The sequence below is a fragment of the Zingiber officinale genome, chromosome 6A, assembly GCF_018446385.1.
Source record: "Zingiber officinale cultivar Zhangliang chromosome 6A, Zo_v1.1, whole genome shotgun sequence".
NCBI lineage: Eukaryota > Viridiplantae > Streptophyta > Magnoliopsida > Zingiberales > Zingiberaceae > Zingiber > Zingiber officinale.
Window position 1 is genome coordinate 64,929,129 of NC_055997.1, and position 144,179 is coordinate 65,073,307.

Sequence of the window (144,179 nt, forward strand, 5' to 3'; positions counted from 1 at the left end):
ACTACCCGATCTGTTACGTGGTAGTTTTGTTTATTTGTTATGCACTTCATGTTAGTACCTACCTGATTATATATGCTTATAGGGGTAGTGACATGACCATGCTTCATTATGTTCAGGACCTAGGTTTTTATATCTAATTTGATCTGTGTACCTAGACCTCTGATTTGATTCATTATCCTATGGTACACATTATGTAGAGATGGATAGGTTCAGGATATTTCCATGCTTAGTCTCATGCATCATCTCGCATGATTGCATGTTGTGCGATAGTTGGTTTCATTATTGCTGAGCACGTCGCCAGTTACATAGATCTGCACACACCACCACTCATGGGTTAGTGGTATGTCAGGCAGGTGTGTGACAGTTCTGCTGTTAGGCTCCGTTGGTCCTGTGACTCAGCGTGGTAGCCGGTAGACAGTTCTGCTCTGTTAGGCTCCGCTGGTCTAGAGACGCAGCGTGGTAGCCGACAGACAGTTTGCTCTGTTTGGCTCCGTTGGTCCGCTCATAGGTAGTAGCCGCAGTGTGGTAGCCGGCAGGGATCCCTCCTCTAGACTTACTCAGGGAGATGAGAGTATTGAGCTCCCCCACTTATGATTTTGGGTAGGAGGATAGGTGTACTCCGATAGCATCCCGTCCACTCGGTCACTCATCAGGAGCAGTGATGGCAGAGAGCACGGTTGTCACAGCCCTACCCACTCGGTCTCACCATCGTGTGTGAGACGACTGACTCGAGAGTAGGGATGACCAGGACATGTCATTGGCATCATACGCATTGATGCATTTATTGCTTGTGTTTGCTGCATTTATTTGCTTCATATTGGTTGGATGCATATGTTTGACATGCATGTAGTGTTGGTGCAGCGGGGACCGGCAAGAGGGGGGTGAATTGCCTGCAAGTAAAAATAACCCTCCTCAAAGATTTTCAACTCTTAAAATAAAACAACAATAAGAAATTAACTGCAGAAATAAAAGGAGACAGAAATTAACCTGGTTACAACCAAGTGGGTTGTTAATCCAGGGCAGTAAGAAAAGCGCAGTAAGAAAACTCCTTCTATGAAGGCGGAGAAGCCTTTTACACTTTGACAACACAGTAGTTTCTAAGAGAATGAGAGTACAAGAGTTGCTATTTCGTTTGTATTCGTTGTTCTCTAAAGCTGCCCGAGACCCTCTTTATATAGGGGTTCTCGAGCTTATCAGATCACCTGATCCTTCGGGATCAAGTTTGACTCGAGAGGGATCGGTCGACCGATCCCCAGGTTCAGTCGACCGAACCTACTGTACCTGCTCAGCTTTCCGTCCAGGTGCAGTCTCTGTTGATCGAGCTCAGGTTCGGTCGACCGATCGACCAACGGTCTTCCTCTGCGCTAGCCCGATGAAAACGCTCGACTCAGTCTCTGGATAAACTTGGGTTCGGTCGAACGATCATGAGGTTAGGTCGACCGATCACTTCACCGCTGGCAGATTTGTTGCTGACATGTCACCAACGGCTGGCTTCGGTTAATGAAGGGTTCGGTCGACCGATCAATAGGTTCGGTCAACCGAACCGTTGACAAGTCAACTCCAGTTGACTTGCTCCGGTTTGACTCCTTGGGTGATTGCGGCCATCCGGAATAGGGCTCACCCGAACCCAGTTCCCGACCTTCTCCTCGAGCAGACTTCCGTCCGGCTTCTCGTCCCTCTAACGCCACGCACGTTCTTCTCGCTCCACCGGAGTACTCTTCCGTAGCTCTCTCGTCCTTCGGACGCACCGAGCCCGTCGGCTCCCTTCCCGTGTCGTCCTTCTCGCTAGCTGCGTCTTCCGCTCGACTTCCTGCGCTCCTAAGTTCCTGCACACTCAGACACAGGGTTCAGACAAAACACAAGACCTAACTAACTTGGTTGATCACATCAAAACTACCAAAGGGTCCAACAATCTCCCCCTTTTTGATGTGCATCAACCCAAGTTCAAGTTAGGGTAAAACAGACACAAAAAATAATTTTAAAGAAAAATTATTAAACTAGCATATTAAGCATAAGTTTTGCAATAAGTAAAATTGCAACACTATTTATAAAAATATTGAAAATTTAAACTTTTAAATTTCCTAACTCCCCCTAAACTTGTACTTTTCTCTCCCCCATTGATCACAGCAAAAACGGGGAAGCAAGTTCTTAAGATAGAAAAAAATTTCTAATATGATTTCTTAGAATTTTCAAAAAGAATTTCTAAGTTAAAAATCTATTTTCTAAGTTAAAAAAAAATTCAAAAAATCCAAAACTTAGAAAAGTCACAAAAAAATGTTTGTGCACTTTCAAAGCATTTTAATTTTACTTTTAATGCTTTTTCAGAAAGTTAATTAAACATTTTGTTTCAATATTTCAGCTTCCAGGTCGTGGTGAGGCACTAGGCCTTCTTGGTTATTGGAGCAACAACCACTTCCTTAAACAAAGCCTTCATAAGGAAAATGTTTAATTTTCTCTCTATAAAGCTTTTAATTTTAAGAGCTTAGTTTAGCACAGATTTTGGAACCCAATAAAGGTTCCTTCCTACAGGATTTGTCAAAAACTTAGGGGGTATATAATTCTTAGGAATTTTCCTAAGTTGACCCTGATGCTTCCTTATGTACCAATTTAATTTTCCATATATTTTAAGTTTTGATTTTGGAAAAACATTTATCTTTAAGTATGCATCAGATTTTAATTTTTTAATTTCCAATTTTAAAACCTCATTTTCTGATTTCAAATATTCATTTTCCTTTTCTACTTTATCTAATTCTTTAGAAAGAGCTTTAATAAAACGAAAGGACTGTTTAGGGTTTAGAGCACGTACCTTACTTACCTCATCTTGCGATGCTCCCCCTTCATCATAGCTTTCTTCTTCTTCTGTTGTTCCTCCCCCTTCATCTATGATCATTTCTGAGCTAGACGTTTCTTCTAGCTGATGGTTGGCCATCAGTGCTAGTCCCGAGAATTCTTCGACTTTGGATTCGGAGGATGATGAATCATCCCACGTGGCTTTTAGGTTGTATTTGGGTCGAGCTAGCTTCTTACTCTTTTCTTTACTTTTGCTTTTCAGTTTTGGGCAGTCATCTTTGATATGTCCTTCTTCATTGCAATTGTAGCAACGAACCACCCTTTTCTTTTGCTGATGCCTCTTTGTCTGCGATCTAAATTTATTAGACTTAAAAAATTTATTGAAGCGTTTTACCAATAGTGCCGCTTCCGATCCGTTGATCGAGGTTTCGGAGTCAGAACCGTTTGTTCTTGCCTTCAAAGCGATGTTCTGACTAATCTTTTCTACTCCATTGGGCTCTGCAACTCGAGATTCGTGAAGTTCAAAAGTAGAAAACAAATGTTCTAGAGTACTTACCTCGAAATCCTTAGAGATGTAGTACACATCTACTAAGGAGGCCCACTCGGGAGTTCTCGGGAAGGCGTTGAGCGCGTTCTGGATTGAGTCCCGGTTCGTTACTTCTTCTCCAAGATTGGTTAGTTGCGTAATCAGCTCTTTGATCCTTGCTTGGAGTTGCGCTACCTTTTCGCCTTGGTTCATCCGGAGGTTCATCAACTGGGTTCGGAGGATGTCGCGCCTTGCTAGCTTCGCTTCGGAAGTACCTTTGTTAAGCTCCAGGAATTTTTCCCAGAGATCTTTCGCGGATTCGTAGCTTCCGATCCGATTTACCTCCTGAGGTGGCAGAACGCTGAGTAGGTGGAACTCAGCCTTTCCGTTGGCGACAAAATCGTCTTGTTCCTTCTTGCTCCACGTGTTTTCTTCTTTATCTTTCAGTGCTGCATATCCATATTTCATTATTAAAAGTATATCAAATTTAGTTTTAAAGAATACCTCCATTTTTCGCTTCCATGTAGCGAAATCTCCGTCGAACTTTGGGGGATGAATGTTCGCGTCGGTCATTGTTCTGATCTTTGTGCTTCAGATGGCAGTTAGTCCCTCTGAGGCTGTTGGGCTCTGATACCACTTGTTGGTGCAGCGGGGACTGGCAAGAGGGGGGTGAATTACCTGCAAGTAAAAATAACCCTCCTCAAAGATTTTCAACTCTTAAAATAAAGCAACAATAAGAAATTAACTGCAGAAATAAAAGGAGACAGAAATTAACCTGGTTACAACCAAGTGGGTTGTTAATCCAGGGCAGTAAGAAAAGCGCAATAAGAAAACTCCTTCTATGAAGACGGAGAAGCCTTTTACACTTTGACAGCACAGTAGTTGCTAAGAGAATGAGAGTACAAGAGTTGCTATTTCGTTTGTATTCGTTGTTCTCTAAAGCTGCCCGAGACCCTCTTTATATAGGGGTTCTCGAGCTTATCAGATCACCTGATCCTTCAGGATCAGGTTTGACTCGAGAGGGATCGGTCGATCGATCCCTAGGTTCGGTCGACCGAACCTGCTGTACCTGCCCAGCTTTCCGTCCAGGTGCAGTCTCTGTTGATCGAGCTCAGGTTCAGTCAACCGATCCTTGTGTTCGGTCGACCGATCGGCCAACGGTCTTCCTCTGCGCTGGCCCGATGAAAACGCTCGACTCAGTCTCTGGATAAACTTGGGTTTGGTCGACCGATCATGAGGTTAGGTCGACCGATCTCTTCACCGTTGGCAGATTTGTTGCTGACGTGTCACCAACGGCTAGCTTCGGTTAATGAAGGGTTCGATCGACGGATCAATAGGTTTGGTCGATCGAACCGTTGACAAGTCAACTCCAGTTGACTTGCTCCGGTTCGGCTCCTTGGGTGATTGCGGCCATCCGGAATAGGGCTCACCCGAACCCAGTTCCCGACCTTCTCCTCGAGCAGGCTTCCGTCCGGATTCTCGTCCCTCGAACACCGCACACGTTCTTCTCGCTCCACCGGAGTACTCTTCCGCAGCTCTCTCATCCTTCGGATGCACTGAGCCCTTCGGCTCCCTTCCCGTGTCGTCCTTCTCGCTAGCTGCGTCTTCCGCTCGACTTCCTGCGCTCCTAAGTTCCTGCACACTCAGACACAGGGTTCAGACAAAATGTAGGACCCAACTAACTTGGTTGATTCCATCAAAACTACCACGAGGTCCAACATGTAAGATTTTTGATACCTCTCGGGCTGACGACCTTATTATACTTTTACCCAGGTCCTGGTTAGTACAGTTTTCTCCTGATTGTTTCATTTGCTTTTATCTTTCTTATATCAGGAGACTATACGCATGATTACTGTTAGTTGTTATTTTCTTACTATGTATGTCAATATTACCCACTGAAGAGTTGACTCACCCCGTGGTTATTATTACATTTCAGGTTGAGGCTGTCTGGAGAGTTCCAGTCGCTAGTCCCCTTTAGGTCGCGAGAATGTGTTGTTTCGGACTTTTGGTTCTTATTTTCTTATTGCACTATCTAGACTTGTATTAGTTTACTTTATTGATGTTGTCGATGAGTTTATGTGGATTTGTTTTACTACATGCCTACCTGGACGGCAGAAGAGGTGAGTGGATTTTGTTTCGTCGTGTTTTGAGCTTTATGGGTGTAGTTGAGTAGGGTTATTTTTTTTGAGTTTTCTTATCACTGCTTTAGTTTGTTTACTATTAAACTATGTGGATGCTTGGTTGTTGTATTTTTATTATTGTTATTGTTCCGGCCGTGTTGGCCGAGGTATATGTGGCCCTGAGGGCAATGTATAAAGTTTCAGATTGTCACCCGTTCAGGGGAGTTGCTGCCGAAATTTTATTCGGGCAGGGACTACCTGGGGCGTGACATGGTTGACCATCAGTGCTATACCTGAGAAGGCTTCGACTTCTGACTCGGAGGATGAAGAATCATCTCATGTAGCCTTCAGACTCTTGCGTGTAGAGGACGTTGGTCTTTGAGGCTTCTCTTTTTGCCTTTTCTTTAACTTGGGTTAGTCATCCTTGATGTGTCCTTCCTCGTTGCAGTTATAGCATCAAACCATCCTTTTATTGCGTTGATGCTTCCTCGACTGCGATTTAAATTTATTAGTTTTAACAAATTTATTTAACTTCCTTACCAGTAGTGTCGTTTCAGTTTCATCGATAGATGCTTCGGAGTCAGGATCGTCCATCTCGGCTTGTAGGGAAACGTTGAGTTTTGACTTCTCTTTAGGTTATACAATAATGAAGTTCAAATGTAGAAAATAAACTTTCTAAACTACTGACTTCAAAATCCTTAGAGATGTAGTAAGCATCTACTAAGGATGCCCATTCTGGAGTTCTAGGGAAGGCGTTGAGCACATACCGGATAGAATCTCGGTTCGTTACCGATTCACTGAGATTTTCTAGTTGCATTATCAGCTCCTTGATTCTTGTTTTGAGTTGCGCTACCTTCTCGCTGGCGTTCATCCGGAGATACATTTTCTGAGTCCGGAGGATGTCCCGCCTTGCTAATTTCGCCTCCGAGGTGCCTTCGTGGAGCTCCAGGAATTTATCCTAGAGGTCTTTTGCGGAGTCATAGCTTCCGATCCGACTTACCTCCTAGGGCGGCAAAACACTGAGCAGGTGGAATTCTGCCTTTCTGTTGGCCACAAAATCGGCCTGCTCCTTCTTCGTCCACTAGTACTCTTCTTTATCTTTCGGAGCTGTAAAATCATATTTCATAGTAATAAGAATATCGAAATGCGTTTTAAAAAATACCTCCATTCTTCGCTTCTATGTAGCATAGTCTCCGTTGAACTTCGAGAGATGAATGTTCGCTCCGGCCATCCTATTGATCTTTATGCTTCATTCGGCGGTTAGTCCTTCTGAGGATGTCAGGCTCTGATACCACTTGTTGGTGCAGCGGAGCCAGCAAGAGGGGTGAATTGCCTGTGAAATAAAAGTATACCCTCCTCGATTCTTTCAACTCAAACAATGCAATAGTAATAAAGTAAACTAATAGAAATAAAGAAAAAGACTCAGTAATTTACTTGGTTGCAACCAAGAAGGTTGTTAATCCAAGGTAGTAGAAAAAGCTCTGAAAGATCTCCTTCTCTGAAGGCGGAGAAGTCTTTTACACACTAGAAGCTCAGAACTATTACTAGAAATGAATACAGAGTTGATTGCTTAAATTAATGAATCTTCTAGACTAAGGCTATATTTATAGCCTTGGTCGGGGCGCCCCGAAGGGTTCCGGGCGCCCTGGTGGGGATAAAATTTTATCCCCTGCACACGGATCGTGGTTTGACCTCAATCTTGATAAGAAGGCATTTTGAGCGCCCGGAATGGTTCTAAGCGCTCGGACTTCTGCGCCCGGACTTCCAAGCGCCCGGAATGGTTCCGGGCGCTCGGACTTCCCGGCGCTCGGAATGGATCCGAGCGCCCGGACTGTGAAGTCAACCAAGTTGACTTTTCAGTCCGGGCCCTCTGCTCCGTTTCAGCTCGCCTCGGTTCGGGTCTCTTCCGCTTCGGCTCCGCTTGCTTAGGTGATCTCGGTCATCCAGAATAGGGCTCACTCGAACCCAATTTCCGGCCTTCTCCTCGAGCAGGCTTCCGTCCCGGCTTCTCATCCCTCGAATACCGTGTACGTTCTTCTCATCCACCGGTGTACTCTTCCGTAGCTCTTTCGTCCTTCGGACACACCGAGCCCGTCAGCTCCCTTCCCGTGCCGTCCTTTTCGCTAGCTGCATCTTCTGCTCGACTTCCTGTGCTCCTAAGCTCCTACACACTTAGACACAGGGAACAAAAACAAATAGGACCTAACCTAACTTGGTTGATCACATCAAAACAACTACGGGGTCTAAAAGAGACCAAGTAAAATTTAATGAGTTAACATTGTTTTGAGTTTTCACTGTAACAAATCATCAAAAAAATGATTGAAGCTAATCATCTCTCTCTAGCTCTTAAAGTGTTCTAAGAAAAGACTCTTGAATTATGAGACCATCAATATACAAATCAATTTCCTAATGAGATAGAAAAGCTATGGAATACAACTGCTTGCAATAACAGGAACATTGCTCTAGCTCTTGATTTTTTGATCACTAAATGTATGGAAGATTGTGATAATAATTTATCATCGGAGATAACTGGAACATTTGCTATATAATTTTTAGTAACCAAACATACAAATATATTAGTTTTTATCTGGCATGTATCTGTCCACGATAAATAATTGTCAAGTTGATATAAAGGTCTTCCTCCTGGACTACCATTTGATATTATATTAAATTCGAGGATAATTTTTTTTTTCAATCCGGAGTGACTAACACAGGAGGATAAATTTTATTTTTTTAGAGTTATTTTTATTTTTTACATTTTAGACTTTGAGTCCATTTAAGATTTTTTTTTTAGATTTTGAGTCTATTAAGACTTTTTTCTTTCTATTAGGTTTTTTTTTCTTTCTTTTACATTTTAGGATTTTTATATATTTAAATAATTATTTAGTTGATATTGATAAGTTTTTGAGATTAATAATATTTTTTTTTGCAATACTATTTATTTTTTTATTTATTGAATCAATATATTTTAGAGGATAATTTTCGACATTTGAATTGAATTAACAGAATTAATACAATCCGCAGGATAACCAGTATCCCACCTGACTTCAGATCTTGTCCAACCAAATCAAATAACCGTAAAAGGGCTATCCTTATCAATAAAATTTTTTATGGATGATCTATTCAGTAAGATTCGTGTTCATTAAGATTGCATGTTAATCAGTCCATCGTACATACGGTTAGGAAAACATCCAATAGGTTTACAATTCCTCATGAAAGCATATGTATTTCTGATTGGGATCAAATACTACAAAACTTATTCATTTTAATCAAAAACATTAAAATGTTCTTACAAAATGATGAAGAGAACTCTCTTACTTTTGCTGGATGTCTCTTTACCCTTTTCTCATCTTTATTGAGTTTAAGAAATTCAAATTTTATATATTTTATTAGAAAATTATGAATTATGATATTAATAATTTCGAATTTAATATAATTAAGTTTATATTTTCAGTGAATTATATTATAATTAAAAATATGGATTTATAAAATATTGTTATAATAAATAATTTATTGTAAAAGTTTAGATTTATAAAATCTTCTCAAAATATTATTATAAACATTTGAATTTAATAAAATAAAATTTTAATCTTTAAAATTTAAGAATTTATTGGAAAGGTTTGAACCTCATGAATTCATATTTTAAAATCTTCTCAAAATATTATTATAAACATTTGAATTTTATAAAATAAAATTTTAATCTTTAAAATTTAAGAATTTATTGGAAAGGTTTGAACCTCATGAATTCAGATTTTACAAAATCAAAATCTATATTTAAAAAAAAAACAAAATTGAACTTGTTACAAAAACTCAAATTGATATAATAGTTTATGATTCTATTAAAATATTTTTTTATTATTTGAATTTAAATTCTGGTTGTACAAAGTTATATTTTAAATGGAAAGACAAAATATTAAAGTAAGGATGATGTTTTCATAATTCTAAAAGAAAAGATGTTTCTTTTTTTTTAAAGACCGGTGCGAGGTATAGGAGATTTATAGCTTCGATCACTTTGTCTTGATTGTGTGCTCATTGTTTGAATGTATAGCGAAAAATTTGAATTATCCTTGACATCACATGTACAATATCAAGATTTTACTTGATATCTATTTCTTAAGGCAATAACCCAAGGTCCAGTTCTAGTGCTCTGTCACCATTATTTTTTTTTCTCGGATACGTTTTAGAGGTGGAGAAAACTCTTGCAACCTTTGATTACAATAATACTACACGAATACAAGGGATGAATGTAAATACAATGAGTATAACAACTTTGCATGAATCTTACTTTGGATGTTTTTTTGTTGTTTGGAATTGCCTCTTGTTGGTATGGAAATGTACTAGCACTTAACTCTCAAACCTCCATGAACCAACATTGAAAATCTCTTCGAAACCCCTCTTGAAAGCTTTTAGGTCGGAGTTCATTTCCGTCCATTAGTCAATTGATCTTGCCCATCAATCAATTGATATGGTCTCAAACACTGTTCATGCAACAATCTTTGAACTTTTTAAAATCTATCTTATTTTATTGATAATTCAAACATCAGTTGACTGATGCATCCAACCAATCTAGTGCTAGCAATTAGTTGAATTGACCTGCTTCCGTTCAACTCTTGATCGACATCAGTTGAGTAATATTAACCATTAGTCGATTGATGTTATCAATTGAGTTGAACAGTCAAATCAATAATTCTCACTACAAAACACATAGATTTAGCGACGAATTTTAGTGAAAAAAATTTATCACAAATCTCCAACAAAATTAATGACAAAAAAATCATTGCTAATTCATAATGAAATTAGGAAAAAAATCATAGTAATATTCATTACAAATTTGCTCAAATTTGGCAACGAAATTAGAATTCGTTATAAATTTTACAACAAATTTAAAATTCATTACAAATTTTGCAATACATTTCTAAATTCGTCATAAAATTTGGAATGAATTTAAAAATTCATCACAAAATTTGTATCATAAAGTTTGGAACGAACTCTGAATTTGTTGAAAAATTTGTAACTAATTTAGAAATCATTTCAAACTTACAACGAATCAAGAAAAATTGGGATCAATTCTTCAATATTCCCCAATTTTCTTCCACTAAGGATGTAATCGAGTCGAGCCAAGCCGAACTCTTGAATGTTTGAGTTTGATTCGTTTATAATCGTGTCAAGTTCGAGCTTTATTTAACAAATATATTCATGGTTCAAGAGCTTATTCGATCTTTTATCAAATCTAAACGAACTTAATAAATATAAATTATAAATTTAAATATTTATTAAAAATTAAATGATATATTTAGAGAAAATAATAATATTCTTATTAAAATTTATAATTTTATTCTAATAAATAAATTTAATATATTTGTCTATATTTTTAAGTAGAGGGTAAAATCTATAAATTCAATATCAAAATTATTATTTTTTTCATTTAAAAATTAATTCATGAACTTACTATGCTTGAGCTTGATATGTTTATTTTAACAAGCCTAATTAAACGACTTTCAACACTACTTCTACTTGGCATCAATGGACTCCAACAATGGTGGCGTCTTCGACGCTCATGAGCCATTTCCTTTGAGAACAATGACCTCCACCGCGGGTCCATCTCCCTCTACTTCGTGTTAATAAATTGTCGAAAAAAAGGATCTTGACTTCACTATATTCTCCTCTTCCTACTGGCTACGATCTCTCCAGGTCTGCTAGTTTCTCTTTTTTTCTTCCTCCCATCATGTGGGTTGTCGAATGAATCATTTGGTCTACGTATCCCTATGGGCCGCGTAGATCCGGTGGTCCTAGAGAGCAGATCCAGCGGTTGGGGTGCCAGATCTGTCCTGCGCAGCCTTATGGGGCCGCGTAGATCTGGCAGTCCAGTTGCTGGATCTGTGCCCCAGAGGGCAGATCCGGCGATTGTGTCTCCAGCTCTTTGATTTTTTTTTTTTTTTTTCACACATTTGCAGTCTTCTCAAGTGAATAAGAAGTCTGATGATGCATGCTCGAAATAGTCCAAGTTACAATCAAGGATTTCCAGTCTATTTGAGAAGTTAAAGCATGATTTTGGTGAGTATCAAGACAAACAACATAGTTTTATGATAAAATTATTTTCGGTTAGCTTTTGATGCTTGTATGCTTTTATGAAATTAAAAGATTTAGTTTTCTTTTAACTGTCATTAGTCTCGTGTTCTAATTATATGAGCATAATTCTCCATTGTTAAAATCCCCGTCATTCCTTCCGCTTCTAACAACCACCTTCGCTATTTGATTCCTCTAGAGATCTATGAATATTTTTTCAAAGGAGATGACGATCTCGACATCATCTAGTTCGGTAGAGGGCCGGGGTCAGCATCCACAACGGTAGTGGAGGGGCTTAAAATGGTAACTATGATGGGATCTACATCAGTCGATTGATGTTATCAATCGAGTCGAACAGTCGAATTTTAAAACGTCTTATTGATTTCTGAAGTCATTAATCGATTGATCAAATACATCAATTGGCTGATCGGCTGTTACTATAACAGTACTATAACAATTTACATTGATCTACCGAGACTTTTTCGTTGCCTAACATTCGGTCAACCTTGACCTTCTAAGATTTCACGCTTCATGCCAACTCCATGTTAGACTTCCAACAACTAAGTGTTCGATTAATTGTGATCTACTTGGATTTTCTTCTCGTTAAGTATCTGATCAACCTTAATCTATTGGACTCTTCTTCAACAAACTAACATATTGATTGATTGTCAAATATCCAATTAATCTTGACATACTTGACATCTTGACGAACTAACATATTGATCTACTGTCAAATATCGGATCAACTTGACCTACTTGACATCTCGTTCAACTAATATATTGATCGACTGTCAAGTATCCGATCAATTTTGATCTACTTATTATATTGACCAATTAATATATTGATCAAACATTAAAATCTCAACTCAAGTAAATTCAATTTTGATCAACTTGGTCAACATTGCACTAACATCTTTGATGGCTGTAAAGTAAGCCAAACGTTTTTCCTCAACTATATTCAACACTTGATTAGCCAAGTATATTTATGGTATTAAATGATTCTATTTTTTTTTTTAGAAAATTGCATTGGTAAGTTTCATACAAAGAGAATTTAGATAAGGTGAGATGCAAAGAGAGATAATAAAAATTTTGTCCAGAAGATTTTTAGTAAGCCTAGATAAGTCAAGGACTATTATTATATAGATTTGAACCCCAACTTTTGATTGGAAGCTGCGATTTAACTCCAGTATACCAAACAACTGTTGATAGTATAATGTCAATTTTGAATGTTAATAACAGCAAACGATCCAATAGTTTTGATATACACTCAAAGTTTATTTATATGATTGAAACAAGTTTCCATAATATCTATTCAATTTGTCTTGTTACCTACCTTCAAGTGTTGTGATTGATAAGTTATTTATAGATAATGAATCATGATTGCTTACCGAAGAAATAATGTCAGTCGGGCCTTGTATATTAACAAATCCTGGTTGTCGTGGTTGTGGTATAAGTGCCATGTCAGTGCCCACCATTAATAATATGGTAGACATTGTACGTCTATCTTGTGGGGCTCTTGGACACATAAAATGCAATCTTTATACACTTTATTATTTCATCCTTTGGAAATTAAAGGAATAACCAATGGATTCATCAACCATTTCCTCCTTTCCAAAAGCTCCAAGTCTATCCAAATAATGAATAATTAGTATCTTTGCATAAGATATAAAATATAATATTAATTTTCAATTATACACTTACATATCCTAGAAGATTCAAGTTGTGTGCAGAGTTATATATTCCTCTATTTTTCTTTTCACTTATTATTTCAAGAACTAAAATACTAAAACTAAATACATTTGGTTTAGAAGAGAAAATTCTGAGACATATACCCACTGCATTCAAAGTAAAAAAATTGATAATAGTTATTTTAAATTTAACAATTATAAACCATATTTAAATATTTCAAGGATAAATATTTACATTATATATAAGTTAGCTAATATTTGACAGATGAAAAATGCTTTCTATTGGTCGAATAAATATCATTATACTACAAATGAGTATAATGAATATCAAATAAATAGTCTTTGCATATTTTAAAAAAACATCAGATAAATAGTGGAGTCATTTTTTTATTCAACATGTTCCCTATTTGAAATATTAATGAATATGGAAGTCATGTAGCTATTTGTATGTATTTTTGATTTGGCTTTGGTTTAGAACAAGTGGAGAATGTAGTTAACTTAAAGTTCAAGGTACATAGTTTTTATTTATGATGATAAAAGATGAATACGCTTGTTCCCAATGCCCCCACCAATCTGTCACAGGGCCAACACAGAAGAGATAAATCATGGACGACTACATAGTTTTTGTTTATGTAGTTTGATAAGGTTGGTGAAGTAATAAATGAAGTGAACATATAAATTAGCTTATATATAAAAAAAAGATATAATCACAAAGGCACTATAAAAAATGAATATGTGACATTCATAGTGTTATTAGAAGTATGATAATTTAAAATTTAAATATGCATAAAATAATAAAAAAGTAGGGTTAATACTTATTATATTCCAACAACTCTCTTAGTATTTACTTCTATTTGATCTTCTTTAAAAATTCTTGTCATATCAAAATCAGATAGTGTAGGATTCATGTCTTTATTAAGAAGGATGTTGCTAGTTTTCAAATCTCTACGAATGATTCTAAATCTAGAACATCCGTGAAGGTAAAAAAGGCCACGAGCAATTCTAATGATGATGTTGTACCGTGTATTCCAATTCAACAGTGCACCTTTAGCTTTATCTACAAAATTACAAAGTTAATTTAATTAATTAGAGCAGCATAGTAAATTGGAAAAGAGGTGAAAAATCTATAATCAATGTAGAAATAAAGAAAGCAAAGCTACATTAAAAGTCTACTTGAATATGAAATGTTATCTAAGTTTTATTGGCAATTTATCAAACAACGCAACTAAGTTTTTGAATTTATCAAAAGACGCATGCTATTTTGTTATTTACTAAAGGGCGTACCTTTTCAAGTAGACTTCCCGTTTTACCCTCCTGTTAATCTGACTTTTTCTGCTATTTTTCTTTTCTCTATCATTTCTCTCACTCTTCTCTTTCTTCTCTCTTATGCATGCAACTTCTCGTATTTTTCCTCTTCCTCTTCTCTTTCTTCATTTTTTTTACATGCATGCATAGCATATGGGTAACATTTTATAAGATTTAGTTGGTTTTTTTATAACATTTTAATACATTTAGAGAAGTCGAAATAATAATGGATAGCATATTTAAACTCCTTGCAACTTCAGAAATCCACAGAAACTAAAATGGGTACAATCAGAGTTCTCTAGGTCAAACCCACTAATGGACCTGGAGATCTCCGATTGCACCTATTTAAGTTCCGGTAAATTTCTGAGATTACAAGTAGTTCAAAAATACAATCCATTGTTTATTTCAACTTTTCGAAGGTTTTAACATAAAATAAAGAAGAATTGCTAAAAACCATCACGTTGGGCTTGATATAGAATTATATCAGTCCTAACGTAGTCCTGATATGTAATGATATTAGGTTCATATTGGACCTGATATAATTCTATATCAGACCCAACTTATTTTCTTTTTGATGATGATATTTCCTTCTCAGTATTGATTTTACCAACTACCTTTTCGCTTCGAAGACTCTGATCTATCACTATTGCTGCTGCATCTTGAGTTTGCTTAAAATTGTCTAAATTTATTTCTCTTACCACACCCAAAATGCCAAACTCATCGTCAATATTTTCCAGATCATCAAATATGTCCTTTTTCACTTGTTTCTTCTTTTCTTCTCGTTGGCTCCTTGATTTCTGAGAATTTCTATCATCTTCCCAAGAGGAACTTCATTGTCATTTCCATTATCTTCTATAATCATTTCATCATCTGCAACAGCTAAGCCACCCTAAAATATAGCATGAACAGAAATTGTGTAGTCAAAATATGATGAACCAGATGGTTACATATATATCAAATTTACAATTTTGAAAATATTCTTAGATCCTGTATGTAGATATCATTTTTAAATCTCAAGTCTAAGAGCTTCAAAATGGGCCAAGGCACTATCACTACTTAACCACGTCAGTTTTCTGTCATCTTAATTAGGGGGATAAAACAAAGTTCAGCCAAAAAGCAACACAAATATAATTTCAGAAAGAAATTAATAAAAATATAAAGCATATAAGAATGGGGAAATACAATTGGCTAACGTCGGGCCTGATATGTCCTGGGAAATACAATTGGCTAACGTCGGGCCTGATATGTCCTGGGAAATACAATTGGCTAACGTTGGGCCTGATATAGACATATCAAGCCCACGTGGAGGTTTATAGTAATTCTTCGTTATTATATTTTAAAACTTCTGAAAAGTTGAAATAAATAATTGATAGTATATTTGAACTCTTTGAAACTTTAGAAATCCACAGGAACTAAAATGGGAGCAATCGGAGTTGTCTAGGTCCATACGTGGATTTTGATCAAAATTCACTGATGGACCTAGAGAGTTCTGATTGTACCCATTTCAGTTCCGGTGGATTTCTGAGGTTACAAGGAGTTCAAAAAAAAAAACTATCCATTGTTTATTTCAACTCTTTGAAGGTTTTAAAATATAATAAAGAAGAATCACTAAAAATCACCACGTTGGGTGTGATATGGATGATATCAGGGCTATATTGGACCTAATATGATTTCATATAAGGCAAACTTGTTTTCTTTTTGGTGATAATATTTCCTTCTTAGTATTGATTTTACCAACTACCTTTTCACTTCTGTGAGTTTGCTTAAAATTGTCCAAATTTATTTCTCTCACCACACCCAAATATCAAACTGTCAATTTTTTCCAGATCATCAAATATGTCTTTTTTCACTTATTTCTTCTTTTTATTCTTCTTAGCTCCTTGATTTCTAAGAATTTCCATCATCTTCCCAAGAGGAACCTCATTGTCATCTCCATTCTCTTCTATAATCATTCCATCATCTGCAATAGCTGAGTCACCCTAAAATATAGCATGAACAAATTGTGTAGTCAAAATATGATGAACTAGATGGTTATAGATGTAACAAATTTATAATTTCGAAATTTTTCTTAGATTCTGTATGTAGATACCGTTTTTTTTATTCGTAAGTCTAAGAACTTCAAATTGGGCCAGACACTATCACTACTTAACCACGTCCATTTTTTATCATCCTAAGAAGGGGACAAAACAAAGTTTAGTTAAATAGTAACAAAAAATATAATTTCAGAAAGAAATGAATAAAAATATAAAGCAAATAAGAATTGGGAAATATAATTGGCTAACATCGGGCCTGATATGTCCTAGGAAATACAATTGGCTAACATGAGCTTGATATGGAATGATATTAGGTTCATGTTGAGCTTGATATGATTCCATATCAGGCCAAATGTGAAGGTTTTTAGCAATTCTTCATCATTACATTTTAAAACTTTTGAAAAATTGAAATAAATAATAGATAACATATTTGAACTCGTTGAAACCTCAAAAATTCACAGAAACTGAATTGGATGCAATCGAAGCTCTATAGGTCCATTAGTGGATTTCGGTCAAAACCCACAAATGGATCTCGAGATCTCAGATTGCACTCATTTTAGTTCTTGTGAATTTCTAGGATTGCAAGAAGTTTAAATATGTTATCCATTATTTATTTTAGCTTCTCAGAAGTATTAACATGTAACAAGGAAGAATCGTCAAAAATCTCTACGCTGGGCCTGATATGGAATGATATGAGGCCCACATTGGGCCTAGCGTGGAGGTTTTTATCGATTTTTCTTTATTACATTTTAAAATATGGGGGAGGAGTACATATGCTTGAGGTTCATGAAGTTTTCCATTTGATCTTTGAGGTAGTGTTGAGAAAAAAAGAGAAATAAAAACATGAGAAATTTATTACAAGGATTGGAGGTCGTAACAGATTAATAGTGTGGTGGAATAACAGTGAAGGTTTGAGTTTAAGTTTGGTAAGTTGGTCCTAGAGAATGTATTGTGAATATGCTGTAGAGAATTTTCAAGAACAGAAGATGGAGAATTATGAAAAATAGAATAGGAATTGTGCAAAAACCTTTCTTCTATAGTGGGGTTTGCACTTCCTATCTCAAAGACTGCTGAAAGCAAGTACATTGGTTCGCAATTCTTTGGGATTGAATCACCAAGTTGTCTAAAACATAGTCAACAAGCATCTCAACATATTGTTTCAGCTCATGAGGTATAACAGTAGCACAAAGTCTTATCAAGATTAAATTGTTTTGTGCCAAGCCTTTATAAAAACAGTCCTATACAGTAGCTGATCCAAATTGAGCTCCTGTCTTGCAATATCATTTGCTATTCCATCATTCCAATGAACTCATTATTTATTGTCTTAAAGGCATTCAGATTAATCTAAGGAATTCTGTTGGGCTTTATTTTAGAAATGGTACTTTAGAAATATGAATGCAGGGAGCTGCTTTTGTGTTAATATGCCATGTTTTGGCTCTTTACCATATCATACCCACGTTAGGCTTGATATGATTCTATATCAGACCCAACATGGAGATTTTTCATGATTCTTTCTTATTACATGTTAACACCTCTGAGAAGCTAAAATAAATAATAGATAGCATATGTGAACTCCTTACAACCCCAGAAGTTTACAGGAACTGAAATGAGTGCAATCAGAGCTCTCTAGGTCCATCAGTGGATTTTGACCAAAACTCAATTGATGGACCTAAAGAGTTCTAATTGCACTCATTTCAGTTCCTGTGGATTTCTGGGGTTAAAAGGAGTTCAAATATGCTATCTATTTTTTTATTTCGACTTCTCTAAATGTATTAAAATATTATAAAAAAAAAACTAAATCTTATAAAATGTTATCCATATATTATGCATGCATGCAAAAAAAAAACAAAAAAAAGAAAGAGAAGAGAGGAGAGGAAAAGGAGAGAGGAAAGAGAAAAGAGAGAAAAATGGTAGAGAAAAGAAAGAAAAAGTCAAGTTGTTAGGAGGGTAAAACGGAAAGTGTATTTGAAAAGATGCACCCTTTAGTAAATACCAAAGTAATATGCACCTTTTGATAAATTCAGAAACTTAGGTGCGTTGTTTGGTAAATTGTGATGATCATGAAAACAAGATACAATTGTTAAGGTCCATCATAAAATACTTTTAAAATTTTATAAAATTTAATACATAGATTTCATTGGTGCTAAGGTAATGCATTGGTATTATTAACATTTTATGTAAAAAAAGACAAATATAATAATTTTCTATATTAAAATGAATGTTGTAATAATTTTTATTTAATTAATTTTATAAAATCTATCCCATTATTTTATTATATTAGGATGTGATCATAAATAAGAAATAAAAAATTAATTGATCTGATTTTATTTTCTAAAATTTTTAATTGATATTGAAGGCATAAATTTAAAATATGGTATATACATCAACTATGAAAATATACCCCAGGTTGATATAGAGTTTTAAATTATTCATCATTTGCTTTATAAGCCGTGTGTGGTTCATCAAAAATTTGATATGGTAGTAATTTTTTGGATTGACTAAGAGCTGTTCAAATTTTAATATTATCAAAAATGGCTCTGTTTATCTTCGATAAATTAATATTATTGATATCCAAGAAGATTCGAAGATTTTTTTTTTATTTTTTTTTTCTATTAGGATTATTTTTGTGTTTTGTAAGTTAGGATTTGAGGTCTATTTAAATAATTATTTAGTTGATGCTGGAGGTAATTTTTTTAGATAAATAATATTTATAGGTCGTGTTGTTTATTTCCTTATTTCCTAAAATTCTTTTGAAAAATAGGTTTAGAAGATTGTTTCTGGAGTTACAATCGAATCAATAAAATCAATACAACTAGTAGGATAATTACTATTCTACTTGGCGTTAATTGGTATTAGAGAGATCTCATGAATGGTCGTCGTTGTCGTGATAGGTAGGTTCCGGCTTAGGAAGCCTTGCACCATAGTCATAGCACCCGAAACAAGATACTTAAAGATCTACAGAGACAAGTCATAGAGTTATTCCAATGTTAAGTGACGCAAGATCTTAAAGGTCATCAGTTCCCTTACCTTAACTAGGATTCCACTTTTACAAAACCTTATTACAATTGCGAGAACCATGGTCGAGATGAACTATACGCAAATATCAAATTTCTAATTGAACTTCCTGGGTTTTCTAGTATGTTGCGGATCGAGGAATTCTTTGATTAACGAGATGAAGAGGAAAAGAATTTTTATTTATAAGAAAGATGTGGATGACAAGATCAAATCTGTGATCCAATTTTAATGATGATGAAGTTGTTGATGAAGTTGGTAATGGTGTGCGGTAGATTTCAAACACTGAGAATTCTCCCGATTACCATTGTTGGTAATGACAATAATGAAAAATAATTCTAATTGATTTTAGTTAATTGAAATTTATTGTATTTGACATTACAATCAAAATCAACATGAATCAAATAGCAAAAATAATATTTCTAAATCTATTATATTATTATGCTTATAATTATTCCGATTGTCATATTTAATTTTTCCATTATTATTTGGACAACTTGTATAAATAAACCAATTGACTTTAGTAATATATAATCAAAAAGATTTATTCTCTATTCTGTTTCTTTTTTTATCTATTAGTTTCTATATGGTACCCGAGCCAAGTTCTCTTCCTCCCAATTTTTCTCTTCCAAATTTTTGTTACAGTGGCTACAGGAGTTTCTACATGATTTGATATCATTAGCTACAGTGCGGTAACCTCGGTAACTTCGACAACTACAATAGTAGCTTTTCTTCACCTTTCATCAACAACTTTTTTCTATCGATGGTAGTAACTTTGGCAATGTCAATCATAGCAAGACAGAGTTGCTAATAATGCATTTTATTTTGTTTTTTTTAAATCTATTCTATTTTTTTCATTCGTTCTATTTAAGAGAGAAAAAAATGAGAAAGAAAAACAAACAAAGAAAAAAAAAGTAGAGAAAAAAAATAAGAAGGAAAAAAATAGGGAGCAGAAAAAAAACATAGAGAGAAAAAAATAGCGAAAATAAAATAAAACAAAAATATCTTCTTTCGATTCTACTGAAATCCTTTTGCTATCACAAATTACCTCTTTTCTTATTTCTATAGTTCCTTCTTTTTCTGTTAAACTTGACCATGATGACCATTTACTATGGAAATTGTAATTTCTTTTTTTTTACTTTGTGTTCATGACTTGGTTATGTTGATGATACTTCTGAAGGCGTTGGAATTTCGTTTTGTTTAAATTTCCTTTGTACAAAAATTGTACAAGTACAGAACTTTTCCTAGCAACCCACATGTTCGATCAGACATGTGTTTGATCAATCAAGCAAGTTCTCGACGGATCAAAGCACACCTTGATCGGAGCACAATATCGCTGGCCACTTGTGTTGGTATTCAAGATCCATACAAAGGAAACTAAACTAATTACGCAGCGAAATTAAAGAACTAGTTGTATCTTTCCTTGTAGCCAAAGACCTCTTGATCTTCTGCTGTATTCCTCTCCTCTTCTTGGACGTCGTGTGAGCGATGATCTACCAAGACAAAAAGCACCCTTCTTCTCTTCTTTATTTCCAAAGCACCGGCCACCAAAAGGAGACTCTAGGATGGACGCTTTCTCCTCTTCTTCCTCTCCTCCAAGCCGCCAGCCCTAAGGTGGAGTTGGAAGAGAATTGTACCGCCGACCCTAAGGTGGAGAAGGAGAACCATGTGCCGCCATCCCTAAGCAAGAGAGAAGGAGAACCTTGTGCCGTCGACCCTAAGCAAGAGAGAAGGAGAACTTATGTTTATGGGGCGCCACCTCCCCTTTTTATAACCCTTGTTGTCGGTTACAAAGAAAGAAAAAATAACAGAATTTTGTTTAGAAAAAATCTCCCTTTTATAACCGAGTTCTATTGGGGTGGATGCGAGGCTTTATATAGAAGCTACAAAAGGGACCTAGAGAAGGAATTGGTTTAGGCCTACTGATGGGCTTGGGCTTCTTGTGTTTTGCCCGAACACCCAACTCAAGTCCATCAATAATAATTCATACCACTAAAGGGTTATTATTGAACTACCGCACAAATCCCATATTATAATATGAGCTCTTTCTTATCATGAGTGCGTTAATCTTCCTGTATTTAAGATATCGTATGTCCGTTAATTAAATGAGTTACTGACAACTCAATTAATTAACATCTGATTCCAAGAGTAGTACAACTCAACTTTATTATCATGCTGGACTAAGTCCACCTGCAGGGTTTACATGATAATCCTTATGAGCTCCTCAAGGGGACTTCATCAGCCTAAATATTAGGACACAGATTCCTTCTATAATCAACAACACACCATATAAACAGTACTATCTCCCAACTTATCAGACCTATTGATTTAACGAATAAATCTCACCCATTGATAAGTTAAAGAGATAAATACTAAGTATATCTGCTTATTATTATATGGGGATTAAGAGGACGCACATCCATAATAACAGAGATTCTGTTCTTTTATGTAGTCGGTATAAATCGAACAACCTCAAACGGTCCTGCTCAATACACACATAGTGTACTAGTGTAATTTTATAGTTAAGACAGAATAATACCAAATTACACTACAACCGTTCCAATGGTTTGTCCCAATCCATCTTGGTTGTGAGCAACTATTTATAATTTATAAGGAACCGATAACATGATCTTCTGTGTGGCACCACACACCATGTTATCTACAATATAAATTAAATGGACAACTGCATTGACGTTTATATAAATATAAAATGCAAACATTTAACCAAAGTGATTCTCATTTCAAAATATTTCAAAATAGATGTTCATGCAAAAGCTAGGCTTATAGTATACATCCCAACAACTTCATCCCCATCTCAAAAAGATGATTCATCCTATACTATTTGGTTTAAGAAGGATCAATTAGTCTTGACTTGGTTAATCTCATCAATTATTGAGTCTATACTTCCCATGCTCGTTGGGCTCAATACCTCGCGTCAAGTTTGGGAAGCTTTTGATCATTCTTTTACATCCCACTCTCAAGCTCAAGTTCTCCAACTTCATATTCAATTATTGACTGTGCAATGAGGAGATGCTTCTATCAATGACTATATGCAATCAGTCAAGACTATTGGTTGTAGCCAACAACCTAGCTGCAATTGGACATCCTATTTTTGATCTAGAACTATTAATGCATGTTCTTGCATGTGACAACTCGCATATGATAGTTTTGTTCCTAGTGTGATGACTCGCATAGATCAAGTGTCACTAAAAACTATTCATGGTATATATCCTCTTATGAAAGACTTCTATAATTACAATATCAAAGGATGTTAAATTTCTTTCTTTATCGACAAACATGATTAGCAAAGCTCCACAACATGATCAGCATAATCAACCTCCTCCCCAACATGGTCATCAAAATCAGATTTGAGGTTTCAAAGGTCGGGCTCGAAGCTGAGGACACTATCATATTTGCTTCAATTATGGTCATTATGCTCAAAATTATTATAAAAGATATGATTCAAATTTTTGAGGAAACCTGTATCATCAAATCGACCCTCTCCCTCATTTTGGAAATCTAGGACTCAATCATCTCATTCTGAAGCATTCTCATTCTCTATCCCTCTTAATGCAATGTCATCAGTTCCTGAAACCCCAGGATGACATCTACATTCTGGAGCAACTCATCATGTTACACTGGAGTATAATATTCTTATAGAAGCTTTGCCTTATCATGGACCCGACATAGTACAAATAGGCAATGACTTAGGTTTATTAATTGCTCACATTAGAAACACATTCTTTCATTCATGTGGTCGTACTTTTCGCATGCGCAACACTCTTCATGTTCCTTCTATCACTAAAAATTTACTCTTCATATGTTAATTTGCTTTTGATAATAATGCATTTTTTGAATTTCATCCTAATCATTGTCTTATGAAGGATCCTACGAAAGGAACTATTTTACTCCAAGGGGACACTAAAAACGGTTTTTATCATCTTCAACCCACCTCTCTCAAAACCTTTGTTAGAGAATTCACGGACAAATTCTCTTAGCATGCATGTCTTGGTCATCTGTCTCTACGTCTTGTTCTGGATATTATTAATCGTTTTGGTTTAATCAACTTCTTTAGCATCATCATCTCATTTATGTGAAGCTTGTATGAAAGCAAAGTCTCATAAACTACTTTTTGCATCCTCTACTTATAACTCTAGTTATCCTTCGGATAATATTCACTCTGATGTATAAGGTTCTGCTCCTATTCATTCAAATTAGGGTTTTCTTTACTATGTTATTTTTATTGATAACTATAGAAATTTCACTTGAATTTTTCCTATAAAAAGAAAATCTTATCTCTTGAATATTTTTTGTTATTTTCAAAAGCATGTTGAGTGTTATTTTATTGTAAAATATTCTCCCTTCATTTTGATTGGGGAGGAGGGTATCAATGTTAGAATTTGAGAGACATCCTAAGGTAAATCATCTTACAGTTTTACTATTTATTCGATAAATATAGATTCACTATTTAAGTGTATATTATATGTTTGAAGGTCTTAAACTCATTTACTGAATGTCCGCAATACAATTCATAGTAAGAGAGAAGTTATGATCAGATCATAATTAGTGATTATCTCTACATGTGCAATTATGAACGTATTGGAATTTCCCTAGTCGTTGAATTGATGTATTCGGACATCATCAATTTTGTAAGACTAGCACGGGTTATACTCCTTGGTTCGGCCAAGCAGCTATTTCCTCATTAGCTGGAGACATTGGAATGTCGAGAGTTAAACGTGGATATTAGTTATGGCAGTTAGTTCATTGGAGTGACTCGCTACAAGACTTCATATGGTTACTACATATATGGATATGTCTGTGAAGTTTTTACTGCAGCTCAAGTGCAAATTTCCTTTGACTTGAGGTATATAAGTCATCTTGGTCATGGAGACTTATACTTTGACATCTTAAGCAAACATCTCATCGAGGTGTGGACCCGAGATGATTGGGTATAAGTCGAAGTGCCCGAAAGTGTTTGGATAGCCCAAAGTGTAAGGGAATAGGTTGCTAAACACGCAAACGCGCAGCGGAAAAACCTATTTCATTCAGAAGATCCATGCGAAGGGAAACATAATCTTATACTAAGTTAGATCTAAAGACATGATAGAGTTATACCTTTGAAGCGTGCTCACGATCTCCCGACAGCTCGAATCACATCACAATCAATTGTTCGCGCCTCTACGGTATCCACACAAACAAGCCTTTCCTTCATTTGTCTCACAAACTCAACAAGATGGAGAAGAAAAACACACAAAGTTGTGCTAGCAACCTTTGATGTGTTTCGGTCAAGAAGTGAAGGAGGAAGAAGAAGAAGCAAAGGAAACTTTTCACCTTCTCATCTAATGAAAAACCTATCAAAAATATCATTCAAAATGATATTTATATCCATCTCATGGAATACCAAGAGTTTTGACCTTTCATCTTCTAATCCAATGGCTCAAAATTAACCATTCAATCCAATGGTTCAATTTTGACCATTCAACTTGGTGAACTCAAGTTCACCCAATGAGTCTAACCCATTGATTCCCATGAAATTCGACTCAATCCAACTATTGGATCCACTTGAGTCTAACTCAACAAGCCCAATTTGGATTACACTTAATCCAATGATCCATCATATGAACCTCTCTCCATATTTACTTGTTCTTTGTGTGTGACCCTGTAGGCTCTCGTAACGTTGGCAATGTATCCAAATCAATATTTGCGATACATAAACAATGAGTGGCATCTAGCAAGACATTATTGCTACCCAAGTGATGAGAAAGTCGTGATCCGACCTAACCTTTCTGTGGCTATCATATTGTATGACTTGGTCTCTCTATTCTTGATATCTAGATTGATCAATGAGGTATAGACCGTGTCATCCTCTTATCAATATTTGTGTTTCTTGATCTCCAAGTAGACACACTCAATCAAATAAGCTCAATATCTCATATTGACTCATTTGCGTATGGTCATGCTTTCTTGTGTCCTACTAATCAAGGGGCCCACAGATATCACTTCCGTCATATGGAAGGGATAGATCTCATCTACATCACTCACATCCTTCCGCATAATTTATTGCATACCCAGTAATCGACTTTATAGTCCACCATATTGCGGGTGACATTTGACGATACCAAAGTATACAACTCCTTATGTAGGGAACCGTAGTGACTTCAGGTCTAAGGACTATTCATACCAATAGTCACATGAGAATGTTTATGACACTCATACAACGATCCATGAAACATTCTCATGGCGGGTCATTCAGTATATATTCTCTAATATATACTCATATGTCAACCTGATATCTCATATCCATGATTTGTGAGATCAAGTCATCCGTTGACTTACATACTAGTCTTAACACATTAATATTGTCCTTGTATATTAATACTCGACTAGGAATAATTAAGAGTAGTGTTCTCTACAATATCTTACTATCAATTCAACCAATTGATTATTATAGATAAGAACCTACTACCCAAGTATATTATTATATTTATTCAATCGGCACTGAACTGCAATAAATATAATAACCATAACCTTTGCCTTTTAATTAATAGTGATATATGATACAAAATGAGCCATTTACAATCATCTTATAATTGGTACTAGAGCTAATACTAACACAAAGAAGATTCACTGCTCCTTGTGAGGAGACGTATACCCTATGACTACTCGTTAGATTATTACTTAAAATCATTGGCCAAATCATCACATGTAAAGAGTGTGAGACTCTTGAACAATGTACGAGTAATTTGAATCTGTAGAATGATGAAGTATTACTTGGGCTAGGTGTGACGTAGTCAGTCTAGTGGGGATAGACACATAGACCATGTCCTGAACCAAGTGAGTATAAGACGAGTGAAAGGAACGAAGCACAATTCACTGTAGCTGCTGAAGGATTTAGAAGTGATTCTGAAATCAACTATAATTTTCCGGCTAATTGGGAATCATGATGTATTACTAGGTGTCACTCATGATCATTCTATAATTAAGTAGTTAATTATGGACGACCAAGATAAACCGGAAACCTATTGGGTCACACGCACAATGAATCTCTAAAAGATGTAAAACAAGATAAAGAATAGAATTCTTAGATCAAGAGATAAATGTCATGCCCCAAAGGAGTCCCTGTCAAAGGAAAATTTGGCAGCATCTCTCCTGTACCGGTGATAATCTGAAGTATGAATACATCCACAAGAATACATCAGCCCACACGGCTGGAATATACTTATACAACCACGCAGTTATATACTCAGCCCACTCGGTTGGAACAAAATAAACATAACCACGCAGTTATATATTAAACAACCCACTCGACTGTACTAAAAACACAGCAAAAAAACAAACGGGAAGCCCATACAACCAAAATAATACAATGTGTGCCGGTACGGCTTAAACTCATATACAATACCAAAAACAAAACAAAAAATAGCCACATGGCTAAACACCAATACAAAGCTAAATCAACAAGAATATATAAAAAGAAGTCAAGAGCGAGGTAAACCGTCTTCTGATGTGATGTGGGACTGGTAGACAGGATACCTCCAAGCAACTACTTAATCATCTACCTGTAATAGTAATAATGCAACGGGGTGACTTCAACAACTCAGCAGGTATCAAGCTAACATGCATAGTAAAAAATAACTACTAGTAATAATCATGGAGTACAGTCTCCTGATCTATAACAGGAAATGCGAAAACTGAACAAGGAAAAAAGTACTGTACTCATCAGGGCCTCCTATCCGAACATAAGGGTCGCTATACCAAATACACCATGTCTCTTGTATGCATGACAATCATATGCAACCACCAAAAATGCAACATCCAAATGTAACAATCACAAACAATAAATGCAATCCATGCATATGATGCAAAAATGACATGGTCACCCCTGACGATAGTCAGCCATCTCACACGTGATGGTGAGACGAGTGGGTAGGGTTATGACAACTATACACTCTGCCATTACTACTCCTGAGTGATTGAGTGGATAGGATGTTGTCAGAGTACACCTATCCTCCTACTCCAAACAGAGTGGGGGGAGCTTAATGCTCTCATCTCCCTAAGTCAGTCCAGAGGAGGGATCCTTGTCCTGTTACCACGCCGCGTCACCACTACCCATGAGCGGGCCAGCGAAGCCCATGACAGAGCAACCTGCTGCAACACACCCTGCCTGATATACCACTAACCCATGAGTGGTTATGTGTGCAGATCCATGTAACTGGTGATGTGCTCAACAATAATGGAGCCGACAATCGCTCAACATGCAATCATGTAAAATGGTGCATGACACTAAAGCATGATAAATCTTGAAAATACCAACCTCATAATGTGTACCAAAAAGGGAACCAAGTCTATAGTAATGATCTAGGTATACATGCTAGATAATAAACCTAGGTACACATGCCAAGAAATAAACCTAGGTACACTGCTAGGTAACAACTAGTAGCTAGACCTATATCCAATAATACATTGTATGTCACTACATAAGAACATATGGCAAGAAACAAGAGGACATAAGCATGAATACACAATAGATAAGAATATGGGCAAACTACGAGTATCAAGTAGAGACATACCAAGTAGATATAAACATAACCATTACTACTAGTTATAACCTAGTAAGCATATCAGAATGACAATATTAAAAGAGATAAGTTAAAGGTACCCACCTTTATCTGTTTATCGTATCGGAACAAATCCCACGTCGAGACACTTGTCTCGAATCAAAGTTCTGCGAACACATAATGTATTTAGCTAATTCATATGTAGCAAATAGCTAAATAAAATCTCCCAACCTAATTAGGGAAAACCCTAATTGAAATAATTAACCTAATTCATTAATCCAATTAGGTTTAACTTAATCCACAATTCCTTCAATCTTTCCAAACATAATCTATATTCCATCTACTAATCCAAACCACTATAGAAATGGAATTACCTCTAAAACTCACCTAAATCTGGATGCTCCATTGTAGGACTCACAACTGAAGAAAACCCGCCGTCAGTAAACAATGGTTGGAGCTAGGAGAAGCTACTGCCAGAAAACTGTGACAGGATTAACAATTGTTGGCCAAACAACTCCACAAACATCCCTAACAGAATAATAGAATTCAAATCTCTAAAAAGCTAAAACCAAGTATGCCTTACCCTAATTCCATGCTGACAACCCCTCCAGTGGTTCAGTGATCCAGTAATGACTCATTACAGCAAGTAGCCGACATTGATACAAATGGCAACAACAGGATACTCTAGTGATCAACACTCCCTGGTGGTAGTAGGGTGGTTGGAGGAAGAAGTCCGATGGCTGCCGCTAGCCACCAACTACCTAAGCCCATTCGCTGTCTAGATCACATCACAGAGGGGACCTAGTGTGCGAGTGCTTGGTCTTCGACAAATCTTAACTGGAACAGGGACTCCAGTAATTGAAGCCGCAATGCATAGGTGTGGCCATGAGGGACCGAAGTTAGGGTTCATATCCCCCTCCTCTTGACCGGCTGTGGGTTGATCAGAATCGGCGACGCTAGGGCAAGCGGTGATCGGGGTTAGCAAGGAAGAAGTCGACGTTACAACAAACCCCTTCCAGGAAGCAACTATCCAGTTAACACAACATCCTATCCTGAATTCAAAATCCAGTCCTCTACAAAACTTAGAATCCACAATCAACAGACTTACCCAACCGACAGTTCCTCTCCGATGAAGACCAGACCTGACAATTGTTGAGAACAGTGATGAAAGGATTGGGTGGTGCTCGGGTGGCTGGCGATCGGAAGAGGGGAGAGCGTCAGCGGCACCGGCGATCGGAAGGCGAAGAGGAGGGTTTCAGCGCTGCTCGGTGTCGCGAGAGGGAGAGGGAGAGGAAAGGATCGGGTGGGGGAAGAAGATCGGTGCAGCCTGGCAAGAAAGGTGGCTCAGCACTGGTGCTCACGGTGACGACAATGATGGAAGGCGGTGGTGGATCAACGTCACCGATTGCCGATGAGAAGAAGAGGTGCGATGAAATCAGGAGCGAGAAAGGGAAATCGGCGAAGGAAAGGAAAGGAACGGGAAATAAAAAAGGAAAACCTAGGTTTTAATAGAAAACTTATATTTATTAATCCAATAAACTCCTATTTTCGAGTATTCCAAATAGGCTTTCTTACAGCACAATAATTGATTCCCTTAAAATACGCCAAACGACCTCCGAAAAAAATTCCCAAAAAGTTCCTAAAAATTCCGGTAAGGTTAATCACCCATTAAACCTTGTTATTTTATTTTTATTTTGTTCGATATTTTACATTCTCACCCACTAATAAAAATTTGGTCCCCAAATTTTCGTTAATTACCATCAGCAAGTTCCAACAATAGATAAATAGTATAAATGCTGAACGGAAATTAACCCACATACCTCAAGTAAAAAGATGGGAGTATTGAGCTTGGATCGTATCTTCGAGCTCCCAAGTAGCCTCCTCGTCAGAATGATACTGCCATCCGACTTTAACCAGCCAGATAGTCTTGATCCATAGCTGACGCTTTCTTTGGTCTAGAATACGCACCGGGCCCTCCTCATAAGTAACATCAAGCTGAATAGCAAATGATATATCTGACAGAACATGAGCTGGGTCGAATACGTATCTCCTCAGCATGGACACATAAAATACATAGTGAACGCCTGCCAGAGACAGTGGTAGCGCCAAACGGTAAGCTACCGCTCCAATCCTCTCCAAGATCTAGAAAGACCCAATGTATCGTGGAGCTAGCTTACTTCAGAGGCCAAATCTTTTTACCGCTTTCATGGGTGGGACTCTCAAAAATACATGGTCACCAGTAGAGAACTCCAGGGGTCTCCATCTCCGATCCGCATAACTCTTCTAACGGTCCTGCGCCTCAGACATCCTCCGTCCTATAGTGAGGACCAAGTCTGCCTCTTACCGAGCTCTATGTGGTTCTAGCAACTGGGCCTCCCCAACCTCCTCTCAGAGAGTGAGTGTTCAACAAGGCCTACTATACAACGCTTCAAATGGTGCCATCTGGATAACCGAATGATAGCTGTTTTTGTAGGCGAACTCTAACAATGGCAAGTGGTCCTCCTAGCTGCCTCCAAAATCTATAACGTAAGACCTCAGAAAATTCTCTAATGTCGGGATGGTCCGCTCTGACTTTCCATCTATCTGCGGATGGAATGCTGTACTGAAATGGAACTGTGTACCCAAGGCCTGCTACAGACTCTGCCAGAATCGGGACATGAATAGTGGGTCTCTATCCGATATAATACTCAAAGGAACACCATGCAATTTGATGATTTCCTGACAATATAGCTCTACCATCGATCCAGAGAATCGGTCTTTTGAATCGCTAAGAAGTGTGCGGATTTGGTTAATCGGTCAACGATTACCCAAATCGCGTCATGGCCTCGTCGTGTCCTAGGCAATCCCACCATAAAATCCATAGTGATGTGCTCACATTTTCACCCTGGAATAGGAATCCTCTGAAGTAAACCGACAGGTCTCTTGTGCTCAGCCTTCACCTGCTGACAAAATAAACATCTAGCTATAAACTCCACAATGACTTTCTTCATGTTATTCCACCAATAGGAACGCCTCAAATCTTGATACATGCGTGTTCTGCCTAGGTGGATCGCAAATCAGGAGCGATGAGCTTTCTGAAGTAACTCCTCCAAGACCGAGTGAGATTTAGGTACGCATAACCTACCTCAAAAATAATAATAATGCCCTCGTCATCTCGGGTGAACTCGGTCTGCTACCCGGAAGCTTTCTGGCTGCCAATGGACTGTAAGCGCTGATCACCGGCCTGGGCTTCTCGGGTCCTCGTCCTGATTGATGACTGAGTAACCATAGTAACCTGAATACCCTGCTCCATCTGTCCCTACTCATCAAGGCTCAACTAGAAGAAACCCTGAATCAAGTCCGTGACTAAAACTCGATGGCAAGCTAAAGTCACTCTGGGTGGTAGCTAATGGTACAGTCATAATATTTCAAGAACTTCATCCATCTCCTCCGTCGAAGATTGAGTTCCTTCTGAGTGAAAAGATATTTGAGACTCTTATAATCAATGAGAATCTCAAATGTAATACTATACAGATGATGCCGCCAAATCTTCAAAGCAAATATAATGACGACCAACTCCAGATCATGTACTAGGTCGTTCTTCTCATGCTTCTTCAACTGACGAGAAGCATAGGTGACTACCCTATCGCGCTGCATCAAAATAGCGCTCAAACCTTGTAGAGAAGCGTCTGTGTAGAGTACGATTCTGTCCTCTCCAAAAGGTAAACCCAGAACTGGTGACGACACTAATCTTCGTCTCAGCTCCTGGGAGCTAGTGTCGCAGGCTTCTGACCACATAAACTTCACGCCTTTCCTAGTCAAGCGTGTCAGCGGCATAGCAATGCGAGAGAAACCCTCAAAGAACCATCTGTAATATCCGGCTAATCCCATGAAATTGCGGATCTCCTGAACTGATTTTCGGCTGTTCCTAGTGTTGGTTAGTCCTAGGAAGATCATACAGGTTCCACTGTACAAAAATTTTGTACAAGTGTCGAACCTTTCCTAATAATCTATTGTGTTCTTTAGAAGTTAAATTACGAATCGCAAATGGAACTTAATATTATTGATTCTAAATTTAACTTATCTATTCTTAATGGTTTAGACTTGGATCACAAGTGGAATTTAACACTATTGATCCAAATCTAACTATGTTATAAATTCCATTAAATATTAATTTTTAAAATTGACTTCCAGGACTGCATGGCGAGGCACATGACCTTCTTGGGTATGGGAGCATCCACCACCTCCTAGACAAAGCCTTTTAAGGAAAGCTAATATTTAATTTCCTTAAATAACTCTAGGTTTAACCAAAAGGAACAATCGAATCACAAATTCGAAAAAAATAAAAAAAATAGAAACTCGAAACAAATTCGAAAAACTAGAATCTAATGCCTCTTGTGTTTGGAATTCATACAAAGAAAAATAACTAGCACGATGCGGAAAATAATTACTAGTTATACCTCTTCTTTGTATGCTAATGACCTCGAGATCTTCTGTCGTATTCCTCGCCTCCTCTTGGACGTCGTGTGGGCGACGATCTTCCAAGATGAACACCACCCAAAAGAGCTTCTCCTTCTTCTCTAGATTTCAGCCACCACCACCACCAAGGAAAAGAGAGCAAGGGGAAAGGAAGAGGGAAGAGGGCCGGCCACAAGAGGAGCACCAACAAGAGAATAAGAATTGTTATCTCATGAGGCCTCCTCTCCCCTTCTTTTATATTACTTGCCCAAGGCAAATAAGGAAAGACTTTTTACAAAAATTAAAATCTTCCTCTTGTTTTTCCGTTTCCCTTTTTATTTTTCCTTTTCTTTCCTCTTGATTGATTCAATCATCAATCATGAATTAATTGAGTTTGGCCGCCCCTTGCTTGGGCACCAAGCAAGGGTGGCCGACCCCTATAAGGAAGGAAAATAATCTTTGTAAAATTTTACAAGCTCTTATAAAATTTTACAAGCTCTCTTTTAATTTCCTAAAGTAGATGTTAAAAAAGGAAAGTTTTAAAAATTAAAACTAAGTTTTAAAATTTAAAACATCTCTTCTAAAAATTTTCTTTTTTAACATGGTTACAAAAATAGAAAAATTTCAAATTTAAAACTTCTCTTCCTTTTTCCTTAAAACCATGAGGATGGTTAAAAAGGAAAGTTTTAGAATTTTTAAACTTTCTTTTAAACCATGTGGCCTAATTCAAATAAGGAAAGTTTTTAAATTTAAAATCTCACTTTTAAATCTACAAAGAGAAGATTTTAAAAATTCAAAACACCCTCTTATCTTTGAATTATTGTGGCCGACCCCTTTACAAAGTTTGTGGTCGGCCCCCTTAAGAGAAGATGGTGGCCGACCCTTGGCTTGGTCACCAAGCCTTGGGCCGACCCCTTCTTGGACACCAAGATGGACTTTTCCTTTAAGTGGATTTGAGGCTTAATTGAGGCTACGACAGGGACCTAGAGGAGAAATTTGTTTTGGCCTTCCGATGAGTTTGGGTATCCCGTGTTCGCCCCAAACACACAACTCAGTTCATCAATAATAACTCATTCCACTAGAGAGTTATTATTGCACTACCGCACCAATCCCAAATTACATTATGGGCTCCTTCTTATCATGAGTGTGTTAGTCTCCCTGTGTTTAAGATATCGAACGTCCACTAATTAAGTAAGTTACTAACAACTCACTTAATTAATATCTAGCTCTAAGAGTAGTACCACTCAACCTTATCGTCATGTTGGACTAAGTCCACCTGCAGGGTTTAACATGACAATCCTTATGAGCTCCTCTTGGGGAAATTCTCAACCTAGATAACTAGGACACAGTTTCCCTCTATAATCAATAACACACACTATAAGTAATATTATTTCCCAACTTATCGAGCTTATTGATTTTTCGAGCTAAATCTCACCCTTTGATAAGTTAAAGAAATAAAAACTAAATATATGTGCTTGCTATTATATTAGGATTAAGAGCACACACTTCCATAATAATTAAGGTCTAGTTCTTTTATTAAGTCAGTATAAAAAGAACTTACCTAAAATGGTCCTACTCAATACACTTAGAGTGTACTAGTGTAATTTATTAGTCAAGATAAACTATACCTAATTACACTACGACTATTTCAATGGTTTGTGCCTTTCCATCTTAGTCGTGAGCAACTGTTTATAATTTATAAAGAACTGATAACATGATCTTCTATGTGTGACACTACACACAATGTTATCTACAATATAAATTAATTGAACACCTATATTTAACAAATAAATATAGATAGTTGACCAATGTGATTCTTTTATTTCAAAAATAAATATTTACAAAAGCTAGGCTTTTAGTATACACTCTAACAATCTCCCACTTATACTAAAAGACTAAGATTCCATGTCTGCTGCCATACATCTGATTCTCATTCCCTCCACATGCCGATCAAAAGCTTTCGTTGGAAGGGCCTTAGTGAAAGGATCTGTCAGGTTATCTGCTGATGCAATCTTGGCGATGACAACTTCTCCTAGCTTGACAATGTCTCATATCTGGTGGTACTTGCGCTCTATATGTTTACTTGCCTTATGAGCTCGTGGTTCCTTCGAGTTTGCAACTGCACCGCTATTATCACAATAAATTATGATGATTTTGGGTAAATCAGGAATCATGTCTAAGTCCATTAGGAAGTTCCTGAGCCATACAACTTCTTTAGCTGCCTCAGAGGCTGCCAAATACTCAGCTTCCATGGTTGAGTCTGAAACGTATTTCTGCTTAACACTCCTCCATGCAATGGCTCCACCTCCTAAAGTAAACACATAGCCTGATGTAGACTTACTATTGTCCCTATCTGATTGGAAATCCGAATTCGTGTAACACACAGGGAGTAAATCATCTGCTTGGTAAACTAGCATATAATCTCTAGTCCTTCTCAGGTACTTTAATATATGCTTTACAACAATCCAATGTCCTTGTCCAGGGTTACTCTGATATCTGCTAACCATGCCCATGGTAAAACAGATATCAGGTCTCGTACACAGCATTGCATACATAAGGCTTCCTACAGCCGAAGCATAAGGAACTGCCTTCATCTCCTCTATCTCCTTTGATGTCTTCGGGATCAAGCTACTCCATACCTAAAAGGTAAGAAACCTTTCTTGGATTTCTGCATGCTAAAATGAGCAAGGATTGTATCTATATATGAAGCTTGAGATAGACACAACATTCTTTTCTTGCGATCCCATATGACTTTGATCCCAAGAATGTATGCACATTCTCCTAAGTCCTTCATATTGAATTGTTTGGACAACCATACCCTTACGTCTGATAACACCTTGACATTGTTGCAAATTAACAAAATGTCATCTACATATAGTACAAGAAATACCACCACATTTCTGTTACACTTCTTATATACACAAGACTCATCCAGACACTGAATAAATCCATATGACTGGATTACTTCGTTGAACCGGATGTTCCAAGATCTTGAAGCTTGCTTTAGTCCATAAATGGACCGATTAAGCTTGTACACTAGATACTCTTTGCCCTTTTCAATAAACCCCTCTGGTTGATTCATATGGATGTTTTCTTCAAAACTTCCGTTAAGGAAAGCTGTCTTGACATCCATTTGCCAAATCTCATAATCCATATGAGCAGCAATGGATAAGAGTATCCGGATAGACTTTAACATTGCTACCGGCGAAAAAGTTTCCTCATAATCGATTCCCTCTTTCTGAGTATACCCTTTCGCAACAAGCCTTGCTTTGAAGGTTTCTACCTTCCCGTCTGTCCCTCTTTTCCTTTTGTAGATCCACTTGCATCCAACGGCTTTTACACCATCAGGTGGTTCTACAAGCTCCCAGACCTTATTAGAATACATGGATTATATTTCAAAATTCATTACTTTTTGCCAAGAACTGCATCTTTATCTTGGAGTGGTTCATTATATGTCCGGGGATCAGGTTCATGTTTACCCGGGATCAAGTCCGAAGACTCTCCAAAAAACATGAATCTTTCAGGTTGCCTTACAAGCCTCCCACTACGACGAGGCACTATCTCTGGTTGTGTATCATATGTGACACGTGTTGCAGTCTCTTGTGGTACTTCATCTTGTACTGTTGGTACTAAAGTAGACGTATCCTCTCTTATTTCTTCTAGAACAATTTCACTCATGGGCTTATGGTTCATTACATAATCTTCTTCTAAAAATCGAGCATTGGTGCTAACAATGATCTTCTGATTTTTAGGATTATAAAACAAACCACCTTTCGTTCCCTTAGGATATCCCACAAACAGACACACTTCTGTACGTGATTCCAACTTGTTAGTATCTCCCTTTAGCACATGTGCTGGACTACCCCATATCCGGATATGATTCAGACTAGGCTTACGCCCATTCCATAATTCCATGGGAGTAGAAAGAACTATTTAAAAGGTACCATATTCAGAATGTACACTGTTGTTTCCAGAGCATATCCCAAAAACGAATTTAGTAATTCTGAATAACTCATCATCGATCTAACCATTTCTATAAGAGTCATATTCCTTCGTTCTGCCACACCATTCTATTGGGGTGTACCAAGTGCAGATAATTGAGATTGGATCCCGACTTCTGATAAGTAATTCCTAAACTCTCCAAAGAGGTATTCGCCACCACGGTCAGACCGTAGTATCTTGATACTTTTACCAAGACATTTCTCCATATCAGCCCTATATTCTTTGAACTTATCAAAGTATTCAGACTTACGACGCATCAGGTAAATGTATCTGTATCTTGAATAATCATCTATAAAGGAGACAAAATATTCATAACCACCTCTTGCTTGGATAGACATAGGACCACACAAATCAGAATGAACCAGTTCTAACGCATCTTTGGCTCTATACCCCTTGGCCTTAAAAGGTCTCTTGGTCATTTTACCTTCCAAGCAAGATTCACAGGTTGAAAAATTTTCCAAATCTAATGAACCCAGGAGTCCATCGGCTATAAGCCTTTGAATCCTACTTAAGTTAATGATCCTGTCTGAGAAGCTGGACAAGACGGAGATCCGGGAGAAAAAACCTACTGCTGGTGAAGAATACTACCTATAGAACAACGATCCGAGAAACCCAAAGCGGATCGGGGAAAATAGAGTCACCGAATGCCCTCCTTGCGTGAAGACCCGATGACGAGAGAGAAATCTAATCAAAGAGAAACCCAGATCCAGAGCTTCCAAGACCTCTTGCACACAAGAGACCAACCAACACTATCGTCAGTGACCTAAGACCGGGGTGGGAATCCCTGGCTAGGCCCTCCGACGCTCAAGTTAGTGATCTCTATTGGTGTGGAAGAAGGAAGAAGAAGATGAACAGTGGTTCCAAATTAGGGTTTTGAATGTGCGTGATGATGTGAACTTACCTCGCCCACGTGGAGGATTCCCCCTTTTATACCACTTCATATAGCCTCCGTAGTCATGAAGTGGACCCCGGTTCATTAGAGTTTGTTATAAGATGACGTCAGCTGCGTACTTGCGGTAAATGACTTTTAAGGAATCTTTTTTGTACCCCAGATGTACCTTCTTTGTCGTCTAGTACCTGTAAAATAGTCTAAAAGCACATTTCCCGCCAAATATATAACACCTGTTATACTATCACATACTGCAAGTATCTTCCGGCACCGCTTTATTTGAAACATTACTTCTCCTTTGTTTCACAAGTTCTTTTTAAAGTATTTTTGCCTTTCCTACTTGTCCCTCCTGTTTTTACTATATCATAGATAACTTAATATACTAATGTTTCTTGTATTGATCGAGGTTGAGCTTAATTGGGTTTGATCAATTATTATTACTTCTCATGAGGCTCCTAGGGTAGTGTTTGTTCGGGCTCCTTTATGTTTATTATTTTAGCTAGCCTTGGGTTATATTTTATCAAGTATCTTTCCAAGGTATTAATCAACCCGGTCGATATTGGTCTACTCACTAGGAAGTATATCCCGGCCGATATTGGCCTTCCCTTCTCAAAGGTATGTCTCGCTCGATATTGGTCTACCTTTAGGAAGTATATCCCGGCCGATATTGACCTTCCCTTCTCAAAGGTATGTCTCGCTCGATATTGGTCTACCTCCTTTGAGGTATGTGCTGATCGATATGGGTCTTCCTCCTTGGAGGCATATCCCAACCAATATTGGTATACCTCCTTTGAGGCATATACCGGTCGATATTGGCCTACCTCCTTTGAGGTATATACCGGTCGATATTGCCTACTCACTAGGAAGTATATCCCGGCCGATATTGGTCTTCCTTATTAAAGGTATGTCTCTCTCGATATTGGTCTACCTCCTTTGAGGTATGTCCCGGCCGATATTGACCTATCTTCTCCATTTGGTTATCTCCTTTCCTTTCCTTATCGGGGACCCATGAAACCTAACCCATATCAGTTAATATGACCAAGCCTTAGATGCCAAAGATATGTTTGGTTCATTTCCAAAGGTTCTTTTCTCTTATTAGGGTTAAAAGATGTGTTATTAATTTCCATTTGTTGCTTTGTGGGAGAAATTGGATTTAAAGTATATAAATTATCAACAAATGCATCAAAACAAATAATAATCTTATTTCTCTTTATAACCACATTGTTACTAAAAGAAACAGAATATCCATACAAATACAGTTTAGAAACTGAAATTAAATTCTTTCTAAAACTGGGTACATAAAGACAATTTCTTAAAACCAAACTTCTATTCCTATCAAAAGATAAGTAGACGTCTCCCACTGTAACAGCCGCTACCTTAGTAGCATTGCCCATGTAGACGGTTATCTCTCCTTTAAATAGTCGTCGGGTTTCCTAGAACCCCTGCAAAGAATTGCAGACATGATCAGTGGCTCCCGTATCTACACACCAGGTGCTGGTAGATAACATCGCTAAACTTGTTTCAACTACTAGAGCATGAGATATACCTTTATTGTTCTGATTCCTACGAGGACATTTCGCCTTCCAATGTCCTGTCTGCTTATAGATGAAGCACTTGCCCTTTGGCTTCTTCATTCCAGCTTTTTGTCCTGTACCCTGAGGTTTATTCACCTTCTTTACTGAAACAGCCTTCTTCTTCTTCTTGCCTTTCGACTTAGAAGTAGAACCATTTTTAGCATACTGAATCTAAGAATTATGACGAAATAGCCCTTTTGCTGCCTGAAGTTCTGTCAGCAGTTACGCCAATGAATACATCCTTTTATTCATATTATAATTCAGGTGAAAATGCTCAAAGCTTTTAGGTAACGTTTGGAGGATCATATCGATCTGGGTTTCCACATCAATTTCTCCTCCAAGGATTTGTATTTCGTTCAAATAAGCCATCATCTTTAGGATATGATCCCTTACGGGAGTACCCTCTTGCATGGTGACTTTCATTAACTTTCTCATTGCTTCTTGCCTAGCAGCCCGATCCTGATGTCCAAAGAGATCTTTGAGATTGTTCATTATATCATAAGTTGTTGGTAAATCTTGATGTTGATGTTGCAATACATTTGCCATTGAAGCCAAAATGTAACACCGTGCCATCTCATATGCTTTTACCCATTTCTTATGATACTCAATCTCCTCTTGGGTAGAATCGCTATGAGGCTCATTTGAGCAAACCTCTGTCAGTACAAACTTATAGCCCTCAGCAGTTAGGACAATGCCCAAGTTTCTTTTCCAATCTATATAGTTGGGACCAGTAAGTTTGTTCTCTTTTAGTATAATGTACAGTGGGTTGAAAGTCATCCTAAGAATTACAAAAATAACTTTGGTCTGGACTCTAAATTTAAAATAATATTGATTCCTCAAACAATACTATTTAAATTTACCAACACCTCAAAAACACCGTGAATATTACATGCCACGTTAGTGTGGATGTATACAAATTCAACATTTGTAAGAGGAGGGTCTTACCCATTAATTTTATTATCTTGTCATCCTAACTTTATGACAAATAAAATTAATAGTTGGTTTTACTTTGGTCACGCAAAAATAATAGCAGTGACTCCGTTAGGGAGGATACTATTGAATGCGTCTAAGTGTATATCATTACTTGATACTTAGTCCATTAAATAGGATTGTGCCCCTTCAGTTGGAGAAGATCACACGCTCCTAATAATTTCCTATAACCATCCATGAAGGAAGTTTGATCTAGTGATCCGCAACAAACCCATCTGTTATGGAGGGAGGCACTCAGAGCCAACACGCAAGCTTGTTGCATCACTTACAAACTAGTAATGGAGACCGTGGAATTTATTTAAAATCCCTCTCCCACTTAGTTATTTAAGGTGAGGAATTTTAACCTATGCTAGCATATATCACATGCACACACACACACAGTAAATAAAAGCAATAAATTTGGAAATTAATTTTCTAACTATTATGGCCTTTTCCATCATTGTCCTCCGTGTGCTCTAACCCTAGCTGCTGCCATCTTTAGCCACTGCCATCGAGTCCAGTCGTTGCATCTATCTTGCTTCTTATTCCGTTGTGTCTCTGGTCCTCCAAAAGTACCACGCCTCGCAAGCATCCGATCCGCGACAAAAATAGAATTTTATATATATCGATCCTATATTCCACAAAGGAATGTACATATAATCTAGATCAAAAGTAAAATTCTAAAATCCTAGGGCTAACATAGCTCCTGCTGTATTAGTTACATACAATCATGCACACACACAAAATAATACCCTTGACATGTCGAAGGGTCCAATCACACACAACATCTATAAGCCATAATAGTTGGAGCCTGCAACCAAAAAGTTAGCACATCCTACTATTATCCTGCCTAAATTATGTATGACATGTGCATAATCTAATTGAATTCTAAACACACAGAGGCAAACCATAACTTTGATACCAATTGTTGGTTAGTTCTAGGAAGATCATACCGGTTCCACTGTATAAAAATTTTATACAAGTGTCGAACCTTTCCTAATATCCTATTGTGTTCTTTAGAAGTTAAATTAGGAATCACAAACGGAATTTAACATTATTGATTCCAAATTTAACTTATCTGTTCTTAATGGTTTAGACTTGGATCGCAAACAGAACTTAACACTATTGATCTAAATCTACCTATATTATAAATTCCATTAAATATTAATTTCTAAAATTGGCTTCCAGGACTGCATGGCAAGACACATGACCTTCTTGGGTATGGGAGCATCCACCACCGCCTAGACAAAACCTTTTAAGGAAAAATAATATTTAATTTCCTTAAATAACTCTAGGTTTAACCAAAAGGAACAATCGAATCATGAATTCGAAAAAAAATAAAAAAAATACAAACTTAAAACAAATTCGAAAAACTAGAATCTAATGCCTCTTGTGTTGGAATTCATACAAAGAAAAATAACTAGCATGATGCAGAAAATAATTACTAGTTATACCTCTTCTTTGTATCCTAATGACCTCGAGAACTTCTGCCGTATTCCTCTCCTCCTCTTGGATGTCGTGTGGGTGACGATCCTCCAAGATGAACACCACCCAAAAGAGCTTCTCCTTCTTCTCTAGATTTCGGCCACCACCACCACCAAGGAAAAGAGAGCAAGGGGAAAGGAAGAGGGAAGAGGGCCGGCCACAAGAGGAGCACCAACAAGAGAATAAGAATTGTTATCTCATGAGGCCTCCTTTTCCTTTCTTTTATATTACTTGCCCAAGGCAATTAAGGAAAGACGTTTTACAAAAATTAAAATCTTCCTCTTGTTTTTCCTTTTTGTTTTTCCTTTTCTTTCATTTTGATTGATTCAATCATCAATCATGAATTAATTGTGATTGGCCGGCCCCTTGCTTGGGCACCAAGCAAGGGTGGTCGGCCCCTATAAGGAAGGAAAATAATCTTTGTAAAATTTTACAAGCTCTTATAAAATTTTACAACCTTTCTTTTAATTTCCTAAAGTGGATGTTAAAAAATGAAAGTTTTAAAAATTAAAATTAAGTTTTAAAATTTAAAACATTTCTTCTAAAAATTTTCTTTTTTAATATGGTTACAAAAATAGAAAAATTTCAAATTTAAAACTTCTCTTCCTTTTTCCTTAAAACCATGAGGATGATTAAAAAAGAAAAGTTTTAAAAATTTTAAACTTTCTTTTAAACCATGTGGCATAATTCAAATAAGGAAAGTTTTTAAATTTAAAATCTCTCTTTTAAATCTACAAAGAGAAGATTTTAAAAATTCAAAACACCCCTCATCTTTGAATTATTGTGGTCGGCCCCTTTATAAAGTTTATGGCCGAACCCCTTAAGAGAAGATGGTGGCCGACCCTTGGCTTAGTCACCAAGCCTTGGGCTGACCCCTTCTTGGACACTAAGATAGGCTTTTCCTTGAGTGGATTTGAGGCTTAATTGAGGCTACGACAGGGACCTAGAGGAGAAATTGGTTTTGTCCTTCCAATGAGCTTGGGTATCCCGTGTTCGTCCCGAACACATAACCCAAGTTCATCAATAATAACTCATTCCACTAGAGAGTTATTATTGTACTACCGCACCAATCCCAAATTACATTATGGGCTCCTTCTTATCATGAGTGTGTTAGTCTACCTGTGTTTAAGATAACGAACATCCACTAATTAAGTAAGTTACTAACAACTCACTTAATTAATATCTAGCTCCAAGAGTAGTACCACTCAACCTTATCATCATGTCGCACTAAGTCCACCTGCAGGGTTTAACATGACAATCCTTATGAGCTCCTCTTGGAGATATTCTCAATCTAGATAACTAGGACACAGTTTTCCTCTATAATCAACAACACACACTATAAGTAATATTATTTCCCAACTTATCGGGCTTATTGATTTATCGAGCTAAATCTCACCCTTTGATAAGTTAAAGAAATAAATACTAAATATATGTGTTTGTTATTATATTAGAATTAAGAGCACACACTTTCATAATAACTAAGGTCTAGTTCTTTTATTAAGTCAGTATAAAAAGAACTTACCTAAAATAGTCATACTCAATACACTTAGAGTGTACTAGTGTAATTTATTAGTCAAGATAAACTAATATGTAATTACATTATGACTATTCCAATGGTTTGTTCCTTTCCATCTTAGTCGTGAGCAACTATTTATAATTTATAAAGAACTAATAACATGATTTTCTATGTGTGACACCATACACCATGTTATCTGCAATATAAATTAATTGAATAACTACATTTAAAAAATAAATACAGACATTTGACCAATGTGATTCTTTTATTTCAAAAATAAATGTTTACAAAAGATAGACTTTTAGTATACAGTCTAACACCTAGTTGGTGACAGCTTCGATCTTCTGAGGATCTACCCAAAATAGCTCGGCTAGAAACCTCGTGCCCTAGAAAATCGAATGAGAGTAGCCACAAAGAAACACACTTGCTGAACTTCGCATATAGACAATGTCACCAAAGAGTCTCCAAGAATATGTGAAGATGCTGTGCATGTTCCTCCTCAGAATGTGAGTAGATCAAAATGTCGTCGATGAAGACGATAATGAATCGATCTAGATAATCCAAGAAGATGCGCTTCATGAAATCCATAAATATCGCTAGAGCATTGGTAAGCTCAAATGACATTACCAAAAACTCATAATGTCCGTATATAAGGCATACTCAACCATAAGATTGTTAGAGTAGATGTCATGCAAAGCCAACTGTTGGCTAGGACTTTATTAACTCTTGTAAATAAATAACCTTTATTTTAATATAATTAAATTTAGTTTGGCATTACTTTATCTTTATACCCATGCAATATGCTTAGATAAAGTCCTTGAATATACTATAGTGAGATGTGGTGGTACATATGATGGTCATCATGAAATACATCAATATTCACTGTATATTCTAAATTTGTTCTTAGTCAATTAGGCTGCCTAATAAATAAGGATAAAAGGTTGCTTGAGTTAGAGACTAGCATCTGTCATGTAGTGTACCATGTTTCATTGGTAAGGACATAGAGATGTTCAAACATACAGATGGGTGATCGTATGATGAGTGCATCGAACATCCCTCACACAGACTTTCCAAGTGGTTAACATTTATCGAGTGGATAAGTCTTTGGTTTTGATTGTACACTAGTAGTCCTTGTGACCTGGGACAACACTGAGACTCTATATGCTGGGGCCGCACTTTGACTCATTTACTGACTCTAATAGGGTCATCAGGTGGTGAGATTGGGTGTAGTAACGAAACATATAAGAGTCAGTGTATTGTAGTCGGGAATTCACCGCACAACTACAGGTGTGGATATCCTATGTAATATATTATTTTATAGTGAATGAAGTCTCTGATCAGAGTTGGAAGATGTATTTTAGGAAAGGAGTTTCCTAATTATACATGCGATATCACTATAAGATATATCACATGGTTGTCGAATCAATATACAATCCTCGATGTACCAATGGTTGTAGATTCGACCGGGATATATGAGATGAAGGGACCAGACTGTACGTTAACCATAATCGACTGGTTCTTGCAGGTACTATTCAATGATACCTAGGGAATCATGGGGCGGTGCTGCTAGACGCTCTTACCATGATTCATTGAGTGTTAATCAGAATTAGTTCTGACATCCTATAATTAAGGAGTTAATCATAGGATGGGGCTATTAAGGGTATACCCGAAAAAAGGATAAGTATAATCCTGAATCACAAAGAGTTGTGAACCCACGACTAGTTGTATCCCTGAACCATTGAGGGTCACACAAGTATTGGTTTCCCTATTTCCCGTTGAGAAAGTCAAATTCAAGTAGTTGAATTTGGCGAATAAAGTTTGATATGGTCAAACAGTGTATTGACAAATAAAGTTTGATATGATCAAATGTTAGAGTGATTTCCAATCAATGGAAACAAGGAGAGTGGAAAGAATCCCACACAAAATATATAAATTTGATTTATATTATTGTAATAGCGAGCAAATGCATTTGTCGCGTCAATGATATTGGATTGTTGATATGATTACAATAGACTCGAATTATTGGATTCTAGAAAAGCTCTAAAATCCAATAGATTAAGATGGAAGAGATGTTGGGCTTTGAAAATTTAAACCCAAAAAAAAATGCAATACATTAAATATTGCATCATGAAATAAAAGAAAATAAAAATAAATATAAAAAGGAGGATGTTAGTTCTACGTGTAATGAAAAGAAAAGGGAAAATTTTATTTTCCTTTTTCCTTTACCTCTCCATGTTCACCATTTTCCCACTCTCTCCACCTTTTGTTTTTCTTGTTCTTTGAAACTATTAGAGAAAATAAGCTCTCGTGCGTGGCACTAGAAAAAAGCTACGGCAGTAGCAATTTAGGGAAGAGAGAATAGGTTGCTTCTTCCAAGGCAATTTTTGAGTGCTGGCAAAATTCGGACAGCAACGTTCTTCTTCTTCTTGAGAGTTTCGGCAGCCCCTTTCAAGAGTAGAAGATAGAAATTTTCTCCCTTTCTTCCATTGAAAAGTTCGATCTCCTTGGTTGTTGCTTCTCCTCTTCGAGAAGCATTACCGGCGCCCACCTTCTTACAAAATTTTGGAAGGCATAGCTCCTTGTTGAGAGCTATTTGACAACCCCTTGTGAAGAGGTAATTGGGCAGCCCTTTCCTCATCTTCGAGGAAGACATTTCTACCGTCTCGACGAAAAACGACGGTTGATCTCTCGTGCGATTAAATGTTGAAAAGAGGACTCCGATCGTGGACCGGATTAGATGAAGGAAGTATGAGCTCGTGACAACAACGAGGAGTCATTTAACTACAACCGAAATAGTTGGAGTCATCCCCAAACACAGGCTGTTTGGAAGGTTTGTTTATATTTGTATTTTGATTCATGTGTTTGTTAATGCATGTTAATAATTTTATTTATGTTATGCTTAAATGATCTAATATATTTATTTTAGATAGTTTAACATGTATAAATAAAATGATTAAATCAGCATTAAATGAATCAATCACATGATAGTGCATCTTTGTTATGCTTTTAGGATCTTATTTATACGGTTAGATTGTAATGCATGCTTAGATAAAGATCATGCTTATATTTGTTTTAAAAACCATACGAACACTCCTTTGATTTAATTGTTAAATCAGAAATAAAATTTTAAATTTTCGCTGTGCATAGGACTGTAGAAACACGATCACTGAATTTCAAATTCGGTCCCAACAAAGATTACTAGCAACGAATCTGTAATTCGATCACCAACTACATATCACCAAATCCATAAATATCACACATGACACTTACTATGTCACCATCAACGACAAACCCACATAATAGATCATCAAAATAAATATTCACTAATAGATCATCAAAACAAATATCCACTAACAGATCATCAGACAACCACATAACTCAACATTTACTCCCATACATCATTAGAAATCAACTTATCACAATATCTGATCTCATAATATCCCTCAACGTCAAACTATCCTCAACAATATTCAACCATGATAACTCCTCAGTGTCCAATTTTTATCATACCGGGTACCCTAATATCCAAAAGATACGAGTATAAAAACTCTACTAATCCTGTCCAGACAATGTCTAAGGAGTATGTCAAATCTCATCCTTTAGATACTCAAATATCCACAATAAAGAATCACAATCCAAATTTCAACAGTCACTCAACCTTATGACTAAGAGTCTACCCATCAAAGAATATCACCACAAATCTCAAAATCATACCCGTAAATATCTTCCGACAAATGTCGATAAAATATCGAACATCCTGATCTAACATATAGACTTGAAGACTTTTAGTAAATGATCGAGTGGTCAAGGTTTTGAGCTACTTATGGAGACAATGATAGTTGAGTCGACTAACCATTGTCTTATAACACATCATACTACAATTGCTCCACCTAAAGTTCTGTAACCTTTAGTGACGAGCAATGCACATTCGGGTAGAGGAGCACTACCAGCAAATAACTAACCGACATAATTGTCAATCGATGCTCTGCTCCTCGTAAATCATCATAAGATATTTTCACTCGGTAAAGGTAAAACTTCCTAGGTGTTAATCAACTAACACCACCTTTGTATCACTACGGGTTATAAATCCCTAGATACCATCAAGGATATCCGTGATCGATCCATGAGTCAAGATCCTCCATGGAATAGCGTTAGGCGAGTCAACTAACCATCACCTTATAATCCATCATGCTATCGAAAGAGGTAGTGAAGTACTTGAAGGCGCTGGAATTCCGTTCTGTGTAAATTCCCTGTACAAAAATTTGTACAAGCACAGAACCTTTCCTAGCAACCCACATGCTCGATCAAACATGTGTTTGATCAATCAAGCAAGTTCTTGATTGATCAAAGTGCACCTTGATCGAAGCACAAGATCGCTGGCCTCTTGTGTTGGTGTTCAGGATCCATACGAAGATAACAAACTAATTATGCAGCCGAAGTAAATAACTAGTTATACCTTTCTTTTGTAGACAAAGACCTCTTGATCTTTTGCTGTATTCCTCTCCTCTCCTTGGACGTCGTGTGGACGACGATCTACCAAGACAAGAGCTAGCCTTTCTCTCCTTTCTTCCAAGACCCGCCGGCCACCATGATTGGAATCAAGAGATGCAGCCTCCTCTTCCACCTTCTCCTTCTTCTCCTCCACAAATTGTCGGCCCTAAGTGTTGAAAGTGCCACCTCTCCTTTCTCTCTTCTCTTCCTCTCCTTTTTCTTCTTCTAGTCGCCGGCCAAGAAGATGGAATCAAGCTAGGGTTGTCCCCGGCTCTAGAGGAACAACTAGGTGCCACCGGCCCTAGAGGATTTGAGGAGATTAGGTTATGAAGAGAAATTAGAGATTAGATTATAGGAGGCACCACCTCTTCCCTTTTTATAGAGCTTGCCGCCATCCCCTCTTGCTTCTCCTCCAAGCAAGGATCAAATTGATCCAATGGTGGATAGAGATAAGATTGATCCAACGGTGGATGGAGAGATCCAACGGTGGATGGAGAGATCTAAGGCTTTATATATATATAGAGGCTACAATAGGGACCGAGAGGAGGAATTAGTTTTGGCCTCCTGATGGACTTGAGCTTCCTGTGTTTGACCTGAACACCCAACTCAAGTTCATCAATAATAACCCATACCACTAAAGGGTCATTATTGAACTACCGCACAAATCCCATATTACAATATGGGCTCCTACTTATCATGAGTATGTTAATCTCTCTGTGTTTAAGATATTGTATGTCCGTTAATTAAATGAGTTACTGACAACTCACTTAATTAACATCTGACTCCAAGAGTAGTACCACCCAACTTTATTATCATGTCGGACTAAGTCCACCTATAGGGTTTACATGATAATCCTTATGAGCTCCTCAAGGGGACATGATTAACCTAAATAAATAGGACACAATTTTCTTTTATAATCAACAACACACCATATAAATAGTAATATCTCCCAATTTATCGGGCCTATTGATTTAATGAATAAATCTCACCCATTGATAAGTTAAAGAAATAAATACTAAGTATATGTGTTTATCATTATATCGGGATTAAGAGTATGCACATCCATAATAATAGAGGTTCTATTCTTTTATACAGTCAGTATAAATCGAACAACCTCAAATGGTCTTGCTCAATACACACATAGTGTACTAGTGTAATTTTATAGTCAAGAAAAACTAATACCAAATCACACTACAACCGTTCCAATGGTTTGTCCCTATCCATCTTGGTCATGAGCTACTATTTATAATTTATAATGAATCGATAACGTGATCTTCTGTGTGATACCACACACCATGTTATCTACAATATAAATTAAATGGATAGGTTGAGGTAATTTTATTTATTGATCCTGTCCGAACCAAGAGTCAGCGGACGCTGGGCACGTGGCGCTCTCTGTTGGATCCTCGAGTGCTCCGACGAACCTGCAACAAAACCGAGCCGGGAGGGGTGCCCCGGCGACGGTCCTCCGACGCTCAAGTCAGGTAAGTGGTGGAGAAAGTGGCTGCCAAATTTGTATTATGTGTACCTTTGGCGAAGTAATAGCCTCTTTATATAGGACGGAGAAGGAACTGATGCACGCCCACCGAGGTGCGTACGTGTCAGCAACCCATACCACGGTATGCACTTGTCAGAGAGCTTACCTGACGCCATGCTGCCACAGTCCGAGCATGTTCTTTAATGGGACGGCAGGACCACCCGTTGTCAGACTAGAAGTATGGCATAGCCATACGACTTGACGACTGTCAGCAGGGGTGCCCGGCCCGCCGGGCGGGCGATGAACGTCGTCCGGACGGCCTTGATTCTTTGCGCCGTCCGGGCGGCACCTCCTTCCGCTCGGTCATTACGCACCGCTTTATTTGAGCGTCGGACCCCTGGTCCCTACCAGGTGCCTTTTACTCTTCTGAGTCCGGTCGGCTCGCCCTTTTCCGGCGAGCCACTGGACCCTTCGACCTCCCCTCCGCGTTGACTCCTTATGGGGTTCCGGATTTTTACCGCCGGATCACTTGCCTTCCTCTCGAGTCTAGTCGAAGGAGGCAAAGTCCGACTGACTGGACTGCCGATCTGTCGAACAATGATCATTGCCTTAGGCCGCTCGGCCAGGCATAAAGATGCTCATCCGTGCGGCGATATCTGTCTGTCCGGCGATACTTTGTCCATGCCTTGTATTTTCTGGGAATCGATGTCCGTTGTTCTCCCACACTACCCATCACGTGCTCTGCGCACGGTAAGGGGAGCTCATTAAATGCGGCTAGTAACCGGCTGACACGTGGCGACCGTGCATTTGTCAGAGTATGGCGGTTGCGTCACTTCCGATGGGACAGCCGCCGTTTGAAACGGACGATCCGATGACAACCTCGATATCGACGACCTGGATCGGACGGTGGAGATCGTTTCCGGGTGGCGATATAAGACCCTTGACTTCGTTTCCGCCGCATTTCGTCTTCTTCGTTTCCAGACTCCTGTCATTCCCCCTCTCGCCGGCGACCTTGTTCTCAGACTTTCCGATGATCACACGACTTCTTCCGGTCATCTTCCTCGCCTGTAAGAGCCTTTTTTTCTCGCTTCAGACGCATTCTTCTTTCTGTTAATCATCCTTTTCAGCCGGTTTTCTTCCATTGCTTGAACCATCCTCTTCTACCCCGCATTCTGGCCTTTCGATCATGACCAGTACCTCGCAGTCAACCGGCGGTGCTCCGGGTCTTTGGTACTCGAACATGGAAAGTCGGTTCGACGAGGAAGACGCCATGCGCCTCACTCGAGCATATGACCTACCGACCGACCACGAAATAGTGTTAGCCACGCCTTCCGATCGGCCTAACGATCCTCCGCCCGGCACTGTTGTCTTCTTCCGGGATCAATTCCTGGCCGGACTACGTTTTCCTCCTCACAAGTTTTTCTTAGAAGTTTGCAACTATTTCCGCATTCCGCTCGGCCAAGTAGTTCCTAATTCTATTAGGTTGCTGAGCGGAGTGGTAGTTTTGTTCAAACTGAACGGCATTCCCTTAACCCCAAAAATCTTCCACTATTTCTACTATCCCAAGCAAGCCGAGTGGGGCACCTTTGTTTTCCAATCTAGGATAGGCTTCATCCTTTTCGATAATATGCCGAGCTCCAACAAACACTGGAAGGAGTATTTTTTCTATATACGCTTTCCCGAGCGGCCCACTTTCCGCACCAAGTGGCAGACGGCTATGCCTGCGCAACCGGAGCTCGGCAAGTTTAGAGGTGACGCAGACTATCTCCATGCAGCCGAACAGCTAGTCGGTCAGCGCTATCACATTGACAAGATGCTTCTCCCAGGAGTCATGCATATATTCGGCTTGTCTTCTACACCAGCCGATCTGCCTTGTAGCATGAGTAAGCTTCCCTATCTTCCCCTTTATTTTGTTCTAACTGATTTATTCTCTGCTTCTGCAGCTGAGGTCATGTGGCGGGCCAGAGCCACCGAGAAGGTCAAACTGAAGGCCGCTCGGATTGAGGCGGTGACGAGCCAGGAGGCCGCCGAACGGGGCCTTGCTCCGGCTGATCCGGCCGGCGAAGAGGGTGAGGGGACGCCAACGGTCCCAGAAGCCCCGGACGCCCCTGCCCCTCCCGATGAGGCCACGGGCAATATAGAACCTGCGAGTGAAGCTGAAGCGACCGGAATCCGCACCTGCCTCTACACTTGATGAGCCACAACCTGAGCGGGGTGCAGATGCGCCGGTGCTGTCCGGAACAGTTTCCTTCGAGAGTACCCCGACCCCTCAGGATTCCCCGAGGGCCAGCTTGGAAGTGCCGCCGTCCAGCCCTTCAAGGACTCGACGACGTCTCAGGCGTTTAGGCGAGCTACCCACCTCTTCTGCTGGCGAGCCATCTCAGAGCGGGCCGAGCGGCTAGAATTTACTTAAAACCGTTCTGCGCCTCCCTTCAGAGGCGTACATGGCTGCCGCCGATCGGCCGGTGTTTCCTGAGCAGATGATCACCCTGACGGGCCCTCTCGCACAAGCTTGGATAGATGCTCGGAGTCGGATAGCTAAGTTGACTCCCGGGCAGCTCGGCGACAGCAACCTTCAATCAGCCACCGGGGTATAGCCCTTCCCCCTCTTCTCTCTCTTATTTGAAGTTTTTACCCTGTTCGTGTTTGCTAGCAGAACTGGGTGGAGCAGATCGCCATTAGCGATCGGTTGGCCGAGCTGGAGGAGGAACTGAAGAAACAAAAAACAGCGGGGGACGCCAGGCAGTCGACGGCCGCTCTGGAGAAGGCCAAGAAATCGCTAGAAGCCGAACGGAAACGAGCCTCTGATCTGGCGAGCAAGGTCGTTCGGCTTGAAACAATGATTAAGCAGCGAGACAAGGAGATCCAGACGGCGACCACTCGGAAGCAACAGGCCATCAACGATATGGACCACATGAAGGTGGAGATCCGGGGGCTGGAGCAACGCATCAAGGACCTGGATGCTCTGCTGGCCACCGAAAAAGAGAGCCGCTCGACTGATCTCCAAAGATTCGATGGAGACTTGAAGGCTCTCCAAGCTGCTAGCGACGCTGCCCATGCCGCGCTCAAGGAGTATCAAGAGGGGGAGTCGGCCCGCTCGGACGAAGTGAGGAAGGCGTTCCTCCGCTCGGAAGACTTCGGAGAGAAGTTTACCGACAAGATATCCCTCACGTTCGAGGAGGCCATCAAGGCGGCGGTGGGCTATCTGAAGATCAAAGGTCACCTGTCTGCCGAGCTGACTATCCCCGAGGATCTGGCGAGCGTGATGGACGCCATCTCTTTTTGATTTCGATGTGTGAGGAGCGTCAGTAAACTTTTTGAATTCCCGCCGTTCGGCCCCGCTTATCTATGTAATGACTTTTTTGGCTTGCATATTAGATAATCTTCTGCTCCTTTCTATTTTAGCAAGAAATTTTTCCCTCGTCCCAACTTTAAGTGTCTCTCGATATTTATCGTCGGAGCTTGACGGCGCGGATATTTATAGCCGGTTCGATTTTTAACGACGGGCTCGTCGGTTTCCGCTCGGTTTTTATGCCCGCTCGTCTCTCGATATTTATCGTCGGAGCTCGGCGGACGGATATTTATAGCGGTCGGCGCTCGATTTTTAACGACGGGCTCGTCGGTTTCCGCTCGGTTACGCCCGCTCGTCTCTCGATATTTATCGTCGGAGCTCGACGGTGCGGATATTTATAGCCGGCGGCTCTCGATTTTTAACGACGGTGCTCGTCGGTTTTCCGGTTTTATAGACGCCGGCTCGTCTCGATATTTATCGTCGGAGCTCGACGGCGCGGATATTTATAGCGGCTCTCGATTTTTAACGACGGGGCTCGTCGGTTTTCCGCTCGGTTTTTATAGACGTCGGCTCGTCTCTCGATATTTATCGTCGGAGCTCGACGGCGCGGATATTTATAGCCGGTCGGCGCGGCTCTCGATTTTTAACGACGGGGCTCGTCGGTTTTCCGCTCGGTTTTTATAGACGCCGGCTCGTCTCTCGATATTTATCGTCGGAGCTCGACGGCGGGAATATTTATAGCCGGTCGGCGCGGCTCTTGATTTTTAACGACGGTGCTCGTCGGTTTTCCGCTCGGTTTTTATAGCCGGTCGGCGCGGCTCTACGGTTTAACGTCTGGGCTAGACGGCCTTTTTAAGGCTGACTCCTTACCAGGTCGAGCGACCTTGGCCTTCCTTTCAAGTCTAGCTTGGATAATTACCCCCTGGCCGAACGGCTCAGGGTCCACTTCGTCAAGTATCTTGGCTCGGATAATATACCCCCTTCCGAATGGTACGGGGCTTCCGTTTTTAGAGCGCTTGGCGCCAATTTGATCCGTATACCTCCGGCCGAGCGGCTCGGGGCCTTCGTTGTCGAGCGCTTGGCTCGGAAAACCATATACCCGGCCGACCGGCTCAGGCCTTCACATCGAGCGCTTGGCTCGTAAATAATCCTCCCCGAGGTAGTCTCGGCTAAAATGTACCTGGCCGAGCGGCTCAGGCCTTCGCTCCAGGCAATAACGAACGCTGCTTATATTCTATACGCAGCCCGGCCGAACGGCCTGGGGTCTTCGGGTTCGAGCTCCCGGCTCGGATATAAACCTCCCGGCCGATCTGCCCGGGGGCCTTCGGGTTACGATGATAATGCCTTATATTCGCTCTTTTGACTTTTCATCTCTGCATTTCAAGTATTTAGTCGAAAAATGAAATACACAGGGTGATTTACAGTGATACACCTTTCACCCCGCCTGGTAAGGCTGGAGGTGGTTCGCGCTTCACGGCCTATCTAGCTGCCGTCCGTCCTCGTCCTCCAAATAATACGCGCCCGAGCGGAGCTTTTCGATGATTTTGAAAGGGCCTGCCCATGGAGCTTCAAGCTTGCCGACATCTCCGACCGGCTTGACTTTCTTCCAGACAAGATCGCCGACTTGGAACGATCTGGGAATTACGCGCCGGTTGTAGTTTTGCTTCATCCGATGACGGTGCCATCACCGAACGGACGCCTTTGCCCTCTCCTCTTCTACCAAGTCCAGCTCCATGTTTCTTCGTTCGTTGTCATCATCATAGCTCGATCCGGCCGACTCAACGCCGATGACGCACATATACCAAATGGAACGGTGACTCGTCCCTTCTTTTGGCCGTTCGATGGCCCACAAGACGCCGCAGACTTCATCCGCCAACTCCTCCCAAATGGTCGAGCCGAGAGCGAAGAATGCGAAGAACGTTGCTCGAGGATAGGCCACGGACGTGAAATGTTGCTCAATGCCGTAGCTTTTGCACCAATCCTCTAACATCTTCCCCGTGAACTGCCGCCCGTTGTCGGACACTAGTCGGCGAGGGATGCCGAACCGACAAATGATGTGTTGCCGGATGAATTTTTAACCATTTGTTCAGTGATCTTTGCGGCTCGGCCTCCACCCACTTGGAGAAATAGTCCACCGCCACTAGTAAAATTTCCTCTGCCTCGTAAATGGACCCACAATATCCATTCCCATTGTTCGAACGGACATGAGATGGTTGATGCCTTCATCTCCTCCGCCGGTTGGGTTGTGATACTTCGGCATGAAAGACATGTAGATACTGTGAGCGGCATCTGCTTGTAAAGTTGGCCAAAAGTATTCGGCAAGAGGATCTTCTTGGCCAATGAGCGCCCGCCCGGATGACCCCCGCATGACCCTTGATGTACTTCCCGGAGGATGTAAGCTGAGTCCTCCGAGCTTACACATTTCAGCAAAGGGCGAGAAAGCTTTCTTGTAAAGCTGATCTCCGATGAGTGTAAACCGACCGGCTCTTCTTCTGAGGAGTCGGGCTGCATATTCATCGGATGGTGTGGTGCCCGAACGGAGGAATTCTATAATAGGTGTCCTCCAGTCACTTGGAAACGCGAGGCCTTGCATCCGGTCGACATGCGCCACCAGCAGCATTTTTTCAATTGGTTGCTGAATGGCGACCGGCGTTATTGAGCTCGCGAGTTTGGCTAACTCATCGGCCGCCTGGTTCTCCGTTCGTGGGATCTTCTGAATAAGCACCTCTCGGAAAGTAGCTTTGAGTTTTTCAAAGGCCTCAGCGTAGAGTTTGAGCCGAACACAGTTGATTTCAAAGGTGCCGGAAAGTTGCTGAGCGGCCAACTGTGAATCAGAATAGAGTGTCACCCGACCTGCTCCCACATGCCGTGCTGCCTGCAATCCGGCTATGAGGGCCTCATACTCTGCTTCATTGTTAGTAGCTTTGTAATCTAGCCGGACGGATAGGTGCATCTTTTCTTCTTGAGGTGAGAGTAGTAATATTCCGATCCCACTTCCGAGCCGAGTGGAGGATCCATCCACATATATTCTCCACATAGCTTCCGGCTCTGGCCTTTGCACTTCGGTCACAAAATCAGCCAAGGATTGGGCTTTAATCGCCGAGCGGGGCTGATATTGGATGTCAAATTCACTTAATTCTGTCGTCCACTTGATGAGCCGTCCGGACGCTTCTGGATTCAACAGCACTCTTCCGAGTGGACTGTTCGTCCGGACAATAATGGGCGCCGAGCAGCTAGAACCAAAGCAAATGCCAACTTCTCGAGCCCAGTGTAACGAGATTCAGCATCTTTTAAAATGTGGCTTAGAAAATACACCGGCTGTTCTTCGCCGTTCGCCCTCACAAGTGCTGAGCCTACAGCATGCTCAGTTGACGACAGATACATATAAAGTGACTCACCCCAGAGAATTAAGATATGTCTTCAACTCTTCAAATGCTCGGTCACATTCTTCATCCCACTGGAACTTAGTGGCCTTGCGCAGATCTTGAAGAATGGCAGGCTCCGGTCGGCGGTTCGGAGATGAATCTGGATAAAGTAGTTATTCGACCGGTCAACCTTTGCACTTCTCTTGTATTTCTTGGGGCGGCATGTCTTGCAGTGCTTTAATCTTGCTGGGATTTGCTTCGATTCCCCGCTCGGTCACTATGTACCCCAAGAAACGCCCTCCTTTGGCTCCGAACAGGCACTTTGGGGATTTAGCTTGACTCCATATTTGCGCAGTGCTCGGAAGGTTTCTTCCATATCCTTGAAAGATCGGCCGCTCGGACGGATTTGATAAGAATGTCGCCCACATAAACTTCCAGATTCCCCGATCTGCTCCTTGAACACCTTGTTCATCAAGCGTTGATAGGTGGCCCATTCTTCAATCCGAACGGCATCACATTGTAGCAATATGTGACGTCGGCCGTTACTTAGCAAGTGGGACTTGATGATATCCTTGGTAGGCGTCAAGCATGCAAATTAATCCGTAGAGTCCACCGACTGATCTATCCTGGGTAGAGGATAAAATCCTTGGGGCATGCCTTGTTTAAATCTCGAAGTCGATGCACCTCCACTTGCCGGGCTTGAGACCAAAACTACATTGTGACCCGACCTCGCGTATGTGGCGGCCTTGAAGTTTTTCCACCTCCGAATAATGGCATTCGCTCAAGTCCCTTTTTCTACTTCATTGGCCGAGTCCGGACATGCAATTCATGCGCTAGGCTCGGCGAAATTCCGGGTAACTCATGTCGACCAGACGAAGACATCATGATTTCGTTGGAGGCATTGGATCGCTTCTCCTTCTCTCCCATCGAGGCGATAAAAGTCATGGCCTCCGATCGGGTCGGATGGATCTGGACTTCCTCCTTTTCATCGTAAATTAAAGCAGGAGGTTTCTCGTTATGGCGTGTACCTCAATTGGGCGCCTTCCGAGCGGAACAAGCTCCCGGATCATCTCTATATAGCACCGCCAGCTGATCTCCCCGCACTTCTCCTACTTTGTCCTCCACGGGGAACTTTATCTTCTGGTGGAAGGTTGAGACAACCGCTCGGAATTCGCCGAGCGCCGATCGTCCCAAAATGACGTTGTAGGATGAGGGAGAGTCGACCACCACGAAGTTTATTGTCCTGGTCCTCCTGAGCAGCTCTTCTCCCAGCGAGGTGGCCAGCCGGAACTTCGTTGCCCGTAAACCCGTAGAGCGGGGTCGTCATGGGCAGCAGCTCGGCTCGATCAATTTGCAGCTGATCGAACGCCTTCTTGAATATGATGTTGACCGAGCTCCCTGTGTCAACAAATATGCGGTGGATGGTGTAATTTGCTATTACCGCTTTAATGAGCAGTGCGTCGTCGTGGGGCACTTCTACTCCTTCTAAGTCCCCGGGTCCGAAAGTGATTTCCGGTCCACTTGCCCGCTCTTGGCTGCAGCCGACCGGACGCCAGCCTTTCTGGCTCGGTTGGAGTCTCCTCCGGTCGGCCCACCAGCAATAACGTTGATCTCGCCCCGGGAAGTATTGCTCCTATTTTCCTCCTCCCGAGCGGACGGTCGTGACCGTTCTTTGGACGCCCGGCGATTCTCCTGCCTCGGAGATCAGTGCCGATCGGGAGTCTGCTGATGTCGCCTCTCTGTGCGGGTCCGGTCAGCTTCATGAGTCCTACGCCTGGGAGGCACCGCTCGCTTTCCGGAACAGATTGGACACAAAGGAAGGCTTGCAATCCCTCGTGTTGTGCGATCCGTCGTGGAAGGTACAACATAGGGGTCCACCTCTTCGGCTTGGGCCGAGCGGCAACCACTTGTACGTGCGATCCGCGTGAGGATTGAATTGCCCGCCTCGGTCCTCGGGTGGTCACGAGCGGCGTCGCTTCCGCCGGCATGAACAGTCGCGCTGGAGTTTTTCCGAAGCGGCTTGCGCTTCTTCCACATTTATATATTCGTTGATGTAGCATGTGATCATAATCTCGAGGCGGTTTCGGATGAGCGACCGGAAGAAGTCCCCATCCACAAGGCCTTGCGTGAAGGCATTCATCATCGCTCCGATGTGGCCGTGGGGATATCCATCGCCACTTGGTTGAATCGCTGAATATAACCTCGAGCGATTCTCTCGGCACTAAGCTGGCACTTGTCTTTTGATAACGCCGACTAGTGGTGGAGGAAGGCCGCTCGAATTCCTTGAAGCTCGTGATGGATCCGTCCAACCTCCGAAACCACCGCTGAGCCGAGAGGGTGGTAAGGAAGACTTACACTTTACTCCATCGTATCGATGGAGCGTGGTCAGATATCGAACTTACCTGATGATCATCCGGTCTGTTCCATTGTATTCGCCGATCGCTGAGGGCGCGTAGTTTGGGCAGAGGGTCTCGTAGGATAGCCTCCAAAATTGGCGATTGATCCGCTCGGGAGGATTCCGTTCCCTTCCTGTCATCCCGCCTTGGCATTTCATATGAGGAAGATCCTCTATCTCTTCGGGTGGCTTCAGGGGTGCGAAATAAGGCCCGATGGAATGCGACGGTGGCTGGAGGTGCTTCCGCTCGGCCACCTGACGCCCACCGCTCGGCGGATGCTTTTTGGTTTTGCTCCATGAGTTTGGCGGCCCTCATCTCTACCAGAGCATCGAGTTCTTCTGTTGAAAGCGCCACCGTGTGTTGTCGTCCGGCCTCGCCCATTGCCTCCGATCGGATGCAGGAGCGTTACCACAGACGGCGCCAATTTGATCCTGTCCGAACCAAGAGTCAGCGGACGCTGGGCACGTGTCTGGATCCTCGAGTGCTCCAACGCAAAAACCGAGCGGGAGGGTGCCCGGCGGTCCTCCGACGCCAAGTCGTAAGTGGTGGAGAAAGTGGCTGCCAAATTTGTATTATGCGTACCTTTGGCGAAGTAATAGCCTCTTTATATAGGACGGAGAAGGAACTGATGCACGCCCACCGAGGTGCGTACGTGTCAGCAACCCATACCACGGTATGCACTTGTCAGAGAGCTTACCTGACACCATGCTGCCACAGTCCGAGCATGTTCTTTGATGGGACGGCAGGACCACCCGTTGTCAGACTAGAAGTATGGCACAGCCATACGACTTGACGGCTGTCAGAAGATGTCCCCGTCTTTTACCCACCGTCTGACTGGGGTGCCCGGCCCGCCGGGCGGCACCTCCTTCCGCTCGGTCATTACGCACTGCTTTATTTGAGCGTCGGACCCCTGGTCCCTCCAGGGTGCCTTTTACTATCAGATTTCCCTTTCTTCTGAGTCCGGTCGGCTCGCCCTTTTCCGGCGAGCCACTGGACCCTTTGACCTCCCCTCAGCGTTGACTCCTTATGGGGTTCCGGATTTTTACCGCCGGATCATTTATCATAAAGATAGGTTGACAAGGTTATTAATGGGTAAAACCCTCCTCTTACAATTGTTTGAATTTGTATACGTCCACACTATCGTGACATGCAAAATTCACGGTGTTTGAGGTATTGGTGAATTTAAATGATATTGTTTTAAGGAATCAATATCATTTTAAATTCTAAAGTCTTGACCAAATGTTTTGTGATTCTTAGGATTTTAAATGTTTATTAATCCCCTAGCTGTTATACTATAGAATAGACTTAGTAGTCCCAATTAATGATTGGAAACAAAACTTGGACATAAAGGTGGGTTGTCCTCTCAGAACTGAGAACAATAATGGTATATTTTATTCATTAGTTGAAACATATTTAGTGGTGTTATCTATCGGTACCTGGTGTGTAGATGCGGGAGTCACTGATCATGTCTGCAATTCATTGCAGGGGTTCTAGGAAACCCGACGACTAAATGAAAGGGAAATCACCATCTACATGGGCACTGCTGCAAAAATAGCAGCTATTGCAGTGGGAGATGTTTATCCTCATATAGGAATAAAACATGGATTTTATGAAATTATCTTTATGTACCATATTTTAGAAAGAATTTAATTTCAGTTTCTAAACTGTATTTGGATGGATATTCTGTTTCTTTGAATAACAATGTGGTTATCAAGAGAAATAGAGTTATTATCTGTTCTGGTGCATTGGTTGTCAATTTATATACTTTAAATTTAATTTCTCCCACAAAGCAACAAATGAAAATTAATAACACATCTTCTAATTCTAATAAGAGAAAGCAACCTTCAAAAATTAACCAAACATATCTTTGGCATCTAAGACTAGGTTATATTAACTTGAGTAGGATGCAAAGGTAAATATCCAATGGACTTTTGAGTTCATTGGTAGTGGAAAATTTTCAAAACCTACGAGTCTTGCTTGGAAGGGAAAATGACCAAGAGACCTTTTAAGGCCAAGGGGTATAGAGCCAAAGATGTGTTAGAATTGGTTCATTTTTATTTGTGTGGTCCTATGTCTATCCAGGCAAGAGGTGATTTCGAATATTTTGTCAATTTTATTGACGACTATTCGAGATATGGATATATTTACTTGATACGCCGCAAGTCTGAGTGCTTTGATAAGTTTAAAGAGTACAAGGCTGATGTGGAGAAACGTCATGGTAAAAGTATCAAGACTCTACGGTCTGATCGTGGTGGCGAGTACCTCTTAGGAGAGTTTAGGAGTCACTTATCAGAGGTCGGGATTCAATCACAACTGTTTGCACCTAGTACACCCCAACAGAATGGTGTAACAGAATGAAGGTATAGGACTCTTATGGAAATGGTTAGATCGATGATCAGTTATTCTGAATTACCTAATTCGTTTAGGGATATACTCTGGAAACGACAGTGAACTTAGTACCTTCTAAGTCAGTACCCTCTACTCCTAAAGAATTGTAGAATGGACGTAAGCCTAGTCTAAAGCATATTCAGATTTGGGGTAGTCCAACACTTGTGCTGAAGGGAGACACTGATAAGTTGGAATTACAAACAGAAATTCACTTGTTTGTGGGATATCCTAAAGAAATGAAAGGAGGTTTATTTCATAGTCCTAAAAATCATAAGGTCATTATTAACACCAATGCCCGATTTTTAGAAGAGGACTTTGTAATGAACTACAAGCCCATAAGTAAAATTGTTCTTAAGGAAATAATAGAGGACACGTCTAAACTAGTACCAACTGTACAAGATGTGATACCACAAGAAACTACAACACGTGTCACAAATGATGCACAATTGCAAACAGTGCCTTGTCATAATGGGAGGGTTGTTAGGCAACCTAAAAGATTCATGATTTGGGAGAGTCTTTGGACTTGATCCCTGGTAAACATGAACCTAATCCCCGGACACATGACAAAGCACTCCAAGATAAAGATGCAGTATCTTGGCAAAGAGCGATGAATTCTGAAATAGAATCTATGTATTCTAACAAAATCTGGGAGCTAGTAGAACCATCTAATAGTGTAAAAGCTATTGGATGTAAATGGATCTACGGAAGGGAAAGAGGGACAGACGGGAAGGTGGAAACCTTCAAAGCAAGGCTTGTTGAGAAGGGGTATACTCAGAAAGAGGGAATCTATTATGAGAAAACCTTTTTCGCCAGTAGCTATGTTTAAGTCTATCCGGATACTCTTATCTATTTCTACTCATATAGATTATGAGGTTTGGCAAATGGATGTCAAGACAGCTTTCCTTAATGGAAGTCTTGAAGAAAACATCCATATGAAGCAACCAGAAAGGTTTATTGCAAAGGGCAAAGAGCATCTAGTATGTAAGCTCAATTGGTCTATTTATGGACTGAAGTAAGCTTCAAGATCTTGGAACATCTGGTTTAACAAAGTAATCCAATCCTATGAATTTATTTAGTGTCCGGATGAGTCTTGTGTATATAAGAAGTGTGATGGAAACGTGGCGATATTTCTTGTACTATACGTAGATGACATTTTGATAGTTAGAAATAATATTAAAGTATTGTCGGAAGTAAGGGTATGATTGTCCAAGCAATTCGATATGAAGGACTTAGGAGAATGCGCACATTCTTGGGATCAAGGGATCGCAAGAAAAGAATGATGTGCTTATCCCAAGTTTCGTATATCGATACAATCCTTGCTCGTTTTAGAATGTAAGACATCAAGAAAGGTTTTCTACCTTTTAGACATGGAGTAGCTTTATCTAAAGAGATGTCTTCGAAGATATCAAAGGAGATAGGGGACATGAAGACAGTTCCTTATGCTTTGGCTGTAGGAAGCCTAATGTATGCTATGTACGAGACCGGATATCTGTTTTGCCGTGGGCATGGTTAGCATATATCAAAGTAATCTAGGACAGGGACATTGAACTTCCATAAAGCATATATTAAAGTACCTAAGAAGGACTAGAGATTATATGCTAGTTAACGAGGCAGAAGATTTGTTCCCTATGGGTTACACGGATTTTGACTTCCAATCAGATAAGGACAATTGTAAGTCTACCTCGGGGTTTGTGTTTACTTTAGGAAGTGGAGCCATAGTGTGAAGGAGTGTTAAGCATAGATACTTTTTAGACTCCACCATAGAAGCTAAGTATATGGCAGCCTCTGAGGTAGTCATAGAAGCTGTATGGCTCAGAAACTTTATGATAGACTTAGATGTGATTCTTAGTTTGCCCAAAAATTATTACAATGTATTGTGATAATAAGTGGTGCAGTAGCAAACTCGAAGGAACCACGAGCCCATAAGGCAAGTAAACACATAGAGTGCAAGTACCACCCAATACGAGACATCGTATAACGAGGAGAAGTTGTTGCCACTTAGATTGCATCAGATGATAATATGAGAGATCCTTTCACTAAGGCCCTTAAGGCAAGAGCTTTTGATGGACATGTTGAGGGGTTGGGAATCAGATATATGGCAGGGTATAAGGCAGCATAGTCTTTTAGTATAAGTGGGAGATCGTTAGAGTGTATACTAAAAACCTAGCTTTTGTATAAATGTTTATCTAGAAATTAGAATCACATTGGTCAAATGTCTACATTTATGTTAAGTGTAGTTGTTCAATTAATTTATATTGTAGATAACATGGTGTGTGGTGTGACACACAGAAGATCATGTTATCAGTTCTTTATAAATTATAAACAGTTGCTCATGACTAAAATGGATAGGAACAAACCATTGGAATAGTCGTAGTGTAATTCGATATTAGGTTATCTTGACTATAAAATTACACTAGTACACTCTGAGTGTATTGAGCAGGACCATTTAAGGTAAGTTCTTTTTATACTGACTTAATAAAAGAACAAGACCTTTGTTATTATGGAAGTGTGTGCTCTTAATTCTAATATAATAACAAGCACATATATTTAGTATTTATTTCTTTAATTTATCAATGGATGAGATTTAGTTTGATAAATCAATAGGCCCGATAAGTTGGAAAATAATATTACTTATAGTGTGTGTTGTTGATTATAGAAGGAAACTATGTCCTAGTGATTTAGGTTGATAATGTCCCCAAGAGGAATTTATAAGGATTGTCATGTAAACCTTACAGGTGGACTTAGTTCGACATGACGATAAGGTTGAGTGGTGCTACTTTTGGAGCTAGATATTAATTGAGTTGTCAGTAACTCATTTAATTAATGGACATTCGATATCTTAAACACAGGGAGACTAACACACTCATGATAAGAAGGAGCCCAAAATATAATTTGGGATTGGTGCGGTAGTTTAATAATAATTCTTTAGTGGAATGAATTATTATTGATGAAATTAAGTTGGGTGTTCGGGGCGAACACGGGAAGCTTAATTTCATCGGGAGCCCAAAACCAATTCCTCCTCTCGGTCCCTATCGTAGCCTCTTATTTATAAAGTGATATACCTACCCATACCCACCTTCTTACCCACCTTAAGGTGGTTGGCCAAGCCTAGCTTGGTGCCCAAGCTAGGACCGGCCAAACCAAGGTGTGAGGTGGCCGACACTAGCTTGAACCCAAGCTTGGTGCAGCCGACCATAATTAATTAAAAGGATTTTATTTTTTTAAAATCTTTCTTATGTGGGAGTCATGGTTTTAAAATAGAGTTTTAAAATTTAAATATTTCCTTTTATAGTTTTCTACAAAAGATTAAGAGAAAGGTTTGAAATCTTTCCTTATTTGTAGTTAAAAGGAAGATTTTAAATTTTTGAAGAAACTTTCCTTTTTTGTAACCATCCTCATGGTTTTAAAAGAGAGTTTTAAAAATTATAAATATTTCCTTTTATATCTTTCTACAAAAGATTAAAAGAAAGATTTGATATCTTTCCTTATTTGTAGATTAAAAAGGAAGATTTTAATTTTTGATAAAACTTTCCTTTTTTGTAACCATGTTCATGATTTAAAAGAGAGTTTTAAAAATTATAAATCTTTCCTTTTATAAGTTTCTACAAAAGATTAAGAGAAGGGTTTGATATCTTTCCTTATTTGTAGTTAAAAGGAAGATTTTAATTTTGAAGAAAACTTTCCTTTATGTAATCATCCACATGTTTTAATAGAGAGATTTTAATTTATAAAAATTTTCTTTTATAACCAACCATGAAGGGAATTTTAATAGAGAAATTTTTATTTTAAAAATTTCCAGAAAAAAATTAGGAAGTTTTAATTCTTGTGTTTAAAACTTTCCTTTCTTGGAGGATTAGAGGTGACCGGCCACATTAATAAAAGAAAAGGAAATTTTTTTATTGAATTAAATTTTCCTTTTCATGGTAAAGAAAATAAGGAAGGTTTTATTAAAATTTTCCTTATTTGCCAAGACCAAGGAATATAAAAAATAGGGAGGGGGTGCCTTCATGGGATAATAACTCTCTTCTATTCCTCTCCTCTCTTCCTTGGTGTGGCCGGCCCTCTTATTCTCCCTTTTCCTTTTTCTTTCTTCTCCTTGGTCGAACCTCATCATCTCTTGGAGCTTGGAAGGTGGTCGGATCTTGCTTGGAGAAGAAGGAGAAAAAGGAGGCTTTCGTTTCTAGCATCCCTTGGAGCTTGGTGGTGGTGGCCGAGACTTGCTATCTCTTGGAGAAGGTTGCTTGGCCGAAACTTGGAAGAAGGAAGAAAGAAGCTTGGGTGGATTCTTATCTTGGTAGATCGTTGCCTACACAATGTCCGAGATAAGAAGAAGTGTCATGCCCCGGGGAAGTCCCTGTTCGAAGAAATTTCGACAGCACCTCCCCTGTACGGGTGACAATCTGAAACATTTCTACAGACACAATATACATCAGCCACAGACGGCTGGAATATAAACACAACCACGCAGTTTATATGCAGCCTACTCGGCTGATACAACAAAAATACAAGCACGCAGTTATATATAATTCTAACAGCCCACTCGGCTGTACCAAAACCAAACACAGCGGAAATCCAATAGACAACACATACAACTATAAACGAAGAATGCTAGCCGGCTAGGCTTACACCACACAACAAACACAACACTCCGAAAACAAAACCGGAGCACAAAGCTAAATACACTGACACATAAAACAAATAAAACATAAAGGGAAATTGTAAGTCTTCTGATGTGACGTGGGAACTGGCAGACAGGATACTCCAAGCGACTCCATAAACAACCTGGTACCTGAAAAAGATAGTGTCCATGGGGGTGAGTTCAACAACTTAGCAGATACCAGTTGACATGTATAGTAAGATATAACAGACAGTAATAACTATAGAGTACAGTCTCCTGGACAAAAGCTGGAATGCACAATAGAAAAGGGTGAAGAGAACTGTACTCACCAGGGCCTCCTATCAGAATAGTCAGGTCGTCAGACCGAGAGTATCATAAATCCTGTATGCATGTCAAACATATGCATCCATCCAAATGCAGCATATAAATGCAACAAACACAATCAGTAAATCCATAAATGCATATGATGCTAATGACATGTTCACCCCTGACGCTAGTCAACCATCTCACACACAATGGTAAGACCGAGTGGGTAGGGCTGTGACAACTGTGCACTCTGCCATCACTGCTCCTGATGAGTGACCGAGTGGACGGGATGCTGTCCGAGTATACCTATCCTCTTACCCCAAATCATAAGTGGGGGAGTGCAATGCACTCATCTCCCGTTACACGATGACGGGGAGGGATCCCGGCATGCTACCATGCTGTAGTACACTACCCATGAGCGTCCCAGCGGAGCACCACCGAGCAAATCTGACGTGCTACCATGCTACATCACGTTACCCATGAGCGTCCAACGGAGCACCGACAGAGATGCAACTAGCGATGTGCTCAACAACAATGGAGCAGACTATCGCGCAGCATGTAATCATGCGAATGGTGCATGGCACTAAGTATGGCAATATCCTGAACCAATCCATATATATAAAATGTGTACCCTAGTATCAATAAGTCAAATCTACAAATCTAGGGTATACAAGTCCGCTATGGTGTAAATAAAAACCCAGGTCCTGAATATCATAAGGCAATGGTATGTCACTACCTCTATGAACAAATATATAATCATGTGAGTACTAACATAAAATGCATAATAGGTGAGCTAACAAGCATATAACAGGTATTCGGTAGCGACATATCGAAACAAGGACAAACATAATTATTACTAAAGGCTATAACCTACTAAACATATCAACATGACATTATCAAAGATAAGTCAAGGTACCCGCCTCCAATGTAGATCGAGCTAATCAACCTCTATGTCGATGTGCTCGTCCCGAATCCGAAACCTGTAATAAATCGTACGGTTTAGCTAAGTTTTATTATAAATAAAATAGCTAAACAAAAAATCCTAATCCAAATAAAAACTATGTTTTTATTTCCATTGGATTGTCCATATTTTCCTACATAGCTAATCTCAGCATGAGTAAATCTAACTCGATTAGCTAATCCTATTAAACCAGGAAACCTTAATCCATCAATCAATTAACCAATAACCAATTCATCCCTAAATTATCAATCTACTACATAATGAATCAAACCTAACCAAACAACTCACCCAAATTTAAATGCTCTGCTGTAGGACTCGCAACCAAAGAACCCTACTGTTGGCCTGAGCTAGGTGGATCCACTGATTTCCCCAATCAAATACCCTACATTACAATCATCACAATTAGGCAATATCACATAACAAGCTCGAACCCCAACCAACACTCACCTAAATCCAAATATCCTCCTATTAACTCACGATCGAAGAGTTCTTTGCCGGAACAGGGTGATCAGAGTCGTGGCTCGCCTGTGAACGATGATGGCCTCATGAAAACGACAGTGGCACCAACCGATCAGAACCGTGGCACCTTCCTAATGAAATCACTGATGTTTGCTCACCTCACTGATGTCTTGTTTGGATCCGGCAGCAAGAAGAAACCTAGGGCACGGCGTGGAGAAGGTTGGCACTGTCCGGTGCGGCGGCGACGCTGGGGTCGAGAGACGGCGGTGGCGTCGGCAGGCACAGTGGTGGTAGCCGGCGCTAGGGCACAGAAGGTGGAAGTTGTGCTGCCAAAATCGTTGCAGAGGGGCTAGGGCATGACCTCCGCGATAGAGGGGCTCCGTAACTAAGGTGATAGCCGACAACATCATTGATCGAAGAAGAACCGGAGATCAGCAGATGGGAGAGGCGATCGGCTTTGGGCAGAGAAGGCATCGGGAAGGAAAGAGTCGGCTAGGGCACTCGAGATGGGGGAAGAAAAGGAAGGGGATCGGCGAGGGAGAAGTAGGGAACCGCCGTGTGCGGTTAGGGCACGGGCACGGGAGGAAACGACGAAGAAAAAGAAAGAAAAACAAAAAGAAATAATAAGAAAAATCAAGCATTTTCTCGCTTAAATGGGGTAGCCTAAGCAGGTTTTCCCAGGCCCCGTATTTATCCCCGTCACCTGAGCCATACGAGCTCCGAAAAATTCCAGAAAAATTTCTAAAAATTCTGGAAAATTTCCTCATCATTATTCGCCATTTTTCGGTATTTTATAAGAGGAATACAATAGAAGATCAAGAGGTTGTTGCTTATAAAGAAAGGTATAACTAGTAATTATTTTCCGCATCATACTAGTTTTCTTTGTATGAATTCCAAACACAAGAGGCTAGTGATATAATGACCCGGCCCTCTTGGCCCATTTGGCGGCCCATTTGGCGACCCTCGGGTCGTCAACCGTCGGCCCTTATGTCGTCGGCCCATTTGGCGACCTCTCATGTCGTCGACCGACGACCCTTGGCCGTGCCGTTACTCACTAGGACTTTCGACCCCTGGCAGTGGATTTTTGCCTCTCCCAGGATTCGAACTCTAAACCTCCAGGCTTAAGTATTAGAGTTTATGAATCCTGGTAACCAAGTGAGATGATCTCACTTGGTTACCAGGATTCATAAACTCTAATACTTAAGCCTGGAGGTTTAGAGTTCGAATCGGAAAGTCAAGCCGGGTGAAAGTCCTAGTGAGTAACAAGATGGCGAGTCGTCGGTCGACGACATGAGAGGTCGCCAAATGGGCCGACGATATAACGGTCGACGACCCGAGGGTCGCCAAATGGGCCAAGAGGATCGGGTCGTTACAATAAAAGGCGCTTTTTAACGACCGCCTGGCCCATTGGCGACTCGTCGCGACCGTCGCCCTTATGTCGTTTTGGCGACCTCTCATGTATCGAGCGACCCTTGGCGTGTCGTTACTCACTAGGACTTTTCACATGACTTACTCCTGCCCCAGATTCGAACTCTAAACCTCCGGGCTTAAGTATTAGAGTTTGATTACGGTGCAACCAGTGAGATCATCTCATTGGTTGCACGTAATCATAAACCCCAATACTTAAGCCCGGAGGTTTAGAGTTCGAATCCTGGGAGGCAAAGGGTGGAAAGTCCCAGTGAGTAACGACAAGGGTCGACGACATGAGAGGTCGCCAAATGGGCCGACGACATAAGGGCCGACGGTCGACGACCCGAGGGTCGCCAAATGGGTCGCCAAATGGGCCAAGAGGGCCGGGTCGTTACAAGTGATTCTAGGTTTCAAATTTATGTTTCAATTTGTGTTTCTTTTCTTTTTCAATCTTGTGATTCGATTGTTCTTAGTGGTTAACCTAGTGTTACTATAAGGAGATTAAATATTGAATTTTTTTAAAAGGCTTTGTCGAGGCAGTGGTGAATGATCCCATACCCAAGAAGGCCAAGTGTCTCACCATGTTTGACCAGGGAACCGATTTTAGAAATAAATATTTAATCAACTTTGTAATATGGGTATGACTTGGATCAATAGTGTTAAGTTCTGCTTGCGATCTAAGTCTAAACCTTTAAAAACAGATAAGTTAAATTTGGAATCAATAATGTTAAGTTCCGTTTGTGATTCCAAGTTTAATTTCTAAAGACACATGGTAGTTAGGAAAAGGTTCAGACCTTGTACAAAATTTTTGTACAAAGGAACCAGTAGGTATTCTGAGTAGCAACCAACAATTGGTATCAGAGCTAGGGTTTGCCTCTGTGTGTTTGGTTTTCAGTATAATTATGCACATGTCATACATAATTTAGGCAGGATAATAGTATGATATGTTAACTCTGTGGTTGTAGGCTCCAACTATTATGGCTTCTGGTTATTATGTGTGATTGGACCCTTGGACATGTCAAGGAAATTTTATTGTGTGTGTATGCTTGTATTTAACTAATACAGCAGGAGATATATTAGCCCTAGGATTTTACATTTATGTTTGATCTAAACTTGATCTACATTCCCTTGTGGAATATAGGATCGATGTATGTAAAATATTATTTCTGTCGCGGATTGTATCCTTACGAGGCGTGGTGCTATTGGAGGACCAGAGGCGCAGCGGAAAAGGAAGCTCAATAGATCCGACGGCATGAACCTAGGGCTGGCAACACGCGAAGGACAGTGATGGAAAAGGCTATAATAGTTGGAAAATTAATTTCCATATTTATTGCTTTTATTTACTGTGATGTGTGTGATGTGTGCTTGCTAGGTTAAAATTCCTCACCTTAAATAACTAAGTGGGAGAGGGATTTTTAAATAGATTCCACGGTCTCTATTACTGGTTTGTAAGTGATGCAAATAAACTTGCACATTGGCTCTGAGTGCCTTCCTCCATATCGGATGAGTTTGTTTGTGGATCACTAGATCAAATTTCTATTTTGGATTATTATAGAAATTAATTAGGAACATGTGATCTTCCCCATCGGAAGGGGCACAATCTTATTTAATGGACTTAGTATCAAGTAATGGTATATACTTAGGCGCATTTAATAGTATCCTCCCCATCGGAGCCACTGTTATTATTTGTGTGACCGAAGGAAAACCAACTATTAATTTGTCATAAAGATAGGTTGACAAGATAATAAAATTAAAATCCCCTCTTACAAATGTTTGATTTTGTACGTCCACACTATCGTGGCATATAAAAGTCATGATGTTTGAGATAATTTTATTTGACAGGTTGACAAGATAATAAAATTAATGGATAAAACCCCTCTAACAAATGTTTAGATTTTGTATACGTCCACACTATCGTGGCATACAAAATTCACGGTGTTTGAGGTAATTTTATTTGTTAGGTTGACAAGATAATAAAATTAATGGGTAAACCCCCTCTTACAAATGTTTGGATTTGTATACGTCCACACTATCGTGGCATACAAAATTCACAGTGTTTTGAGGTGTTGGTTAATTTAAAATAGTATTGTTTGAGGAATCAATATTATTCTAAATTTAGAGTTCTGACCAAAAGTTATTTGTGATTCTTAGGATGACTTTCAACCCACTGACCATCATACTTCAACAGAATAGACTTACTGGACCTAATTACATAGATTGGAAAAGGAACCTGGACATTGTTCTTACTGCTGAGGGCTATAAATTTGTATTGACTGAGGCTTGCCCTGAAGCACCTACTGGTGAATCTACCCAAGAGGAGATTGAATATCATAGGAAATGGATAAAAGCTGATGAGATGGCGCGGTGTTACATTTTGGCTTCAATGTCAAATGTATTGCAACATCAGCATCAAGATTTACCAACGATTTATGATATAATCTCAAGGAACTCTTTGGTCATCAGGATAGGGCTTCTAGGCAAGAAGCCATGAGAAAGATAATGACAGCCACCATGCAAGAGGGTACTCCTGTGAGGGATCATATCCTAAAGATGATGGCTTATCTGAACGAAATACAAATCCTTGGAGGAGAAATTGATGGGGAAACCCAGATCGATATGATCCTCCAGACGCTACCTAGAAGTTTTGAGCAGTTCCGCCTGAACTATAATATGAATAAGAGGATTTATTCATTAGTGGAACTACTGACAGAACTTCAAGCAGCAGAAGGATTATTTCGTCATAATGCTCAAATTCACTATGCTGAAAATGGTTCTACTTCTAAACCGAGAGGAAAGAAGAAGAAGAAACAAGCTGGTTCAACAAAGAAAGTGAATAAATCTCAGAGTATGGGATTTAAAGCTGGAGTGAAGAAGCTGAAGGGCAAGTGCTTCATCTGCAAGCAGGCAGGACAATGGAAGGCAGACTGTCCTAGTAGGAACCAAAACAAAGGTATATCTCATACTCTAGTTGTTGAAACATGTTTAGCGGTGTTATCTACCAGCACCTGGTGTGTAGATACGGGAGCCACTGATCATGTCTGTAATTCCTTGCAGGGGTTCCAGGAAACCCGACGACTATCTGAACGAGAGATTACCGTCCACATGGGCAATGCTACTAAGGTGATAGCTGTTGCAGTGGGAGACGTCTACTTATCTTTTAGTAGAAATAGAAATTTGGTTTTAAGAAATTGTCTTTATGTACCCAGTTTTAGAAAGAATTTGATTTCAGTTTCTAAACTGTTTTTAGATGGATATTCAGTTTCTTTCAGTAATGATATAGTTATTAAAAGAAATAAAGTGATTATCTGTTCTGGTGCATTGGTTGGCAATTTATATACTTTAAATCCAATTTCTTCCACAAAGCAAAACATAGAAATTTATAATTCATCTTCTAATTCTAATAAGAGAAAAGAACCTTCGGAAATGAACCAAGCATATCTTTGCCATCTAAGGCTTGGTCATATTAACTTAAGTAGGATTTAGAGGCTTATAGCTGATGGACTTTTGAGTTCGGTAGAGTTGGAAAATTTTCCAACTTGTGAATCTTGCTTGGAAGGTAAAATGACCAAGAGGCCGTTCAAGGCTAAGGGGTATAGAGCCAAAGAAGTGTTGGAATTGGTTCATTCTGATTTGTGTGGTCCTATGTCTGTCTAGCCAAGAGGTGGTTTTGAATATTTTGTCTCTTTTATAGATGATTATTCAAGATATGGATATATTTACCTAATGCGCCGCAAGTCCGAGTGCTTTGATAAGTTCAAAGAATACAAAGCTGATGTGGAGAAACGATTAGCTAAAAGTATCAAGACACTACGATCTGATCGTGGTGGCAAATATATCTTAGGAGAGTTTAGGAATTACTTATTAGAGGCCGGGATTCAATCCCAATTGTCTGCACCTGGAACACCCCAACAAAATGGGATAGCAAAACGAAGGAATATGACTCTTATGGAGATGGTTAGATCGATGATGAGTTATTCAGAATTACCAAATTTGTTTTGGGGATATGCTCTGGAAACAGCAGTATACGTTCTGAACTTAGTACCTTCTAAATCAGTTTCTTCTACTCCCATAAAATTGTGGAATGGGCGAAAACCCAGTCTAAGACATATTCAGATTTGGGGTAGTCCAGCACATGTGCTGAAACCAGATGCTGATAAGTTAGAATCCCGTACAGAAGTTCGCGTGTTTGTAGGATATCCCAAAGGAACGAAAGGTGGTTTATTTTATAGTCCTAAAGACCAGAAGGTCATTGTTAGCACCAATGCCCAGTTTTTAGAAGAAGACTATATAATGAATCACAAGCCCAGTAGTAAAGTTGTTTTAGAAGAACTAAGAGAGGACACGTCTACTTTAGTACCAATAGTACAAGATGAAGTACCACAAGAGACTGCAACACGTGTCACACATGATACACAACCACAGACAGTGCCTCGTCGTAGTGGGAGGGTTGTAAGGCAGCCTGAGAGATTCATGTTTTTGGGAGAGTCTTCGGACTTGATCCCGGGTAAACATGAACATGATCCCGGAACATATGACGAAGCACTCCAAGATAAAGATGCAGTATCTTGGCAAAAGGCGATGAATTCAGAAATAGAGTCTATGTACTCTAATAAAGTCTGGGAGCTTGTAGAACCACCTGATGGTATAAAAGCCGTTGGATGTAAGTGGATCTACAAAAGGAAAAGAGGGACAGACGGGAAGGTAGAAACCTTCAAAGCTAGGCTTGTTGCGAAAGGGTATACTCAGAAAGAGGGAATCGATTATGAGGAAACCTTTTCACCAGTAGCAATGCTTAAGTCTATCCGGATACTCTTATCCATTGCTGCTCATATGGATTATGAGATTTGGCAAATGGATGTCAAGACAGCTTTCCTTAATGGAAGTCTTGAAGAAAACATCCATATGAAGCAACCAGAAGGGTTCATTGAAAAAGGCAAAGAGCATTTAGTGTGTAAGCTCAATCGGTCCATTTATGGACTGAAGCAAGCTTCAAGATCTTGGAACATCCGGTTTAATGAAGTAATCCAGTCATATGGATTTATTCAAAGTCCGGATGAGTCTTGTGTATATAAGAAGTGTAACGGAAACGTAGTGGTATTTCTTGTACTATACGTAGATGATATTTTGTCAATTGGCAACAATGTCAAGGTATTATCAGACGTAAGGGTATGGTTGTCCAAACAATTTGATATGAAGGACTTAGGAGAATGTGCACACATTCTTGCGATCAAAGTTATAAGGGATCGCAAGAAAAGAATGTTGTGTTTATCCCAAGCTTCATATATAGATACAATCCATGCTCGTTTTAGCATGCAGGATTCCAAGAAAGGTTTCTTACCTTTTAGGCATGGAATAACTCTATCTAAAGAGATGTCTCCAAAGACATCAAAGGAGATAGAAGACATGAAAGCAGTTCCTTATGCTTCGGCTGTAGGAAGCCTTATGTATGCAATGTTATGTACGAGACCTGATATCTGTTTTGCCGTGGGCATGGTCAATAGATATCAGAGTAACCCTGGACAAGGACATTGGACTGCGGTAAAGCATATATTAAAGTACCTGAGAAGGACTAGAGATTATATGTTAGTTTACCAAGCAGACGATTTACTCCCTGTGGGTTACACGGATTCAGATTTCCAATCAGATAGGGACAGTAGTAAGTCTACATCAGGCTATGTGTTTACTTTAGGAGGTGGAGCCATTTCATGGAGGTGTGTTAAGCAGAAATGCGTTTCGGACTCAACCATGGAAGCAGAGTATGTAGCAGCCTCTGAGGCAGCTAAAGAAGCAGTATGGCTCAGGAACTTTCTAATGGACTTAGATGTGATTCCTGGTTTGCCCAAAATTATCACAATTTATTGTGATAATAGCGGTGCAGTCGCAAACTCGAAGGAACCACGAGCTCATAAGGCAAGTAAAAATATAGAGCGCAAGTACCACCTGATAAGAGATATCGTGAAGCGAGGAGAAGTTGTCATCGCCAAGATTGCATCAGTGGATAACATGGCAGATCCTTTCACTAAGGCCCTTCCGGCGAAAGCTTTCGATCGGCATGTGGAGGGAATGAGAATCAGATGTATGGTAGAAGATATGGCAGCTTAGTCATTAGTATAAGTGGGAGATTGTTGGAGTGTATACTGAAAGCCTAAGCTTTGTAAACATTCATTATGAATAAAGAATCACATTTGGTCAAATTGTCTACATTTAGTTGTAGTTGTTCAATTAATTTATATTGTAGATAATATAGTATGTGGTGTCACATACAGAAGATGATATTATCAGTACCTTATAAATTATAAACAGTAGCTCACGACCAAAATGGAAAGGAACAAATCATTAGAAGGTCGTAGTGTAATTAGGTATCAGTTTAACTTGACTGTATAATTACACTAGTACACTCAGAGTGTATTGAGTAGGACCATTTGAGGTCGTTTCTTTTATACTGACATTATAAAGAAACAAAGACCTCGGTTATTATGGAAGTGTGTGTTCTTAATCCTAATATAATAACAAGCACATATATTTGATATTTATTTCTTTAATTTATCAATGGGTGAGATTTAGTTCGATGAATCAATAAGCCCGATAAATTGGGAAATGGTATCACTTATAGTGTGTGTTGTTGATTATAGAAGGAAACTGTGTCCTAGAGATACTAGGTTGATAATGTCCTCAAGAGGAGCTCATAAGGATTGTCATGTTAAACCCTGCAGGTGGACTTAGTCCGACATGATAATAAGGTTGAGTGGTACTACTCTTGGACTAAGATATTAATTAAATGAGTTGTCAGTAACTCACTTAATTAGTGGACATTCGATATCTTAAACACAGGAAGACTAACACACTCATAATAAGAAGGAGCCCAAAAAAATGTAATTTGGGATTGGTGCGGTAGTTCAATAATAGTTCTCTAGTGAAATGAATTATTATTGATAAAATTAAGTTGTGTGTTAAGGGCACGGGATGCTTAATTTTATCGGGAGACCAAAACCAATTCCTCCTCTCGGTCCCTATCGTAGCCTCTTATTTATAGAGTACTATACCCACCTATACCCACCTTCTATACCCACCAATAGGGGGCCGGCCAAGCTAGCTTGGGAACCAAGCTAGGGCCGGCCTAGGTATAAAATTGGGTGGTCGGCCCTAGCTTGAACCCAAGCTAGTGGGGGCCGGCCAAATTAAATTAAAAAAGAAATTTAATTTTAATTTTTATTATGTGGAAGATATAATTTATTAAAGAGAATTAAAATTAAAATATCTCTCTTGTAAAAGATCTACAAAAGATTAAAGAAAGAGATTAGATCTCTTTCCTTATTTGTAGATTGGTGAGATATTTTATTTTCTCTTTAAAAATTATTCACATGTTGTAAAATTAAAATTATGGAAATTTCTTTTTATCAACCATGAAGAGATTCTTGTAGAGAAATTTTAATTTTAAAATTTCCGGAAACAAATTAGGAAGTTTTAATTGTTGATTGAAACTTGTCCAATTTGTTCTTCATGATATGGCCGGCCACTTGAATTTAATTGGGGAAATTTTATTTTATTTTTCTCAATTAAATCATGTCAAGGAAATTAAGGAAATTTTATTCTAATTAAATTTCCTAATTTGCCTTGGCCAAGGAATATAAAAGAAGGGGTGAGGGTGCCTTCATGAGACACAACTTCTATTATTTCTCTCCCTCTTTTGTTCCTTGGTGTGGCCGGCCATCCTTTCCCTCTCTTCCTCTTGTGGTGGCCGAACCTCTCTCTTCCCTTGGAGCTCTTGTGGTGGCCGGATACTACTTGGAGAAGAAGAAGAAGAAGGAGAGAAAGCTAGCATCTCTTGGAGCTTGGTTAGTGTTTTGATTTTCTTCCTTGGTGAAGCTTCTTTCTTTGTGGCCGAACCTAGCTAGGAGGAGAAGAAGGTGGTTGGTGGTTTCTCATCTCGGTAGATCGTTGCCCACACAACGTCCGAGGTTAGAAGAGGAATACGGTAGAAGATCAAGAGGTCTTTCTAGAAGGTATAACTAGTAGTTTTTCCTTTTCCGCATCATACTAGTTATTTATGGAAATAATACCAAATACAAGAGGTTTACGATTCTAGTATTTCGAATATATTTTTCGAAGTTGTGTTCTTTTGTTTTATTTTTCTTTGTGATTTGATTGTTCTTTTCGGTTAACCTAAAGTTATTTTAGGAAATTAAATATTAGATTTCTATAAAAAGTTTTGTCTAGTCAGTGGTGGTTGCTCCCATATCCAAGAAGGCCATGTGCCTCGCCATGTCAGTACTGGGAACTAATTATGGAAATTAATATTTAATGGAATTAATAACTTAAGGTGATTTGGGTCGAACGTGTTAAGTTCCGCAGGAGACCCAAGTCAAAACCTAAAAGAATGAATAGATTAAGTTTTGGATCAAACGTGTTAAGTTCCGCAGGCGATCCAAAATTTAATTTAAAAGAACACATGGTAGCTAGGAAAAGGTTCAGACCTTTGTACAAAATTTTTATACAGTGGAACCTCTAGGTTTTCCGAGTAGCAACCAACACTGGGAACGCCCTTCGAGCTCCCGATCAGCTAGCACTCTCCTCGCATGAAGATCAGATGACGCATTCTGGAATTTGCGTCACTCGATCGATTGATCAGCTCAATTCGAGTGCAATGGATGAAGTGGAAATCAGAATGAAATCGGAAGCTTCTGGGAACGCCCTTCGAGCTCCGTTGGCTAATGGACATCACAGATCTTGGGGAATGCCCTCTAATCTGGATTGCAGAAAGGAGAAATAAAACTTCGACTCACGAACTAGGGAACGCCCTCTGCTGCTTTCTGACCTCGGACGACGAACACCGATGGCTAGGAGATCGTCAGCGATGAAGAAGATTAGCTCACAGATCTGGAAGTGGAACAAGAGTTGCGGAACGAAGATGAACAATGCCGCAATGTCGCGAGGATGCCTGAGCTCGTCGAAGCCACTGTAACTTTTCGCTATTTAAACCTCTCCCAATCTGATCGGACGATCCAGATTAATTCAGGTCTTGATCAACGGCTAGAACGTCTTGGATTTAAATCAAAATTTCTGGATCTTCATTAACGGATGATATCTGCATCCTCATTAGGTTGGATAGCTCGGATCTTCAATGGATAGTTTAGATCTGCTCCGATCTTGGATGAACGGTCCAAATCGCTTCAAGGCATGATCATCTCGTTTAGCCCTAAATTTGACCCCAAATGTAGTCTGATCTGATCGGGTCCATGACCCTTTTGATGCCTACAAAGAATATGTCAACTATTAGCATCAAATACCATGATTATTGGCTAATTTGCAATTAAGTCCAAGATCAAATGTAATTATGAAATATGATGTAAATATGAGCTCAATATATGAAAAGATCATTAAAAACTTACATTATGAATCAAGATAATGTAGCAAAATTATGGTTATCAAATCCCCTACACTTAGTTTTGGAAGTCCTGTGCAAGTAAAGAAAACCTAAAAAATCATCTCCACAATAATTCCCTAGCAATACCTAGAAGATAGTAAAAGAAATTTAACTAAGGTCATCTAAAAGATCACAAACAATCATGAATACAATCCAAACAATAATTAGTAGGTATGGTAGTTTCAATCCAATTGAAAAATTAAGCAAGTTGCAATCTCACAAGGTATTCACTTATTCTATCTCTCACACTAAAACATGCATATAAGTGGAGCTCACTCAATGTCACTCACAATATTTCACTACCATAAGCTTGTTTATTTTCTACTTCTACACCACTATAAACCATAGCATACATGAATCAAAAGGATTTTATTAAGAACTGAAATGAAAAAAAGAAGAACCATTAAGGTGAATGAAATAGTTAAAAGGAAAGAATTTAATGAAGAAAATGAGAAGATGAGAGTATTAGAGGAATATACTTGATGAGTTGACTATTTTGATGTGAAAAGAGATGAATACCATTTGTCGTTACCAATTCAAAATATCAAGCTAAACTCTCCTTCAATTTGATGGCTAATATAGAATCTTGATACTCTATCTCCACATTTGATACTCTTTGTCTTGTCACTATTTTTTTTCTTACTATTTTTTTCCACTTCAAAACTGCTTTTACACTTCAATTCCAGCACTAGAAACTAAAACAATCTCTCATCAACTTATGAAGAAGAATTCCCTCCCCCACACTTAAAACATTGCCCATCTTGGACAATGAAACATATCATAGATTCAAACAAAACAATCAAATTTTCAAGGTTCTGCTCTACTTCTTTTAGTGTAGTTTGCTTTGCACACATCAGATGGTTTCAATGTTTCCAAGTTCAGTAACTCAACTTAAGAAGTTCAGAAAAATGCAACTAACCAATTCCAACAACTTCTGTATTCTGCATTTCCAGTAAGCTTAAGAAAGTTACTGCTGATCAAAATCCACACTTTTTTCTTTCACCTCAGAACTCATCTCCAACGTTACCACATTTTAATTTCCAACATTTCAGTACAACATTTCTTTCTCAATTCTTGTAATATCATTATGATTAGATTGCTTTCTTTGAAAATAGCTAATCCAACAATTTTGAAGCTGCTGAATTCCAAGCTCTGCTGTCCATCTCTGATCCATAACTCTTTAGACAACTGGTGTAGTTGCTGTGAAGAATTTAGTCTCTCCAGCAGATTCCAATTGCAGCAATTTCATAATCTCCAAAGAAAACACAATTTAATTCAATCACAATTATAGAAGACTTGAAAATTCGAACTCCATACATTACAGATTCCAATTCCATTACTGGTTTCTGTAAAGGAGTTTCAAATTCCAAATTCTGCACTATTCAATTCTTGTAATTTCTGCATTCAAGGTTACTAATAATCTTCAAGTTCAAGTTTCTTCATTCAATTTTCCAATGATTTTTCTACAAATTTTCTTCACTCTAGCTTAAACAAAGTTAATACAAATCTGAAGTTCAGCCTAATTGTTGAATTCAGAATTTACATCAAACCTTTTAATTTCAATTCCTGATTTCTGAATTCCTGCACAATATTCTTTTAACTGGTACAATATCATTTGTCTTTTCACATTATCAAATTTCCATTGAACTTCACTTTTTACTTGTCACTAGCTCCTCATTCCGATTTGAATCTGATACAAACTCCCACTTGGTACTTAAGTTCCTGTCTCTGAAATTTCCAGCAATTAACTGATTTCACTTCCTTACACAACTCATTGTACAACTTTCCTCAAGAGCTTTGCACACCATTGTTACTAAGAATACATTAAAACTCACCACTTGAAGAGCTAATGGATTCTTAACATAACATATCACAATTCTAGAATCCAAATTTTGTTGCTAAATTTGTTTCCCTTTCTGTTTCTACAACTAACATCTCCTTTTGATTTCTATCTGCTGATATTCAAAGCTAAAATGTGGATTTTGCACCAAACAGAATTTCATTTTTCAAGTTTTTCTTCAACAGATTTCTTCAAAGATACAACAATTCATCTCCAGTAACCAGTAAATTCAGTTTGCCTTATAGATGTACATCATTTCCAGAAACATATTCAATGAAATTCAAGAATTAAGACTGATTTTCTGATTCATGTCCTTAAATTTCAGAACTGGAAATTGAATTCAATGGAGTCTGATTTAGGTGGAGAAGTAAACAAGTTTGGTGTCAAATCAATAGCCACAGATTTATTCAATTCTGCACCTTCAAACTTTGTAAGGTTCTGATTTCATATGGTATAGTTTGAGTTCTGAAATTTTTAGAACTTTCAGAAAATTGAAAAGATCACAAAATCTCTAAAATCCTGATATCTAAGTCTCCATTTCTGAACATTACAGCTTCTAACAGATTTCCAATAGTAATGATTAGGATTCAAAAATTTGGACGAAAGAATCAGCTTCAAATGAGTTCAAGAAGTCTTTTTCAGGATGTCAGATTTAAACTTAAAAACTTTCTGCATTACAGATATTTCAACTCACTGAATTCAGCTCTGAAGTACAGCTGATTCTACATTCTGAATTCTGGGAAACCATTATCAATGAGAAGATAAGAAGTTAACTTTAGTTTATTCATGTTCAGAGTACTACATAAAGAAATGATACTCCACAGATTGGAATTAGCACACAACAGAATTTCCAATTCAAAATTCAAAACTCAGATTCAAAGTTCTGAAATATCTCAAAAATTTTAGTGGAACCAACAATTAAGCAGATACAACATTCACTAATAGCTGGTTTTCTTTATAGCAATGTTTGATTTTGTTCTTGAATAAGAATAGGAAGTAGATGACACCATCTCCATAGTCCAGAATCACCAGGAAATCAGCACTTAAGATTGTCATTTGGCAGTGCATATTCTGAAACTTGAAATTGATTTATGCAAACAGATTCTCATTTTTTTCTGCTCTGTGTAAATCTCCTTCAAATTTCATTTATTTCCTAAACCTCTTGAGAATTGCATCATCTGCTCATAGATTAGAAACTGAAACAAAGTTTATAAACATTCACAACAGCTTGATCAGAGAATTCAAAGCTGTATTATAAATTCTACACTCAATTTTAGAATTGATAACTCAAAGACAACTCATTTTAAGTCATAAAAGATCTAGCTTGAGAGGATATCTCATTTAGCATTGAATTGTGGATTTCTGAACCTTATTTTTAGAGTCTGGGATTCAAGAAGATCTTGGATGAATTCAAGAGGAGTTAAACTTGGAAACAAGAATCATTTAGCATTGCATTAATATAGAATTGAATTCACCTTCAAAACCTATATTTACCATATGAATTTCATTAATTTAGGTTCTCTTTCAGCAGTTCCAGTTCTGTTTCTCAATGTTTGAAAAGTTAACGTCAACAATTTGATTCAGTTGTAGTTTCCAAATTTCAGGAGTTGAGTTGATTTGTTGATGTTCAAAGGTAGCATATGGATTTGGCACACATAAACAAACTCTGCTCTTCTCTATTATTGCAGTTTCCCTTTTCCAGGAAGCAGTTTATTTTGATGTTAATTTCAGATCTAAGCTTCTCCAATTCAGAATTTCAAAAACCCTCCTTCTAGCTCCAAGAAATTAAATTCAGAATTCAAAAGTAACACTGATTTCTGAACAATTAAGGTCGCTTTTGGTAAACAACTTTAATAAGAATTGATACATAAACTTAGACAATTGTTTCTGAATCTGGAAATACAGCAATATAACAATTTACAGCCCTCAACAGGTTCATCATTTACTTTTTATTGTCATCCAAATGTTGAAAGTTTTGATGTTGCCCTTTAAAGAAGAGTTGTAACATCAAATGACACTACAAGATGGGCACTCCAAATTAATTCAATCACCATCCAAACCTTCAATCACTAGCTTGGCACAGAATAGTTGTTTTGCTCACAAATCGGTTGGAATCTACTCACAATTTTTTCTTCCAACACTGCATCAAAGATCAAGTAGGAACCTCTATGAACCATCAAGAATATTCAATCCCCCACACTTAAAACTTTGACCATCTTACAAAATCTAACTCGTCAAGAATTCAACCAAAACTCTCAATAAAATAGATCAAGCAAAGGTAATAAAAGGTTAGAATGCAAGAGGAAAATGTTTTAAGAGAATTGTGGGAAGAAGGAATTAGAAATTATGAGGGAACAAGAATAAAAACTATCCTTCATTTCCATGCATACATATGCTATTGTGACTTTGAAAAGAAGCAAAGCAAGTTCTAGAGTTCAATTGCTATGAGTGCAAGCCATACAAAGATATAGTAGTATTTAGGCTTAAAGTGGTCCTCTCTAGGCAATTTTCATGCAATCAAGCTCAATTGATTAAAATAAAATCCATCGCCAAACTAACCGATATCATGTAAGTAAAGCATCCAATCATGTCAAATGACCTAAAATTTGATGATCAAATTTAAGAAAATTTTACCATCTTAAAAATATTACTAGAAAATTCCCATGAAGAAGTTATTCAAAATGAAATGCTATGTATACTAGACAAAATGCAAAGTATAGAAGCAAAATGCAAATGTAAGTATGAAACTAAGGAAAGTTGTAACAAAAAGAATTTATTAAACACAAAGCATGAATTAAAATGCAAAAGAAAGTGAAATTGGAACCAACTCCCCTTTAATTCCCGGTGGTTGAAGAAGATTTAGAAGAAGAATCCACGCCGGTAGCGGAGTAATTGTGGTTCCACTTAAATTCTTTTTATTTATCATTTTTTCCCTTGAAAATTCTCTCTAGAGGTCGAAGACGGTTTAGATCAAGCATCTACTCCGGAAGCTTGTATTCTCCTACAACATCATTAAAAGAAAACACCTCCCATATGCATATGGGATAAGAAGAGAATAGGAGAATATTAATGTGAGTAGAAAATATATCAAAAAATGAATCACATCTAATAAAATCAATGAATGATACCTCTATTAAATTTTCTAATGTATCACAAGAAATACTCACCTTATCATGTTGAAAGGTACCTAGAGTGGTGATTGTTACCTCCTTTTCATCAAGTGATGGTTCAAGGTCTGGTTCTGGTGAATGTACAATTTCATGTAGTGATTCTTGGGTACTTGGCTCCATAGCACAAGTCCCTACACTTACATCCTCTATTCTTGGTGATTCTTGAGGTAATGCTTCCAGTAAACAATCCCCTACACTTAAAACATCTTCTGTATTTGTATCTGCATCATTCACAATATCTAAAGCAATACTATTAGTAGAATTAGAAATTTGAACAACTACATCATCATCACGAATAAAACTAGAAAAATCTTGTGAATAAATGGAAGTAGGGTCAGGCCTGACAGAATCTCTACTTTCCATCTCCCCACTGGAGTTTTGTGCTTGTAGCTGATTGATGGATGATGAAATTTGATCTAACTGATTTTGAATATTCTGTATCCTTGAGAATTGTTGCTCTTGATGCTCTCTCATTTGTTGCATAATCTCCTTGACTCTCGATGTTGACTCTTCAATTTGAGGATCGTTTTGTTGAAAAGGATGTGACATAAAAGATGTTGAAACCTCTTAAAATTCATATGAATTTTGGTAGGTTGGATATGACTCAATAAATGGTCCTTGTGCATTTTCATACTCAGGCTGAAAACACTGATTCTCAATTACACCTCCAAAATTCTGAAAACATAGATCCATGCTATAGAAATCTCTTGTTCTTAAACTACAACACCAACACTCAATGTTAGAAGACTCAAGAGCATAAAGTTTCAAACACATAAATATATGAACATTAAAAAACTTGGCAATTCAAAAATAACCAACATGAAAATACAAAAAGAAATAAGAAATCAAATCAAGAAAGATGCTAACACAATAAACCAATCAATGCTCAATCTAAAATAAACACACACTACTAGTTATTGTCCCCGGCAACGGTGCCAAAATTTGGTGGTCGTCGTTTTGCATGTCACTAGGCGCTCCAAATTAATAAATATTGGTAACTCAACTAAACCAAAGTTAATACGTGTAGTAAGGAATCCCAAGTCGTATTTTACCAAGGATAACTAGTGAGTGTGTGAGCGCTCTAGAATTGATTCAAATTGAATTCTTACATCAACAAGGTCCGTATGGAATTTCCACTTGATTCACATCACAAATTGAACTTGTGTAATAAAATCAAGAATAGAATCAGAGAAGGGTTATTCTCTTCTATACATGATCCAATTTCTTCTCACCAAGTTAGTTTCAACTAAATTTGGATTCCTCCATTCAGTAACAATAGATACAATCATCAAACAAACTTGTAGAAGCCAAAATAGCATTCCACTCACATTCATAATCAAATTCAACAATTAAACTCAAATGCTCAAACCAAATAATGTTGAATAGAAGTAACAATCAAAAGCTCAAGTTAAGAATTCAACATTTAAGCAAGATCACAGTCACAAAGATTGATTATATAGAGCAAGGAATTGCTAACTAATTAACCTAACCTACAAACAAGCAGTAAACAGAACTTCAAATTCATAACAGAACATAGATGATTTGCAAAGGTTCAATAAGGTCGGAATTGCAAGCAAGAAATCAGATCTGATGATTTGAGCAAATTCACTGAAAAGAAAATTAACTAAATTGCAAAAGAAATAAACGTTCACACAAACTTAGATCCATGCCAAAGCTTCTCCACTATGCTATAAAAACAGAGATGAATCAGGGAATGCCCATCAAGCATTCACTGGCGAAGAACCAAGCATTCCAGCTAATGCAAGCTTACGATCATAGCTTTTGGGAACGCCCTTCGAGCTCCCGATCATCTAGCACTCTCCTCACACGAAGATCAGATGCCGCATTCTGGAATTTGTGTCACTCGATCGATTGATCAACTCAATTCGAGTGCAGTGGATGAAGTGGAAATCAGAATGAAATCGGAAGCTTCTGGGAACGCCCTTCGAGCTCCGTTGGCTAATGGACATCACAGATCTTGGGGAACGCCCTCTAATCTGGATTGTGGAAAGGATAAATAGAACTTCAACTCGCAGACTAGGGAACGCCCTTTGCTGCTTTCTGACCTTGGACGACGAACACCGATGGCTAGGAGATCGTCAGCGATGAAGAAGATTAGCTCACGGATCTGGAAGTGGAACAAGAGCTGTGGAACGAAGATGAACAATGCCGCAATGTCACGAGGATGCCTGAGCTCGTCGAAGCCACTGTAGCTTCTCGCTATTTAAACCTCTCCCAATCTGATCGAACGATCCAGATTAATTCAGGTCTTGATCAATGGCTAGAACGTCTTGTATTTAGATCAAAATTTCTGGATCTTCATCAACGGATGATATCTGCATCCTCATTAGGTTGGATGGCTCAGATCTTCTATGCATAGTTTAGATTTGCTCTGATCTTGGATGAACGATCCAAATCGCTTCAAGGCATGATCATCTCGTTTAGCCCTAAATTTGACCCCAAATGTAGTCTGATCTGATCGGGTCCATGACCCTTTTGATGCCTACAAAGAATATGTCAACTATTAGCATCAAATACCATGATTATTGGCTAATTTGTAATTAAGTCCAAGATGAAATGCAATTATGAAATATGATGTAAATATGAGCTCAATCTATGAAAAGATCATTAAAAACTTACATTATGAATCAAGATAATGTAGCAAAATTATGGTTATCAAATCCCCCACACTTAATCTTAGTTTCAACTAAATTTGGATTCCTCCATTCAGTAACAATAGATACAATCACCAAACAAACTTGTAGAAGCCAAAATAGCATTCCACTCACATTCATAATCAAATTCAACAATTAAACTCAAATGCTCAAACCAAATAATGCTGAATAAAAGTAACAATCAAAAGCTCAAGTTAAGAATTCAACATTTAAGCAAGATCACAGTCGCAAAGATTGATTGTATAGAGCAAGGAATTGCTAACTGATTAACCTAACCTTCAAACAAGAAGTAAACAGAACTTCAAATTCATAACAGAACATAGATGATTTGTAAAGGTTCAATAAGGTCGGAATTGCAAGCAAGAAATTAGATCTGATGATCTGAGCAAATTCACTGAAAAGAAAATTAACTAAATTGCAAAAGAAATAAATGTTCACACTAACTCAGATCCATGCCAAAGCTTCTCCACTCTGCTGTAAAAATAGAGATGAATCAGGGAACACCCGTCAAGCATTCACTGGCGAAGAACCAAGCATTCCAGCTAATGGAAGCTTACGATCACAGCTTCTGGGAACGCCCTTCGAGCTCCCGATCAGCTAGCACTCTCCTCGCATGAAGATTAAATGCCGTGTTCTAGAATTTGCGTCACTCGATCGATTGATCAGCTCGATTAAAGTGCAGTGGATGAAGTGGAAATCAAAATGAAATCGGAAGCATATGGGAACGCCCTTCGAGCTCCGTTGGCTAATGGACATCACAGATCTTGGGGAACGCCCTCTAATCTGGATTGCAGAAAGGAGAAATAAAACTTCGACTCACAGACTAGGGAACACCGTCTGCCGCTTTCTGACCTCGAACGACGAACACCGATGGCTAGGAGATCACTGGCGATGAAGAATATTAGCTCACGGATCTGGAAGTGGAACGAGAGCTGCGGAATGAAGATGAACAATGCCATAATGTCACATGGATGCCCGAGCTCGTCGAAGCCACTGTAGCTTCTCGCTATTTAAACCTCTCCCAATCTGATTGGACCATCCAGATTAATTCAGGTCTTGATCAACGGCTAGAACATCTTGGATTTAGATCAAAATTTTTGGATCTTCATCAACGGATGAGATCTGCATCCTCATTAGGTTGGATGACTCGGATCTTCAATGGATAGCTTAGATCTACTTTGATCTTGGATAAACGGTCCAAATCGCTTCAAGGCATGATCATCTCATTTAGCCCTAAATTTGACCCCAAATGTGGTCTGATCTGATTGGGTCTATGACCCTTTTGATGCCTACAAAGAATATGTCAACTATTAGCATCAAATACCATGATTATTGGCTAATTTGTAATTAAGTCCAAGATCAAATGTTATTATGAAATATGATGTAAATATGAGCTCAATCTATGAAAAGATCATTAAAAACTTGCATTATGAATCAAGATAATATAGCAAAATTATGGTTATCATAGGACATACCCTGCTTTATTGTGTACTGGACTACTTTTTTGCCATACCTGACATGTGTACCTAGATCATTTTATTTAATCCATTTACCTTTTGGTACATACTTTATGGAGGTGGATATGGTCAGGATTTACATGCTTAGTAGTGGCATGCACCATCTTACATGATTGCATGCTGAGTGATTGTCGGCTCCATTATTGTTGAGCACATCGCCAATTACATGGATCTGCAAACACAACCACTCATGGGTTAGTGGTATATCAAGCAGTGTGTGTTGTAATAGGTTGCTCTGTTAAGGGCTCCGCTGGCCCGCTCATGCGTAGTGGTGACGCAGCGTGGTAGCAGGATAGGGATCCCTCCTCTGGACTAGCTCAGGGAGATGAGAGCATTGAGCTCCCCTACTCTATTTGGGGTAGGAGGATAGGTGTACTCCGATAGTATCCTATCCACTCAGTCACTTAGGAGTAGTGATGGCAGAGTGCACAATTGTCAAAGCCCTACCCACTCAGTCTCACCATCACATGTGAGATGGCTGATTGGCGTCAGGGGTGACTAGGACATTTTGCATTATATGCATGGATTGCATTTATTGCTTGTGATTGCTGCATATTAGATGCTGTATTTTTGGTGGTTGCATATGATTGACATCGACCTTTATGTCAGAATAGGAGGCCCTGGTGAGTACAGTTTCTTTTGTCTTTCAGTTTTGCATTTCTAGTTATTTTCCAGGAGACTGTAACGCATGTTTATTATTATTGGTTATATTGTACTATGCATGTCAGCTTGGTATCCGCTGAGTTTTTAGACTCACCCCGTGATTTCATTTTCCTATTTCAGGTTGAAGCTGTCAGGAGATTCCAGCCGCTAGTCCCCACTTCGAGTCGTGACGATTTTCTATTTTTGGACTTTTAGTTTCTTTGTTATGTTCCTACATACTTGTGATGTGTGGTTGTACTCGAGGATTTTTATATCGTGTTTTGGTCTACTACCTTTGATTTTTCGCTGTGAAGGTTTTGCGTTGTGTTGTGTTTTCTGTGTTATAAACTGCGTGGTTGTGTAGTCAGTCGGAGGCTGATTTATTATTAACTGCATGAATTGTTTACATATTGTATTGTATATGTTCCGGATGTGTTGGCCGAGGATTGAGAGGCCCTGATGGCTTTTAGTTAAGTTTCAGATTATCACCCATACAAGGAAGATGTTGCCGAAGTTTTGTCGGTAGCTAGGGACTCCCCCGAGGCGTGACAATTTATTTGGTATCAGAGCACAATTTGCGAGTTTTACGAGTTAATCTGATACCAATTTATTTTGTATCAGAGCCCAGGTTTTTGCGAGTTAACTTGGGTATTTTCAAATTTGTACGAATTTCTGTCAATTTTCTTGTTTCAAAATTCCGAAGTATTATTTGACCTCATCAAGGAAAGGTCATTTTGGGGACTAGACAGTGACGAAACATCTCCAGGCGGCAAATAAGTAAAATATTTAATTTTATAATTTTGGTACTATATTAATACCTGGGTAATAATGTAACAGATATAAAGCGTAATACACGTGTTCTCACTCTGAGACGTGGTGCAGGACGACCACGCAAGAGGACATTGGAATCCCTGGCGACGGAGTCACTAGAGATGTCTGCTGGGGTCGAGCCTGTCGGTCAGGGACAGATCCCACAGGGTACTACGGGCGTGTCGAGCTCTCAAACTCCGATAGTTTCAGAAGTATCTACCTTGACTGTACCCACCATACCTACCCCTACAGTATTCACGGTGCCACCAGCGGTACCACCTATGGCATACCCAACACCTCCTCCAGCCGTGCCTACTGCGTACCCGACACCACTGCCACATGTTCCTACTACGTACCCAGCACCACCACTACTTGTGCCTACTACGCACTCGGTACCACTGTCACCTGTGCCTGCTACTGCATACTCGACACCCGCACTAGCAATACCAGTTGCTCCTTATTCGGTACCACCACCTATGGTGCCTCCAGTCTCTCTTGCCTATATTTTGCCTGCAGTGCCACCAACGGTACCTGCCCCAGCTTATGCAGCAGCACGAGGGGTACCTTCCCTGGCCTATCCAATGGTACCCCTTGTAGTACCGACTCTAGTGGTTCCACCAGTTCCCACAGCGATCCCTACACACCTTACCGATATAATTGCGGCATGAGCTCGGATCCCAACTTTGGCAGAGTAGATGAAAAGCTGATTCATGCTATTCTATAGGGGATCCTGACTCATGGACTGATCGCAGATATCCTTGATGGTATCTAGGGATTTATGACCCACAGTGATACAAGGTGGTGTTAGATGATTAACAACTAGGAAATTTCACCTTCACCAAGTGAAAATATTTTATGATGATTTATGAGGAGCAGAGCGTCGATCGACAATTATGTTGGTTAGCTATTTGTTGATAGTACTTCTCTACCCTTGTGGGCATTGCTCGTCACTAGAGATTACTGAACCTCAGGTGGAGCAATCGTAGTATGATGTGTTCTGAGGCAATGGTTGGTTGACTCAACTAGCATTGTCTCCATAAGTAGCTCAAGACTTTGACAACATGATCATTCATTAAAGGTCTTGAAGTCTATATGTTAGATCAGGGTGTTCGATATTTTATCGACATTTGTTAGAAGATATTTACGGGTATGATTATGAGAGTTGTGGTGATATTCTTTGATGGGTAGACTCTTAGTCAGAAGGTTGAGTGACCTTTTTAAATTTGGATTATGATTCTTTTATTGTGGATATCTGAGTATCTAAAGGACGGGATTGACATACTCATTAGATATTTTGGAGAGGATTAGTAGAGTTTTTGTACTCATCTTTTGGATTGATTGTATCTCTACTACTTGGAGAGTTGTTGATTATTGATCAGGAAGTTAAGGGATATCCTTTGGACTTTAGTAGTCATATATTATAGGTAGGATGAAGATATATGTCTACATCTTGATAGTACACCATAATGAGAATTGGTCACTGGAAAATTATCAGGTATGATTGATGTTGAGGATGGTTTGAGATCGATGGATATTGTGAGATCAGATATTGTAATATGTTGATTTCTAAGGATTTATTGGATTAAATGTTGTGTTATGTGATTGTCTGATGATCTATTAGTGGATATTTGTTTCGATGATCTATTAGTGGATATTTATTTTGATGATCTATTATTTGGGTTTGTCGTTGATGGTGACAGAGTGAGTGTCGTGTGGGATATTTATACATTTGGTGATATGTAGTTGGTGATCAGATTACAGATTCATTGCTAGTAATCTTATGGTTGAGTATGCCTTATATATAGACATTATGAGTTTTTGGTAATGTCATTTGGACTTACCAATACTCCAGTAGTATTTATGGATTTGATGAACCACGTCTTCCAAGAGTATCTAGATCTATTAGTTATCGTCTTCATCGACAACATTTTGATCTACTCGCGTTCCGAGGAGAAACATATACAACATCTTCGCATAGTCTTGGAGACTCTTCGACAACATCGACTATATACGAAGTTCAGCAAGTGTGCTTTTTAGCTATCCTTAGTCGGTGTTCTATGACACGTGGTTTCTAGCCGAGGTATTGGAGTAGATCCTCAGAAGATCGAGGATGTCACCAGCTAGGAACAGTCGAAAATCAGTTCAGGAGATCCGCAATTCATAGGATTGGCTGGATATTATAGATGGTTCATTGAGGATTTTTCTCGCATTGCTATGTCGCTGGCATGCTTGACCAGGAAAGGCGTGAAGTTTATGTGGTCAGAAGCCTGCGAGACCAGCTCCCAGGAGCTGAGACGTAGATTAGTGTCAACACTAGTTCTAGGTTTACCTTTTGGAGAGGACGGATTCGTACTCTACACCGACGCTTCTCTATAGGGTTTGAACGCTGTTTTGATGCAGCACGGTAGGGTAGTCACCTATGCTTCTCGTCAGTTGAAGGAGCATGAGAAGAACTACCCAATACATGATATGGAGTTGGTCGCCATTATATTTGCTTTGAAGAATTGGTGGCATCATCTGTATGGTATTACATTTGAGATTCTTATTGATCATAAGAGTCTCAAATATCTTTTCACTTAGAAGGAATTCAATCTTCGACAGAGGAGATGGATGGAGTTCCTGAAAGATTATGACTGCACCATTAGCTACCACCCAGGGAAAGCTAATGTGGTTTGTCGATGCACTTAGTTGAAAGTCCAGAGGGACTTTAGCTTGCCACCAAGTTTTAGTCACGGACTTGATTCAGGGTTTCTCTGAGTTGAGCCTTGAGGAGCAGGGACAGATGGAGCAGGGTATTCAGGTTACCATGGTTACTCAGTTGTCAATCAGGACTAGGATCTGAGAGGCTCAGGCCGATGATCAGTGCTTACAGTACATTGGCAGCCAGATAGCTTCCGGGTAGCAGACCGAGTTTACCCGAGATGATAAGGGCATTATTATTATTTTTGAGGCAGATTATGCGTACCTAAATCTCACTCGGTCTTGGAGGAGTTACTTCAGGAGGCTCATCGCTCCCGATTTGTGATCCACCCAGGCGGAACACGCATGTATCAAGATTTGAGGCATTCCTATTGGTGGAACGATATGAAGAAAGACATCGCTGAGTTTGTAACTAGATGTCTAGTTTGTCAGCAAGTGAAGGCTGAGCACTAGGGACCTGCCAGAATTACTTCAAAGGATTTCTATTCCAGAGTGGAAATAAGAGCACATCACTATGAATTTTGTGGTGAGATTGTCTAGGACACGATGAGGTCAGGACGTAATTTGGGTAATCGTTGACCGATTAACCAAATCCGTACACTTCTTAGCGATCTGGAAGATCGATCCTCTGGATTGATTAGTAGAGCTATATTGTCGAGAGATCATCAGTTTACATGGAGTTCCTTTGAGCGTGGTGTTCCTTTGAGTGTAGTGTTCCTTTGAACATTATATCGGATAGAGACACACGGTTCATATCCTGGTTCTGGCAGAGTTTGCAGCAGGCCTTGGGCACACAACTCCGTTTCAGTACAACATTCCATCCGCAGATATATGGACAGTCAGAGCGGACCATCCAGAAATTAGAGGACTTATTGAGGTCTTGCGTTATGAATTTTGGAGGCAGCTGGGAGGACCACCTGCCATTAGTAGAGTTCGCCAACAACAATAGCTATCATTCGACTATCCAGATGGCACCATTTGAAGCGTTGTAAGGAAGGCCTTGTCGGACACCCATCCTCTGGAGGAGGTTGGGGAGGCCCAGATGCTAGGACCTCAGAGAGATCAGTGGGAGGCAAAGTTGGTCCGTACTATTAGACGGAGGATGTCAAAGGTGCAGGGCCGCCAGAAGACTTATGCTGATCAGAGACGGAGAGCCCTAGAGTTCTCTACTGGCGACCATGTATTTTTGAGAGTCTCACCCACGAAATGGGTGAAGAGATTTGGCCTCCGAGGTAAACTAGCGCCACGATACATATGGCCTTTCTAGATCTTGGAGAGGATTGGAGCGGTAGCTTATCATTTAGCACTACCACCGGCTCTGGCAAGCATTCACAATGTATTCCATGTGTCTATGCTGAGAAGATATGTAGCCGACTCAGAACATGTTATGTCAGATATATCAGTTCTCATTCAGCCTAACGTTACCTATGAGGAGGTTCTGATACAAATTCTGGACCACAAAGAGCGTTAGTTGCGGAACAAGACTATCTGGCTGGTTAAAATCAGATGACAGTATCATTCTGACGAGAAGGCTACCTGGGAGCTCGAGGATACAATCCAAGCTCGATACCCCCATCTTTTTACTTGAGATATCTGGGTTAATTTTTGTTCAACATTTATACTCTCTATCTATTATTAGTACTTGCTGATGGTAAATAACAAAAAATTGGGGATCAAATTTTTATTAGTAGGGGAGAATATAAAATACGGTACCCCAAATAAAAATTTAATAATAAGGTTTAATAGGTGAATAACCTTATTGGAATTTTTATAAATTTTTAAAAATTTTCTGAGAATTTTCTAGAGCTCGTGTGACCTATGTTAAGAGGATAAATTATTGGGTCAGGGGAAAGTCTATTCATGCCCTAGCCTTAGTCATGCTTCAGTTGAGCTCTCTTCGCCAATGTTGACCTAGGGTTTCTGGCGGCCAGATTTGATGTAGGTTTTCTTCCTATATCTTTTAGATGTTTGGGTGTTGTATTGATGAATTGGATAACCAAAACAGAGTTGGGAAGATCAGGGGTTGCTACTGTGGCTTGAGACTTTAGTGCCGCTATTCATTGGTCCTGGCTACCAAGATTTGGTATTTGCCGAGAGCCATCAGTCGACACTTTTGGGGTAAGACTGTTGAATTAAGTATGAATTTGATTACATGGTTAAATGATAAGTTCATATTTGGGGTGAGTTAGGTTGATTTATGTGATCGAGCTAACTCTACTTTGATTAACCTATGTGATTAAAGGAGTTAAACATTTATTCATGGATTAATTAATGATCGTTAACTAGAGTTTTCCATAAATAGTTTAGGATTGAATTTAGTTAAATGTTGTATATGTACTTAGTTAAATTATGCATGTTGTTATAGGACTTTGATTCGAGATGTGCGTCTTGACGTGGGATCTATTTCGGATACAATCTCCATTTTTAAGGCAAGTACCTTGACTTATCTCTTTAGATAATGTCATTTTGATATGTGTTGTAGGTTATAGCCACAAGTAATGATTATGTTTATTTTTACTTTTGTATGTCACTACATGATACCTATTGCATGCTTTTATTTGTTCTGCATTTATGTTTTATACCCTCTTGATTATTCCTAGGTGCATTTATGTTCATAGAGGTAGGGCATACCCTGCTTTATTGTGTAGAGGATTAGTTATTTGTCATACCTGACATGTGTACCTAGATCATTTTATTTGATCCATTTACCTTTTGGTCCATACTTTATGGAGGTGGATATGGTCAGGATTTACATGTATAGTAGTGACATACACCATCTTGCATGATTGTATACTGAGCGATTGTCGACTCCATTATTGTTGAGCACATTGCCAGTTACATGGATCTGTACACACAACCACTCATGGGTTAGTGGTATATCAAGCAAGGTGTATTGCAACAGGTTGCTCTGTCAAGAGCTCCGCTGGTCTGCTCATGGGTAGTGGTGATGCTGCGTGGTAGCAGGACAGGGATCCCTCCTCTGGACTAACTCAGGGAGATGAGAGCATTGAGCTCCCCCACTCTATTTGGGGTAGGAGGATAGATGTACTCCGACAGCATCCTGTCCACTCGGTCACTCAGGAGTAGTGATGGCAGAGTACACAGTTGTCATAGCCCTGCCCACTCGATCACACCAACGCGTGTGAGATGGCTGACTAGCATCAGGGGTGACCAGGACATTTTGCATCATATGCATGGATTACATTTATTGCTTATGATTGTTGCATATTGGATGTTGCATTTCTGTGTTTGCATATGATTGACATGCATACAGGAGACATGATGGGTTTGGTTTGATGACCTTTATGTCAGGATAGGAGGCCCTCATGAGTACAGTTTCTCTTGTATTTCAGTTTTGCATTTCTAGTTATTTTCCAGGAGACTATACCACATGATTATTATTATTGGTAATATTATACTATGCATGTGTTAGCTTGGTATCCGCTGAGTTTTTAAACTCACCTCGTGATTTTATTTTCCTATTTCAGGTTGAAGTTGTCAGGAGATTCCTGTCACTAGTCCCCACTTCGAGTCGTGATGGTTTTCTATTTTTGGACTTTTAGTTTCCTTGTTATGTTCCTACATACTTGTGATGTGTGGTTGTACTCGAGGATTTTTATATCGTGTTTTGGTCTACTACCTTTGTTTTTTGCTGCGAAGGTTTTGCAGTGTGTTGTGTTTTTCGCGTTGTAGTGGAGTAGGTATTATTATAAACTGCGTGGTTGTGTAGTTAGCCAGAGGCTGATTTATTATTAACTGTGTGGATTGTGTACATATTGTATTATATATGTTCCGACCGTGTTGGCCGAGGATTGAGAGGCCCTGAGGGCTTGTAGTTAAGTTTCAGATTGTCACCTGTACAGGGGAGATGCTGTCAAAATTTCGTCGGTAGGGACTCCCCCGGGGCGTGACAATTTATTTGGTATCAGAGCACGGTTTGCAAGTTTTACGAGTTAATCTGATACCAATTTATTTGGTATTAAAGCCCAGGTTTTTGAGAGTTAAGTTGGGTATTTTCGGGTTTGTATGAATTTTTGTCGATTTTCTCATTTTGAAATTCCGAAGTATTATTTGACCTCATCAAGGAAAGGTCATTTTGGGGACTAGACAGCGATGGAACATCTCTAGACAGCAAATAAGTAAAATATTTAATTTTATAATTTTGGTACTGTATTAATACCTGGGTAATAATGTAACAGATATGAAGCGTAATACATGTGTTCTCGCTCTGAGACGTGGTGCAGGACAACCACGCAAGAGGACATTGGAATCTCTGGTGACAGAGTTGCAAGAGATGTCTGTTGGGGTCGAGCCTGTCGGTCAGGGATAGACCTCATAGGGTACTGCGGGCGCGTCAGGCTCTCAAACTCCAATGGTTTTAAAGGTACCTACCTTGACCGTACCTACTCCTACAATATTCACGGTGCCACTAGCGGTACCACCTGAGGCATACCCGACACCTCCTAAATCTAACAGAATAATAGAATTCAGATCTCTATAAACTTAAAACCAAGTATGCCTTACCCCAATTCCATGCCGACAACCCCTCCAGTGGTTCAGTGATCTAGTAATGACTCATTACAGCAAGTAGCCGGCGTTGATACAAACGGCAACAACAGGATACTCTAGTGATCAGCACTCCCTGGTGGTAGTAGGGTGGTTGGAGGAAGAAGTCTGGTGGCTGCCACAGCCACCAACTACCTAAGCCCATTCGTTGTCTAGATCACATCACATAGGGGACCTAGTGTGCGAGTGCTCTGTCTTCGACAAATTTTAGCTGGAACAAGGACTCCAGTAATCAAAGCTGCAATGCACAGGTGTGGTTATGAGGGACTGAAGTTAGGGTTCATATCTTCTCTTCTTGGTCGGCTGTGGGTTGATCAGAATCGACGCGCTAGGGCAAGCGACGATCGGGGTTAGCAAGGAAGAAATCGATGTTACAACAAACCCCTTGTTGGTTGCTACTCAGAATACCTACCGGTTCCCTTGTATAAAAATTTTGTACAAAGTCTGAAACTTTTCCTAGCTACCATGTGCTCTTTAGAAATTAAACTTGAATCGCAAGCGAAACTTAACACTATTGATTCTAAGTTTAACTTATCTATTCTTAGAGGTTTAGACTTGGATCGCAAGCGGAACTTAACACTATTGATCTAAGTCCACCCATGTTACAAAGTTGATCAAATATTTATTTCTAAAATCGACTTCCAGGACTGCATGGCGAGGCACTAGGCCTTCTTGGTTATGGGATCATCCACCACCACCTAGACAAAGCCTTTTAAAGAAATTCAATATTTAACCTTCCTACAGTAGCCCTAGGTTTAATCGCTAAGAACAATCGAATCACAAGATCGAAAAAACAAAAGAACACAAAAATTGAAACATAAATCGATTCCTAGAATCACTAGCCTCTTGTGTTTGGTATTTCAAAAACTATATAAAGAAAAACTAGTATCATGCGGAATTTAATTACTAGTTATACCTTTCTTTGTAAGCAATAACCTCTTGATCTTCTATCGTATTCCTCTTCTTATCTCGGATGTTGTGTGGGCAACGATCTACCGAGATGAGAACCACCAAGCCTCCTTCCTTCTAGCAAGTTTCGGCCACCAACCAAGCTTCAAGGGATGCTTCCTTTCTTTCCTTCTTCTCCAAGCTAGAACCGGCCACCACAAGGACTCCAAGCAAGAGATGAGGTTCGGCCACAAGAAGGAGAATAGTGAGAAGAAGGGGGCCGGCCAGACCAAGGAAGAGAGGAGAATAGAATAGAGTTGTGTCTCATGAAGGCACCCCTACCCTCTCTTTTATATTCTTGGTCATGGCAAATAAGGAATTTAAATTATAATTAAAATTTCCTTATCTTCTTTGCCATTGGTTAATAAGGAAAAATTAATTAAAACTTCCTTATAACCCACACTATGGTCGGCCACCTTAAAACCTCCAAATAAGGAAAATTTTGAACACAAAATTAAAACTTCCTTATTTACTTTCGGAAGAATTTAAAAAATAAAAATTTTTTTTTTAAATCCCTTCATGGTTGGTTATAAAAGGAAATTTTATAAATTAAAATCTCTCTTTTAAAACATGTGGATGATTACAAAAAAGGAAAGTTTTTCCCAAAATTAAAATCTTCCTTTTAACTATAAATAAGGAAAGATATCTAATCTTTCTCTTAATCTTTTGTTGAAAGCTATAAAAGGAAAGATTTAAATTTTAAACTCTCTTTTAAAATCATGACTTCCACATAAGGAAAGATTTTAAATAAAATCTCTTTTATTTTTATTGTGGTCGTCCACACCAAGCTTGGGTTCCAAGCATTGGTCGACCACCTACTTGGCTCAACCTATTGGTCTTGGCTGGCCCTAGCTTGGGTTCCAAGCTAGCTTGGTCGGCCACCTATAGGCACCCCTTAGCCTTGTTTTGGTCGGCCCTAGCTTGGGCTCCAAGCTAGCTTGGCCGGCCACCTTAAGGTGGGTAGAAAGGTGTGTATAATACTTTATAAATAAGAGGCTACAATAGGGACCGAAAGGAGGAATTGGTTTTCGTCTCCCAATGAAATTATGCTTCCCGTGTTCACCCCAAACACATAACTTAATTTCATCAATAATAATTCATACTACTAAATAATTATTATTGAACTACTGCACCAATCCCAAATTACATTTTGGGCTCCTTCTTATCATGAGTGTGTTAGTCTCCCTGTGTTTAAGATATCGAATGTCCATTAATTAAATGAGTTCCTAACAACTCACTTAATTAATATCTCACTCCAAGAGTAGTACCACTCAACCTTATTGTCATGTCGGAACTAAGTCCACCTACAGGGTTTACATGACAATCCTTATGAGCTCCTATTGAGGACATTATCAACCTAAATTACAAGAACACAGTTTCCTTCTATAAACAACAACATACACTATAAATAATATTATTTCTCAACTTATCAGGCTTATTGATTTATCGAACTAAATCTCACACATTGATAAGTCAATGAAATATATACTAAATATATGTGCTTATTTTTATATTAGGATTAAGAGCACACACTTCCATAAGAACCGAGGTCTTGTTCTTTTATTCAGTCAGTATAAAAAGAACTACCTCATAATGGTCCTACTCAATACACTCAAAGTGTACTAGCGTAATTATATAGTTAAGATAAACTAATATCTAATTACACTATGACTGTTCCGATGGTTTGTTCCTATCCATCTTGGTCGTTAGCTACTATTTATAATTTATAAGGAACTAATAACATGATCTTTTGTGTGTGACACTACACGTCATGTTATCTTCAATATAAATTAATTGAACAACTACACTTAGCCTATAAATGTAGACATTTGATCAAATGTGATTCTTTATTTCAAAATAAATGTTTACAAAAAAAATTAGGCTTTTAGTATACACTCTAACACCCCTGCCAAGAAGCAACTATCCAGTTAACACAACATCCTATCCTGAATTCAAAATCCAGACCTCTACAAAACCTAGAACCCACAATCAATGGAATTACCCAACCGGCAATTCCTCTCCGACGAAGACTAGATCTAGCAACTATCGAGAATGATGATGAAAGGATCGGGTGGTTCTCGGGTGGCTGGCGACCGAAAGAGAGGAGAGCGTCAGCGGCACCGACGATCGGAAGGCTAGGAGGAGGGTTTCGGTGTTGCTCAAATCCGGACTCGAGTCAAATCCAACAAAGAAGCCTACTGAATAAGGGGCTGCGCTCAAGGTTAGTAATATTTACCAAAATACCTCTGCTAGTAGTAGTTTAAAAAATATGCATGTTAATTTGGATATTCCTGAAAATATACGTGAAAATTGTTAGTTAGAGCCCTACAGTCAATCATTTGATGATTATTGTATAGACTCGTTATATCATATTATTATATATATAAAGACATTTGTTTATGGTTATTATGCTTACTTGTATTGGTGTCAAATAACTAAGTATAATAGCATCCTTAAGTAAAAGGTTTTTACCTATATCAATCGGTTAGTTGAATCGATAGTGAGATGATATAGGGAACACTACTCTTAATCATTCCTAGTCAAGTATTAGCATTCAAGGACAATGTTAATGTGATGAGACTAGCATGTAGGTCAACTCGATGACTTGATCTCACAAGTCATGGATATAGAGATATTAAGTTGACACATGAGTATGCATTGGAGAATGTATACTGAATGACCCGCCATGAGAAAGTATCATGGATCGTTATATGAGTGTTATATACTTTCTCATGTGGCTATTAGTATGACTATTAGTCCTTGGACCTGAAGTCACCATGGTTCCCTACATAAGGAGTTGCATACTTTGGCTTCGTCAAACGTCACCCGTAATTGGGTGGACTATAAAGGCGATTACTGGGTATGTAACAAATTATGTGGAGGGATGTGAGTGATGTAGATGAGATCTATCCCTCCTATATGACGAGAGTGACATTGATATTCTTGATAGAGTGAGACCACTAGTGCATGGCCATGCCCAAATGAGTCAATATGAGATGTTGAGCTCATTTGATTGAGTGAGTCTACTTAGGATTCAAGATTTAGATTGATTAGAGGATGACACAGTCTATGTCTCACATTAATTGATCTAGATGTCAAGGATAGAAGGACACTTATCATATATTGTGAAGAGTCACAATTAGTAGTCGTAAGGTAATGTTGGATCTCAACATTCTTATAACTTGGGTAGTAATGATGTGTTGCTAGATACCGCTCATTACTTATGCTTCTAAATGAGTTTAGGAGCATTGCCAATGTTATAAGAACCTATAGGGTCACACACAAAGGGCAATTAGATGGAGATTAGGTTCATTTGATGAACCTAAAGGATTAGGTCCATGTGATGAACCAAATTGGATTAAGAGTAATCCAAATTAGGCTAATTGAGTTGGACTCAATTTGGTTCATGTGTTAGATGAGTCTAATTTGGACTTAGAGTCATCGAGTCAATTTAATTCAATGAATAGAGATTCATTAAATTAAAATTGACTTGAACCAATGATTAGATTTGATCAACCATGGGAGAGAAGTGGTCAATTTTGACTTGACTTGAGAGGAAGATGAAGGGTCAAGTTTGACTTGACCATTTGCCACCTCATTGGTGAGTTGGCAAAGAGTGGGCCAATGATGATGCTCCACATCATCATGATTGCTTAAGTGGGATGCCACCTCATGGGAGTTACCAAGAGTTGTGACTCTTGGTATTCCATGGAGGTTATTAACCTCATTCATGTGGTCGGCCACACATTCAAGGGATGAGTTTCATTTCTTTTGTGTAACTCTCATCTTCTTCCTCAAACTCTCTCTTCTCTCCCTCTCCTCCACCTTGTCCAAACCTTTCAAAGGTGCTAGCACACCTTTTGTTTGGTTTCTCCATCTATTGCTTGTGTGGATACACATAGAGGAGTATCTACTTTGATACTCTCAAGATCCGGCGAACCTTGGACGAGCGGGATTAGCGAAGGGCATCGCATCAAGGTTAAAGCTCTTCTCCTTTGTAGATCTAGTTTATATCTAGGCTAGAAACTCGTACTCAAATTTTTACGCAAATTTTATTTCTTCGCACAGATCTGGTGGCAGGGTTTCGGGGTTTCCGCAACGCAAAAAGTGGTTTTTACGGCCCGAAAAACCCAACAGTGGTATCAGAGCCACGTGCGAAGTGCGTACGAGTTTTTGTTTGTATTTTTATGAAAAATATCAGTTCTGAAATATTTTGTAAATTTACTGTTTTTATAGATTTTATGGGTATTTTTCTCGTAAAAGCGAAGCACAAGAGTTTAGACACTTGTAGGCTTCGACTACCGAGAAAATTTTTCCGAAAGGGCAAGGTTTCACCCCAAATCGTTTTGGGACAACAAGCTAAAGCATTGTAGGATCGCTTAGGAACACTTGCGATGGTTAGGGGTGCTGCCCCTAACCCCGCAAGGGACTTCGTTCCGCGATTGCACCCGAAAATCGCTAAACGGGACCATCGGGAATTTTTACTCATAAAACTGTAAAAATATTAGACAAAAATTACAGAAATTTATGGAAATTACATAATTTAGAATTGTGTATCATTTTATGATGGTCATGGCCAAAAAGACCCCAATTTGATTGGAAATTGTGTTGTAATTCATAATACAGCCTGCGTGTCGTCATGTGATTGTGCGTGTTGTATATTTGATACACGACTTGCACGTCGTGCCTTTCTATTTATTTATTCCTATTGTAAATAGTTTAGACTCGAATGTAACTCGAGTTTCACCTTTTGTAATGTACAAAATGAGGCGGTGGAAGGTTCACTCGAGACGGAGTTACGAGGAGGGTGCGAGCAACACAAGGTGGTCAAAGGAAGGAGCTTGAGAAGCTGTTGACCTTAGGTTGACCATCCGATCTTCTCATTGGCTTGAGAAGATCGTAGTAGGGTCATAACTAATCACAAAATTAATTAATTGCTTGTGTGTGTATATGTGATGCATACTAGATTAGTAATTAATTAGTGCCTTAACGATTAGATTAGATCTATGTCGTGCACATGATGCACCTCCATGATTAGATTAGATCTAAATCGAGTATATGATAAACATCGTCGATTATATTAGATCTCAATCGCGTCAACTCAAAAAATGCCTACCATGCCGTGATACCTATCACTACCCCGATCACATGTTGTTGTTGAATCTACCAAAGAAGAGCAACACATATTATCTTGGTAGGGTACGGAGGGACAATCTTGGCCCGCCTATCAGCGCATGGGTGAGTAAAAGCTCAATTAGATTGAGTATAACTAGTTAAATCAAGTTTAACTGTAGGCATTTATCCAATAGTTGGAAGATGGGACAAAATCACGTTTATATTAACTCTTGGGCATATTAGCCAAAGATAACTCGAGTTTTAATATAAATGCAGATCTTGATCCTATATACAAGAGTTGCATAGAGATGTAATTGGTAATTAGTTACCTACCGATCATACTAAGTCTTGGACGATTTAGCCAAAGCTAACTCAGGGCATAGTATGATGTGGATCTTGTCCCACATGAATTATAGAATTCAGTGGGAGCATCATTTAATTAAAGGCCTAATTAGATGATTAATTGGAATATGATATTTATTTTCTGCATTTTTCTGTTGTAGATTGCCATGTCGTCAAACACACATTCCTTCTCCTTGCGTTCTGTCCTCGATAAGGACAAACTCAACGGAGCTAACTTCCTGGACTGGTACAAGAACCTGAGAATCGTTCTCACTCAGGAAAGAAAACTGTACGTCCTGGAGCAGCCTATTTCCGAGGCACCTCCTGCCACCGCCACGCGAGCTGATCGAGATGCTTATAAGAAGCATAAAGATGACACATTAGATGTGTCCTGTCTCATGCTCGCGGCCATGAACTCTGAGCTTCAGAAGCAACACGAGTTGATGGGCGCTTATGATATGGTTGAGCATCTTCGTCAACTATATCAAGGACAAGCGAGGCACGAGAGATTCGAGATCTTTAAGGCACTGTTTCAGTGCAAGATGCAAGATGGGACTCCCGTAGGCCCATATGTACTCAAGATGATTGGGTACATAGAAAACCTACAGAGATTGGGATTTCCCCTTGGCCAAGAGCTGGCCACTGACTTGATCTTGCAGTCCTTGCCAGAGAGCTACAGTCAGTTTGTCATGAACTACAACATGAATGAAATTGACAAGCCACTGCCCGAACTATTTAGTATGTTGCGAACTGCTGAGCTTAACCTTGAGAAGGTTAAGCCTAACTCCATTCTAATGGTGCAAAAGCACAAGGGCAAGGGCAAGCCTAAAGGCAAAGGAAAGTTCCAAGCCAAGGGCAAAGGCAAGGCACTGAAACCCAAAGGAGGGGTTGCCAAGGATGCTACCTGCTTCCACTGCGGTCAGACCGGGCACTGGAAGAGGAACTGCAAAGTTTACCTAGAAGATCTTAAGAAGAAGAGAAGTGAGACTTCCACTTCAGGTATCTATGTTATAGAAGTCAATCTATCTATTTCTTCATCATGGGTATTAGATACCGGATGTGCCTAACATTTGTACTAATGTGCAGGCACTGAGAAATAGCAGGGCATTGACGAAGGGCGAGGTGGACCTACGAGTAGGCAATGGAGCATGGGTTGCTGCTGTTGCTGTAGGAACTTATCATCTATCTCTGCCTTCTGAGCTTGTATTAGAATTAGATGAATGTTGTTATGTGTCTGCTTTAACTAAGAACATAATTTCAGTTTCCTGTTTGGACAAGAAAAGTTTTTCATTTATAATAAAGAACAAATGTTGTTCAGTTTATTTAAATGATATGTTCTATTGTAGTGCACCTCTGATGAACGGACTCTATATTCTAGACTTGAGAACTCTATCTATAACATAAGTACCAAGAGGTTCAAGTCAAATGACATGAACCAAACCTATATCTGGCACTGTCACTTAGGTCATATAAATGACAAACGCTTATCTCAGCTCCATAAAGATGGTTTGCTGGACTCATTTGATTTTGAATCTTATGAGACCTGCAAGTCATGCCTACTGGGTAAGATGACCAAGACTCCCTTTAGTGGACACAGCGAGAGAGCAACTGACTTGTTAGAACTTATACATAGTGATGTATGTGGACCTTTTAATGTCGCTGCTAGGGGTGGTTATAGGTACTTCATTACATTTACTGATGATTTCAGTATATATGGTTATGTGTATATGATGACACATAAGTCAGAAACCTTTGAAAAGTTCAAGGAATTCAAGAATGAAGTACAAAACCAGCTTGGCAAGAGTATTAAGATACTTCGATCAGATCGAGGTGGAGAATACCTTAGCCATGAGTTTCGTGACTATCTAGCTGAGTGTGGGAACATATTGTTGGTTAATCCTAGGAAAATGTACCAGTTCCACTGTACAAAATTTTTGTACAAGTGTCGAACCTTTCCTTAAATAACCTATTGTGTTCTTTAGAAGTTAAATTAGGAATCGCAGACGGAACTTAACATCATTGATTCCAAATTTAACTTATCTGTTCTTAATGGTTTAGATTTGAATCGCAAGCGGAACTTAACACTATTGATTCAAACCTACCTAGATTATTAATTCCATAAATATTAATTTCCAAAATTGGCTTCCAGGACTGCATGGCGAGGCACATGGCCTTCTTGGATATGGGAGCAACCACCACCGCCTAGGCAAAGCCTTTTAAGGAAAGCTAATATTTATTTCCTTAAATAACTCTAGGTCAACCAAAAGGAACAATCGAAACACAAGTTCGAAAAAGAAGAAAACACAAACTCGAAAAACTATTTCAAAAAACTAGATCTAATTGCCTCTTGTATTTTAGAATTCTTACAAAGAGAAAAACTAGCATGATGCGGAAAACAATTGCTAATTATACCTTCTCTTTGTATGCTAATGACCTCGAGATCTTCTGCCGTATTCCTCGCCTCGCCTTGGACGTCGTGTGGGCGACGAACCTCCAAGATGAACACCACCCAAAAGAGAACTTCCCCTCCTTGCAATATTCGGCCACCGCCACCACAAAGGAGAAGAGAGCAAAGGGAGAGGAAAAAGGGAGAGGGCCGGCCACCAAGAGATCACCCAAGCAATGGAATAAGAGTTGTGTCTCATGAAGCCCCCCTTACCCCTTCTTTTATATTACTTGCCCAAGGCAAATATGGAAAGATTTTAATAATTTTCCTTTTCCCTTTTAATTTTCCTTTTTCCTTCCTCTTGATAGAATCAATCATCAATCAATGGTTGAGATCAATCCTATTTGTTTTAGGATTGGGATTGAATCCTATTGGCCGGCCCTTGCTTGGGCACCAAGTAAGGTGGCCGGCCACATTAAAAGGAAAGGAAAAAAAAAATTTTATATAAAATTTTACAAGATAAACTCTTATAAAATTTTACAAGCTCTCTTTCCTAAAGTAGCAGTTAAAAAAGGAAAGTTTCTAAAAATTAAAACCATATTTTAAAATTTAAAAACTCTCTTATAAAATTTCCTTTTTTTAACATGATGATAGAAAATTTTAATTTTAAAACTTATTTCCTTTTTTTCTTAAACCATGAGGATGGTTAAAAAAGGAAAGTTTTAAAACTTTTAAAACTCTCTATTAAAACATGTGGCCAAATTCAAATTAGGAAAGTTTTAAAAATTAAAATCTCTCTTATAGTTTTCTACAAAGAGAAGATTTTAAAAATTCAAAACAAACCTCCCTTTTTGAATTATTGTGGCCGGCCCCTACAAGCTTGGTCACCAAGCTATAGGGCCGGCCCCTTCAAGAGGATATGGCCGGCCATTGCTTGGTCACCAAGCAATGGTCCGGCTCCCTTCTTGGACACGAAGAAGAGCCTTTCATTTGGATGAACTTGAGGCTATAATGAGGCTACGACAGGGATCTAGAGGAGAAATTGGTTTTGGCCTTCCGATGAGCTTGAGTATCCCGTGTTCGCCCCGAACACACAACTCAAGTTCATCGATAACAACTCATTCCACTAAAGAGTTATTACCGCACTACCGCACCAATCCCAAATTACATTATGGGCTCCTTCTTATCATGAGTGTGTTAGTCTCCCTGTGTTTAAGATTATGAATGTCCACTAATTAAGTAAATTACTGACAACTCACTTAATTAATATCTAGCTCCAAGAGTAGTACCACTCAACTTTATTGTCATGTCGGACTTAAGTCCACCTGCAAGGTTTAACATGGCAATCCTTATGAGCTCCTCTTGGGGTCATTCTCAACCTAGATAACTAGGACACAGATTCCTTCTATAATCAACAACACACACTATAAGTAATATCATTTCCCAACTTATCGGGCATATTGATTTATCGAGCTAAACCTCACCCTTTGATAAATCAAAGAAATAAATATTAAATATATGTGCTTGTTATTATATTAGGATTAAGAGTACACACTTCCCTAATAACTAAGGTTTAGTTCTTTTACTAAGTCAGTACAAAAAGAATTTACCTAAATGATCCTACTCAACACACTTAAAGTGTATCAGTGTAATTTATTAGTTAAGATAAACTAATACTTAATTACACTACGACTATACTGATAGTTTGTTCCTTTCTATCTTAGTCGCGAGCAACTGTTTATAATTTATAGAGAACTGACAACATGATCTTCTAAGTGTGACACCACACTTCATGTTGTCTACTATATAAATTAATTGAACAATTACATTTAATAAATAAATACAGATATTGACCAATGTGATTCTTTTATTTTAGCAAATAAATGTTTACAAAAGCTAGGCTTTTAGTATACACTCTAACAATCTCCCACTTATACTAAAAGACTAAGCTGCCATATCTGTTGCCTTACATCTGATTCCCATCCCCTCCACATGCCGATCAAAAGCTTTCGCTGGAAGGGCCTTTGTGAAAGGATCTGCTAGGTTATCTTCTGATGCAATCTTGGCAACGACAACTTCTCCTCGCTTGACGATGTCTCGTATCAAGTGGTACTTGCGCTCTATATGTTTACTTGCCTTATGAGCTCATGGTTCCTTTAAGTTTGCAACTGCACCGCTATTATCACAATAAATTGTGATGATCTTGGGCAAACCAGGAATCACATCTAAATCCATTAGAAAGTTCCTGAGCCATATAGCTTCTTTGGCTGCCTCAGAGGTTGCCACATACTCAGCTTCCATGGTCGAGTCCAAGATGCATTTCTACTTAACACTCCTCCATGCAATGGCTCCACCTCCTAGAGTAAACACATAGCCTGACGTAGACTTACTATTATCCCTATCTGATTGGAAATCTAAATCCGTGTAACCCACAGGGAGTAAATCGTCTACTTGGTAAACTAGCATATAATCTCTAGCCCTTCTCAAGTACTTTAATATATGCTTTACAGCAGTCCAATGTCCTTGTCCAGGGTTATTCTAATATCTGCTAACCATGCCCACGGCAAAACAGATATCAGGTCTCATACACAACATTGCATACATAAGGCTTCCTACGGCCGATGCATATGGAACTGCCTTCATGTCCTCAATCTCCTTTGACGTCTTCGGAGACATCTCTTTAGATAAGGCTACTCCATGCCTGAAAGGTAAGAAACCTTTCTTGGAGTTCTGCGTGCTAAAACAAGCAAGGATCGTATCTATGTATGAAGCTTGGGATAGACACAACATTCTTTTCTTGCGATCCCTTATTACTTTGATCCCAAGAATGTGTGCACATTCTCCTAAGTCCTTCATATCAAATTGTTTGGACAACCATACCCTTACGTCTGATAATACCTTGACATTGTTGCCAATTAACAAAATATCATCTACATATAGTACAAGAAATACCACCACGTTTCCGTTACACTTCTTGTATACACAAGACTCATCCAGACACTGTATAAATCCATATGACTGGATTACTTCGTTAAACCGGATGTTCCAAGATCTTGATGCTTGCTTCAATTCGTAAATGGACCGATTAAGTTTGCACACTAGATGCTCTTTGCCTTTTTCATTGAACCCTTCTGGTTGCTTCATATGAATGTTTTCTTCAAGACTTCCATTAAGGAAAGCTGTCTTGACATCCATTTGCCAAATTTCATAATCCATATGAGCAGCAATGGATAAGAGTATCCGGATAGACTTAAGCATGGCTACCGGCGAAAAGGTCTCCTCATAGTCGATTCCCTCTTTCTGAGTATATCCTTTCGCAACAAACCTTGCTTTGAAGGTTTCTACCTTCCCATCTGTCCCTCTTTTCCTTTTGTAGATCCACTTGCATCCAACGGCTTTTACACCATCAGGTGGTTCTACTAGCTCCCAGACCATATTAGAATACATAGATTCTATTTCGGAATTCATTGCCTTTTGCCAAGATACTGCATCTATATCTTGGAGTGCTTCATCATATGTCCGGGGATCAGGTTCATGTTTACCTGGGATGAAGTCCGAAGACTCACCCAAAAACATGAATCTCTCAGGTTGCCTCACAACCCTCCCACTACGACGAAGCACCGTCTGTGGTTGTGTATCATGTGTAACACGTGTTGCAGTCTCTTGTGGTACTTCATCTTGAACTGTTGGTACTGAAGTTGACGTGTCCTCTCTAATTTCTTCTAGAACTATTTCACTCATGGGCTTATGGTTCATTACATAATCTTCTTCTAAAAATCAAGCATTGGTGCTAACAATGATCTTCTGATTTTTAGGATTATAAAACAAACCACCTTTCATTCCCTTTGGATATCCCACAAACAGACAAACTTCTGTATGTGATTCCAACTTATCAGTATCTCCCTTCAGCACATGTGCTAGACTACCCCATATCTGGATATGATTCAGACTAGGCTTACGCCCATTCCATAATTCCATGGGAGTAGAAGGAACTGTTTTAGAAGGTACCATATTCAGAATGTACACTGCTATTTCTAAAGCATATCCCCAAAATAAATTTGGTAATTCTGAATAACTCATCATCGATCTAACCATTTCCATAAGAGTCCTATTCCTTCGTTCTGTCACACCATTCTACTGGGGTGTACCAGGTGCAATCAATTGGGATTGAATCCCAACTTCTGATAAGTAATTCCTAAACTCTCCAAAGAGGTATTCGCCACCACGGTCAGACCGTAGTGTCTTGATACTTTTACCAAGACGTTTCTCCACATCAGCCCTATATTCTTTGAACTTGTCAAAGCATTCAGACTTACGGCGCATCAGGTAAATGTATCCGTATCTTGAATAATCATCTATAAAGGAGACGAAGTATTCATAACCACCTCTTGCCTGAATAGACATAGGACCACATAAATCAGAATGAACCAGTTCTAACGCATCTTTGGCTCTATACCCCTTGGCCTTAAAAGGTCTCTTGGTCATTTTACCTTCTAAGCAGGATTCGCATGTTGGAAAGTTTTCCAACTCTAATGAACCCAAGAGTCCATCGGCTACAAGCCTTTGAATCCTACTTAAGTTAATATGTCCAAGCCTTAGATGCCAAAGATATGTTTGGTTCATTTCCGAAGGTTCTTTCCTCTTATTAGAGTTAGAAGATGTGTTATTAATTTCCATATTTTGCTTTGTGGGAGAAATTGGATTTAAAGTGTATAAATTGCCAACCAATGCACCAGAACAGATAATCACCTTATTTCTCTTTATAACGACATTGTTACTAAAAGAGACTGAATATCCATCCAAATACAGTTTAGAAACTGAAATTAAATTCTTCCTAAAACTGGGTACATAAAGACAATTTCTTAAAATCAAATTTCTATTCCTATCAAAAGATAAGCAGACGTCTCCCACTGCAACAGCCACCACCTTAGTAGCATTGCCCATGTAGACGGTAATCTCTCCTTCAGTTAGTCGTCGGGTTTCCTGGAACCCCTGCAAAGAATTGCAGACATGATAGTGGCACCCGTATCTACACACCAGGTGCTGGTAGATAACACCGCTAAACATGTTTCAACTACTAGAGTATGAGATATACCTTTATTGTTCTGGTTCCTACAAGGACAGTCCGCTTTCCAATGTCCAGACTGCTTACAGATGAAGCACTTGCCCTTCGGCTTCTTCATTCCATCTTTCTATCCTGTACTCTGAGGTTTATTCACCTTCTTCGCTGAAAAGACCTGTTTCTTCTTCTTCTTGCCTTTCGGCTTAGAAGTCGAACCATTTTCAGCATAGTGAATCTGAGAACTTTGACGAAATATTCCCTCTGCTGCCTGTAGTTCTGTCAGAAGTTCCACCAACGTATACTCTCTTTTGTTCATGTTATAGTTCAGGCGGAACTGCTCAAAACATCTAGGTAGCGTTTGGAGAATTATATCGACCTGGGTTTCCCCATCAATTTCTCCTCCAAGGATTTGTATTTCATTCAGATAAGCCATCATTTTGAGGATATGATCCCTTACGGGTGTCCCCTCAGACATGGTGGCTGTCATTAACTTCCTCATTGCCTCTTGCCTAGCAGCCCGACTCTGGTGCCCAAAGAATTCTTTGAGATTGTTCATTATATCATAAGTTGTTGGTAAATCTTGATGCTGATGTTGCAATACATTTGACATAGATGCCAAAATGTAACACCGCGTCATCTCATCATCTTTTACCCATTTCTTATGATACTCAATCTCCTCTGGGGTAGAGTCACCGTCAGGTGCTTCAGGGCAAGCCTCAGTCAGTACAAACTTATAGAACAATGTCCAGGTTTCTTTTCCAATCAATATAATTGGGACCAGTAAGTTTGTTCTCTTTCAGTATAATGGCTAGTGGATTGAAAGTCATCCTAAGAATCACAAAAAAAAAACTTTGGTCAAGACTCTAAATTTAGAATAATATTGATTCCTCAAACAATACTATTTTAAATTAACCAACACCTCAAATCACCGTGAATCTTGCATGCCACGTTAGTGTGGACGTATACAAGTTCAACATTTGTAAGAGGAGGGTGTGACCCATTAATTTTATTATCTTGTCATCCTAACTTCATGACAAATAAAATTAATAGTTGGTTTCACTTTGGTCACACAATACAATAGCAGTGACTCCGTTGGGGAGGATAGTATTGAATGTGTCTAAGTGTATACCATTGCTTGATACTAAGTCCATTAAATAGGATTGTGCCCCTTCAGTTGGAGAAGATCACACGCTCCTAAATAATTTCCTATATCCATCCATAAAAGGAAGTTTGATCTAGTGATCCGCAACAAACCCATCCGTTGTGGAGGGAGGCACTCAGAGCCAACACGCAAGCTTGTTGCATCACTTACAAACCAGTAATGGAGACCATGGGATTTATTAAAATCCCTCTCCCACTTAGTTATTTAAAATTGAGGATTTTAACCTATGCTAGCATACATCACATGCATATAAATATCACAGTAATAAAATAAATTAATTTGGAAATTAATTTTCCAACTATTATGGCTTTTTCCTTCACTGTCTTCGGTATGCTCCAACCCTAGCTGCTTCCATCTTTAGCCACTGTTATCGGGTCGAGTTGTCGCATCCATCTTGCTTCTTATTCCGCTGCGCCTCTGGTGCTCCAAATGTACCACGCCTCGCAAGAATCCGATTCGCGACAAGAAAAGAATTTTATATATATCGATCCTATATTCCTCGAGGGAATGTACATGTAATCTAGATCGAAAAATAAAATTCTAAAAATAATACAGCTCCTGCTGTATTTTATACATACAATCATGCACACAAATAATGCCCTTGACATGTCCAAAGGTCCAATCACACATAATAACAATAAGTCATAATAGTTGGAGCCTGCAACCAAAGAGTTAGCACATCCTACTATTTTCCTGCCTAAATTATGCATGACATGTGCATAACTTATTTGAATTCTAAAAATACACAGAGGCAAACCCTAGCTCTGATACCAATTGTTGGTTAATCCTAGGAAAACGTACCGGTTCCACTGTACAAAATTTTTGTACAAGTGTCGAACCTTTCCTTAAATAACCTATTGTGTTCTTTAGAAGTTAAATTAGGAATCGCAGACGGAACTTAACATCATTGATTCCAAATTTAACTTATCTATTCTTAATGGTTTAGATTTGAATCGCAAGCGGAACTTAACACTATTGATTCAAACCTACCTAGATTATTAATTCCATAAATATTAATTTCCAAAATTGGCTTCTAGGACTGCATGGCGAGGCATATGGCCTTCTTGGATATGGGAGCAACCACCACCGCCTAGGCAAAGCCTTTTAAGGAAAGCTAATATTTATTTCCTTAAATAACTCTAGGTCAACCAAAAGGAACAATCGAAACACAAGTTCGAAAAAGAAGAAAACACAAACTCGAAAAACTATTTCAAAAAACTAGATCTAATTGCCTCTTGTATTTTAGAATTCTTACAAAGAGAAAAACTAGCATGATGCTGAAAACAATTGCTAATTATACCTTCTCTTTGTATGCTAATGACCTCGAGATCTTCTGCCGTATTCCTCGCCTCGCCTTGGACGTCGTGTGGGCGACGAACCTCCAAGATGAACACCACCCAAAAGAGAACTTCCCCTCCTTGCAATATTCGGCCACCGCCACCACAAAGGAGAAGAGAGCAAAGGGAGAGGAAAAAGGGAGAGGGCCGGCCACCAAGAGATCACCCAAGCAATGGAATAAGAGTTGTGTCTCATGAAGCCCCCCTTACCCCTTCTTTTATATTACTTGCCCAAGGCAAATAAGGAAAGATTTTAATAATTTTCCTTTTCCCTTTTAATTTTCCTTTTTCCTTCCTCTTGATAGAATCAATCATCAATCAATGGTTGAGATCAATCCTATTTGTTTTAGGATTGGGATAGAATCCTATTGGCCGGCCCTTGCTTGGGCACCAAGCAAGGTGGCCTGCCACATTAAAAGGAGAGGAAAAAAAAATTTTATATAAAATTTTACAAGATAAACTCTTATAAAATTTTACAAGCTCTCTTTCCTAAAGTAGGAGTTAAAAAAGAAAAGTTTCTAAAAATTAAAACCATGTTTTAAAATTTAAAAACTCTCTTATAAAATTTCCTTTTTTTAACATGATGATAGAAAATTTTAATTTTAAAACTTATCTCCTTTTTTTCTTAAACCATGAGGATGGTTAAAAAAGGAAAGTTTTAAAACTTTTAAAACTCTCTATTAAAACATGCGGCCAAATTCAAATTAGGAAAGTTTTAAAAATTAAAATCTCTCTTATAGTTTTCTACAAAGAAAAGATTTTAAAAATTCAAAACAACCCTCCCTTTTTGAATTATTGTGGCCGACCCCTACAAGCTTGGTCACCAAGCTATAGGGCCGGCCCCTTCAAGAGGATATGGCCGGCCATTGCTTGGTCACCAAGCAATGGTCCGGCTCCCTTCTTGGACACCAAGAAGAGCATTTCATTTAGATGGACTTGAGGCTATAATGAGGCTACGACAGGGATCTAGAGGAGAAATTGATTTTGGCCTTCCGATGAGCTTGAGTACCCCGTGTTCGCCCCGAACACACAACTCAAGTTCATCGATAACAACTCATTCCACTAAAGAGTTATTACCGCACTACCGCACCAATCCCAAATTACATTATGGGCCCCTTCTTTTCATGAGTATGTTAGTCTCCCTGTGTTTAAGATTATAAATGTCCACTAATTAAGTAAATTACTGACAACTCACTTAATTAATATCTAGCTCCAAGATTAGTACCACTCAACTTTATTGTCATATCGGACTTAAGTCCACCTGCAAGGTTTAACATGACAATCCTTATGAGCTCCTCTTGGGGACATTCTCAACCTAGATAACTAAGACACAGATTCCTTCTATAATCAACAACACACACTATAAGTAATATCATTTCCCAACTTATCGGGCATATTGATTTATCGAGCTAAATCTCACCCTTTGATAAATCAAAGAAATAAATATTAAATATATGTGCTTGTTATTATATTAGGATTAAGAGTACACACTTCCATAATAACTAAGGTTTAGTTCTTTTACTAAGTCAGTACAAAAAGAACTTACCTAAATGATCTTACTCAACACACTTAAAGTGTATCAGTGTAATTTATTAGTTAAGATAAACTAATACTTAATTACACTACGACTATACTGATAGTTTGTTCCTTTCTATCTTAGTTGCGAGCAGCTGTTTATAATTTATAGAGAACTGACAACATGATCTTCTAAGTGTGACACCACACTTCATGTTGTCTACTATATAAATTAATTGAACAATTACATTTAATAAATAAATGCAGATATTGACCAATGTGATTCTTTTATTTTAGCAAATAAATGTTTACAAAAGCTAGGCTTTTAGTATACACTCTAACACATATCCCAACTCACTCCTCCTGGAACACCACAGTGGAATGGTGTATCCAAAAGGAGGAATCGTACCTTATTAGATATGGTACGATCTATGATAGGTCACACAGATCTTCCTATGTATCTTTGGGGCTATGCTCTAGACACAACAGCCTTCATTCTCAACTGAGTTCCATCTAAGGCTGTAATAAAGACACCATATAGGATATAGACTGGGAGAGATGTCCAGGTGTCTTTTATGAGGATTTGGTGTTGTGAGGCTTACGTTAGACATCAAGTCTCGGACAAATTGAGGCCCAAATCCGATAAGTGTTATTTTATTGGATATCCCAAGGAAACGAAGGGATACTACTTCTACATTCCCAGTCAACACAAGATAGTTGTGGCTAAGACTGGGGTTTTTCTAGAAAGGGATTTTGTTTCTAGAAAGACTAGTGGGAGTACGTTCGATCTTGAAAGAGTTCAAGATATGGACCATAACACTGAAGCCTTGATGGAAGTTGAACTGGAACCACAAAGTGTTGTGGATGATGTTGTTCCACAAGGAGTTGAGGAACCACATCCAGTTCAAGTAGACCTACATCTTCGCAAATCTGATAAGGTACGTCGTCAGCCTGAGAGATACTCATTTCTCTTGTCTGACCATGATGACGTTGTGCTCATTGAGGATGAGCCTACCTCCTATCAGGAAGCTGTGATGAGACCAGATTCCGAGAAATAGCTAGAGGCCATGAGATCCGAGATGGAATCCATGTACACTAACCAAGTATAGACTTTGATTGATCCACCTGAAGGGGTCAAATCCATTGGGTGTAAGTGGGTCTTTAAGAGAAAACTAACATGGATGGACTTATTTATAAGGGTCGCTTGGTAGCTAGAGGTTTCAAGCAAATTCATGGTATTGACTATAATGAAACCTTTTCTCCAGTAGCGATGTTTAAGTCCATTCGGATCATCCTTGCTATTGCAGCGTACCACGATTATGAGATCTAGCAGACGGATGTCAAAACTGCGTTTCTGAATGGAAACCTGCTCGAGGATGTGTACATGACACAACTTGAGGATTTTGTAGATCCACAGCATACTAGCAGAGTATGCAAGCTGCATAGGTCCATTTATGGACTAAAGCAAGCTTCTCGGAGTTGGAATCTTCGATTCGATGATGCGATCAAACAGTTTGGTTTCATCAAAAATGAAGATAAACCTTGTGTCTACAAGAAGGTTGTAGGGAATACACTTGTCTTCCTTATATTGTATGTGGATGACATACTACTCATTGGGAAAGACATTTCTTTGCTGCAGTCTGTCAAGACTTGGCTAGGGACTTATTTTTCAATGAAGGACTTAGGTGAAGCATCCCGCATTCTAGGCATACAGATCTATAGAGATAGATCTAATAGATTGCTTGGCCTAAGTCAGAGTACATACATTGACAAGGTATTACTTCGGTTTGCCATGTAGAACTCCAAGAAGGGATTTCTGCCGATGTCACATGGTATGAGTCTTTCGAAGACTCAAAGTCCCTCTTCTAGAGAGGAAAGAGACCGCATGGATTAGATCCCTTATGCTTCAGCCATAGGATCTATCATGTACGTCATGCTATGTACTCGTCCTGATGTCTCGTATGCTTTTAGCATGATGAGCAGATACCAGTCAGATCCAGGTGAAAGTCACTGGATAGCGGTCAAGAATATTCTTATGTACTTGAGAAGGACTAAAGAATATTTCTTGATATATGGAGGCGATGACGAGCTAGCTGTAAAGGGTTACAGTGATGCTAGCTTCCAAACTGATCAGGATGATTATCGATCGCAGTCAGGGTTCGTGTTTCACATAAATGGTGGTGCTGTGAGCTGGAAGAGTTTGAAGCAGGACACAGTAGCTGATTCTACAACAGAGGCTGAGTACATTTCTGCATCAGAAGCAGCAAAGGAGGCAGTTTGGATCCGCAAGTTCATTACTGAGCTTGGGGTGGTTCCTAGCATAGCTGATCCCATAGAGCTCTATTGTGACAACAATGGAGCAATAGCACAGGCCAAGGAACCTCGCTCACACCAGCGGACCAAACACATACTACGGCGCTTCCATCTCATTCGAGACATCATCGATAGATGAGATGTGAAGATTTACAGAGTACCCACTGAGGCTAACATCGCAGATCCCTTGACCAAGGATTTGGCACAGAGAAAGCATGATGGTCACACTAGGTCATTGGGCCTTAGAGCCTATACTGATTGACACTAGTGCTAGTGGGAGATTGTTAGTTAGAGCCCTAAAGCCAATCATTTGATGATTGTTGTATGAACTTGTTGTATCGTATTCTTATATATATAAAGGCATTTGTTTATGGTTATTATGCTTACTTGTATTGGTGTCAAATAACTAAGTATAATAGCGCCCTTGAATAGAAGGTTCTTACCTATATCAATCAGTTAGTTGAATCGATAGTGAGATGATATAGGGAACACTACTCTTAATCATTCCAGGTAAAGTATTAGCATTCAAGGACAATGTTAATGCGACGAGACTAGCATGTAGGTCAACTCGATGATTTGATCTCACAAGTCATGGATATAGAGATATCAAGTTGGCACATGAGTATGCATTGGAGAATGTATACTGAATGACCCACCATGAGAAAGTATCATGGATCGTTATATGAGTGTCATATACTTTCTCATGTGGCTATTAGTATGACTATTAATCCTTGGACCTGAAGTCACCATGGTTCCCTACATAAGGAGTTGCATACTTTGGCTTCGTCAAACGTCACCCGTAACTGGGTGAACTATAAAGGCAATTACTGGGTATGTAACAAATTATGTGGAGGGATGTGAGTGATGTAGATGGGATCTATCCCTCCTATATGACGGGAGTGACATCGATATTCTTGATAGAGTGAGACCACTAAATGCATGATCATGCCCAAATGAGTTAATATGAGATGTTGAGCTCATTTGATTGAGTGAGTCTACTTGGGATTCAAGATTTAGATTGATTAGAGGATGACACGATCTATGCCTCACATTGATCGATCTAGATGTCAAGGATAGAAGGACACTTGTCATATATTATGAAGAGTCACAATTAATAGTCGCAAGGTGATGTTGGATCTCAACATTCTTATAACTTGGGTAGTAATGATGTGTTGCTAGATATCGCTCATTACTTATGCTTCTAAATGGGTTTAGGAGCATTGTCAATGTTATAAGAACTTATAGGGTCACACACAAAGGGCAATTAGATGGAGATTAGGTTCATTTGATGAACCTAAAGGATTAGGTCCATGTGATAAACCAAATTGGATCAAGAGTAATCCAAATTAGGCTAATTTAGTTGGACTCAATTTGGTTCATGTGTTAGATGAGTCTAATTTGGACTTAGACTCATTGAGTCAATTTAATTCAATGAATAGAGATTCATTAAATTAAAATTGACTTGAACCAATAATTAGATTTGATCAACCATGGGAGAGAAGTGGTCAAGTTTGACTTGACTAGTCAAACCATTTGCCACCTCATTGGTGAGTTGGCAAAGAGTGGGCCAATGATAATACTCCACATCATCATGATTACTTAAGTGGGATGCCACCTCATGAGAGTTATCAAGAGTTGTGACTCTTGGTATTCCATGGAGGTTATTAACCTCATTCATGTGGTCGGCCACTCATTCAAGGGATGAGTTTCATTTCTTTTGTGTAACTCTCATCTTCTTCCTCAAGCTCTCTCTTCTCTCCCTCTCCTCCACCTTGGCCGAACCTTTCAAAGGTGTTAGCACACCTTTTGTTTGGTTTCTCCATCTCTTGCTTGTGTGGATACATATAGAGGAGTATCTACTTTGATACTCTCGAGATCCGGCGAACCTTGGACGAGCGAGATTAGCGAAGGGCATCACATCAAGGGTAAAGCTCTTCTCCTTTGTAGATTTAGTTTAGATCTATGCTAGAAACTTGTACTCGAAGTTTTACGAAAATTTTATTTCTTCGCACGGATTCGGTGGCGGGGTTTCCGCAACGCAAAAAGTGATTTTTGCAGCCCGAAAAAACCAACAAAAATAGTGTATTTGACAATACTTACAAAAATACCCCTAGGATATTATCTGATAAAATAAATCTAATTAAAATAGAAAATTTAGAAAATCTGAAAATAATTAATAATTCTAAAAATTTGAATTTAAACTTAAACAAATCTAAAAATTCAAATGATAATGATGACAAGATCACTATTGATATAGAAAAAATTAATAAATTATTTAATAATGTAGACAATATCAATTTAGAAAATCCTATCCAAACCCAAGATAATTTAATTAATAAAAAAATTAAATTTTAAAGATAAGACTAATTTAATAAATTCAACTAATCATATTAACTTAAAAGGCAAAGAAAATATAAGAATAAAACTAAACACTTTGATAAAATCAAACTAAATTTATCAAACTTAAAATTAAATGTTAAAGATAACATATTAAATAAAGATAATCTAGAAAATTCAAAATTAACAATTAATAAAAGGTTAAAAGATAAACATTTAAAGAAATATAATTCAAATAATTTAATTAATTCAAATTTAAAATTAATAAAAACTTGAATATTAAAAATAAGCTATTAAAGAAAGATAATTCAATTAACTTAATAAAATTAAGATTGAAAGAAAATTTAATTATTAAATACACTCCTTTAAAGAAGGACAATTTAATCAATTTAATTAATTTAAAATTAACAACATAAATTTAAATTACAAACATTAAATCTTAAATAAAATTAACTTTAACTACACAAAAATTTTAAAAGGAAAATCAATAATTTAGGGGGAGACTCTAAATTAGTTGGCATCTCCAAAAGTAACCTACCCGACAAGATAATTAGGATTAGAGTAAAAAGGGACAAAGTTTAACTTGACCTACGGTACTGGTAATATTTTGGATGATAGTAGGCTAGGGAAGCTCAGTTTATGCATGTCTAGGAAGATATGGCTTCGATCTGGTGCATTTAGCTGAGTGGAACTAACTGAAGTTACCCCTTATGGATCCTAACTAGTTAGACTAAGGTTTTGTACTAAGTTTAATTGATAGGACTATTTGGAAAACCTCAAAGGCATGGTTACTCAAATGATGTCCAGGTGACTCACCATAGCCCAGAAGTTTATCCAAATAATGCTTGTTTGTTAAGTCCAAAACTAAACCTGAATCTAACACCAAGTTAAACCAACCCTAAAAATTGAACAACTCATCTCACAAAAATATAGGATTCCCTGATTAAAAACATCGATCGGGTGACATGAGTAAGAAAATTAAATTCAAATTCAATTAAATTCAAATTAACTTAAAAAAATTATTTTAAAAACTATTTTAACTTAAAAAATTATTTTAACTTAAAAAATTATTTTAAAAGTTATTTCACCCTAAAAATATTTTAACTTAAAAAATTATTTAAAAATTATTTTAACTTAAAAAATTATTTTAACTTAAAAAAATTATTTTAACTTAAAAAATTATTTTAACTTAAAAATTATTTTAACTAAAAAAAATTATTTTAACTTAAAAAATTTTTAACTTAAAAATTATTTTAAAAATTATTTTATTTTAAAAAAATATTTAACTTAAAAAAATATTTTAAAAATTATTTTAAAAACTAATTTAAAAATTATTTTAAAAACTAATTTAAAAATATTTAAAAACTAATTTAAAAATTATTTTAGAAAACTAATTTAAAAATTAATTTAAAAACTAATTTAAAAGATATTTTAAAAACCAATTTTAAAAATTATTTTAAAAACTATTTTAAAAATTATTTTAAAAACTATTTTAAAAATTATTTTAAAAACTAATCTAAAAATTATTTTAAAAACTAATTTAAAAAAAAATTAAAAACTAAATTAAAAATTATTTTAAAAACTATTAAAAGATTCTTTTAACATCTTTTAAAAATTCTTTTTTAAAAAAACTTTTAAAAAAAAATTTTTAAAAAGCTTTTAAAAATTATTTTAAAAACTATTTTAAAAAATTTTAATTTTTTTTAAAAAGTATTTTAAAAATTAATTTAAAATCAATTAACTTTACACTTTAAATCAAACTTGAATTTACAAGTTAATGAACACTTAACGTGAATTTAACTTAATAAACTTTAATTTCAACGTTAATCAAAATCTTAATCCTAATTTATATTAATCGACTTAAATTGATCAATAATTTATCTTATAAACCTAATTAAAACTTAAAATTAAAAATACTCTCAATTAGTCAATCAACTCATAAGTTAATATAACTTATTTTAATCAAATAAGTATTAAATTATTGAATTGAGTCAAGTAAAAGTCAATCAATAAATCATTGATAATTGATAATGATTAACTATTATTGAATTAGTACCAAATTATTTCATTAGACCTTAAACTAAAGGTTAACCTCATATACCTACATCTAAAATTAATTATTTAATCAAACTTAAGTGAATAATCATAATAAGGCATAAATAATTTCGATAAACATAAGTATTACTAATACTAAATCCCCTAAAACACTTAGATAGAAAAATATACTAAGGTTTTGAAATTTAACATACTCAAACCCTAGTGTTAACTTAAAGGGGAATGTTAATTTCAGTGGAATAATAAATATTTTTGAAAGCTTTTCTTATATCTTTTCAAAAAAACTCATTTTCAAAAAAAGTTTTTCAAAATGTATTGAAAAGTTATACTTCCAAATATCCCTTGTTTTCAAAATATTGTCTTCAAAATCTACCTTTATCATCTTTTTGAAAACCTTAAATTTTTGAAAAGATATTTTTGTAATTATCTCTTTTTCAAAATTCAATTTTTGAAAGTGTTTTTCAAGTGTATTGAAAGTTATTTTAAAAATGTTTTCAAAATTTATTTTCCAATGTTTTTTTTTAAAATGTTATTCCTTTAATCGTCTAACTCTTTTTAAGTTACTTATTTTTCAAAACTTAGTTATTTTGAAAAAGTTAAAAGATATTGAAAATTATTTCTAATATCCAAAGTTTAAAGTAAAATTTTCAAGATTTTCCTTGTTTTCTACTTTAAACGCCCTCAAGTCAATCTGATTTCATTTTGCATTTTCTATTGCATTTCTTTACTTAGCCGTTTATTTCTATGTTTTTTTTTTTTATGAATGTCAAAGGGGGAGGGTTAACTGGTTTAAGTTAGTTAGCAACAAAATACCAAACATAAAACAAGACTAACTTAAAAACCTTATAATTGCTTTTTTTTTTTTTTTGCATATTTTTTACTAACTTAATCCAGGTTGTCATTGCATCAAAAAGAGAGAGATTGTTGGTGCGGTTAGCATTAACGATCTAACTCAGGTTTTGATGAATGACAAAGTAGGTTAAGTTAATTTCGTTATAATCTAACACTTTGATCAAGTGTGCAGGAGAAGCCCAACTAGGTCGACGGGTCAACCGGATAGTTGGCACGAAGCCCAAACAGGTCGACGGGCTGACCGAATGTCTGGCACGAAACCCAGCTAGATCGATGGGCCTACCGGATAGCTGGTATGAAGCCCAGACAAGTTGACGGGCTGACCGGATGTCTGACACGAAGTCTGGCTAGGTCGACGGGCTGATCGGATAGCTGGTACGAAATCCAGATGAGTCGACGGGCTAACCGGGACAGGACGTTTGGCAGGTAAGTTAAGGTAAGTTACTGGAGGGGAGTGACTAGGTGAGGACATGTTCCTAGTTAGGGAACTTAGGCGTCGATCCAACTTAGAACCATTTTGGGAATCTAAGTTGAGATCGTGACTAGATTCCGATCTCCGTAAGATGGAATCTAATTACTACTCGTTTCTTTAATTGTGCTAACTTTTGTTTTGCAAGGTAGTATAACTTTTATTTTTTTACCTCGGACTAATATTTTCTTGCAGGAAAAGGATTTCTAGAAAATGGTGGTCCAGGTGCCCGGAAGGGATCCGGGCACCCGAAATTGGTCCGAGCGCCCGGAACTAGTCCGAGCACCCGGAACTAGTCGGGGCGCTCGACAGGCAAAACTTATCTCGTCGCACTGGTGGAGTGCACTGATTGGCGTGGCCAATGTCACGGTCCAGGAGCCCGAAAGGGATCCGGGCGCTCGGAGCTTCCTATATAAGGAGATCTCACCTTGGAGCAAAATACAACAACTTCTTCCAACAACTGCTCTGTTGCCTCTTCTCCTGCGACACTGTGAAGCTTCTCCGACAACCTGCAGCTCAAGTTCTCTTTATTGTTGTCGGTATTTTTTTTATAATAGTTCTTGTACTTACTATTGTAATCAATTTTCGAACTATTAGTGATTGTCTAACGAAAGCACTCGACGAGTGCGAGCCTTGCAGTAGGAGTCGACGAAGGCTCCGAACCAAGTAAAATTGGTTCATGTTAGCATTGTGTTTTCGTTGTTCCGTTGCGTACTCGACTTAAATTTCGCTATAAATTTTCGATCACTATTAACCCCCCCCCCCCCTCTAGCGAACTCTACAATCCAACACAACCTACACTAACAATCTCTCCCTTTTTGATGTAATGATAACCTAGGTTAAAGTTAGAAAAAAAAATATGCAAATAAGCATTAAACATGTAATGCAAAATTTAAGTTAGTTTGATTTTTCTAACCTAACCCACTATCCCTCCTTTGGCATACATCAAAAATTAATACAACTCATTAAGCATAAATTTCCAGTTGTTTATAAAAGTTTAAAAATAAAAAGTTGTAAAAATTTCAACCAATTATTTAAATAATGTTTGGAAATTTTTGAATAACTTAGATAACGTTTTGGCAAAAATGAATAAATTTTGCAAATTGAATTTTTCAATCAAGTTTTCAATTAATGGTTTCATGTTCTTAAATTTTGAAAACAAGTTTTATTTTGAAACAATCATTGCAAGTAATACTTTCAAGTAAATAAAGTTTACAAAGGTAAAGTTTTTATTCAGGAACACTCAGGTTTCATGTAGGGAGAACAAATTTAAGGTAATTTGAAAGTAATTTCTCAAAATTTATAATAGATTTTCAAAATTTTGAATTTTGTAAAAAGCTAAATTTCGTAAAGTATTTCCAAATAATTTACCAAAAAAATATTTTCAAAAATACCTTTTAACAGGTTTGTTGAAACAATAATTTTCAAAACATTTTACATAATATTCTCAAAGAAATTTTCAAAGTAATTACAAAAATTTTTGAAGGAATTTTGCAAATGATCTTCCAATGTTTAAAACTTGAAATTTTCAAGAGAAAAACATTTTATTAAATTTTTCAAAGTGTTTTTGAAAACATCTCTCAAGGAAGTTTTCAAAAAGTGTAAAAAAACATGTTTGAATGCATAATTTTTTTTTAAGAACAAAAAAGGATTATTTAAAGCACTTTCGAATTTTAATGGAAGTTTTGAGACTTTGCTAGAATTTTGGGAAACATTTTTAAAGAATTTAAGCAAGTTAGGTTTGAAATTTTTTCAAAATATTTAAAGTTTGCCAAAGTGAAAAATCATGTTACATGAATTTTCAAATTTATGTTTTAAAGAAAATTTTAATAAAAGTTTCAATTATTTTCAAGGAAAATTTTCAAAAATTTTCAAAATATGAATCAAAATTTTGTAAAATATTTTTCAAAGTATTTTTCAAAGTAAATTTCAAAACATTTTTAAGTTGCCCAAGAAAATCCTCTCCCTTAATCTGATATTTATTTTTAAAAATATTCATCTAAAAATTATCCTTAAATGTCTAACCATTAGTTACTAACTAATTATCAGAAGATAACAATGTTCACTTAGTTAGTAAGTTAAGTATTAATATCCAATTAGAAATTTGCTTAACTTTATCAATATGCTGTTGTATTTATAGCACATACTTGTTTTGATGCACTAATATAAACATCTGAAGTTCAAACAAAAGGTCTACGTATCTCACACTATTCTAAGTTTTGAATACACAATCAAGGTGGACCTAGTATGTTTGTGAGACACTCGTTATCTAGATCTATAGGATCATGCTTTCTAAGGGTTCGATCTAAACTAATTCCAAAATAATTTTGTAACAATAGAGAAATGGGAAATTTTTTAGAAAGCATAAGTACATAATTTTCCTAAAATTTATAAATCACTTAAATAAGCATCCTCCACCTTAACCTAAGGTCTTAATATAAAAGAAACTTACTTATAATTATTTTACTAAGTTTGCAAATGTGATAAATTTTAAAGGAATTAATTACTAAGTTAGAATAATTCTTTTGTATTCATTAGTAGGTGTGGTGTTTTAACCTTGTGTCTAAGTGTGTAGGAACTTAGGAGCATAGGAAGTCAAGTGGAAGACACGGCTAGCGAGAAGGACAGCATGGGAGAGAGCCGACGGGCTCTGTGCGCCCGAGGGACGAGGTGCCGAGGAAGAGTACCTCCGCGGACGAGAAGGAAGCGTGCGGTGTTTCCGAGAGACGAGAAACCGAAGCGGAAGATTGCTCGGGGAGCAAGAGACGCAGCTAGCGAGAAGCTCAGCACGGGAGAGAGCCAACGGGTTCGATGCGTCCGAAGGACAAAGAGCTACGGATGAGTATGCTGGCGGATGAGAAGGAAGCACGCGATGATTCCAAGGGACGAGAAGCCAGAGCAGAATCCTGCTCGAGAAGGCCGGAAGTTGGGTTCGGGTGAGCCCTATTTCGGATGGCAGAGATCACTCAAGCGAGCGGAGCCAGAGCAAAAGACCCGGATCGAGGCGAACGGAGTCGGAGCGGAAGGCCCGGACCAAAAAAAAAAGTCAACTCTATTGACTTTGAGGGTTCAGTGCCCGGACTGCCTTGAGGGTCTGGGCGCCTGGAATCCTTCCGAGCGCCCAGAATCCAAAAAGTATATATATCGACGTGGACGTTGACCATTGCGTCGAGGATAACTTTTTATCCCACTCCAGGAGCCTGAAACCCTTCCAGGGGCCCCGACCAAGGCTATAAATACAGTCTTGGTCCAAAAGTTTTTCAATCGAACAAGCAATTAGCAATACAACACTTGTGAGCTTCCATTTTTAGTTTAGCTCATCTTTTTGTGCTTTCACTGTTGTAAGAGGCTTCTCTGCCTGAAATAGGTCTTTTAGTGTGCAATTCATTCCTTGGATTAACAACCTCCCCGGTTGTAAACAAGTAAACACCTGTGTCTCTTTCTTTTATTTATTGTCTTTTATTTAATTATATGCCAGTGTTAGTTTAACATGTCCGAGAAAAGTCTATTTGATTTTTTACAGGGCTATTCAACCTCCTTTTTAGCCGATCAATCGGTCTCAACATATAGTTCATAGATAATGACTATTCTATCAGACATCATATCTAAATTTGAAATCATTTTTCTTTTACTTTTGAGATTGAGATGTAATTTTTTTTTGTTGAAGTTCAAAATAATTGAGATTTGAGACGTAAGAGATAAAATTAGAAAAGTTGATATAAAAATAATAAAATGAAATAATCGATTTATAGAATTTGAGAAATATCAATGGGTTAATAGTAAGCATTGATATAGTCAAATAATTTAGAACGTAAAAAATTCATCCAACGGTCGGAACCATTGCTTAACCGGTGGTTCTAATGTTCACTTTTTAACAAAAAAAAAATACTCATTGAATCGTCAAAAAGATATACATATATCTTCTTTGGTACCAAACTGTAGTCGATAAGAAGCTATCGAGTGTTCAAATAAAGGAGCTACTAAAGTTGCAATCTCAAGCAAAGAAGCTACCGAGTGTTCAAGCAAAGAAGCTACCAAAGTCGCAATCTCAAGCAGAGATTACGGTATGAACACTTGATCTTTAGCTAAAAAGTCAAGAAAGGTATAAAGATTACAATATAATATTGAAAGGAGGGAGGGAGGGGGGAGCAACGATATAATGTACCAGAAACTGTGGGAGGCAGCAACCTCCGGAGATGAAAAATTCATTGAAGAAGTAGTTCAAACAGACAAGACACTGCTTCTCCAGGTTACCATCGATGGCAATTCGGTGCTGCACATCGCCGCAAAGCGCGGCTGTGAGGGGATCGCCAGGCAAGTGAGCGAGGAGCAGCCTTACCTCCTCACGCTGGCCAACAAGAGCGGAGATACACCCCTGCACTTGGCGTCGGCCGCTGGCCATCTCAGTATCGTGAACATTTTGATCAACCACCGGCCGTCATCTAACGTTGTTGAGGAAGACGTGATGCGGATGGCCGTCATTTCCAACAAAATCGGGAACACCGCCCTACATGCGGCGACCATCGGTGGTCATCTCTCGGTTGTGAAAGTGCTTCTGTCGGCGGCTCCGAAACTGGCGATCATGACCAACGGAGCTGGGGTTTCTGCGCTCTACATGGCGGCCGAGAGGGGATTGCTAGGGATTGTGGAGAACATGCTGATGTTATATCCCGCAGTCTCGCACGTAGGGCCCCGTGGTCAGACGGCGCTACATGCTGCTGTTCTTAGAAGCGACAGTGAGTTACAAATTAATTCCTACCTCAAAGTTTGATAAATTTACGTACCTTCACTGAAATTAAGCAAGATTTCCCACTTGTCCCTTCTTCACAGAAATATCAATGGCGATAATAGAAAAGAATCGTTCGTATCTGAAACATCAAGATGCCTCCGAAAGCACTCCTCTTCACTTTGCAGCGGCCAGTGGGAATGCTGACATGCTGGGGTTGCTTCTGCAACAAGATGCCTCTGCAGGTTACATGCAGGACAAAGATGGTTTCGCCATCATCCACATCGCAGCAAGTGTAGGCAACCTGAACATGATCAAGAAGATTTTGGAGCATTGCCCTGATGCCTTGGAACAGAAGAACAACGAAGGACGCAACTTTGTTCATGTGGCCGTCGAGAAGAAGAATCTAAATGTGGTGGAGTACGTTCTCAATTCTTCTCCCTCGGCCAAAGACCTCCTCAATGAACAAGATCATGAAGGAAACACGCCTTTGCATCTTGCGGTTCGTGCAAGACACCTGAAGATAATTCGAGTGTTGTTAAGCTGTAAAATAGCGGACTCTGCCCTCACGAACAGCTCAGGTTTCACACCGGTCGACCTTGCTTCCTCGATATTGACAACAAAAATCTGCTTTCAGACGGTAAGTGTTCATCATTTCATATGTAATTCACATGGTAATATAACGGTTACATTTCAGTTTCTATGTTAATGAGTTCCTTTTTGCGACTTTGTCCTAGGTAACCGTAAAATTTATAAATCCAAGAACCTACCGTATCACATCACGACCATACCATATCAAAAGTAAAAAACCCATAATATTTATAAACTTCTCCCTATAATCATAAACCTAAAAAATAACTTTATACTAGATCCCATTAATTCACTCATCATTATCTATATTTTCTATTTACTATCTTTATTTATAATATTTATTTATTTTTGAATACAAAAATATTAAAAGAATGAAAAAAATGGCTGACAGCAAAACCTACATACAATATTATTGTGTAAATCCAGCATTGCAGCCACATTTACTCTCTAAATATTCAGTTACAGTGTTTCAGATTGCTTTGTCTGATATAACCACTATTTTCTTTGGTTTTTGCAGCATTACATTATGGAAGCTTTAATCTCATACGGTTCGCGTTTCTGTCCGCGACGATTCGATCGCATAACAATCCACTGGCTGATCAGAAGGCGAGATGAAGGAATAGATGATCAGAGTCGAGCATTGGTCAACAACCTTGTTATCGTTGCGGTGCTCATTGCAACAGTCTCCTTTGCCGCTGCATTCACCTTACCAGGAGGATACAAGAACGATTCAGAATCAGATGAAGGGATGGCCATTCTATCGAGCAGAGCTGCCTTCAAGGCCTTCTTGATCTCAGACACCTTAGCCATGGTCAGTTCCGTCACAGTAGCAGTCATACTTCTCTACTATGGTTTTCCAGATCGCCATGTCCGGCGTCAGTTTCTCCTGACGGCACTACTGTTAGTGTGGGTTGCAGTTGCCTTCCTCTGTGTGGCATTTGCTACCGGCGTGTACTCTGTCGTTGCGCCCGACTCTGAGTGGGTTGCAATTCTTGTGATCCTAGTAGTTTGCGGTTTGCCCTTTGTTCTCCTTCTCCTTATTGATTGGCATTTCTTAGACTACTTAAGGATAGAGTTAGGTTCCTCAAGGAGAGTTGGCCGAAATCCTGCTACAGATGGGAATTCTATTTCAGTGGATTTAAAGAAATTACAAAAGAAGATTTTTGAATCTTAGATCTTGGATCACATCGAATTTACAACACCAAAAACGTCACCAGAGGCTGCAATTATCTAGCAACTTTTTTGTGTGGGAAAAAACATAAAATAAAATAAAATGTTGTCTTGTGTGATAAAAGACGATTCACTTATCCCAGCATCAGCTAATCTGTCTCTAGATCAGCACTACGGAGGTAAGTAAATAAAATGCCGTTTTGAATTTTACTTTTGTGTCCATGTACGAATAAATATTTTATTTATTTTCCTTTTTTTAGACTGAATGTACGAATTCTTCTTTGTGCTTGCAACATTAACTGTAATTACGCAATTCAGACAAGGGATCTCACAAGACGAGAGAGGAACTAGGGAAAATAATTTAACGGTGCATTTCATTTAAAGTTACCCTGTATAATTTTGATTATATTAAGTATAATCAAGTTATGAGGACTAAATAAAATCTAATATTTTTTTTGTTCAATCTCGAATAATGCAAAAAAAATTTATTTGGGAATTGTATCAGTCGACTAATAAAATAAAATAAAATATATATAATAATATTATTATTTTGGATGGTGATATATATAAATAAATAAATTTGGATAATATTTAGAAACTTTTATAATTTTAGATTTTTTTTGGAATAATTTTGTTGGATTTTAGACCACATCTATTCAATTTATTTCAACTATAGTTAAGAGTTAATTGATTCAATTAATGAAAATTTTAATTAAAAATACAAGTTTTTTTTTTAAATAAAATTCTTTTTTTTTTTATAAAAAAATGGAGGTGATCATCCCTCATGCATGACACCGGCTGAACGCCGCCGGTCGAGCCTTTTAGGGAGGAGCCTTTCACCTTTGGCCCCAATGAGCGGTGGGCGGCATTCAGCGGGCGACGAAGTGCATGACCCTTTGGTTGGAACGACGGGGACCCCGAGCTAGCATTGCTTGCCGAATGTCCTGTTCACGACGAGTCTTCCACACGGTGAGCTGCCTACCACCTCGGCACCTCCAACCCCCACAAGTCTTCCACACGAAGGAACAGCGGCCACCGACCCGATTGGATTCTCTAAAACCTGGAATCAAGATAAACCTAAAAATTGAAGGTATTCGCATTTTGGGTTGAATTCCTGAATTGCTGACGGCGTCGAGCATGCAAGATTACTCGTGAATCATTCATTACCTAAACCAAATAAGGTTTTCATTAATAACCTTAGATGGATATGATAACCCCCAACTAAATGCACTCGTCGTGTATCAACTAGCTTTGTTGATGAAAGTTGCCAAGGACTTGAGTTTGAAATCCAAGGTAGAAAAGTGTATCAATGACCTCCGTGTGGTGTTCAAAATGATAGGTTTTGTAGCATAATCAAATATTAAAATGCAGCGGAAAAAGAACCTGTTAGTGATCCAAGCAAATATTTTAAAAGGAACACGTTCGTGCCTCTATGGTATCCACACGAGCACACCACCATCGTCCATCTCATGAGCACAATTAGAGTCTTTCACTATTGTCCATCTCACAAGCACGTATGCTGCCCACGCTATAGTGCTAGCTACTATTTATAAGTTGAGATCAAATCCTAACTTTTAGGATTGTCATGATCTTAGATGATCTTATTCGATAAGATTATTTCTCGTGATTTACTTAACTTCCAAGTCTTATCTAATAAGACATTTTCTTTTATTTTGTTTTATCCAAATACAAAATATAACGTGGGTATTAAAATCATGGGATTTAATTTGGTTTATGATAAAAGGTCTCATATTACTTATCTTATAATTGAATCTTAGGACTAACAATAACACAAAACTCATCTTAGTCGAGAAGGAAGAGAAATTGTAGAATTGTTTCAATGATCCTAATTAAACACCACAACTTGCATATTTCAAATAGCATTTTGTGAACTTTTCACACAATGAAGATGTAAATTTTCTAGCATGGGAAATGGTTTTAGGGCTTTACATTGAAATCTCTATTTTGGATCTCTCTTCCCGATGGGGTTAATTCACAATAGACTTGTATTTTGCACGCATATCTCTCTCATATGTTTTTGGCCTAAGCTATTGCCACCCGGTTAAGCTTTTGGCACTTCAAGAGATCACAGGTTTGGTTTCTCTAACCATCTCAACAGTTTCTGGTTGTAGGACTAGAGCCTAGAGGTGGACCATCTTTTTAGTAATATATATATATATATATATATATATATATATATATATATATATTTTGTTAGAAATTGTTGATGTTGATTCAAAAGTCTAATCCGATCAGTCAGTTTGTCGATAAATTGACAACGTGGATCTAATCCCCTTTATATTTTTCAACGTGCCCTTCTCAATATAGTTGCCATCGACTTGATCTTGTCGATCAACAACTTAATATCATCGATCATCTTATCCCTTTGAATATCGTTACACTCTTTTGGATAAACTTATCTCTTCAAATATGAATTTTAAGATTAAGATGAAGACTAGACCTTCTTTCTTTAAAATAATATTATCCCAATCAAGTACTTATGATTTATTAGTAATCAACTCTCAAGATATAACAATTTACTCAAAATAGTAACACTCTAAATTTTAAGTCCGGAAGAATTTATAAATCTTATAACTCTTCTAAGAGAGAGGAAGCGAAGAAAAACTTAATGCTGCTGGTATGTGCTGAGAAAAGGAGATATTATATAATTTTTTAATTAATCAGTTAATTAATCTCTTGTTATGGCATTATCAATTAATCTTATAATTAATTGATTCTCAATCATTAATTATTTTTAAAATTTATTTTATAACAAAATTTATTATCAGTTCTTCACCACCCTTAAATGTTTCCAGGCAAATGAGAATTAATATTCATGCATACTTGAGTTAGCCCTTGTGTATTTGTATCCATAAACCTAACTCATATGCAAGCCAATACTTTCATCCTATTATGACATATCAATCCTTTTCATCCTATTATGACATATCAATCCTTTGTTCTTGAATAGTTTGAAATATTATTTTTGTATTCACTCAAAAAATTAGTTTATGACAATCTACTAATGAAATATCCATCGATGTTCATAGTCAATTTATTAATTACGGAAACTAATTTTTTAATAATCCCACACATGAATAAAAATTATGGATGGATAAAATTTAAATCTCAAATAAGAGTTCTAGTAGAAGACTATTACATCAACAGAGGTAGCTTGTGACTATGGATCATGCATAGTAAAATATGATCGGATTTACTTGATTGTCTAATAAACTATATCTTGAATTATTCAACCATTAGTGTAAACTAAAATAATCATATCCGCTTCTAACAGTTCTTTATCGTGTCTATTTTGGCCATGGACGACGTTTGTGATTCATATGTGCTTACAATTTTGAAGTGACCCTCATTTCGTACTTATATAAGTAACCTCCTATCAAGACTACAATACCCCAAAGCCTTTGTTCATCCTATACTCATTTTACAGGTTGCACTTTTAGTCTTTGGGAATGAGTTTTGAGTAATAATTACTCTTAGATGTCTAGAATATTATAGCTTAGTTGTCCCTTTTGAACCATGATCTTGGAAGTTCTAGTTAACATGGTTAGGTTATTACTATTCAATTCATATGTTGTGTTTTCATCTATTCTTCTAAACATGTAGTTCACCTAATTCTCTCTGGGCAAGCTTTTAGTAAGTCGATTTGTAAGATTCTTTTTTGACTTAACATAGTCAATGGAAATTCACCATTATTTCATATAGTTGATAGACTTTGCCACTGTTTACTTTGACAATTATTTAATTATGAAGCAATATATGATAATCAACTTTAATAATAAATTTGATGCAGTAAATACCATTTTAGACTTTTTAGGTTAAAAAAAGTGGGCATCAATTTTAATTTTATAAGATATTTTACTTCATAATAGTTATTCGATGAAGTAATTGTTGGTGCAGTTAGCACCAATTATCAAACCTAAATTTTGATAAATGACAAATAGATTAAAGTTAGGCATTGAGTAATCTAACCTTTTTACCAAGTGTGTAGGACTTTACGAGTTTGGAGGACCTAACATAAGGCTGAAATCTAGCTAGGTCTATTGGACCTGATAGTTGGTGCAGAAGTCTAAATAGGTTAAGGAGTGACCCAATATCTGGCGGGAAGTCTAGTTTGCGGACATGACAACTAGCCGAAGCCAATTGTGTCTGCGAACCTGACAACTGGTGGAAATATCTAGTGGGTCAAAGGCAAGTCAGGTGATTCTGATTGGTAAGTAAGGTGAGTCACTAGATGAGAGTCTTCTAGTAAGGATGAGTTCTAATTAGGACTTTAGGCGCTGGTCCAGTTTAAGTCCATTTTGGAAGCCTAAACTAAGACCATGACTAGATCCTAGTCTTGGAAAGACAAGATCTAATTAATAATCTCTTATATTTTATTGTGCTAACTCTGTTTTGCAGGGTATAATCTGTTATTTGGACTAATGCATGTTGCACGGCTGAAAAAGCACTTCAAGTCTCTGATGAACAATGATATGAGGTGCCTCGTATTTGAGTGGAGACGCCTCAGCTGCCTTGGCTAAAGACTTGCACAGAAAGTCACGAAGGCGCCTCCCATGTGGTTGGAGGCGCCCTGGAGCATGGTGCAGAGGCGTCTTGGAGCACCTGGAAAGCGTCCTAGAGTAGATAAAGAATGCAGTCTACGGAGCTTATCAAAATTGAATTTTTCGAGATTATTTTTAGTAAACTGCTTGTGTTCGTGTTTCCTTTTGCTTTTCATTTATCTGTTCCACTATGCACTTATTTTATAAATAGTAAAAATTAAATTTTTAAAATCACATGATTCACTCCCCCTCTCATATGCCTTGATCTAATAGTAATAAGTCACAAAATAAAATTTAAATGTATAAGTTTTGAAGTAATAAGTTTGTACTAGTTAAAATATTATTCCCCTCTAATAACTTGTGTTGGAGCAATCCCAATAGTCCATGAGACAATGTGTTTTGATATTTGAGAAAAGGGTTTAAGTTAGGTTCACCTTTATATTTGATATATGTATATGAGTGTGCAGGTTTACATAATACACATATGACTCAACTTGATGGCTTCTGATCCGGTGAAGGATGGAACATCCGAGGGACCATGGACAAGGCAGTAAGGACAAGGGCCGAGGGAAGCGACTTCGAGGTATACACAAAGGATGACATTGGGGATGAGCCACGAGCTTGAATGCATCCGAGGGACGAGAGCCAAAGGAAGTAGGCTTAAAGGCAAGAGGTCAAGATTACGAAGAAGAGTCAAGTGAGTCGTGAGGGTCCGAGTACGAGAGAAATATTCTCAGGAAGGGAAACCCTATGTTTAGGATTTTACAAGTCAACTGGTACTGGGACCAGTCGACTGGGGTAGAGCATAGAGAGTTTCTGTGCCTGAACGACAGGGATTAGTCGATTGGTGCAAGGATCAGTCTACTGGTAAAGAGCTGTTGGAGAGCCGTTGGCTAAACACAAGTCGACTGGTGCAAGGACCAGTCGACTTGTAATGGTAAAAATAGCAAGGTTGTTTCTTCCCAAGTTCTATAAAATGGAGCTTGGGATGGCTAGCCAAAGTTGACGAAATTATAGGTGGTTAACCCTAATTAGTAGTCACTAAGTGTTTAAGGTTTTCTTTGTGTCCAAGAGATCTTGGTTAGAGTTGTGGTGAGGTTTCTCCACCCACAAGGAGACTTGAGGTAGCCGGAGTTTGCTGGGGGCTAATTCAATGATGGATAGGGATCATCCACCTTACGGACAACTGTGGAGTAGGAGTTTTATCTCTAAACTACGTAAATGGGCATGTTAGCAATTTGCTTGTCTTTCTTAGTCTTTAGTTTAACTTTCTACTTACTTTGTTTGTATTTCCGCTTGTGCACTAACATTATAGAAAAAAGAAATCAATTTGGGGGCACCATCTATCTAACCCCCCTTCTAGCCGACCATACAATTCCCAACAAGTGGTATCAGAGCCAACGTCGCACTTCACCGGACTAACCGTCGAGAAGAGCAACTAAAAGAAGATGGCCGACTTGATAGCACCTCTGAAGTTTGAAGGAGGAGGCTTATGGGTTATCACCTATTAGATGATGAAGATGGATGTCTTTTTCAAAACGGATTGGGAAACCATGATGGTGGTCAAGGACTCGTTCGAAGTTCCAAGAGACAAGAAAGGAAAGAGACTCTGACCAAGATATTGGATTGAGGAGCAATGATCATAATCAAAGGCAAATAATAAGGTAATATCAATTTTAATTGATATTTTCCTAGTGACGTGATGAGTCGTGTAGGTGAATATGAGAACACCCATGATTTGTGGATCAAGATAAAGAAAGTTCCATGGGAAGAACCTTTGCCTACACATGAAGAAGAAAAATCCGAAGAAAAGGATGAAGAGGCTCAAGTGGAGGAGGAGCAACTGGAAGATAACGTATGTTCAACTTCCGAGGAGAAGGAAGATGAGGTATGATCCGAGGAGAAGGATGAAGAAATGACATCCACAAGTGTGGATAAAGAAACTGTTGGATCGATATGCACATGAGGGGGGGGGGGGGGGGGGGGAATCACGTGATTTTCAAAATTCATCTTTTTCGTTTTTATGAAAACTCAGTACGTAGCGAAAAATTACGAGAAAAGATTGAAATAGAAAAGCAAGTAAAAGAACACGCGCTCAGTTTTACTTGGTTCAGAGCCTTCGATGACTCCTACTCCAAGACCCAGGTCCCATGGACCTATCGATGGATAATTCACTATAAACCTCTTCTGGTACCTCCGGAAGAGGGAATCGAGATACAAAGGATGGTTCGAACAAGTGCAACACCCTGCACTTGTCCTTTTGTAGTAATTAATTACACAAATTAAAATTTACTGACATTCTTAGAATTGAAGTAGGAGGGCTTGTGTCGATGTCGGTCTGCCGGCCTCGATCGGGACTCCTCGGAGCAGTCGTCGAGCGCAGCAGCTTCACAGCAGAGTCGCAGCAGGAGCCTGGAGCAATCGGAGAGAAGTAAATCCAGTGGCCATTGATAACCATGATTTTACTATACTATTTTGATTCATATATGCATGGTTTGATGTTGATTTCATAGGTTTAAATCATGGTTACATCACATTTTTTGCATTGTATAGATTTTGGACCTAATTACAAATTATTTTATTTTTATTTTATTTGATGCTAATATTTGATTCTTATTTTGTAGGCATCAAAGGATCGTGGATGTGGATCTATTTGAACCGAAATTGGGCTCGAATCGGAGTTTAAACGAGAAGATCAAGGTTTGGAGCATTAGGGGTCGTTCATCAAGAATATGACAGATCTGAACCATCCAATGAAGATCTGGCTCATCCAATCTAATGAGGAGGAGATCTCAGCTATAGATGAAGATCCAGAGGTTTTGATTCAAATCTGAGTTCATACAACCATTGATCAAGCCCGAATTAATCTGAACCGTTCATCGAAGATTGGGCAGATCTGAACCAGCCAGTGAAGATCTGGTCGATCCGACCTAAGGGAAAGTAGATCCAGACCCTAGATCAAGATCAGTACCTCCGGATTGGATTTTGGATGACTTTTCACCGTTGATCAAGAGACAAATCAATCATAGCCGTCCGTTCAGATCTGGAACACATTCAAAACAGAAGCTACAGTAGCTTCCAGGCTTCGTCGACTCCTCCACAGTGCAGCTTCATCCCGCGGCGCGTCTTCTTCCCGATTTCGGCCCCTTTCCTTCTCCAATCAATCCTCGAGCTTCGACATCAGTGAGAGACCTTCACAGAAGCTTCATTCCGGTCATCTGGAGCGATCGGAGGGTGTTCTTTCCAGTTAATTCTGCATTTCTGAGTTTCTCTATCCACCTCAGATTTGGAGGGGTTCCTCCAATCCGATACTTCGATTCCCATCAGTGACGCTTGGAGGTGGTCCGCCGGCGTTATTGAGCTTCATCCGACGATCATCCACAATCCACAGTGCTCATCCCGATCCAGAGTTTCTAATTCGCAGATTTCTAGATTTCCGGCCATATCTTAGGTTTCGGGTTGTTCTAGCTCGCCGGAGGTGGTCCGCCGGTGTTGTTGAGCATACCTCGAGCTGATACGCCACTGAGAGTCTTCATTGAGGTCCAAGTTGGGTGTTCTCGACTTTGGCACTCTTGTGTGATGGCAAGAGTGTGAAACTTGTGGAATTGATTGTGAGAATGGATTGATTTAGGGTTTATCTCATTTTATTTCTGTTTTATAGCTTAGAACAGATTCCTTTTATGTTTGTTATGTTTTTATGCAAGTAATTTATCATTTCTTTGTTTTGTTGAAGTTTAATTCATGTTTAGCAGTTGTAATTTCATTGATAAAATTTAGTTTAATTCTTGTTTGATGCTTGGTTAATTGTTTAGTGTTTAAGTTCTAAGTTAGGGTTTACATTTTGCTTTAGATCAGATTTAATTGAGTATCGTCATTTCATATTTAGTTTAAGTGTGTTGATGGTTTAATTATGACGTAGGGTGACAATGCGTTATGGTTTGATCATTGGCACCTAGTTAGGTTTCGCTATTGCTTTAGATTAATTTCTTTATTGCTGTGCTTCACTTTTGTTAGATTTAGATTCAAGTTTAAACCCCCAATTTTATATTAAAAACCCCAAAAACAGGAATAAAAGACAATCCTAGATTACATCCTACCGTTTGTTCCTCAAGGTTCGATCCTGGGCTCGTTACTATAACATTATTGCGAAATTAAGGGGTTCATGGAATATAATACATTGTTAATTTGATTTACGAGTGTGACAGACATCGTTATCAAATTTTGGCACCGTTGCCGGGGAAAACGGTGTTTGATAGTTTTAGGATTGTTCTTTATCTTGAAAACTTTAAAATTTTGTGTTGTTTGATTGCTTTCATGTTCATATATCTGTAACGCCCGCCCCCTCCTCCTGCTAAGGGAGGGGCGGGGTTACTAACTTTCACTTAGACTTAGCAGACATAACATACATACAGCGGAAGCATATATATTTATTTTTTTCTAAAATCATACTAAGCATATGAACATGAAATAGCATGGTTCAACTTAATAGTCATATTATTCATTTCTAACACATGCATAGGGAATCATGAAAGACATCAACATAACATAACATATTATTCATAAGTTCTTTTAAGCAGGTCATTTTATTTCTTTAGCCAAGTCACCATCACACATCTCTTGCCCCTTCCTGCTGCTCCTCTAGTTTATCCATCCTTTACCTTTATCTGTGGTACAAGGAAAAGTATCTATAAGCACTCAAGGCTTAGTGAGATCCTTTCCTACTCACAAAAACCAACATATCATGTAAAATCATCATATCATACATCATGGAGTAAATGACGCTCATATCATCATATAATTAAAAAACATATCATATCATGGCATGAATTTCAATAATATCGTAACATAAAAGTAAACAACATATTATGGCATAAATCTTATCATGGTATAAGTAACATCATATCATAGCATAAGTAATCATCATATCATGGTATAAATCATATCATGGCATAAGAAATCATCATATCATGGTATAGATCATATCATAACATAAGAAATCATCATATCATGGTATACATCACATCATAGTATAAGTGTACATCATAGCATAAGTGAAAACATCATAACATTTCTTTTCATAACAGCAAGGCATCATATTATAGCATAATTGTAAGCATTATTTCACATCATATCGTAAGCATGGATGCAAGATGTCCTTTAAAACATGGGTAATATCATGTGCAATATGCCTTTCAAAACATGATTTATGTCATGGGTGAGATGTCTTAAAACAATATCATATAGTACTTGAAAATAATCTCAACATGAAAAGGGCCCGGCTTAGTACCACATACATACATAATGCGCACATCCTAAGTAGACTCAAGGTAGCTAGTCTTGAACCTACTAGGAAACTAGGCCCGTAGCTCGGCCTAGGGACACGTAAGGAGCCCACCCTTTACTAGGCCCGTAATTCGACCTAGGGGCGAATAAGGAGCCCACCCTATTGGTACAAGCCATTCAAAGTAAAATACATGTCATATCATATCTTTATCATTTCATAACATATCCGTGTCATTCTTAGCATATCATATTCATGTCATTCATAGCATATCATGTTCATGTCATTCATAGCATATCATGTTTATGTCATTCATAGCATATTACGTTCATATCATTCATAGCATATCATGTTCATATCATTCATGTCATTCATAAGGTATGCATAAATGGGCACATAGCCATGCATACTTGGGCACATAGTCATCATACTTGTCTTGGGCACATAGCCATAATATTTGGGCACATAGCCATTATAGGTATCATTCTCATGCATGGTTCATAAGCATACTTAAACGAGCAATATAATATATCATGGAAGGAAAAAGAAAACATAATCATGCATGGATCACGAGTTAACTTTTTCCTAATTCATATCATGGCAAAGGAAAGTACATAATGAGTCATAATTTAGTCTAAATCCTCAACCCACTAAGGGTGGCCGAAACATGCATAGGCTCATTTAGGTTACATGAAATCATACAAGCATATGAACCCAAATTCATTTCTATAACATTTATCATAAGGAACATCATAAGCATATTTGATTTAGGTTCTATGCTTCCTAGGTTTTGAAACCCACCTTGGCCGAAACATACAAGGTCCAAAACTTGGTTACAAATAGCATGTAAACATGTGAACCCTAAACAATTTCCATGCATTTATCATAGGCAACCACATGAGCATATTAGTTTAAAGTTTCAAGCTTCCTAAGTCCACAAACATAGGTGGCCGAATGCCATCAATGTGACTCTAAGGTTTTCAACCAAATATAAGCATGTGAGTACCTTACAAATTTCATAGCATATCATAGAGGAGAACATAAACATGTTAGGGTTGAATTTAGGCTTGCCTAAGCCCTACATTTCATGTTGGCCAAAAATTCATCATGTGACAACCTAACCCTAAACAACATGAAATCTCAAGTGCATTATGTTATCTTCATATCTTTTCATAAGGTAAAACATAAGCAAGCTAGATTTGAGGTTGAGCCTCCTTAAGGTATTTAATCCCTTCATGGCCGAAACCTTAAGGTAAGGTCCTACTAGTTCTAAGCAACCTAAAAGTATAAAACATCAAGAGAACATTCATAATATATTAAGGAAATCTTCATACTTGATACTTCTTCTAGAATTTACAAGCATGTGAGTACCTTATGAATTTCATAGCATATCATAGAGAAGAACATAAACATGTTAGGGTTGAATTTTAGGCTTGCCTAAGCCCTACATTTCATGTTGGCCGAAAGTTCATCATATGACAACCTAACCCTAAACAACATGAAATCTCAAGTGCATTATATTATCTTCATATCTTTTCATAAGGTAAAACATAAGCAAGCTAGATTTGAGGTTGAGCCTCCTTAAGGTATTTAATCCCTTCATGGCCAAAACCTTAAGGTAGGGTCCTACTAGTTCTAAGCAACATACAAGTATAAAACATCAAGGAAATATTCATATCACATCATAGAAGAGATCATAAGCATGGTAGTTTTTAAATTGAGCTTTCCTAGGGTTTTAAGTCTCTTCATGTCCGAACCCTAAGGTAGGGTATTACCTAACTCCAAGCGACATACAAGCATGAAATATCAAGATCATATTCATAGCATATCATGGGGAAAAACTTAAGCATGTTGGTTTTGGTTTTAAGTTTCCATAAACCTTACAAGTGTCATGGCCGAAAGTTCCCATAAGAAACTCTAGGTTGTTAATCCATCTAAACTCAAACAAAAATCATATAACAACTTGTACCACAGGTGAGGGGATACTCACATCCTCTTGCTTGGTCTTTTCCTAAGAGAAGATACCCTTTGTGAAGAGAAAGAAGAGAGCTTCTCCTCCTAGTGCTCCTTTTTGCTTCTCTTGCTTGTGAGAGGTAGATCTTGAGGATTCCTTCTTGTGGTTTGGTTTTCTTAGGGAGAAAACCTTAGTTGGATTTTCGGAAAAAAAAGGAGAGGGGATGCTCTAGGTCACGGCAAAGGGTGAGGAAAGGAAAGAAAAATGAAATCCCTTCTTTGTTTTTCCTCTTATGCTAGGTGGGAGTAAGAAGCAAAAAAGAAACTTTGCCTTCCCTTCTTCTTAACTCATCCTTTATTCTCTTAATGATGAAGAAATGTCTTCATTCATCCCCTTTTTGCTCTCCAATTCCCTCATCTTATCATCCCACGAAAATGAAAAAAAAAGAAGGAGAAGAAGACAATTTGTCTTTTTCTTGTTTTCTTCTTAATCAAGAGAAGGAGGAAGAAAGCTAATTGAATTTTTTTTTTCTTGCTTCCTTCTTTTTATCATGTTCTTAACTTTATCTAGAGTTTCCATTCCTCCTTTAACAGTAAATTATGATGGTCTAGTGGTAATTCCATAATCCTTAGCTTAAGAAGGTTCAAGGTTCAATCCTTGACCAATTCCTTATATATATATATATATATATATATATATATATATATATATATATATATATATATATATATATATATATATATATATATATATATTTCTATCTTATCTTTTTATTCTAAGAGAAAATCTTCACATACTTAGCTTAAGAAATTCGTGGATGTTACAATATCCATATGTTTGATTTTATTTGTTCCTGAGTCTTCTAATTTCATTTGCTAGTGTTTCGGTGTAAGAATAGGAAATTATTTTGACCATGGATCCATATTATCAGTATTTTGGGGATTGGATGGAGAGTTATTACGATCAGCCTCAGACTGGGATTTATGCGCCTGAATATCAGTATGAGGATGCACAAGAACAAATTGAAGAATCAATGTGGAAATTTAATGAAGTTATGCAACAAATGAGAGAGCATCAAGAGCAACAATTTGCAAGGATATACAGAATATTTAGAGTCAATTGGATCAAATTACATAATCCATCAATCAGTTACAAGTACAGAACTCCAGTGGAGAGATGGAGAGTAGTGATTTTGTTAGGCCTGACCCTACTTCCATTTATTCATAAAATTTATCTAGTTTCATTTGTGATGATGATGTATTCTGATTCTACTAATGATGTTGTTGCTTTAGATGATGTGAATGATGCAGGTATTGTTGCAGAAGATGATTTAAGTGTAGGGGAATGCTTACTGGAAGCATTACCTCAAGAATCACCAAGAATTGAAGATGTAAGTGTAGGGACTTGTGCTATGGAGCCAAGCACCCAAGAATCACTACATGAAGTTGTACGTTCACCAGAACAAGAGCTTGAGCCATTTCTTGATGAAAAGGAGGTAATAATCACCACTCCAGGTACCTTTCAACACGATAAGGTAAGTATTGTTTGTGATACATCAGAAAATTTTATAGAACTACCATTTATTGATTTTATTAGATGTGAATCATTTCTTGAAATATCTTTTACCCACACTAATTTTCTCCTATTTTCTTTTTACCCCACATGTATGTGGGAGGTGTTTTCTTTGATTGATGTTGTAGGAGAACATAAGCGTCTGGAGTGGATGCTTACACTGAACCGACTTAGACCTCCAGAGAGAATTTTGAAAGAAAAAATGAGTAATAAGAAAAATTTGAGTGGAACCATGATTACTCCACTTCCGGGGTGGCTTCTTCTTTTGAATCTTCTTCAACCACCGGGAAATGAAAAGGGAGTGTTTCCAATTTTACATGTTCTTGCATTTTAATTCGTGCTTTGTGGCTAGTAAATTCTTTATACGTTTCTTTAGTTTCATACTTAGCAATTGCATTTTACTTTCATACTTTGCATTTTATTAGTATACATAGCATTTCATTTGAATAAAATTCTCTATGAATTTTTCTAGTAATATTTCTAAGATGGTAAAAGTTTCTTAAATTTGATCATCAAATTTTAGGTCATTTAACATGATTAGATGCTTTTCTTACATGATATTGGTTAGTGTGTTGGTGGATTCCATTTTGATCGATTGAGCTTGATTGTATAAAAAAATACCTCGAGAGGACCACTTTAAGCCTAATCACTATTATATTTTTTTTGTGGCATGTACTCATAACAATTGAACTCTAGAACTTGCTTAGTTTCTTTTCAAAGTCACAATAGCATATGTATGCATGGAAATTAAGGATTGTTTTCATTCTTGATCCCACATAAATTCCAATTTCTTTCTTCACAATTTTCTTAAACATTTTCCTCTAGCATTTAAACCTTTGATTACCTTTGCTTGCTCTATTTCATTGAGAGATTTGACTATCTTGATGAGTTAGATTGTTTGATGATGAATAAAGTTTTAAGTGTGGGGGGAAGTGTTAAGTGGTTGTGTAGTTGTTTTAAAATGCTACTGATGGAGAATTGAATCTATGGAGTGGTTAAAAGAGTTGAGAATAGAATTGTGAAAAGTTGAACCACGGAAGTTTAAGAGAAGCTTTGGGAATGGCAGAAACAAATGGTAATCTTATTCCTTATTGACCTCTATAAATTGTATAGTCAAATTACAAAGGATTTGAATGGCTGTAATAAGGGACAAGTGCAGAAAAAAATTCAGATTGCTAAAAGTCTGAACTTTGAACAGTGAGTTGCATTTGTTGGTAATTTGATCAAGGGAACTAGTATTGTAATGTCATTTGGTGAATACCATTTCATTCAAGAAGAGTTCTAGATTGGAATAGAAGTTTTGGAAAGGAAAGATAAAATGGGATAGATTCGAAATTCTAAATTTGGAATGGCTGGAAATTTCAGAGCAGAATCAACAAGGGTGAAGCTGAAATTAGTTGGAACAAAAGTCCTCAAGGTCTTGTTTAGTGCCAAGCTTTTTAGCTGATTTTGAAAAGTAGGAACTGAAACTCAACTTTGTATGGATTTTGTGCTAAATGCAATTTTTCGTGAAGCTAAAATTTCATTGTTACAAACTGTCAACTTGCTGTATTTGAATCTCTTGTGCTACAACTTATGGGAATGATTTTGAGGATTTAACTACTTTTCCAAGTGTTGATGTTGTTCTGCTTAGCATTGTTTTAAAGTGAAGCTCTTGTTCTAGCATTATTATTTGGTGCTTCTATCTCCACAATTCAATTGCTTCCAAGGAGGAATTCAAGAAGCAGAAAGTTGCTGAATTTTATTATACTACTGTATTGATGAACACGCGAGAGAGTTATAAAAAGTGTAAGAATTATCTATAAATGAAGCAAAATGTTGGAGGCTGGTATAAAAGCAGTAAACAGAATTTGCAAATGCAGAAATAAAAATCTGCAGAACACAGAAATGCATAAACAAGGAAGTTGGAACTGTTTTGTATCAAATGATGTATCATAATTCAGGAACAGCCTTAAAACCAATGAGAAACTCAAGTTAGTGTTTCTATTGTGCTGAAACAAATGGTATTCTACCTTCCATAAGGCTCAAGGAAAGCTGATGCAATCAGAATATGTTGTTGAACTGTGTGATCAAAGAAGGAGTGGTAATTCTGGACTTATTTTTAGCCAGTGAGAAACTCAAGGCATATCAGTTGCAAAATGCTGTTTTGCAGAAGCAGTGAAGGAATTTTTGAAACTGAAACTGGAAGATGAGTGAGCTATGACATTAAAAGAAAGGAAATAGGATTGGGATTGTAATTGAAGAAGTACAAGTGCATTCAAAGAGTATCAAGATGTATTCTAAGATTTAGAAGGCAATGATGAAGATAAAGGTGATTATTTGGCACAAGGAAATAGTAGTAATTTTTAGTGCCAAATCTTGGTGATAAACTTCTAATTAGTAAGAGTTCCAAGTGAAGTTGATGATTTTCTATTACCATTGATATTGGGTGGTCTTATCACTTCAAACCTCTCATGATTTAAAGCATGCAACCTGATGTGAACTTTGAAATTGTCCAGGAGTAAGTTGCCAATCTGCAACAAGCTACAAGTGAGACCATGCCAATGAATTCAGGAAAATGAATCAATAGGAAAAAGAACTTGAATTCGTATTGCTGGAATTGATTTCTGAGCTGCTGAAACTTAAGCTTTAAATCTGAAATTCTGATTTTGAATTTTGAATTCTGAAATTGGATTGCTGGAATAGGAGCTGCAGTTTTCTTGTTTGTGTGTGCTAGTTTTTGTATGAAGATCCAAACTTTTGGTAGTTCTTGTTTGCTACTATTCTCCTTCCTTTGCCTTTTGTATTGTTTCTATAATTCTGTATAGCTTGAAGCTATTCTGAAATAGGGAGGGCAGTGGTAATAATCATAGAAAGCTTTGTGTTGTAGGTGGTTTCCTCCTAGCAACCTGTAATTGTTGGAACCCCAAGGTGTTTTGATGTGGTCAAACAAGCTAAGTTAGGTCCTGCGTTT

The 144,179-nt window shown here is 38.4% G+C and overlaps 2 protein-coding genes and 1 long non-coding RNA gene across 3 annotated transcripts; all 3 read left to right on the forward strand.

Moving 5' to 3' along the window:
- The first annotated feature begins 10,974 nt into the window (after positions 1 to 10,974).
- LOC121994019 lies at positions 10,975 to 87,760 on the forward strand. Its single transcript, XR_006115539.1, has 3 exons — positions 10,975 to 11,127; positions 11,391 to 11,490; positions 87,543 to 87,760. It is a non-coding gene; the product is annotated as an uncharacterized LOC121994019 (long non-coding RNA).
- Positions 87,761 to 88,333: 573 nt separating this feature from the next.
- LOC121994863 (proline-rich receptor-like protein kinase PERK2) lies at positions 88,334 to 88,879 on the forward strand. The gene has a single exon (XM_042548757.1). The coding sequence runs from the start codon at positions 88,334 to 88,336 to the stop codon at positions 88,877 to 88,879; it is 546 nt and encodes a 181-aa protein (XP_042404691.1).
- A 36,637-nt stretch (positions 88,880 to 125,516) lies between these two features.
- LOC121994020 (protein ACCELERATED CELL DEATH 6-like) lies at positions 125,517 to 128,045 on the forward strand. Its single transcript, XM_042548215.1, has 3 exons — positions 125,517 to 126,106; positions 126,201 to 126,736; positions 127,205 to 128,045. Exons 1-3 carry the CDS (start codon positions 125,530 to 125,532, stop codon positions 127,859 to 127,861), a joined length of 1,770 nt encoding a protein of 589 aa, XP_042404149.1. The 5' UTR covers positions 125,517 to 125,529; the 3' UTR covers positions 127,862 to 128,045.
- The last annotated feature ends 16,134 nt before the right edge of the window (positions 128,046 to 144,179 follow it).

What these genes read in the sequence shown, in the direction of transcription:
- LOC121994020 (XM_042548215.1), top strand. Translation starts at nt 125,530, where the DNA reads ATGTACCAGAAACTGTGGGAGGCAGCAACCTCCGGAGATGAAAAATTC. An exon ending in TGCTGTTCTTAGAAGCGACA is followed by an intron (nt 126,107 to 126,200) that starts GTGAGTTACAAA and finishes CCTTCTTCACAG; the next exon opens with AAATATCAATGGCGATAATA. An exon ending in CAAAAATCTGCTTTCAGACG is followed by an intron (nt 126,737 to 127,204) that starts GTAAGTGTTCAT and finishes TGGTTTTTGCAG; the next exon opens with CATTACATTATGGAAGCTTT.
- LOC121994863 (XM_042548757.1), top strand. Translation starts at nt 88,334, where the DNA reads ATGTCTGCTGGGGTCGAGCCTGTCGGTCAGGGACAGATCCCACAGGGT.